This window comes from Pan troglodytes, chromosome 15, assembly GCF_028858775.2.
Source record: "Pan troglodytes isolate AG18354 chromosome 15, NHGRI_mPanTro3-v2.0_pri, whole genome shotgun sequence".
In the NCBI taxonomy this organism is placed as follows: domain Eukaryota; kingdom Metazoa; phylum Chordata; class Mammalia; order Primates; family Hominidae; genus Pan; species Pan troglodytes.
The window spans coordinates 92,183,122-92,327,300 of record NC_072413.2 but is presented as its reverse complement, the minus strand read 5'-3'; the positions used below and the strand labels follow the sequence as shown (position 1 = coordinate 92,327,300).

The window sequence follows — 144,179 nt, the reverse complement described above, 5'->3', positions numbered from 1 at the left end:
TGAATGCAGGATGTCTTTCCATTTATTTACGTCCTCTTTAATTGCCTTCAGCACTGTTTTGTACTTTTCAGTGTATGTCTCTTACCTCCCTGATTAATCCCTATTTTATTCTTTATCATACTATTGTAAATGGAATTGTTTTCTCAATTTCCTTTTCAAATTGTTTTCTTTGTTAGTGGTGGGAAATGCAATTGATGTTAGTGTTTTGATTTTATATCTTGCAACTTTGCTAAATGTGTTTATGAGTTCTACAGAATTTTTAGGGTTTTGAACATATAAGATCATGTCATCTGTGAACACAGACAATTTTACTTCTTCTTTTCAAATATGGATACCTTTTCTTTCCTTGCCCAATTGCTCTGGCTAGAAATTCCAGTGCTATATTAGGTAAAAGTAGTGAGAACAAGCATCCTTGTTTTGTTCCTGATCTTCGGGGAAAAGCTTTCAGTCTTTCACTATTGAGTATAAAAGGTTTTATAAATATGTAGTCTTGATTATGTTGAGGTAGTTTTCTTCTATTACTAATTTTGTTGTAGGACTTTCTACTTAGTCCAGCTAAACATGGGGTCCTTGTCACATGGCCATGAAAGATTAGGCTCACAGACACTTTGAGGTGTGAATAAAATGGAATTTATTGAGTGAAAAGGAAAACAACTCAGCAAAGCAAGAGAGAGTCCTGTTAACAGGCCCTCATCTGACTGACTGAATCCCCAGATTACCACTTCGGATCAGGAGAGAGAGGCCAAGCTCCTCCCCGCTGCAAAGGGCACAAACTTCCCACAGCTCCACCCCATTCTCCCAGTGCGCAGGCCAATTGAATGTTCTCCAGGCACCTCTTTACACTTGACTGTCTCAATCTGCTGTGTGTTTTTATCATGCGAGGGTGTGCTGAATTATGTCAAATACTTTTTTCTGCACCAATTAAGATGATCATGTGATTTTTTCTTTTATTTTGTTAATATGATGTATTACACTGATCAATTTTTGTATGTTGAAACATCGTTGCATTACAGAAATAAATCCAAATTGGGTATGACATATAATCCTATTAATAGGCTCTCAAAATTAATTTAATCCATTATATTAGTCAGGGTTCTCCAGAGAAACAGAATCTATAGGATATATAGAAATATATATAAGAGGAGGCATGATGGGAATTGCCTTATGTAATTACAGAAGCTGAGAAGTCCCACAATCTGCCATCTGCAAGCTGGAGACCCAGGAAAGCCAGCCATGTAATTCAGTCTGAGTCTGAAGGCCTGACAACCGGAGGAGCCAATGGTGCAGCTCCACAATAGGAAAAGGGCCTAATAAGGCTGCTGGTTTAAGTCCCAGAGTTTAAAGGTCCAAGAAGCAGGAGGCCCAGTGTTCAGGGCCGGCAAACACAGATGTCCAGCTCAGGGACAGAAGAGAGAATTTGCCCTTCTCCTACCTCTTTGTTCCATTCAGCCTTTAATAGATTAAAAATGCCCACCCATATTGGTAAAGGTGGCTGTCTTTACTCAATCCACTGATTCATATGCCAATTTCTTCCAGAAATACTGCCACAGGCCTCTTTTATGTAGGCACTAATTCCTTTTATGAGGGTAGAGCCCCCATGAATAGGTTTCCACATATGAATTTGTGGGGACACAAACATTCAAACCTTAGCAGCTGGTAAAACATTATTTTTGAGTGTGTCTGAGACAAAATAAATTGAGCAAAAATGGACATAATTGAAGGATGAAATCGTTCTACAGCAATTTAGACACTTCAATACCTCATTCTCAATAATGGATAGAACAACCAGACATAAAATAAGTAAGAAAATAGAGAACTTGAATATCACACTAAAAACTAGATGTATCAGACCTATACAGAACACGCTACAACAACAGAATACACATTCTTCTCAAGTGCAAATGGGACCTTCTCCAAGATAGACCCTATGTTAGGCCACAGATCAAGAGTCAATAGATTTTAAAAGACAGATATCATACTAAGTATCTTCTTCAATCACAATGAGATGAAGTTAGAAATCAATAACAGAAGGAAAACTGGAAATTTTACAAATTGTGGAAAAAACAACACACTCTTTATCAACCAGAGGATCAAAAAAGATACCACCAGGGGAATTAGAAAATACTTAAAGACAAACGAAAATGGAAACACAACATACCAAAACTTATGGAATGAGTGAAAGCAGTGTGATGATAGAAATGTAAAGCTGTAAACACATTAAAAACAAGAAGATCTCAAATAAACAATGGCATATATTAAAATTCAGGTGTTAACTTTAGGATGCTAATGTAATCCCCATAATAACCACAAAGGGATGAGAATAGAATTATTAAAGTGTTTCAATACAAAAAAGCATTTCAGTACAAAAACTAAATACAAAAAAGGACAGTAATATAGGAAATGAAGAACCAAAAATGTTATATCTTCTTGCTGTACTGAAAACTTTATTAATATGTCATTGCCTTGTCTTTTGGAACTTTTTTAATTCAAAATCTATTTTGTCTAATATTAGTGTAGCCACCCCTGCTCTCTTTTGATTGCTATTTGCATGGGGTAACTTTTCCATCCTTTCACTTTCAGTCAGTCTATTTACATTTTTGGATCTAAAATGAGTCTCTTGTAGACAGCATATATTTGGATCATATTTTAGAAGGCTAATGTGTAAAAATAATTTTTAGTCTTTGTTTATAATTTAGGGACTAGAAAAAGAGCAAACTAAACTGAAAAATAGCAGAAGGAAGGAAATAATAAAGATTAGAGCAGAGATAAATAAAATCAAGAATAGAAAAACAATAGAGAAAATAAATTAAACCAAAATGTAATAAGTATGCTCATAATACATTTAGCCCATAGTATATTTGATATAACCAGCTTTACTTCAATAGCATACAAAAGCTCTGCTTCCTTATAGCTCTGTTCCTACCTGTTTCCAGTTACTGATGTAACAAATTATATCTACGCATCATGTGCCCAAAAACATAACTTATAATTGCCCACGCATCTACCTTTACCAGAGGTCTTTTATTTCTTCATTCAGCTTAAAGTTACTGTCCAGTGTCCTTTCATTTCAATCCAAAATAAAATGCCTCTCATTTCTTGCAGGGTAGGTATTGTGGAAAAAAGCTTACTCAGCTTTTGTTTTTCTGGGAATGCTTTAATTGTGTTTTGCTTTTCTTCCAGCATTTTGAACATATCCTTTGGGTGGGTTTTAACCTTTCTGAGCACCTATTTCTGCCTGCCTAAAATCAGGTTAATAATACTTACTTTAGGAGTGTTTTGGTAATGGTTAGATGACTGAATATAGCCAGACTACCTAGATCAGTGTTGGGTACCTGTTAGGCACTGGATAAATCATAACGGGTGTTATTCATATCTCCAGATGAGGAAACTGAAGTGCAGCGCCCTCTGTGATGTGCTCCAGGTCACACAGCCAGTGTGGAGGAAGGAACTGGGGCTTGAATGGGGTCTTTTGCCTGCCTCCTCTTGCACTACACCCCATTGACTCAGAGACTGCCACATCATCTAACAAGCTTTTCTGATTTGGCAGGGCCTGGCTATACTGGACAATGCCACTCCTCCTGTACACCTGTCTTCTCTGGCTGTCCACCAGCGGCCTCTGGACCGTCCAGGCCATGGATCCTAACGCTGCTTATGTGAACATGAGTAACCATCACCGGGGCCTGGCTTCAGCCAACGTTGACTTTGCCTTCAGCCTGTATAAGCACCTAGTGGCCTTGAGTCCCAAAAAGAACATTTTCATCTCCCCTGTGAGCATCTCCATGGCCTTAGCTATGCTGTCCCTGGGCACCTGTGGCCACACACGGGCCCAGCTTCTCCAGGGCCTGGGTTTCAACCTCACTGAGAGGTCTGAGACTGAGATCCACCAGGGTTTCCAGCACCTGCACCAACTCTTTGCAAAGTCAGACACCAGCTTAGAAATGACCATGGGCAATGCCTTATTTCTTGATGGCAGCCTGGAGTTGCTGCAGTCATTCTCAGCAGACATCAAGCACTACTATGAGTCAGAGGTCTTGGCTACGAATTTCCAGGACTGGGCAACAGCCAGCAGACAGATCAACAGCTATGTCAAGAGTAAGACACAGGGGAAAATTGCCGACTTGTTGTCAGGGCTGGATAGCCCAGCCATCCTCGTCCTGGTCAACTATATCTTCTTCAAAGGTATTCCCACCCATCCCCGTCTGAAGGCCCATCCACTATGGCCAGGAATAACAGCCGCTAAAATCCAGGGCACACTCTTGGGCAAAGTCTTTGATTCTGTAAAGCACATACACATCTGGGAATCTCCATCTTCACCACAATCCTGCTGGGTAGGTGGAATTATATTATTTTACAAAAGATCAAAATGACACCCAGAAGGGTTGAGCAATGTGCCTACATTCTGGCAGGTTGGTTTGAGGCCCACACCTGTAACCATGAACAGTCTGGCTGCTTCATGATCCACAAATGCTGACTGTCAAGCACTGGGCCAGGGACTGGAAAAATGGCCTAGAACTAGACAGAACCCCACCCAGCCCCTCGGGAACTCTCAGATGCCCCCAAAGCCATCCTGCACACACTGCTCTGACCAGGTCCTGCTTCAGTTTTTCAATCTTCCTGTTCATAAAAACCTGGAAGCTCTAGGGGGGAATGCACTTCCAGGCTTTTTCCAGCTTCTAGAAGCCACATGGGTGGGCCTCTCTTATTTTCAAAGCCAGTAATTGCAAATTCCCACCTCTGCTTCCCTCATCACATCTCTCTGATTCTGACTTTCCTGCCTTCCTCTTTGACTTACAAGAACCCTCAGGATTACACTGGATAATGGCCCACCTGGGTGATCCAGAATAGGCTGCCCATCTCAAGGCCAGCCGATTAGCAATTATGATTCCCTCTACAACTTTAATTCCCCCTGGACATGAAAGCTAACATATTCTCAAGTTCTGGGGATTAGAATGTGGACATTTTGGAGGGCTGTTATTCTGCCTGCCACAAAGCCCAGGCCTCTTCTGTCTCATGAGCCCTCTTGCAACTTATCTGACTGCCTAAAACATCTTCCCTCACTTCAAATCTTAGCTCAATAGTCACCTCCTCTGTGAAGCCTCCCCAGATTCACCCAGGAAAGCCTTTGCCCTCATATGCATGCTCAACAGTTTGCCCATGCCTTATTTGGGCAATCATCTTGCCATAACATGTTGTTTAGCACCCAGGTGGTTGAGTTTCAGTTAAGCAATCATATTCAAAGGAATGCAGGTAAAACAGCCAAAATAAGCAAACTAAGCCAGTATCTCTACTGAACATGTGTCTCTTGACAAGATCATCAGATCAGTGGAGATGTGATCCCCAGCCAGGACCCCTCATGCCCCCTTCCCCTCCTCCCCAGCTCTCTCTCAGGACCTCCCATCAGACTGTGCCCACCTCCCCTCCCATCCCGCACCTCCTTACTGCCTGGACTGCCTTAGCATCTCTACGAGTCCTTCTTCTCTACCTGCCTCTGGGTCTTTCCTGCTCTCCAGCACAAGGCTGGGAACTCCCAGGAGAGGCCGCCCTCTTCGCAGGATGGTGAGGCTGAGAGGCTGACCAGGCAAAGGCAGCCTTCCTAACATCTGACTATGGGAGGGCCAGGGAGGCTGGGAACATTTGCCCAGAAACTCTTCTGTGTGTTCCCACAAATTCCATAGACCATCTCCCCCACGAGACTGTGCACTCTTGTGCAGGGTATCTTTGCCTCTTTGGGAGATTCCAGTGCCCTTGTTTAATGCTTGGTGCATGGAACAAGCTCAGCAGTGGTTGCACAGAGGTTCAGGCAACACAACCTGGGGAAAAGGCACAGTAAACCCAGGTGCAGGGAGGGCCCTCCTGAGCCTGAGAGATGCCTGAGCACATGTGGTGGAATGGGTGCTGGTGGAACGGGTGCTGGCCTGGTGTCATTCTGTACGAGGTTTCACAGTGTCCTCAGGACCACAGTGGGGCTAAGTGGATAGGAGATCACAGCTTTAGGTTACAAAATCAGAGAAACTTGGAACACCTGAATGCAGGACCAGACATTGATGGAGGTGAAATGCCTCATTGTACACAGATTTTCTATAGTACAACAAAACGAATCCGCGAGTGTTTGGTTAAAACTTTTGGCAAAATACTCTGAAATATTTCTAGCAAGCCAGGATAATAAACAGAAATCAAGATTAGTGTAGGTATTATCACTAAATGTAGAATATGTAAAATGGCCCTGATGTGTTATTTATTTATTTTTATTTTTTTTTTTTTTGAGACGGAGTCTTGCTCAGTTGCCCAGGCTGGAGTGCAGTGGCAGAATCTTGGCTCACTGCAAGCTCCGCCTCCCGGGTTCATGCCATTCTCCTGCCTCAGCCTCCTGAGTAGCTGGGACTACAGGCACCCGCCATGACACCCGGCTAATTTTTTTATTTTTTTGTATTTTTAGTACAGACGGGGTTTCACCATGTTAGCCAGGACGGTCTCGATCTCCTGACCTCATGATCCACCCGCCTCGGCCTCCCAAAGTGCTGGGATTACAGGTGTGAGCCACCGCGCCCAGCACCTGATGTGTTATTTATCGGACTTTCTTGACAGTTTTTTTTTAATAACATTAAAAATATTGTTAAAAGATTTTCCAGAGGAGCCATCCTTGCTCTCTCAGATCGTCCCCAATAAATTCTTTCTCTACCACCAATTCTCCTAGAACTTTTTGAGAATAGATCCCTTAAAGTAGAGGCTGAACCCCATTTTGTATTTTGTTTTGTGTCAAACTATATACATTATGCTTACTTCTAGAAAAGAAATACTCCATAAAAAGCAAGCAGCAAAATGTTAAGGACAAAAAAAACTAACAATGAAAAATATTTTACCCACTTTGTTTTTTTGCTGTAAGTTAGCCACAAAATACAACTGCCCTCTGGTTCTGAGGATTTTAGACCTCCTTTGGAGGATGATTTGAGAACCCTCAAATAATCTCATTTGCCGTGAGACAGACGGACGGTGAGTTTACTACCATGGGCCAGTGTCTGCAGACATCAAGGTTAGTGAGGTCATTCAGAAGGGACCAGCATAGCTCTGGTGTCTCTAGACTCCGCAGCCATGGCTGATTTCTCTACATCCATCAGCCTCTCCCTGTTGTCTCCATAAGTAGCTATTACAAAAGGTTTGTGGCTGGCTTAGAACCAAGAATTTTGGCTGAGCAATCCATAGATCCCACAGACAGTAGGATGGAGAAAGGGCTACCTGGAGTGATGTTCTGGCCACCTTTAGGGACCCTGGGATGGGAAATGGTGGCCTGGCAAGGGCTTCAGGGCTTGTGGTCAATGGCAGCCAGGACACCTGGGACCTGCTGGACTCAAGGGCCTCAGTCATCACTTTAAGACTGGGGAGACGTCACCTAGAGCAGACAGACTCTGTGACACTCAGCCCAGGTAAGTTTCCTGCAGGTGGACTCAGTTGTCTGGAATAATTTCAGAAGGACAGAAGAGGTCCCGCTGGTGGCGGACAATCAGGCAGGCTTTGGCTCAGTCTGAGGAGCAATTTTCTTCCCATCAGAGCTGACCAGTACCGCCAAGTCCCATCTGTGAAGGTAGTGAGCTCTCCATCTCAAGGCAAAAAAACAAGCTGGATGGTGGCACCCTGGAACATGGTAGATGGGACTTGAGGGCCTGCTGGGGGTGGGAGTCTGTGACCCTGAAGGAGTCTTCTCACCCTGACTCTTCATTAGGACAACGTGGCCTAGAAGGAAGGACCATTCAGCAGGGTCAGGAGCCTCAGCTGGGCCGGCCAGGCTGGCAGGGGTGGAGATGGCCCCCTCGCTTCCCACCAGGGACTCTGAGTTTGAGACTTGAGGTCTAGCACCACTTCCAGAGCCCTCAGAACTGGGACGCACTCTAGGCATGGGGAGCCAAGGCACAGTCTGACCTACCCCCAAATCCAAGGACCAGCACCCTCTTGGTCTCTCCCTACTTCCTTGTTTAGAAGCTAGTCTCAGAAACAGAGCTCATCCTCAACCCATTCCAAGAAGTAGAGGATGAAACAGGCTTTAAATTTCTGGGAATTTTTATATCTTACCTAAAAACCCTTGAGGCTTGAATGGGGACATTCCAAGCATACAGAAGGCCACTGTGTCACTTGGATAGTAGGCCCGAGAGGTCACCTGGAACTGTGTTTTCCTCTCTGCCCTACAGACCTGTCTCCTCCTCTTCCTAGGCACATGGACACAGCCCTTTGACCTGGCAAGCACCAGGGAGGAGAACTTCTATGTGGACGAGACAACTGTGGTGAAGGTGCCCATGATGTTGCAGTCGAGCACCATCAGTTACCTTCATGACTCGGAGCTCCCCTGCCAGCTGGTGCAGATGAACTACGTGGGCAATGGGACTGTCTTCTTCATCCTTCCGGACAAGGGGAAGATGAACACAGTCATCGCTGCGCTGAGCCGGGACACGATTAACAGGTGGTCCGCAGGCCTGACCAGCAGGTAAGTCCTCCAGCCATCGTGTTGATTTCTGCAATGCACGTGTCCCCAGAAAGTGGGGCACGTGGAAAGGGAGTATGCTGGGGCATCCTTCCTTCCCTGGACTCACCCTCCAGGGCTCAGTTTTCCTGTCTGCTGGGCCCCCAAAGGCTGTAAGGTTCCCTAATCTAGAGCTCACACTTATTTATTGATCTGTCCATCAACACTGAAATACTTTGGGGCATTTCACAGAGTGAGGTTCCCTTTCCCTGTGAGGTTCATACATACCCTCTGCATTGTCATATTTTTGCAGCATTTTCTTAAAGTAAGTTCACCAACCACCCAGCTACACACTTACCCGTTTTGTTATCTTGCTTACCTGAAACCACACCCTGCTAAAGATTCTTGGGAGACCCCATAGAAATATAATGAAAATGACCTCTGTATACATCATGGAGCCAATGCAAAATCTATGAATGGTTCTTAAGTTACTCAGGGCATCTAACTCTTCAATCAATCAATCATCAGTAAACAACTAAGAAAGCAAGGCTAAAGTAGGTAATAAGTGAGTAAGTAGAAAGCAAGCAAGGGCTGCATATCCTGAAGAGGCAGTAGCCAGGAGGAGAAGCGGCCAATGGATTCCCTCTATCTCTGACCTCAGGCCCAAGCAAGGGGCTGGTGCAGGGTTGACACTCAGGCAAGGTCAGCTGAGGATGTGACTCAGCAATGAATGAATGAATGCGTGAATGAATGGATGGGTGAGTGAATGGATGGAAGAATGAATGAGTGAGTGAATTAATGGATGAATAAGTGAGTAAGTGCCTAGAATGGTGAGTGAGTGAATGGATGGTTGAGTGAGTGAATGGAGAATGAGTAAATGAATGGATGAATGAATAAGTAAACGGATGCATGAGTGAGCGGATGGATGGGTGGATGGTTGGATGGATGGACAGATGGACAAACAAATGAGATTTTCCCCCAAGCACCCCTGAGCTAGACAGTAATTGAAATCATTGTCATGCAAGTGCGCAGCCCTGCTCCTCACCTTAAAGGAGGAAGGAGCTGTTCTTAGAACATGGTCCTCATTCTCAGGGAGATTCAAGTTCCGTCTGTGCAGAAGGGTCAGAAAATGCCAACCAGCATGAAACCTGGTGGCAGGGGGGCTGATGCAGACTCAGAAGCAGAGGGGATGCTGAGGAGGGAGTGGGAATGTAGATCTGGAGTAGCTCAGGAAGGCTGGTGGATCAGGCAACATTTCATTCACTCACTCACTCATTCATTCATTCAATGTGCATTTCATTCACTCATTCATTCAATGCACATAAACGGAAGCACCTGCTATGTACCATGCCCTAGCTAAGCACAGGGGACGGAGTGGTGAATAGGACAAAACAGAGCCCTTAAAGACATGCACTCTAGAGCAGAAAACAGATTCTGGTGGAATTAATAGTGGTACGACAATGTGAGTTCTGAGAGAGACAGACAGAGGTATGTAACATGCCACTGGTTGGGAGGTGGGAATGCCTGACTCTGCCCGGGGAATGGGGAAGGGCTGCAAAGCAGGTTGTTTTCCCTTGAAACTGCTTTGAGTGTGAATGGAAGTTCAGCCAGTGGGAAGTGGCCTCCAGACCCGACATGAAGTCAGGGGACCATGCCCAGAGTGCCAACAATGCAGGGCCAGCAGTAATGAAGACAAATTTGGCTTGGACAAATGTTGTGGTCTAAAAATTTTGCAGTAGATAATCTAGGAGGAAGCTCGTCTACTTTATTAATATGTAGGTTTTGTGCTTTATGGTTTCAGATTGTTTTCATTTTGAATGATACCTTCAGAGATCTATTTGATGCTGCGTGCTTCTAGAGAAGTTCATCCAGTTCTGTGAATGCACATGGAAGTGTCTGGGAATTTGACTTCTCTCCTGTAGGGAAGTCATGTAGTCAGCTCTGTGTTTCTGAGCAATCCCCTATAGCTATGTGGAGGACACAGTTCTTAAACCATCCATAACTACGCTTGAGTGTGTGTGTGTGTACACATTTATATGCGTGGGTGTGAATCTGTGTCTGGGCGATGCTAGGGATCCATTTGCCATCTCTTCCTCCTTTCTACCCACCAAAGAAAACCTGTAATTTAGGTGTAATACCACAAGGGGGTGATAACGCATCATGATGCAAACAATGCATTCCAGCTCATACTCCACTGAAAATGATGGGAAGGACTATCTATCTTTCTTTACACCAAAAATAATCTTTTCATGAAAATACTTCAATGTGAGCAACATTAATCAATAATACATACCTTAAAGCCCCAGCACCTTGCTCTCAGAGAGCTGTCAACAACGCAGCAGGCGGCAGATGGCAAAACTAGTCCTGGCCTTTTCAGTTCTGTTGCCTCCCAGTTGTGTGACTTTGGGGGAATTCCTCAGCCTCTCTTAAGTGTTGGTCTCTCAACCTGGAAATTAAAGATGTTGATTCCGACTTCATAGGTGCGTATGTGTGTGTGTGCACATGCATGTGTGAGAGAGAGAGAGACAGAGAGAGGAGAAAAAAAAAGTAAAGAACATAGACCAGGTGTTTGGGATAAATTGGTCTCCCTTCCTTTCTTTCTGTTACTATTTCCGCACCTGGAGAAGGTACACACCGACTCGCCTCTGGTTCTTCTCCCTCTCCTTTAGAAAAGGACAGCTTCCACTTCACACGGGATGGTTGCCCGTCTCCGGGCCTCACTCAGGGCTGCTTTTGCTCAGTGAGGAGAGGGTCTCGTGCCTTCCCTCCCATCTGCCGAGAGAGCCGGTGCGAGTTCACTGACACCCCTCAGTTTCAGTGTTTTAGACATCTGCTCTCCCTCTGGGGAGAAGGCACAAGAAGAATTTAAAAATAACACTAAGGCCTTGACATGTTAAAAAGCGTAGATGCCCGTGCTGCCCCTAGGGTGACCCCACTTACCTTTCTAGAAACCCCACCTGCTTCATCTGGTAGAAACTGCCAGCTGAATCAGATTCTTGCAGAATCACAGAGATTTAGCACCCACCTGCCCTGGGAGAGCCTGTGTTCAACCACCTTTGTGTGCAGGTGAGGACATTAGCACAGAGAGGGGCTGGACTTGGCAAAGGCCACACAGCATTAGTGGCACAGCTGGAGCCAGGGACCACTGCTCCCTCCAGTCCTCTGCTTCTAGCAGGGGTTCTCCTGGGACTAAAAAGGCTTCATTATGGACTATTGTCTTAAATGCTCCATGGTCCAGCTGCATCCCAGGTGGAATCAGCTCGAAGGAATTGCAGAGAAGAAAAGAATGTGCAATTCAGAGGCCCCGTGGGAAAGCTGCCTGTGTCATGGAGGCAGAGACAGATCCTGCCTCCTGCTCTGTCCCTTCTCCTACCCACAAAGAGCAAGTCAGGCTGGAGGGCAGGAGCTGGAGGGAGCGCACGAGGAAATAAGAGTCTGGCCAGGAGAAGAGGTGCTGCTCTCCCCTCTGCCAGGCCCAGCCCTGGAATGTCTAACTCTGTCTGCTTACCCCGAGCAGCCAGGTGGACCTGTACATTCCAAAGGTCACCATCTCTGGAGTCTATGACCTCGGAGATGTGCTGGAGGAAATGGGCATTGCAGACTTGTTCACCAACCAGGCAAATTTCTCACGCATCACCCAGGACGCCCAGCTGAAGTCATCAAAGGTAAATGTCATGGGAACCCACCTTTTCTTCCCCCTCCAAAATTCACAATATAAATATAATACTAGGAAGTGGCACTGAGTTCGTTCATGAATGAGCCTCTAGGTCCCTGGCTGAGAACCCCAGGTTGAGTCAAAGCCCCTTGTCTCACCATGAGGTAAATGGAGGCTCAGCAAGAAAACATGACATCCCCAAGATCACACAGGAAGCTATCGACACAGGAGGGCCACAGGCCAGGCACCTACCCATCCCACCAGACCACACAGAGGGGAACTGTGAAAACCAAGTTGTCATGGCAGAGCTGTGAGTGGCCCCTGGCAAAAAGAAACAGAAAAAGTGGTAAATGTCTAATTGGGATCATATTGAGCCTTCTACCTAATTACATCCATTCAATTACATAAATCCTTCAGCTTTATGTTCTGTTATTCATGCATTCAGAAAATTTTTACTGAACACCTACTATATATCCCAAACTGTGTAGGCCCTGTGTATGCCCCCATTACTCAGATGTGTGGCCCCTGACCTCAAGACACAGGACTTTGTGGCCTCCGTGGTACCTGGCACGTAATATGTGCTCAGTAAAATGCGTGCTGTGTGAGTGGATTGAGTCAACACAGCTGCCTTCTCAGAAGGCAGGTATTATCCCAATTTCTCAGATGAGGAATCTCCTGCTCAGGGAGGGTATGCAGCTTCCCCACAGTCACAGAGCTAGTAAATAACAGTTTGATGTTTGATCTCAGGCCTGTTGACTCAAAACCTCATCTGCTCAAGACACACTGCAGGGGTTCCAATCCGAGCTCAGCTTCTTCCTAGCCATGGGTGCCACTCACAGAGCCACCAGAGCCTGAGTGTGCTTGCTGGAAAGAGTCGCTGGAAGTTCCCACCCCTTAGGGTGTTGTGAGCTCACCAATATCACCTGTTACTTATTTAGCCAGGTTATGAGTTACCAGAGTCTTTTGATACAAGCTAGGCAGACGTTTTGCTGACTTCAGAACTCCTCCTAATTTTGATCACAACAAGGACATATCAACAGTCAAAGATTTACATTTTTAGATTCTGCCTCAGCTTTCCCAAACAGAACAGACATAGGCACTTTGCATAACTTGAACCCTAGCATTTACCCAGCAGAGTGGAAAGGGAGCAAGATCTCCCTCCGCTACCCCAGGATGGTAAGAAGCGCCCAACATGGACAGTGAAGCCCAGTTCAAGCCATGAGACCTCTAATCTCCATGTGATGGGCCCAATCTGCCCTTTTTATAGGAAGTGTAGGTGCAGCCCGGGTTCTGGAGGTGGACAGACTTGGGCTGTGTAATCCTGGGGCTGCCACTTGGATAAGAATCCAGCAAGTGACCTTCTCTGACACTGGATTTACCTTCCCAAAACCAAGGACGTGAGGGGTCCCAGCAATGAGTCAGGAAAGCGAGAACGCACAGCAGGTCTCACTACCCATCTTCACTCTGTACCTAACAGGTGGTCCATAAAGCTGTGCTGCAACTCAATGAGGAGGGTGTGGACACAGCTGGCTCCACTGGGGTCACCCTAAACCTGACGTCCAAGCCTATCATCTTGCGTTTCAACCAGCCCTTCATCATCATGATCTTCGACCACTTCACCTGGAGCAGCCTTTTCCTGGCCAGGGTTATGAACCCAGTGTAAGAGACCACCCACCCAGAGCCTCAGCACTGTCTGACTTTGGGAACCAGGGATCCCACAGAAATGTTCTGGAGAGCGGGAGGTTTCCCCCAGTCTCCTCCAAGTTCTTCTCCCTCCAACCAGAGTTGTGTCTACCTTTAGGCATCTTTTAATAAATGTCATTGCGACTCTGATGACCGGTGTGGTTAAAGAGAAGGGCAGGGGGGTTCTGGAGGTTACTGTGTTAAAGTAGTGTTTGCAAATCCCCAGGCCTGGCATCTTCATCCATGTGGGCTGCCATAACAAAGCACCACAGGCTCATGAACAACAGAAATGCATTTTTCACAGTTCTGGAGGCTGGAAGTCTGAGATCAGAAGCCAGCCTTGTTGGGTTTTGGGGAAGGTTGCTTCCTGGTTCAGGGGTGGCATCTTCTGGCTGTGTCCTCACAAGGCAGAAAGAGCAGAGAAAGCTCTCTGGGGCCTCTTTTATAAGGGTCCTAATCGCATTCATGAGAGTTTTACCCATGACCTAATCACCTCCCAGAAGCTCCAACTCTAACACCATCAACTTTGGGATTTGGTTTTAATGTATCAATCTGGGGAGACACAAACATTCAGGTCATAACACCTGGTACTGCCACAGGAGGAGCAACTCCTCTGGCCAACAAACCCTCCCCTCTTCCCTAATAAAAGACAAACTTCAGCTGAACTAAATCTATAGTATAAATGAGGAATGAATGATTCACAAATCGGACAGCCTCCTCAGCTGTGAGACTCCAGTTCAGCCACGTGGTGGAAGAAGATTTACAGACAGAAAAAGGAAAGCGATGTACAGAAAACAGAAGAGAGGAACAGAAACAGCCGGATTGGTTATAGATTGATGTTTGTCTTATTTGGCTACTTTTGATCAGCCAAAACTCGGTGACTGGCACAAGTGTAGGCTATGGTCTGTTCATCCCTCCACTTGTTATAGTTCATGATGTACTGAGAAATCTTTAGGCCAAATTTAAAATATGTAAGGAGGCCGCATTAGGCTAAACTTGATTTAACAGCCCTGACAACTGCAGACGAATGTGGCATCTTTAATTTGTCATGGGTCTTAGGGGTCAGGGCGGTGCAGGAAGGTATGTGGGAAAGAGACAGAATCCCAGCCAGGTCCATGAGAGCTAAGATACTGAAGGTCTTTTAAGGTTTCTAGTCTTTAAAGTTTCCTGGGGCCGGGGGGCGGGGCGGGGGTTGGACATTTCTGGGCCCCCACCAGAGCAGCTGACGCTGGAAGCCTGTTGTGGGTGAACAGTGGAGTCTTACTCCAGAAAGATAGGAGGAGACTTAGCAGATGTGTGTGATATGGTTTGGCTCTGTGTCCCCACCCAAATTTCATCTCAAATTGTAATCCTCATATGTGGAGGGAGAAGCCTGTAATCCCCATGTGTCCAGGGAGGGAGGTGATTGGATCATGGGGGTAGTTTCCCCCATGCTGTTCTCATGATAGTGAGTTCTCATGAGATCTGATGGTTTTATAATTGCTTGACATTTCCTCCTGTACACACTGTCCCTCTCATCTGCTGCCAGTAAAATGTGTCTGCTTCCCCTTCCGCCATGATTGTAAGTTTCCTGAGGCCTCCCCAGCCATGTGGAACCATTAGTCAATTAAACCTCCTTTGTTTATAAATTACTTGGTCTTAGGTAGTATCTTTATGGCAGTGTGAAAAGAGAGTAACACAGAATCAGTTCCAACATTCATTGGTTTTCCTTTCTTATTGCAAAAGCAACATGCACTGAAGCAAAACCCCAGGTAGAGGCTGGGGTTGGGCCATCTTATGGCAGTTGCCCTAACACTGCGCTAATATGATACTACCCCCTACAGCGCCAGGAACACTGTTTCTGTTTGGTGAATGATTGAATTCGTCTTATTCATTTTTTCTTTTTTTTTTAGCTGTTTCTTTTCTTTTTTTTTAATTATACTTCAAGTTCTAGGGTACATGTGCACAACATGCAGGTTTGTTACATATGTATACATGTGCCATGTTGGTGTGCTGCACCCATTAACTCGTCATTTACATTAGGTATATCTCCTAATGCTTTCCCTCCCCCCACCCCACAACAGGCCCCAGTGTGTGATGTTCCTCTTCCTGTGTCCAAGTGTTCTCATTGTTCAATTCCCACCTATGAGTGAGAACATGCGGTGTTTGTTTTTTTTGTTCTTGTGATAGTTTGCTGAGAATGATGGTTTCCAGCTTCATCCATGTCCCTACAAAGGACACGAACTCATCCTTTTTTATGGCTGCATAGTATTCCATGGTATATATGTGCCACATTTTCTTAATCCAGTCTATCATTGATGGACATTTGGGTTGGTTCCAAGTCTTTGCTATTGTGAATAGTGCCGCAATAAACATAGTGTGCATGTGCCTTTATAGCAGCATGATTTACAGTCCTTTGGGTATATACCCAGTAATGGGATGGCTTGGTCAAATGGTATTGCTAGTTCTAGATCCTTGAGGAATCGCCACACTGTCTTCCACAATGGTTGAACTAGTTTACAGTCCCACCAACAGTGTACAAGTGTTCCTATTTCTCCACATCTTCTCCAGCACCTGTTGTTTCCTGACTTTTTAATGATTGCCATTCTAACTGGTGTGAGATGGTATCTCATTGTGGTTTTGATTTGCATTTCTCTGATGGCCAGTGATGATGAGCATTTTTTCATGTGTCTGTTGGCTGCATAAATGTCTTCTTTTGAGAAGTGTCTGTTCATATCCTTTGCCCACTTTTTGATGGGGTTGTTTGTTTTTTTCTTGTAAATTTGTTTGAGTTCTTTGTAGATTCTGGATATTAGCCCTTTGTCAGATGAGTAGATTGCAAAAATTTTCCCCCATTCTGTAGGTTGCCTGTTCACTCTGATGGTAGTTTCTTTTGCTGTGCAGAAGCTCTTTAGTTTAATTAGATCCCATTTGTCAATTTTGGCTTTTGTTGCCATTGCTTTTGGTGTTTTAGACATGAAGTCCTTGCCCATGCCTATGTCCTGAATGGTATTGCCTCGATTTTCTTCTAGGGTTTTTATGGTTTTAGTTCTAACATTTAAGTCTTTAATCCATCTTGAATTAATTTTTGTATAAGGTGTAAGGAAGGGATCCTGTTTCAGCTTTCTATATATGGCTAGCCAGTTTTCCCAGCACCATTTATTAAATAGGGAATCCTTTCCCCATTTCTTGTTTTTGTCAGGTTTGTCAAAGATCAGATGGTTGTAGATGCGTCTTACTCATTTTTTTGTTTTTGTTTCTGTTTTTGTTTTTTTAATATGCTTTTTACATCATTCACTTTTATAAGCTAACCAATACAGTTTAAAAATTTTCATTTTTAAACGAAAAGTGGCATTTCAGGCCAGGCACAGTGGTTCACACCTGTAATCCCAGCACTTTGGGAGGCCAAGGCAGGTGGATCAGTTGAGGTCCGGAGTTTGAGACCAACCTAGCCAACATGGTGAAACCCTGTCTCTACTAAAAATACAAAAAATTAGCCACGCATGATGGCACGCGCCTGTAGCCCCAGCTACTCAGCAGGCTGACGCATGAAAATTGCTTGAACCCAGGAGCAGAGCTTGAAATGAGCTGAGATCACGCCACTGCACTCCAGCATGGGCACCAGAATGAGACTTCTCTTAAAAAAAAAAAAAAAAAGGCATCTCAAATAAATGGGGCAAACAAACTGTGTTAAAACATTTATTTAAAATGTTTGGGGACAATCTGGTAGCCAGCTGAAAGACAGTGTAAATTAGAATCACTGTCATCCTTACACCAGGATCAATTCCTGATAGATCAAAGATTTATATAAAAAATTGAAATCCTAAAATAAAAAGTATATAATGAATGTTTTAAAAATAATCTCATAATGAGAAAGACTTATCTAAGAATGCTATAAATCCAGAAATGACTAAAGAAAAGATAGATACATTCAACCACACAAACATTTTTAAAAGTATAATCAAATTTAAAAGGCAAATAACAAAGTGCCAAAAATCTTGCCATTCATATCCTTAAATAGCTAATTTATTCTATAAGTCATAAAATTCTGGTTGACTGTAGGATAATGGTAGCTGCATGAATATTTCTTACACATCACCCCAACAAGCTATAAAATCAGCAGTAGTGCACATAAAACTACACATGACCTAAGCCCTCACCATTACATCACCACATGAAATTGGAGCCCCAGGAAGGGGGCAGTTTAGGGGACAGGAAAATATTTTAAGAAATAATGGTTAAATTATTTTCTAAACATGATGAAAACTATAAATTCACAGTTCCAAGAAATTCAACAAGCCCAAAGCAGGAGAAAGAACACCAGCCAAGGTGCTCTTTTAATAATCAATAATTAAAAATCAATTTTAATAATCAAATTCCTTAAAACTAAAGATAAAGAGAAAATCTTAAAAGCAGCTAGAAAAAAGGATATATTACATACAGGGCACAAATATCAAAATAAGGATTGATTTCTTATCAGAAATTATGCCAGCCAGCTGAAATGATACACAAAGAAAGGCATATTACCTCTGCCATATTTGTGCCCAATGCGTACAACCTAAAGTTGACATGTAAAATATCAGAAAATTCCAAATTGAAAGACATTCTACAAAATATCTAGCCAGTATTCTTCAAAAGGTCATAGGTCAAGAAAGACAAAACTTGAGAAGCTGTGCCATACTCAAGGAGAATGAAGAAATGTGACAACCCAATGCAACATGGGTTCCTGGATTGGACCCTGCACAAGAAAAAAGGATATTGGTAGGACAACTGAAAAAAAGCTTGAATAATGACAATATACAGAATCACTGCAATTTCCTGGTTTTGACCATTATACTATGTGATATGGTTTGGTTCTGTGTCCCCACCCAAATCTCATCTTAAATTGTACTCCCATAATTCCCACATGTTGTGGGAGGAATCTGGTGAGAGATAATTTGAATCACAGGGGCAGTTTCCTCCATACTGTTCCCATAATAGTGAATAAGTCTCACGAGATCTGACGGATTTATCAGGGGTTTCCGCTTTTGCATTTTCCTCATTTTCTCTTGCCACCACTATGTAAGAAGTGTCTTTCGCCTCCCACCATGATTCTGAGGCCTCCCCAGTCATGTGGAACTGTAAGTCCAATTAAACCACTTTTTCTTCCCAGTCTCAGGTTTGTCTTTATCAGCAGCATGAAAACAGACTAATGCAGTAAATTGGTACCAGTAGAGTGGGGCACTGCCTAAAAGACACCCAAAAATGTGGAAGCAACTTTGGAACTGGGTAACAGGCAAAGGTTCAACAGTTTGGAGGGTTCAGGAGAAGACAGGAAAATGTGGGAAAGTTTGGAACTTCCTAGAGACTTGTTGAATGGCTTTGACCAAAAGCTTGATAGCGATATGGACAATAAGGTCCAGGCTGAGGTGGTCTCATATCGAGATGAGGAACTTGTTGGGAACTGGAGCAAAGGTGACTCTTGTTATGTTTTAGCAAAGAGATTGGTGGCACTTTTCCCCTGCCCTAGAGATTTCTGGAACTTTGAACTTGAGAGAGATGATTTAGGGTACCTGGCAGAAGAAATTTCTAAGCAGCAAAGCACTCAAGATATGACTTGGGTGCTGTCAAAGGCATTCAGTTTTATAAGGGAAGCAGAGCAAAAAGGTTTGGAAAATTTGCAGCCTGACAATGTGGTAGAAAAGAAAAACCCATTTTCCGAGGAGAAATTTAAGCTGGCTGCAGAAATTTGCATAAGTAATGAGGAGCAGAATGTTAATCCCCAAGACAATGGGGAAAATGTCTCCAGGGCATGTCAGAGGTCTGCATGGCAGCCCCTCCCATCATAGGCCCAGAGGTCTAGGAGAAAATGGTTTTGTAGGCTGGGCTCATGGTCCCCGTACTGTGTGCAGCCTAGGGACGTGGTGCCCCGTGTCCTAGCCATTCCAGCCATGGCTGAAAGAAGCCAACGTCGAGTCAGGCCGTGGCTTCAGAGCGTGCAAGCCCCAAGCCTTGGCAGTTTCCACGTGGTAGAGCCTGCAAGTGCACAGAAGTCAAGAATTAGGGTTTGGGAACCTCCGCCTCAATTTCAGAACATGTACAGAAACGATTGGATGCCCAGGCAGAAGTTTGCTACAGGGGCGGGGTGCTCATGGAGAACCTCTGCTAGGGCAATGCAGAAGGAAAATGTGGGTTGGAGCCCCCACACAGAATCTCTATGGGGGCACTGCCTAGTGGAGCTGTGAGAAGACGGCCACCGTCCTCCAGACCCCTGAATGGTAGATCCACCGACAGCTTGCGCCATTTATCCGGAAAAGCCACAGACACTCAACGCCAGCCCGTGAAAGCAGCCAGGAGGGAGGCTGTACCCTGCAAAGCCACAGGGGCAGAGCTGCCCAAGACCAAGGGAAGCTACCTTTTGCATCAACGTGACCTGGAGTCAAAGGAGATCATTTTGGAGCTTTAAAATTTGACTGACCTGCTGGATTTCAGACTTGCATGGGCCCTGTAACCACTTCGTTTAGGCCAGTTTCTCCCATTTGGAACAGCCGTATTTACCCAATACCTGTAACCCCATTGTATCTAGGCAGTAACTAGCTTGCTTTTGATTTTACAGGCTCATAGGCAGAAGGGACTTGCCTTATCTCAGGTGAGACTTTGGATTGTGGACTTTTGGGTTAATGATGAAATGAGTTAAGACTTTGGGGGACTGTTGAGAAGGCATGATTGGTTTTGAAATGTGAGGACATGAGATTTGGCAGGGCCAGAGGCGGAATGATATGGTTTGGCTCTGTATCCCCACCCAAATCTCATCTTGAATTGTACTCCCATAATTCCCACATGTTGTGGGAAGGGACCCAGTGGGAGATAATTTGAATCATGGGGGTGGTTCCGCCATACTGTTCTTGTGATAGTGAATAAGTCTCACAAGATCTGATGCCTTTATTGGGGGTTTCTGCTTTTGCGTCTTCCTCATTTTCTCTTGCCGCCACCATGTAAGCAGTGCCTTTTGCCTCCCACCATGATTCTGAGGCCTCCCCAGCCATGTGGAGCTGTAAGTGCATTTAAACCTCTTTCTCTTCCCAGTCTCGGGTATGTCTTTATCAGCGGCGTGAAAATGGACTAATACACTGTGGTTATGTACTATAGTCATATGATATGTTCATATTTTTGGAAGCTGGGTGAAGGGTAGATGTGGAGACCATGATTTTTGCAAATTTTTTTAAGTTTAAAGTTATTTCTAAATTAGAAGTTTAAAAAGAAGAAATCACATAAGCCATAACACAATGGAAAGATGTCTTTAAAGTTCAAGGCAGGAGGGATGTCTGGAAATCAGCGAGAAATTTGCACCTGTGTGTGCATGTGCATATGTGTGTGTGTATGTTGCAAGGACTTGGAAAGCCCTTTTTTTCCTACCTCTGTACTACTGTGGGAGGAGGCTAAACTTGACTTCTTCCCATCTTAGTTCTTTGTTGGGATAGACTCCTGTAATAAAAGACAGACAAGAGAAAAATCAGCTTACAACATGGGCCATGCACTTCACACAGGAGAAACCTGCATGAAAAGTAACTCAAAATGGTGCCTTAGAACTCCACTTACCTTTAATAAAGAGCAATAAATTAGTAGGAAAATCATGGGTCGGGACAAGGGAAGTGGTTTTATGCTTCCAAGGGCAGGAAATCACAGAAGGTAAACATATGGGAGGAAACTAAAGGAATAAGGCTTGTTTGCATATTCCTCTGATGCCATCTCTGGGTTGATAAGAGTCTAGAGTCATTTCCAGTAAAGAGGAATTTTTATCTGTCTTTAGGAAGAAAGGGGGAAAGATAGAGAAAACTATTTCTCCATTTGCTGTTTCTTAATTACCTTCAGTTCAAAAATAATTTTTATATCAGAAAGGCATATTTAGGGGTATGTTAGTTTATTTTCACACTGCTAATAAAGACATACCCAAGACCGGGTAATTGATAAAGAAAAAGAGGTTTAATGGACTCACCGTTCCACATGGTTGGAGAGGCCTCACAATCAAGGCAGGTCTTACATGGCAGCAGGCAAGAGGGAGAATGAGAGCCAAGCGAAAGGAATTTCCCCTTAAAAATCCCCTTATAAAACCATCAGATCTCATGAGACTTACTCACTACCACAAGAACAGTATGGGGGAAACCACCTCTATGATTCAATGATCTCCCACTGGGTACCCCCCACAACACGTGGGAATTATGGGAGCTACAATTCAAGATAAGATTTGGGTGGGGACACAGACAGACCATATCAAGGGGTAACATAGTCTGGTTTCCTTTACTACCCACCTACCCAAACACCCCCTTCATCTGATCCACACAAAGTAAACTCTTGCAGTTCTCTCACTGTTTCCTGGAGTCTGCTTTTGGTCTCATAGGACTGCCCTAACACTTGTTTTTCAGACGTTTAACCCTGTAGGTCTCTGGACAAATTTGCTTTAGAAGCCCCTCGATGTCACCCTGAAGAGTGGCTTTCAGAAGTTGTGCCTCCTGCCTGAGGGGAGTTCCAGGAAGGGTTCTGCATCGCCTCTGAGTTTATCTGGATCACCAGAGGCCTTCCCGTCAGAGCTTTCCCAATCGTTTTTGGCCAAGGAGTGTGAGAAGCTAAAGTTCATAACAACTGGAAGTCAGACAGCCTGGTCTATTCTGCTTTAACTCTAGCAGGAGAGGCCTTCATGGTGGGGCCTGAATATCTTCCTTTATAAAATCAAAGCCTGGGGACAGGGTTACTTACTTCTGAGGTTCAATCTGGCTCTAAAATTATGCAACAAATGCCATTCCTGTAGCACTTCCTTCCTACCGGGCGAGATACTCAACTCCACAAGCACCACCTCAGTTCATCCTCTCAGAAGTCCTAACAGCTCAGCCTGGGGCACCCCATTTTACAGATTAGTAAACTGAGGCTAAGAGAGGTTAGGTAGCTTGTTCAGGGTCATGCTGCTGGTAAAAGAGCTCAGGCTACAGTGCTATGCATTGAGTTTTCTCACTTTCCCATCTAACTGGAGGGCTAAAGGTCAAAGAGTGGGCAGCTCCCTTGTTGGGAGCTGTACAGGAATAATGTCCTCCCTGAAGGAGGGGGACTTCTGAGCCACACCCTGGGGTGAGGGCTCACAGCCTTAGGAGCAACATCATCCACCCCCTTCCTGGTTCCTTGGTGCTGCAGAGATATTCATAGGACAGAGTCTGAGTTCTGGCCATTTGACAGAGGAAGAAAGGCTGGCTCGGTGAGGTTAACTTACATCCCAGCAGCTAGGAACTGGGAGCAGAGGACCTCAGATTCACACCAGGCAGGAGGCAATGGCCTGGCTGAAGCCTTCACAATCTTCCCAATATACTCTGCTGCCTTCCTTTATAAGGATCCATTTCTGAAACCCTGTGCCCTGGCTAGGCACGGTGGCTCACACCTGTAATTCCAGTACTTTGGGAGGCTAAGGCAGGAGGACCACGAGGTCAGGAGTTTGAGACCAGCCTGGCCAATATGGTGAAACCCCGTCTCTACTAAAAATAGAAAAATTAGCATGGTGGCAGGCGCCTGTAATCCCAGCTACTCGGGAGGCTGAGGCAGGAGAACCATTTGAACCTGGGAGGTGGAGGTTACAGTGAGCTGAGATCACACCATTGCACTCCAGCCTGGGTGACAGACAGAGACTCTGTCTCAAAAAAAAAAAAAAAAAAGAAAGAAACCCTGTGCCCTAAGACCTGCACACTCGCTGGCTCCACTCAGACATTTAGCAAAGCAGACACCTTCCCAGGCCTGGAGGAAACAGCCCCTGCTTTTTGGGAATCCACAAGCCCGCAGCTGCAGAGCTCGACCTGGATGGGCAGGCAAAGGCTGACTCCTGTGCGTGGTGTGAGTCCAGCCTGGCCCCTCTACACCCTCACTTTCACCTCTTAAAGAATTGCCTATTAACAGAGCAGGTACTGCCCAAAAGGAACACTCTGGAAACTTGTTGGGACACTTCTGCCTTTCACAAACGTTTGGGGGGAGTACTACTAGCATTTAAGGATTGAAGGTTAGCAATGCCAGACATACCAGAACACGCAGGGCAGTCTCCCATGATGAAGAGGCCGCCGGGTTCCCCAGGACTCACATGTCCACCTCAGGTTCACGTGGGATTATCTGAGCCTAGACTGTCAGTCCTGGGGCTGCTTTATTTGATATAAAAATACAATATTTATCCAAGGTTTTACTACACACTGCATTTTCTGTGAAGAAAATGACCGTGTAAATCAGGGAAAGATCTATATTTTATTTTGTTTGAAACTTTATCAAGCATTATTTACCATTTCAAAAACTCTATCCCTGGTAGTAACATTGGTTGTCGTGTTCACTGGCCAGCAGTGAGCAGCACACAAGCGACCTCCCGCGGGCTCCACATTGGACAGCCTCACTGCACCTGCCCAGGCCCTTAGGCCACAGCACTGCCATATTCAGGGACACATTATTCTCTTTTATTATGCCTCCATATTATCATTACAGCATTATTTTTTTTTTAATTTTGTGGGTAGGTTATATTAGCTATACATTTCACTTCAATGGTAGTAGTAAGGGGCACATAACAAAATATTTACTTATATATATTTAAAAAGAGAGTCTGAGAAGTCTGAAAAGTTTTGCCGTAAACGGTCTCCACCAGCCTCAACTCTGAGTACCCGAGGATTCAGTCTCAAGTCCAGCAACATTGTGAAGCAGGAAATTTACCTTGAAAGGAGCTATGTACTCTAAGTAGTGATTTACCTGTCTGCCTCCCCCACTGGACTGACCAGTTCCTTGGGGGCTGAGAGAACAGGTCCTGAACATTTCTGCTGTGCCCCCCAACCCACATCCTCATAGTGTCCAGTACCAGGCTGGGGACTCAGGAAGCATCCATGGGATCCCCCAGTGCCTTCTTTCTCGAGGTGTTCAGCACCTAGAACAGCTCAAGACAAATCCCCCACACCCCACCCAGACAGAGCTGAATCTTACTGGGGCGAAGCCTTGAGTTGCAAGGCAGAAGCTCTCGTGATGGGATTTGGGTCATATTCTGGGTTATAGGAGGAGCTGGGGAGTATGGGAAGCCTCCCACTTGGTCTTTGGTTTTCCAGAAACTCCACCATCACAAGCAGGATGTTAATCAGTAACCGTCCCACAGGGGATCATACTTTGGAATAGCAAATATTTGCTGAAGGTTCTGGGCTGCAAAGCTGAAGCTTTGGTTTCTGCTCTGAATGAAGGACTTTTCCAGGACCCAAGGCCACACACTGGTAAGAGGCAGTGGGTTACAGGAGAGCTTCAATGAGTCTCATCAGGGAGGGACCGGGAAGGATGGTATCATCCCTGGGTGGGCTCCCATGTGAGGGCTGTGTGGCTGAGCAGTGCAAAGACCTCCATCCTACACTCCACAGGGACTGTATATACAGATTGGGAGCTGGAGTGGGGTAAGAGGCGAATTATAGACACAAGCGGCTCCTCTGCAGGAAGGAGGCCAAGGGAAAGAGGCTTGAAAGGCTTGGTATTTCACCCACCACAACTCACAGCCGGAGTAAGCAGGGCTCCCCTTCCCAGGGCTGAGGGGAGGCGGGGATGTGTGCTCTCCCAGGGCTGAGAAGTGGCAGGTGAGCTGGTGATTCCTTATGGCCTGGGTTCTGTCTAGGAAGGTGTGTCCTCACCATGCTGGATGGTGTCCTAGTCCAGGAGCGCCCCCTGAACTCCCGGCCTAGACTCCAAAGGGTTGGGTAGATGAGCAAAGACTTTACAAAGACCTTAGGCGATATATGTCCAGGAGTGCCCAGGAATTACTGGGCTACCACTGCAGACTGCAGGACAAGCTCCAAGAACAGGAAGGTAAGACTCAGCATTTGGAGGTGGTGACATCTGGTTGGCGTGCTGGGCTAATTTCCTGACCATTGTACAGGGAGAAGTAACCTTGAATTCAGGAGTATTCTGTGTGGTCTTAACGTAGAAAGTAGCACTAAATGATGCCACGTAATCGTTTTAGCTCAGGCTCCTCTAACAAAACACCACAGGCTGGGTGGCTCCAACAGCCATTGATTTTTCACAGTTTTGGAGGCTGAAAGTCCGAGTCAGGGTGCCAGCGTGGCCGGATTCTGGTAGGGCTGTCTTCTTGGCTTGCAGATGGCCACCTTCGCACCGTGTCCTCCCATGGAGAGGAGGTGCGGAGGGGGACTCTGCTCTCTTCTTATGACAGCACTAGTGCTATCACAGGGGCCTTGCCCTCACGACCTCATCTAAACCTAATGACCTCCCAAGCGCCCCAACTCTATTGCCATCACAATGGTGGTTCGGGCTTCAACTTATGAATTCTCAGGGGACACATTCAGTCCATAACAATAAAAGCGTGAAACTGGGCTGCATTTACACTGAAAGAGCTATTTACCCAATGTTTACAATACTTGGGTGACCTGTTGAATGCGGGCTTGCCATTTAGAATCAAAAAGAGCTTCCTCAACAGTGTCCTTTGGGAAACACAGTGGAAGTATTTCACTGCTTCTACAGGGTAGAGGGTAGTGCCGTTCAGACTGCAGAGTGAGGCCCTGAATTCCGGGGTGCCATTCAGCTCGAGCAAGGGGCAACATACTGGGCCCTGGCGTTGGAGGCGGTTTTGTCCCAGGCATAGATAAGGACTCAGCCCCTGCATCAGGGAGAAGAGGCCTGGCAGCACCGCCTGTCAACACATTTTGCTGCAGGTGACCTTGGTCAAGAATAAGGGTCTCTGCTGATGGGAACTATTGTGAGGCCGGCAGCATTCACCCTGCGCTCACTGGGCTGGGTGGCCTACCCCACCCAGACCCTCCCAGGGCAGTGGGCCCAGAGTGAGGATGAGGGAGGGCAGGTGTCCCAGGGGTTCTGCCCAGCCAGCCTCTGGGATCAGGCCTGCAGTGTGGCTGAACACCAGAACTGAGTTTGGACACAGCCAGGTGGCCCAGCCCAGTCCCAAGCCATGTATTTGGATGGAAAACATGGAAGTGTTCAGGAGCCAGGCTCTGTGTCCAAGGATGTGGAGGGAGCCTAAAAGGCGACAGAGAAGGGGACAGCTAACGGTGAAGAAGTGTAGCTCCCACGCTGTGCAGCCTAGGACAGTGAGAACCGGCATGCAGCCCAGGTGGCTGTGAGGGCTCTATGAAGCCACAGTGGAGGGAGCCCAGAAGTGGGTTGTATGAATTGCGGGGCCTCCTGCTACCCGGGAGCTGCAGCTATAGGAAGGAAGGAAGGAAGACCTCCAAGGAACTGCGTAGCAGAGGTGCAGTGCAAAGAGAATTTTGATCAAAAATCCAGGAAAGCTCCAATACTTTCCCCCTTCCTTGCCTAATGGGCATGCAGGCACTCCAATCCCCAGCCAAATAGGGCACAGGGCAAGGCCGGCCACCCATCTGGATGGGCAGCCTGACGACCAGATGGTCAGGGCAGTGAATGAAGCAGATCAAGGAAAGGTGTGTGAGGACCCCTGATTCCAACTGCTCGGACCCCCACCTTCTGTGCTGCCTCCTGCTCCCAGAGTGGACTCTCTTGCCCTGGCCCTCAGGGAGGAGACGGGATGAATGAAAAAGGGGTCAGGACTGAGAGCTGCCTGCCGGCCTGGCAGGGAATGGGAACTGGAGGAGGTTTTGCTCTGTGAAATAATGTCCCCTCTTTGGGTGAGCAAATGTCACCCACACTTGCTCTAGGTCTCCCTGGGGCAGGGCTAACCTACTTGAGCCACAGGAAGGAGACAGGGTCCCTGAAGAAGCTTTTACTATCCACAAAGACATTTTAGGAGGCATTAAAACCATCTCTATCCTCTCCTCTCCACAGGAAGTCTTGCAGCTGAAGGGAGGCACTCCTTGGCCTCCGCAGCCGATCACATGAAGGTGGTGCCAAGTCTCCTGCTCTCTGTCCTCCTGGCACAGGTGTGGCTGGTACCCGGCTTGGCCCCCAGTCCTCAGTCGCCAGAGACCCCGGCCCCTCAGAACCAGACCAGCAGGGTAGTGCAGGCTCCCAGGGAGGAAGAGGAAGATGAGCAGGAGGCCAGCGAGGAGAAGGCCAGTGAGGAAGAGAAAGCCTGGCTGATGGCCAGCAGGCAGCAGCTTGCCAAGGAGACTTCAAACTTCGGATTCAGCCTGCTGCGAAAGATCTCCATGAGGCACGATGGCAACATGGTCTTCTCTCCATTTGGCATGTCCTTGGCCATGACAGGCTTGATGCTGGGGGCCTCAGGGCCAACCGAAACCCAGATCAAGAGAGGGCTCCACCTGCAGGCCCTGAAGCCCACCAAGCCCGGGCTCCTGCCTTCCCTCTTTAAGGGACTCAGAGAGACCCTCTCCCACAACCTGGAACTGGGCCTCACACAGGGGAGTTTTGCCTTCATCCACAAGGATTTTGATGTCATAGAGACTTTCTTCAATTTATCCAAGAGGTATTTTGATACAGAGTGCGTGCCCATGAATTTTCGCAATGCCTCACAGGCCAAAAGGCTCATGAATCATTACATTAACAAAGAGACTGGGGGGAAAATTCCCAAACTGTTTGATGAGATTGATCCTGAAACCAAATTAATTCTTGTGGATTACATCTTGTTCAAAGGTACTTTGACAATGTTCTGCTCTCCCAAGGCCACAGGGCCCTACGATTGTCTCTCCCTTTCCTTTCGTTAGGCCAGCATATGGTTAACGCTACATGATTTTCTATGAATGTGTTTTCACGTTTCAAAAACAGATTGATACACATATTGAACAGTGCCAGACACTGTCATTTGAGGCCCTTCCCTGGTATCCTATGTGCTTGCAGTCCTTATAATTTTCAGAGCACTCTACACAGCTCCCCTCTGACACTTAGAAGCATAGGGTCTTTCCAAAAAAAGGGGGGCTGGGGGATTATCTGGGGGATTTAGGATTGCATCATTGCTCCTTCATTTTTACTTTTTGACCAACTCTCTGCCCTTAGATTCTTATTATAGAAAATAGGGACACTCCACCTACTACAGTGTTAGAGGCTAAATGAGACAATGAATGTAAAGTGCCCAGATGGGCTTGGCACATAGCAGACACTGAGTATCTACTGTTTACTTGTTCTTCCAAACTGCCAATCAGCAGGTAGAGCCGGAGTTGTCTCCTTTCTAAAGATGAAACCAGCTCAGAGACGTTAGCTTGATCAAGGTCACACAATAAGTGGCAGAGGCAAAACCCAAACAAGGGCCTCCTGACCCCCTGATCCTAGGTTCTGTCCAGCCCTGCCTCCCTAATGGGGCACTGGACGTGGGTTGGATGCCACTTTCGCAGAGCTGGCACCAGACTTACAAAGCCCCGGCAGGGGAAGCCACTTTACAACCAGCCAGGCCACACCCCCAGGACAGACATTTATGTAGAGAGTAATGTACCTGCCTGCTAGTAGCCTCTGCATTGTGGGGCCTTCTCTCAGAACCACACTAAACAGTGGGTGGGTGAGAAGTGTCACTCCTGCCACCTTGGACTCTGCACGTGCTTGTGCCTGGTGTGAATGAGACAAAGTGGCAGTCAGAGGTGCCAGGCAAAGGCTTTTCTCTAAGCTGGAGCCAACTATGAGGGAACGACTGTGAATTCCGTTCAGGTCCAGGACAATGAGGGGAGCCAGGGATTGTTAGGAAACATTTCCCTGCTTTCGTGTGCGATTCCCAATAGGGCCTGCGAGTGGAGCTGCATTTTGCTAGCTGGGCTAGAGGACGGGGAAAATTTTGGGGAAATTTATTTTGCCTGCCTGAGCTGTGGAAAAGCCAACCCAATTAGGGAACGCCTTTCCTAGTTGGAACGAGAAGACGAGAAGTGAGAGAAGTGAGATAGAAGGCTCCCTCTCTATTATTTGAGCAAGAACAATGCTTTTCAAAGAGGGAATTTCTGCAATGAGTTCTTCTCTTACTTGTTCAGGGAAATGGCTGACCCCATTTGACCCTGTCTTCACCGAAGTCGACACTTTCCACCTGGACAAGTACAAGACCATTAAGGTGCCCATGATGTACGGTGCAGGCAAGTTTGCCTCCACCTTTGACAAGAATTTTCGTTGTCATGTCCTCAAACTGCCCTACCAAGGAAATGCCACCATGCTGGTCGTCCTCATGGAGAAAATGGGTGACCACCTCGCCCTTGAAGACTACCTGACCACAGACTTGGTGGAGACATGGCTCAGAAACATGAAAACCAGGTACAACTCTTGCCCACACCCTATACAAACTCTACCTTTCTGTACTGGCAAACACTCACACAATTTCATTGAATGCACCGTGATTTAATGTCTCCTCCAGTGAGCTATAAGCTTCCTGAGGGCAGGGCAGCATTTGTCTTTTTTTCCACTCTATCCCCAGCATCTGTCACAGAGTGCCTGGCTGATTCATTCATTGAGTCCATCAGTACTTTACGTTCTGCGACTGTGATAAATATATGATGCCAGGGATCCATCAGCAAACAAAACAGGCAAAATTAGTCTGCCCTCATGCAGCTTACATTCTATTGAAGGAAGACAAAGAGTAAATTAAAAATAGGTAATAATGCAGGGAAGGGGACAAGAAGCATCATCAGGATGCAGATGGAGGTTAGACAAGGCCTCTCCAAGAAGGTAACAGTAAGCAAACATCTGAAGATGAAGGATAAACCATGTGGATATATTCGGGGAGAGAAGTGTTATGTTACAGGCAGAAGTGTACAAGTTCTGGGATGGGAGTGTACCTGGTGGGTTTGAAGAACATCAAGGAGGCAAGTGTGGCTTCAGCAATTGGAGGTAAGATCAGAGAGGAAACAGGGGCCCAGTCCCCAGAAAAGACTTGGGCTTTCCTGAGAGAGGCAGGAAGCCACTGGATGGTTCTGAGTAGAGAAGCAACCTGATTTGATTTCTGTCTTTAAAGGATCACATAAGCTCCTGTGTTGAGAAAAGACACTAGGGGGTAAGGATGGAAGCAAGGGAGAGTGGTTAGAAGGTTACTAGCAATCCAGGTAGAGATGCTGCTACCTGGACTGCAGTGGTGGTAGTGGAAGTGGTGAGAAGTGGCTGGATTCTGGATCTATTAGGAAGTGCAGGATCTGCTAATCGATTGGATGTGGGTGAGAGAGGTGTCAAAGGTGATCACAATGTTTTTGGCCTTAGCAACTGGAAAGACGGATTTGCCATTTACTGAAAGGGGGAGGAACAGGTCTGGGGTAAGTGCAGAAGTTCAGTCTTAAACACTTGGAACAGAAATATCTATTAGACATCCAAGTTGAGATGTCAAGACGACAGGTGGATCTGGAGTCTAGGGTGAGGTCCAGGCCGGAGATATAAATTCGGTCATCAACATAGAACTAGAATCTAGACACATGACAGGGTAGGGGTCTGTAAATATAGAGGAGAGGGAAAGAAAGCACAGAGTGGGCACTGAAATATCTGCCCAATAAATTAATCCACCTATTGGAGTACAAGGAAAATGGCTGCAATACGAATTCCATGGCTATGGCTTCTGAATCCTGTGACTCAGATTTTGGCAGACAAGTGCAGCTAAAGGTCCCCAGGGTTAGTTTTATCTTCATTATTCTTCTTTCATTTTTCTTCATATCTTTAGCACCTAACAATGAACCCCAAACATCATAAGCCCTCAAGAAATGTTTGCTGAATAACTTTTTAAATTAATCTTCAAGACATGTCATGTCCTCAATTATTTTTAAATAAATAAAAAAATTTTATTTTGAGCCACAGAACTCATCTTTTCAAGCAACACATTTTCAAAGGAGGACTCCAGTATACAAAATAGATGGTATCAGAGCTTCTCTGGCTAAAGATGGGTAGGGGTTGAAAGTTTTCTTTGCTCCCCTCCCCATCCATCCCCAGACTCCTCGGGTCTGCAGAATCCAGGAGCTGAAAACAGCCATCATCCAGGAGGCTGCAGGACTGCTGAAAGCAGCTGTTAACTCAGGTTGTTTTTAAAATATAGGGAAATGAACACATAAGTACTTTGCTAAAGAAAACGTGAGTCACTGGCTGAGGAATAAAACTCATTCACTGAAGCTGAAGTACTATTTGATAAGCTAGAAATATTTTCCCTGAGTAGACCACTGTAAAAGAATGGCATGAACTACATAGTCAACTGAAAGACTCATTAATGGAAATAATCTTAAAGAACAAAAATTGTGACCTTTTTGGTGTCCATAGACTAGGGCTTTGTCTACATTTCACCATCATCTGTTCTTGTACCACAGAAACATGGAAGTTTTCTTTCCGAAGTTCAAGCTAGATCAGAAGTATGAGATGCATGAGCTGCTTAGGCAGATGGGAATCAGAAGAATCTTCTCACCCTTTGCTGACCTTAGTGAACTCTCAGCTACTGGAAGAAATCTCCAAGTATCCAGGGTAAGTCAGGATCTTTCATCAGAGCCCAACCTCAGCATGAAATGTCACCAAAACAAATGTTTTAACAAACCATTTAACTTTGATAAAATACCTAATTGTAGTGGAAAATTAGATTTAAGTCCCAAATACTTGAAATAGCACCCAGGTTGGATGTTTTAAGAATTTCAAGCAACTTCATTAAAATAGCTTTTCAACTAATTTATTTTAAGCAGACCTCTCCCCCTCTGCTTAAAGTGCTCAGGGAGAAATTTGACCCTGAAATAGAACTGGTTTACAGAGGCATCATCATTTATGTTGAATACAACTTGAATAGTTCATGAAATTACACCACCTTTACAATGAAACAAACCCCTAGACATCATCTAGCCCAACTTCTCCCTCCTTGTGGAAATCCCCTCCATAGCCCTACGAAATAGCCCTCCAACTTCTCTCTCTTCCTCTTCATGCTTCCAGTGACATCAAACTCACCATTTCTTTGAAGAGCTGCCCAATCCACAAATAGCTAAAATTGTTATATGTGTATATATATATATGTGTGTGTGTATATATATGTATATATGTATATGTGTATAAATGTATATGTGTATATATGTGTATGTGTGTGTGTGTATATATATACACACACATATATATATATATATGGAGAGAGACATACATATATATATGGAGAGAGAGAGAGAGAGTCCTGTAACTTCTGATTCATACTTTTTGGTCCTAGTTCTATCTCTAAAACTACTAAGAACAAGTTTAGTCACCATCCACATAGAATCCCTTCAGTTACTCAGTGTTTCTCAGTGGAAGGGTTCTTGGTTTTGAGGGGAACTGCTTGTTGTCCAGAGCAGTTGTGCATGTTGCAGGGAACTGGTTAGCATTGCTGGCCCATGTTCACTAATGCCAGTAGGAAACTCCAGTCATCACTATAAAAATGCTCCCACAGATTTCCAAATGGCAGCTACATCTCTCTACATTCTTCCTTAGCTGTGTGGTTTAATATTTTCTTATACAATTGCAATTTTCAATTCCAAGAGAGACTAAAAATGGCATCCACTTAAGTAGGACACAGTAGGGTAACCATGGCCTGGAATCAGGTCTTACAACCTCAAGAGAGGTAAGACAATTAAATAAAACAATCCTTCAGACCAGCACCTGAAAGTGTTTCTGCTATGAACACATGAAAAACTGAAATGCGCTGCTGCTTTATGAAGGGTCATCATGAAATTTAAACTGTAAATGATTAAATATTCTCCCTCTTTTTGCTCTGGGGAGTTAATTTTCCCCTAGGAAATCAGGGAATTTCCTGGAGTGAAAATCAGTGTAATTACATGTTATGTTTTCATTATCTCTTATAACACAGTAATTATATAGGTATGTCACTCATATCACATCTTGTTTCTGTAAAAAAGCGCCTCCCAAACATAGCAAGCAGCCACAATATAGGCAGCCAGAATTCAGGAAGGCTCCAGGGACCCCTGGGCTTGGCCCAGAAAATGCCTCAGAGTAGTACCAGGTGCTGGGAAGCTGCTACAGAAGACTAGCCATTCCCTGCCTCCACCTTGCCCGCCAAAAGGAAAGTCAGAGGACTCAAGGGATCCAGGCAGCTTGAAAACCTTTTAGGAGCACCAGCTCAGCTCAAGAATTAGTAGCATAAATTACATGCTCAATAAAGATTTGATGCATGAGTGCATCCTGAGTCCACGCCCGGAATGTGTTTCACTATTCCACAATACTTCACATTGGGTTCCTGAGGTCTCCTGGTATTGTTTGAGACTCCTGTGGCAGTCCCTGGTGCAACCCCAGACCACTCCTCTTAACGTAGATGGGCCTGCTCCACTAAATCCCAGGAGCATGACCCCATGGGTAGGACCACTGTGAAGAATTTCAAGGGGCTCATTTAATTCCTCCTTTGCACTGCCACACAAATGGTTATTTCCTTTTCCAGGTTTTACAAAGAACAGTGATTGAAGTTGATGAAAGGGGCACTGAGGCAGTGGCAGGAATCTTGTCAGAAATTACTGCTTATTCCATGCCTCCTGTCATCAAAGTGGACCGGCCATTTCATTTCATGATCTATGAAGAAACCTCTGGAATGCTTCTGTTTCTGGGCAGGGTGGTGAATCCGACTCTCCTATAATTCAGGACATGCATAAGCACTTCGTGCTGTAGTAGATGCTGAATCTGAGGTATCAAACACACACAGGATACCAGCAATGGATGGCAGGGGAGAGTGTTCCTTTTGTTCTTAACTAGTTTAGGGTGTTCTCAAATAAATACAGTAGTCCCCACTTATCTGAGGGGGATACATTCAAAGACCCCCAGCAGATGCCTGAAACGGTGGACAGTGCTGAACCTTATATATATTTTTTCCTACACATACATACCTATGATAAAGTTTAATTTATAAACTAGGCACAGTAAGAGATTAACAACAATAACAACATTAAGTAAAATGAGTTACTTGAACGCAAGCACTGCAATACCATAACAGTCAAACTGATTATAGAGAAGGCTACTAAGTGACTCATGGGCGAGGAGCATAGACAGTGTGGAGACATTGGGCAAGGGGAGAATTCACATCCTGGGTGGGACAGAGCAGGACGATGCAAGATTCCATCCCACTACTCAGAATGGCATGCTGCTTAAAACTTTTAGATTGTTTATTTCTGGAATTTTTCATTTAATGTTTTTGGACCATGGTTGACCATGGTTAACTGAGACTGCAGAAAGCAAAACCATGGATAAGGGAGGACTACTATAAAAGCATTAAATTGATACATATTTTTAAAGATGTTTGTGCAATCTGTCTGGTATTTTAAGCTTGTTTCTAAGAACCTTAGTTACTTGGCTAAAGACTAACTGGGTAGAATATCTTTTCTCTGTTGCTCACATATTTGGATTTTTAAAAAGTTGTAGATGAGAACACTATGTCAAGATAAAGCCTTTGGGAGGAACACATGTACACATTCTCCTTGAGTCATGTGCTTCTCTCTCTTTCCTTCTCTCTGGTGCAAAATAAGTGTTTTATTTTAATCTATTACGGAGTCATTTCTTGCTGACTGACATCAGAAGAAAATAGCTCTAACCAGTCCTGATCACAGCATCTGCTTCCATGGTGCATCAAATCGCTTGGCAGAGGCATTGGCTGAATCACAGATCATCTAGTTCAATACCTTCATTTTACAAAGGAAAGAAAGAGGGACCCAGAAACAGGTCCACATGCTTACTTTCATGGGCCCTAGGCACGTTTAACCTTGTAGACTCCTCCTTCCTTCATGAAGATATACATGTTCTATGGCTGCATTGGTAGAAAGATGAATATATTCGTCTTTCAAAGTTGCATATCTAGCTTCAAAGTTATATGTCTAGCATATGGCAATAAGCAAAACACCTTCATGGGCCCTTACAGTACTGTCAGCCTTGGGCACTGTGTCTTCTGCATCTAGTGGATAAGTCATACCTTATATACCAGTGGGAACAAAATACTTGTCCAAGGTCTTCCAGTGTGGCAATGGCAGAGTCAGAAGCCTACCTTTCCTGAGTCTAGTCCCCAAGCCCTTTTTACTCTTCCTTCCATCTAAAACATCTGATGGGGACCAGGTAAACAGCATGCACTACAGCTACCCACGGGGGTTAAACAGAATATAAGCATGAACTTTGTCCCAGGGTGAAAAGGAAAATCGTAAATATCCCTGATCTTCCTTAGGCAGTCATTTTTTGTCACAGAAACAGAAAAGACTATATTCAGAGAATCCTGAATAGAGCTGATTTACAGTGTGAACTATGTTAACTAAATGCCTAATTGGATTTCTGTCTGCTATCTAATGTTTAAAAAAACCTAAAATTCATTTATTGATTAGTTGTTTAATATAATTCAGAGTAATGTGAATAGGTGATAATATTAATATGCAGTCTAAATACTGACTTTTCATCATTCCATAACCTGGACTGATGAAAAGTCAGTATTTAGACTGCATATTAATAAAATAAAATTCATTCCTGTATTCATTCCAAGAGTACTAATTGACACTTATGAAGGGACAGGCAATTCTAGGCCCTAGAGGGCCAAAGACAGAGGACTAACTCTAACTGACATTCTTAAGTCACCTTGTTTGTGTTCAATTAGTCAGATTTGTTTGTGGAAAAATAGTAGAAAGAGGAATAAAGTAGCATCCAGTCAAATTTCCCACTTTTAAGAGATGAAATCTGGAAAAATAAGTCTGTGAGAGCACAATACTCACTGAAATCAATACGGCCAAACCCAGTAATAAAAAGGTACATTATTATTGAAGGATTCATATAGCATGCAGATAAAAAACTCCTGCCTTCTTCCCACCACATACACTGCAAAGCAACAACAGTATAATAATTGTATTTAATATACTACTCTTTAAGGTAGAAAATGGACCTATTCTATATTTTAAATATACTTTTTAATGTTCCCCCATATTTGCTTTAAGAAGTTCCTAAGACACTCAGTTTCAGATTTCCCAAGTACACAGGCATGACAGAAAAACGCAGACCAATAAAAAATGTAACTTACCTTACACAAATACATACACACAAATTCAGGGTTTCCAACCGAGCGGGGGAAATCTTAACATTGTACAAGTCTTCACTATATATGTGTCGAGTTTTTGGTTTTGTTTTTGTTTTGAGACGGAGTCTTGCTCTGTCACCCAGGCTGGACTGCAGTGGTGCAATCTCAGCTCACTGCAACCTCCACCTCCCGGGTTCATGCCATTCTCCTGCCTCAGCCTCCCGAGTAGCTGGGACTACAGGCGCCTGCCACCACGACCGGCTAATTTTTTGTATTTTAAGTAGAGATGGGGTTTCACTGTGTTAGTCAGGATGGTCTTGATCTCCTGACCTTGTGATCTGCCCGCCTCGGCCTCCCAAAGTGCTGGGATTACAGGCATGAGCCACCACGCCCGGCCAAGTGTCGAGTCTTAAAAATTGTTCCTACACAGACACACTCAACCACACATTCTCACATAGATATGCTGTAACAACTGAGAACAGGTTACTGACTTAATCTAATTCATTCTATCTTCATTGTAAAACTTCCACTCCAGCTGAAGAGCCTGTTTCATTTCAATTCAAAGATTTCTCATATATCCACTAATTGTATGGCAAAACTGACTCATCTCCAGACTAAGATATTCAAGCTCAGGAAGTCAAATAATAGAAATGATTTTTTAAATGTGTATGAGGTTATAAAGAAAAATTTTATGTGCTCCTTATTTAACCTCTATTAAGTAAAATCCTTTTATAGACCTATCTCCATTTCTGCAGTAAAAGTGAGCTCTACAGTTAGCTTGTAAGGCTAACTAGTGAAATTCCTGGACTTGTTCTTAAAAATGCAAGTTTTAGTAATTAACAAAATGATGATGAAGATGTCCCTTTTCCCTACAACTACAGATGGAGGGAGATTTTTCTTTGCCATACAACTAGCTTAAAGGATTAATTTGATAAGTTGTTAAACTGAGAACTTTCACAAAAGTATCCATCTTGTTTTTGATATAAATGGAGATACATGTAGTTATTCATAACTGTCAGTAATTTGCTGTTTATCCTGTTTCTATATATCTGTCCTTGAGAGTATAATTTTAATAAATATTTCAAAGATTTTAGGAAATGTCATGTTCTGTTAAAAAACTTCCAAAAGTAATTTTGATGAACAGTTTTGATAACTTAGTACTAACTAGGACTAAGACTGCAATTGACTGCTCTACATTCCTGAACTTTTATAAGCAGTAGTTGTTTCTCTCTGTCAAATCAGTTTCCCCTTTTCCCATTTGCATCATGGGAAAGTGAAACTTTATAATTCTGCTAAATTTATTATAACAAATAAATTGAAATTCTCCATTTTATTAAATTAATAGAATGTTATGAATCAAAGCACCAAAAAAACTGATGCAATTTTGATGTCTCGTTCTGTACCATATTCTCCAGATCTTAATATATTCAGTTCCACATTATTGGTGCTAGTAGGAGACATAATGAAAACAGTTAAATGAAATCCACAGCGAGTATACTGATTAACCAGTACTGTCAAATTTCTCATACCTATTGAATTTTAACTACTGATGAAATGAGCAGTAACAATTCCATTTACCTGATTGTCCTTTGGCAAAGGATATTATTAAGAATCACTAAAAATAGCCACAAAGAAGCCATATGGAAGGAAGAAGGAAAACAAATGGCATGAAAAGGTCTCTCACTGAGTAACTATGCTCTTATAGTTGACGCTGGTATATTTCTTTTATTCACTACCTAAAAATGAACTATCTTACTCTTTAATTATAGAATAAAAACTGCAGGAAAGTATTTAAGACTTTTTTTACAAACACAGGTATCTCATTAACCTACGTTTTATTTTGAGTAAATTCATTATTCATTATTTCACATTATAAAAAGTAACCACACACACATATGCATTCACAAATTAGATCATCTTTATCATACATCGATATATTTTAAAAAACAAATATCTTCTAATATCAATATAGTTATATGCTGATTGCATTTTGAAATAGAGAAGCTGACAATAGCTTCACACGGTATATCTCAAGAACTGACAGTTTAAAATTAAGAACTGTATATATTCCACAGGCAAATTTTGATGGAAATATTAGCATTAGTACAAATAAATGCTGTTGACATAGCTTAAGCATGATAGCTTGGAATAACAGCTGATTCAGACTAGATTCATCATTTTAAATTAAAGACAAGTACAATCTAAAATGTAAACAAAGTATTTATAAAATAAATTCTCTAGGAAATAAAGAAAATCATCAATCTATTATTTTTAAGGTATTTATAGCTCAAAGTTACCAGAAATCTTTGTGGAATTTTCATTGCCAAATTTAAATTTGGGAATGTCCGGGTACAGCATATTGTCACCACAATCCGGAGGGCTGCCAAAATCGCAGATGGCTATTTGCATCCTTTCAGTGTGACTTTTCAAGTGGGCTTGGAGAGTCATGAGAAAATGCAGTATCTTTCTTACCTTCCAAGTCCCCCTCCAAGTGCTTATCAAGCTAGGACAATTCAGCTGATGTAGACTTTCATACGATTTTTAAATGCTAACACTCTAGAACAATTAAATAGCTGGTTTCCTGCACAAATAAATGCAGACTTGTCTCTTTTGCAGCAGTGGTTAAAGCACATTCCTAGAGATGTTTTTCATTATACTTCACTATAACATTGGAATTGTAACCACATTATTACTCAAGAAATATATATTATACCTCCTAGGGAATCTAATTTGAAATATGAAAAGTTTAACATCAGCTGTCATTATGTCCTCTTTCTGCTCATTAACAACAAAAAAAACCCCAAAATTTAAAAACAAAGCCCCAGCCACTGCTTTAGCTTTTGTGTACCAATCACATTATCTCCTGCTGCCTTTGTTTTGCCTCCTTCATCAAGCAGTTGATTTAAGGATTGGATTTTCTGGATTTTCTTTGGGAAGAAAGAAATGAAGGAAGAGAGGGAGGGTGGGGAAGGAGGGAGTGAGAAAGGGAGAAAAAGAAAAAAATATGAAAAATGTTATTCATATAATGTGTACAAAGTAAATTAAAAATATATAGATACTCTACTTTGAATAATTCTAATACATGAGAAGTCTGATTAAGGGAAAAAATGAATCACACATTAAAGATTACTTGGAATGATCTTTAATTACCAAAAATTCTGTGTATATACAACATAGCATTCAATTTAATTCATATTTTTCCTACATTTTTAATTTTATATAACCATAATGGAAGTTACATAGGCATAAATATATGAACTGCCTTAAAAGACAAGATATAATAACATACCTATGCTTCCTTTAAGACACTAATATTCCTAAATACCAAGTGTGTCATCTCAATGACACTGAAAAGCTGGGGAATGTATTGCATAGAATTTGAGAAGCAAAAATTAAGATAAATTATACTTTCCAAAATCACCTCACAGGCTTATTTTAAATGAAAAGAACATATTTTCACTTGGATATGGCCTGTTTTGAATTGTGGATACTATTTCACAGAAGAAAGACCAATGTGGATATCATCACCCATCCAGCCATGTGGCAGTGTGCACTCAAGAGAGATCCATATAAGTGCCACATCAGATGGAAATATAGTTACAAACTTGTATACCCAGTCACAAGTTAAAAAAGCAACTGTGGATATCAACGTTCCTCCTTTAGAATCAGAAAAGACTAAATAAACCTGATGTGATTTGTTATCAAAATGTTTCTAGATTCACTTTTTAATCAATTATACATATATATAAATTATATAAATAACTATATATTATGTATGTTGAACAAGAAAAAATTCAGTCTATGAAAAGGAAAAGCATGCTCAACAGTGAAACAACAGATAAAGAGAGTAATCTGAAAGAAAGGAGAACCAGCATAAATATACTGGGTTTCAATGGTCTTTACTGTAAAAAATGCCTATGGCATTTAGAAAAATATAGCAAGTGGGCAAGAGATTACTTTTGATGTTACTAAATATGCTCTTCAACAGAAGAATTTCAGGGCAATCTTTTCAGAGGAAGAGGGTTTAGGGTGATAAAGAGGATTTCAGGATGCCAGAGCTAGAAGGCACCTTAGAGGAGGAGGAACCATGAGACAGCCCTGTCATGTGACAGACACGCACAGCGAGGGCCAGTGGGCTGAGTTGAACTTTGCACAACCACTTAGCTGCTGCTGGGAACGAGGCACACAAAGCTCTCTATACACCATTACCATGTCCTGCCTCTGTTTTCATGACTTTTTTTTTGAGACGGAGTTTCACTCTTGTTGCCCAGGCTGGAGTGCAGTGGTGCAATCTCAGCTCACTGCAACCTCCGCCTCCCAGGTTGAAGCGATTCTCCTGCCTCAGCCTCTTGAGTAGCTGGGATTACAGGCGCACGCCACCACAGCTAGCTAATTTTTGTAATTTTTTAGTAGAGACAGGGTTTCACCATGTTGGCCAGGCTGGTCTCAAACTCCTGACCTCAGATGATCCACCTGCCTCGGCCTCCCAAATTGCTTGGATTACAGGCGTGAGCCACTGCACCTGGCACTTTCATGACTTTTAAGTGGAACTTCCATCGTATAATCATGGGAGCAATAATTGTATAGCTAAAGAGCATTCTCTGTAAATAAAAATATACTCTGCATTGACACTAACCTGTAATATCAATGTTCTGTTTTTTCTATTACTATTACATTTTTGTAATAGTACATTGGTCCTCTTTCCTTGAGCTCTAGTCAATAAATTTATTTCTAAACTTATTTCTAAATTTTGAATGAAGTTGGGCATATACTCAACGACCAATTACAATTTGGAATACATATAGTTTGGATGTTTGTCCCTGCCCAAATCTCATGTTGAATTGTAATCTGCAATGCTGGAGATGAGGCCTGGTGGGAGGTGTTTGGATCATGGGGGCTGATCCCTCACGGCTTGGTGTTTTCTTTGTGATAGTGAGTTCTCGCAAGATCTGATCATTTAAAAGTGTGTGGGACCTCCCCCAACCCCACTTTCTCTCTCCTGCTCCTGTTTTTACCATGTGATGTGCCTGCTCCTGCTTCACCATCTACCAGGATAATAAGCCTCCTGAAGCTTCCCCAGAAGCAGATGCCACTATGCTTCCTGTAAAGTCTGCAGAACTATGAGCCATAATTACTTTGCTTCATAAATTACCCAGGCCCAGGTATTTCTTTATAGCAATGCAAAACAGCCTAAATCAGATCCTAAAAGGGACTCCAGCACAGTTTTTGCAAAAGAATGCATTTAAGAAACTTTATTCAAAAATGCCCAGGCATTCACTAAAATACATTTAAAAGAAAATCTAAATCTTGTTAAAAGTCTGTTCCAACCAGAAGATTCAGGTGTCCTATATGAAATGGCTAACTTGTAACTATGGTTTGGGTATCCTGGCTGAATCATTTATACCCTGATATAGTCTCTTATCATGGTGATTTTTATGGTACCCCTCTCTTAAATATTTAAGGTAAAAGAAAGACTTCAACAAATCAAACAAGATACAAACAGCACATTGAAAGGAATCATGGGGGAAAAGGAGAAAGGAGGCCCTTTATAACCTCAGCTTCAAGACACAAGTACAGTCTGTAAATCTCTTCAGTTGATTGGACTCACAATTCTGGGTTCCATGCTGCCACTTATTTCTTAAGTGACATCAGCTGTACCAATCTTTCTGCACACTGGGTGACTAAATACCATATCCTTAAGCTAGGTGTTTAAAGGGATGCCTTCCTAGAGATAAATTCCCTAAATGTAAACATTTCATAGAAAAAAAATAGATTTCAGACATTAGTGGGAGCCATTTAAATGTTTCCTGTTGATTCCCTAAGGTTATAATGCCTTTGCCATATATAAGTTATTCTATATAAACTAACATAACAGAGTCACATGTGACAATAATACCCTTTAATTTATAACATTTTCTCATCACAGACATTTTCTATTCTTTGGAAAGTACTTAAGTGGGAAGGAAAGTGTGTTGAGCAAAAGAGTAGGATAATACACTCAGTCTGACATCACTTGATTACTTACAATGTAGCCTTCCGTGGTTGTGTATCTTTACTTCCACTGCTCTTGGGGTCAACTGAGTTACCTGTCCCACGGGAAGTACTCGGTAAGGGAGTATTAGGAGAAAAGGAAGATGGAACGCTACTGGCATTACGAGTCCGGAATGAATCATCTGAAAGCAATACATATAAAGTCAGACATATCAAATATACTAACAAAGAGGGTAACCAAAGAGAAGAAAAGGTTAATGATAGCTAACTTTTTCACCTTTTAAATCAATTTTATGAGGGTATAATTTACATACAACAAACTGCAAAAAGTTAAGGTTTTGACATATGTACACCCCCATGAAGTCATCACCACAATCAAGATGTGAACATGTCTATCACTATGAAACAGTCCCTCATAACCCATCACAATCCTCCTCCTCCCTCTCCAAACCACTCCTGTCAACTATAAATTAGTTTGTATTGTCTAGAATTTTATATAAATGAAAACATACAGTATATACTCTTTTTTGTCTGGCTTCTTTCACTCAGCGTAATTTTGAAAATCATTCATGTTTTATGTATCAATACTTCCTTCCTTTCTATTTCTGACCGGTATTGTGTGAATCTGTCAAAATTTGTTTACCCATGATATCTGTTGATAGACATTTCTATTTTTTTCCAGTTTTTATATATTACAAATAAAGCTGCTATGAACACTCACGTACAAGTCTGTGTGTGGACATATGTTTTAGTTTCTTCTCAGTAAATGCCAAGGAGTGGAACTGCTGGGTCATACACTAAATATATATTTAACTTCAAAAGAAACTGCCAAATTGATGTCCAGAATTTCTTTTCTTTCCTGACATTTCTGCCAGGAACATGTGAGTATTCTGGAGAGTTACTCCACATCCTCACACACACTTGATATTGTGAGTCTTTCTAGTTTTAGACATTCTAGCAAGTGTGAAGTGATATCTCCTTGGGTGTTTTTTTTATTGCTTTTAAATTTCCATTTCCCTAATGATTAGGACGTTAAGCATCTTTTCATGCACTTACTTGTGTATCTTTTGTGAAGTTCATGTTCAAACCTTTTTCCCATTTTAAAATTGGTTGCCTAATTTTTATAAAGACATCTTTGTATATATTCTGGATACAAATTCTTTGTCTGGTACATATGCTATGAATATTTCCTCCAAATCTATGCCTTGCCTTTTATTTTTTTAATGCTCTATTTCAAAGCCCAGATGCTTTAATTTTGATTAAGTCCAGTGTGCTGATATTTTTGTTTTATGGTCAAGATAAACCTTTGTGTAATCCAAAATCACAAAGACTTTCTTCTGTATTTTCTTTAGAAAATATAGACACTTTTATGCTTAGGTTTATAATACATTTTGAGTATAGTATAATTTTGTGTACAGTGATAAGACTTGAGATTCACAGGAATGGAAAGTCAGATACTGCCTGTTTTCACTTATAAGTGGGAGCTAAATAATGTGTACATGTGGTCATAGAATGTAGAATACTTGTCACTGGAGACTAGGAAGGGTGGGAGTGTCAGAGGGGATGATGGATGAGAAATTACTTAATGGTAAAATGTACACTATTAGGTTACACTAAATGCCCAGACTTAACCACTATGTAATATATCCATGTAATAAAACTGAACTTGTATGCCTTAAATTTATATAAATTTAACAAATAATTAAGGTTCAGGGTTTGTTTTTGTTTTTGTTTCTTTAATATGGATATCCAATGGTTCCAGCACTACTTTTTAAGTAGACTCTATTTTTTAGAACAGTTTTAAGTTTACAGCACAATTGAGTGGAAGGTACAGAGATCTCCCATATCTTCCCATTCATATACAGCCTCCCAACTTCAATGTCTCCCACCAGTGGTACATTTGTTGCATTGATGAACCCACATTGACATGTCATTATCGCCCAAAGTCCACAGTTCACATTAGGATTCACTCTTAATGGCGTACATGCTATGGATTTGGACAATATATAAATGACATGTTTCCATCGTTTTGGTATCATACAGAGTGTTTTCACTGCCTTAAAAATTATCTGTGCTCCATCTATTCATTTCTCCTTCCCCCGAACCCCTGACAACTACTTATCATTTTACTGTCTCCATAGTTTCATCTTTTCCAGAATGTCATATAGTTGGAATGTTTCAATTTGCTTCTTTCACTTAGTAGTATGTATTTAAGGTTTCTTCATGTCTTTTCATGGCCTGATAGCTCATTTCATTTTAGCACTGCATAATATTCCACTGTCTGGATGTATCACAGTTTGTTTATTCATCTACCTACTGAAGAACAACTTGTTTGTTTCCAAATTTTGGCAATTATGAATAAAGCTGATATAAACATTCATGCTCAGATTTTCGTGTGGATGTAAGTTTTCAACTCCTGTGGATAAATACCAAGGAGCACAACTGCTAGATCATATGGTAAGAATGTCTGGTTTTGTAAGAAACTACCAAACTGATGTTCCATAGTGGCTGTACCATTTTGTATTCCCACCAGCAATGAATGAGTTCCCGTTGCTTCACATCCTCACCAGCATTTGCTGTCAGCGTTTTGGATTTAGACCATTCTAATAGGTGTGTCATGGGGCTTCATTGTTTTAATTTGCATAAACCTGATGACATATGAGGAACATCTCTGCATATGCTTGTTTTCCATCTATATATCTTCTTCAGTGAGGTATTTGTTCAAGTCTTTGCCCATTTTTTAATCAGGCTGTTAGTTTTCCTACTGTTAAGTTTTACAAGTTTTTTGTATATTTTGGATAAAAGTCCTTTATCAGATTATGTGTTTTGCAAACATTTTCTCCCAGTCAGTGGCTTGCCTTCTCATTCTCTTGACAGTATTTTTCAAATAGTAGTTTTAATTTTAATGAATTTCAGCTTATTCTTTATTTCATAGATTGCGCCTTTGACATGGTATCTAAAATGTCATTACCGTAAGCAGGGTCATCTAGATTTTCTCCTATGTTAACTTCTAGGAATTTTATAGTTTTGCATTTTACATTTAGAACAGCGATTCATTTTTGAATACATTTTTGTGAAGGGTGTAAAAGATCTAATTTTTTTTTTCATGTGGGTGTCCTATTGTCCCAGCTGCATTTGTTTGAAAAGACTATCTTTTCTCCATTGTATTGGCTTTGCTCCTTTGTTAATGATCATGTGACTACACTTACGTGGGTCTATTTCTGGGCTTCCTATTCTGTTCCTTCAATCTGTTTGACTATTCTTTTGCCAATACCACACTGTCTTGATCGCTGTAGCTTTATACTAAGCCCTGAAGTCAGGTGGTGTCAATCTTCTAGCTTTGTTCTTCTTCATTATTATGTTGGCTATTCTGGGACTTTTCTTCTCTAGGTAAACTTTGGAACAGTTTGTTGATATCCACCAAATAACTTGTTGGGATTTTGACTGAGACTGCATTTAGTTTATAGATCAAGTTGGGAAGAACTGACGTCTTGACAATATTGAGTATTTCTAGCAATGAACATGAGACATCTCCTTCTTTATTAGTTCTTTGATTTCTCCTATCAGAATTTTGTAGTTTTCCTTATATAGATCTTGTACATATTTTGTTAGAATTATGCCTGAGTATTTCATTTTTCTGAGTGCTGATAGTAAATGGTATTTTGCTTTTAATTTTAAATTCCTACTTGTTCACTGCTGGAATATAGGACATACTCAACTTTGCACATTAACCTTACATTGACCTTCATATATTAACCTTATATTCTGCAACCTTGCCATAATCACTTCTTAGTTCCAGGAATGTTTTTGCCAATTCTTGTGGATTTTCTACATAGATGATCATGTTATCTGTGATCAAAGACAATTTGAGTTCTTCCTTCCAAAATCAGTATATCTTTTCTTTCCTTTTCTAGAACTTCCAGTATGATGGTAAAAAGGAATGGTGAGAGGAATACATCATTGTCTTGTTCCTGATCTTAGAGGGAATGCTTCTAGTTCCTCACTACTGTGATGTTATCTGTAGGTTTTTTGTAGATGTTCCCTATCAAGTTGAGGAAGTTCTCTATTCCTAGCTTACTGATGGTTTTTATCATGAATAGGTGTTGGGTTTTGTCAAATGTCTTTTCCTCATGTATTACCATGATCATGTGATTTTTCTTCCTTGGCCTGTTAGTGTGATGTATTACATTAAGCGTTCTTCAAATGGTGAATTAGTCTTCTATAACTGGTATAAATCCTACTCAGTTTTGGTGTATAATTCTTTTTATATATTGTTGGATTTGATTTGCTAATTTTTTTGATAATTTTCACATTTGTGATCTTGAGAGATGTTGGTATGTATTATTCTTTTCTTGGAATGACTTTGGTAGTTGGGTAATGCTGACCTCACAGAATGAGTTAGGGTGTATTCCCGTTGCTTCTATCTTGTGAAAGAGATTGTAGATAATTGGTATAATTTATTCCTCAAATATTTGGTAGAATTTATCAGCGAACCCATCTGGGCTAGATGCTTTCTGTTTTGGAAGATTATTAATTACCAATTCAATTTCTTTAATAGATATGAGCCTATTCAGATTGTCTATTTCTTCTTCTGTGAGTTTTGAATTGAGTCTTTTGTTGTTGTTGTTGCTGTTGTTGTTGTTGTTTTTTGTTTTTTGAGATGGAGTCTCACTCTGTCTCCCAGGCTGAAGTGCACTGGCATGATCTTGGCTCACTGCAACCTCCTCCTCCCAGGTTCCAGCGATTCTCCTGTCTCAGCCTCCCGAGTAGCTGGGACTATAGGTGCACGCCACCACACCCAGCTGATTTTTGTATTTTTAGTTGACAGGGTTTTGCCATGTTAGTCAGGCAGGTCTTGAACTCCTGACCTCAGGTGATCCACCCATCTCTGCCTCCCAAATTGCTGGGATTACAGGCATGAGCCACTGCGCCTGGATGAATTGTGTCTTTCCAGGAATTGGTCCATCCAGCACCATTTTTAAAAATATTATTCTATCACCATTGATTTATCTTTGAAGCCTTTGTTAAAATCTACTGACTATATATGACAACATAGAACACAATGTCTTGATTACCAGAATTTTATAGTAATTGTTGAAATCAAACTTATATTTAAGTTCTCCAGCTTTTTCTTTTTCAAAACTATTTTGGCTACACTGGGGTCCTTTTGCATTTCAATACAGATTTTTAGAATCAGCTTATAAATTTCTGCAAAAAGACTACTAGAATTTTAATTAGGATTTCACTGAATCTCTGGATCAATTTAGAAAAAAACTGACATTGGAACAATATTAAGTTTTTCAATCCATAAACATGTTATATCTCTCCATTTATTTAGGTCTTTAGCTTCTTTCAGCAATATTTTAAAGTTTTTTATGTATCTCTAGCATATTTTGTTAAATTTGTCCCTGAGCCCTTAGTGTTTTTGAAGATACTGTAAATGTTATTTTTTTAAATAAACTGTCTTTTTCAGAACAGTTTTGATTTACAGAAAAATTGAGATGACAGAACAAATAATTCTCATATATCCCCCTCATCCAATTTCTTCTATTAACAGCTTACATAAGTATGCTATATTTATTATATTTAATGAACCAATACTGATACATTATTAACGAAAATCCATAGTAGTTATTATTTTATCTAATAGCAACTTTTTCTGTCTCAGGATCCCATCCAGGATACTATATCACATTTACTTGTTAGTTCTCCTTAGGCTCTCCTTGGCTGTGACAGTTTCTCAGACTTTCCTGAACAGTTTTGAGTAGTACAACTGAAGACAGGCATAAGTCCCCACACAATGAACAGTGGATTCGTGTTAAGTAAAAAGTATCCAATCTGGCATTCCAAGCTCTGACTCTGACCTTTCCTTACAGTTTTGTTTGTTTGTTTGTTTGTTTTTGTTTTTGTTTTTGTTTTCTGGAGATAGATTCTCGCTCTCTCGCCCGGCTCACTGCAAGCTCTGCCTCCCGGGTTCACACCATTTTCCTGCCTCAGCCTCCTGAGTAGCTGGGACTACAGGCGCCTGACACCACGCCCGACTAAATTTTTTTTTTGTATTTTTAGTAGAGACAGTGTTTCACTGTGTTAGCCAGGATTATACGGATCTCCTGACCTCATGATCTGCCCACCTCGGCCTCCCAAGGTGCTGGGATTGCAGGCGTGAGCCACAGCGCCCGGCCTCCTTACAGTTTTATCTAACACTACTCCATTATACTCACTCCACACTCCAGCCAAACTAGTCAGCTGCTGCTCCCTGAAAACACCAACAATCATCTTTTGTTTATGACTGGTACTGTGAATGGAATGTTATTCTATACACATCTCTGCCTGTCAAAATCCTAGCATACCTTAAGGTTCATCTCAAATGACATAATCATCTTGAAGCCTGTTTTGAGTCTGACAAATAAGATCTCTTCTCTATGCAAACATCTGACACATTTGTTAAAAGATGTTCTGCTTCCATTTTCTCTTTATAGATGTATTACATAGTAAATATTTTCAGTTTCTATTTTAAGTAATGAATAACAATAATAAGCACCTTTTTCTAACCAAGAACTCTAGGAGATATTTCATTCAACCTACAGTTCTCCCTCAACTAAAAATAATATTGAGACATTAAAATAGAATATTTTTCAAATATTTTAATAAAATATTTACTCTCATGATATAGTTTGGCTCTGTGTCGCTACCCAAATCTCACCTTGAACTGTAATAACCCCCATGTGTTGTGGGAGGGACCCGGTGGGAGGTAACTGAATCATGGGGGCGAATTTTTCCCATGCTGTTCTCGTGATAGTGAATAAGTCTCACGAGATCTGGTGGTTTTATAAAAGGGCAGTTCCCCTACATACACCCTCTTGCTTGCTGCCATGTAAGACACGTCTTGCTTTCCCTTTGCCTTCTGCCATGATTGTGAGGCCTCCCCAGCCGTGTGGAACTGTGAGTCAATTAAACCTCTTCCTTTATAAATTACCCAGTCTTGGGTATGTCTTTTTTAACAGCATGAGAACAGACAAATACACCTCATAAAATACATAACTTAAGACTTTGGATGTAAGTTTTAGAATCTGTGGACCATATCTACTCTCTTGGTTCTTAAGGTCACTTAAAAACTAGCAAAGTTAAAACTAAATAAATTAATGCACTTAATTAAAACTTTTAAAAACCACTTCTGAATCAATATTCTTAATGATTTAGACAAAGAAATTTCTTGACAAAAAATGTTACAAAATCATGAATAAACATGCTCATTACAGCTAAGTGAAGAAGTACCAAGAGATAGGTGAGATCCATCCAAGTCTGAAGAACTCCTTATGAACATCTATAATCATCTGCACCATTAGCTCGAAGCTAATTCAAACCGGTTTTGTACACTAAAATTTTTAAAGGCACTCTATATTTTAAATAAAGTTCTTAAACTCTGAATGTTCCTTAGTACCTCCTAAAGAATTCACAGCTTTACTGAGCTGAAAGTAATCAATGGTTTTATTATTTATAGTCCAAGATATGGGGAAAATTTTAGTTAATCAACTTTCTGTTATCAAATTATTTCTTGTGATAATCACCATCTACCTTGCAGAAAACCACTCTATATACTGTACGTGAATGTCGATGCTTTAATGCTAGAAGGATTTTCTCTTCCAGCAAATGAACCAGTTTACAGAAGAGCCAATGAGTATATACATTCCTCCTAAGAATTAAAAAGAAAAAGAAAAAGAAGACAGAATACTCAAAATGTAACCTAAAAAGAAAATGTAACTAATCTCTTAAAAATTTCAGATCTTTGAGCAGATTCACTACTATTTACACCTAAAAAAATTACCATAGATCAACAGTAAAATTTTCAACCAGTATCTCCAAAGCATAAAGTTAAAAACACACATTTAGCCACTAGTAATTTTAACAATATAGTCTACATTATTTATAGTATAATTCTATGCTCTATTATATAAACCAGAGGCCAGCAAATTACACTCTGTGGGTCAATCCACTGCCTGTTTTTGTAGATAAAGTTTTATTGGAACACCGCCATATCTATTCATTATGTACTGTCTATAGCTGCTTTTACTCAGTAACAGCAGAGTTCAATTTGGCCAACAAAACCTGTATATTTACCTTCTGGCCCTTCAGGGAAATGTGCTGACCCCTGCCACAAACTTCCAAATACATAATATTGTAAATGTCTAGCTGTTCATCTAGATTTACAGTGAAGTCCTGCTGTTTTTAACTTCCTTAAAAATTATTGCAAAACCTTTTTGTCTGTGCCTCAGTAAACCTTCCCAGTATGGCAAAACATACCCTATCACTTTTGTTCTTTTTCTATTTTAAAAGTACTAAACTCTTGAGTCTTGACACAGTGAAGACAAAATAGTTTAGTCAAATATTTTCTCAATTGCTAGACAAAAGTTTAATTTCTTAGGGATCTGATAAAGATATAGATTTAAGAAAACACTATATCTAGTACTAAAGAAATAGGTCATTTAAGGAAAATAATATTTTGTTAAATTTAGCAACTTTTTGAAGAACTTAGATTGCTACTTACCAGTTAGTGAAAGCACAGAAGTCTTTCCTAACCCTGAGACAGAAGTTGTATATCCTGTTGTAGAACTTTTACTAGAAAACAACATGATTTAGTTTAAAATACAAAAACACACTTCTTACAATCTCAGTCATCTAACACTTGTGCTGCTTTAATCTTCTTTTTAATGCTTTCCTCTACTTATGAAACGTTTGTTGCTTTTATTTCTCTTTTTTTTAGATTCATGCCTCACAACGCTTCGTCTATAACTTGAAAGCATTTCCTTAAACTTTTGCTTCATCAGAATTACAGTTTTTCTTTTGAGGTTCAAGCAAGGCAGCTAAGATGGGTAAAATTTTCTTGGAAATAAAACTTATCTTTAGTTATAATCTCTTTTTTCTATCTTGAGATCACTCTATTGGCCAGGTACTCTTGATGGATCTACTGATAATGCCCAAAAACACAGCTGAAATTCTGTAAGAAGCTATCTTTAATAAAAGAAAAATACTTTTTCCTGAAACATATAATTTATCTTGATAGACAAAGGAATAGTTTTAAAGATATTTGTTTTCTTAAAATTATTTTGCTTGTCAATTGACATACAGCAGTTTGTATAGCACATGCAAAAAATCGTGGTAATTTAATTTATATTGATTCTATCCTAATCTTAACTGCCTGTAATTTTGTCTCCTGGGCTAAAGGGGAAACCAGACATTCATCTATTGTCAGGCTAACTCTGCTGTGATCACTTTATCATATGAACATGCCAATGGCTTCTTTATAGACAGAAACAATATTAGTAGCAAAGGGATGTCTATATACATTTAGATAATGGAACATACTCATATGTATTAAAAGTTAAGTGGCATATTGATATACTACTATCTCCCTCATGAAATAATATATGGATTCTATGATATTATTAAATAGTATCATGTCAGTATTCTTCCTAGAATGCCAGAATACCTATTTTTGTGAAAATTGTTGGAGGTCTCTTATTTTTAAATATAACAATCCCTACAGAAGAAAACTCACAAAATATTGGCCTATAAAAAAAAACCTCAAAATTAATTCTGATTTTTATAAAATGTAAACTCGTATATATGAAGATGTGAATAAAGATAAAAATTATGTTAAAAATTGAAGGGCTTACAGATCATACCTAGCACATTTCTCTAAGTTGCCATATTTTGCATGAAAAGCTTGATTATTAAAAGACTGGCTTCGAATCAATTTGGATTTCTTGATTTCTTTACCTAGAGCAATAAGCAGAAAAAAGGAAAATGTATTCAGTTCATCCTCAGCTGCTCCAACCGCCATTCCCTCCCCAACTATCATCATTTTCAGTAAAACACAGATGGCTTTAGCCTTTTTTCCTTAATTTGAGCTCACTGAAGTATCTCTTACCCTTACTACCAATTAAAAACTACCAAAACACCTAATGATAGAAGGTGAAAAGTGCTTTAGAATGAGATATATTATCCTACTGTATCTCATCTAATAGAGTGACTTTGCCAGCAATTTGTATACAAGGAAGAAAAATTACAAAAAGATATAAAAAGAAGTTATTTCTTACTTGTCGATGGGGTGACAGAAGATGGTCCAGGAACAGAAATGGGGATGTTCTTGGGCAGACTTTGCGTTGGTGTCTTAGTGTCTCTACCTAAAATAAATTCTGCTTTAAGTTGTATAATTTCCTCTAAGTCCTTATTAATCTCCATAAATACACAAGACAACTCAGACAATATGAATCACTATCCCTAGCTAAGCAGCTTTCTTTTCCAAATATTCTTACTTGGTAATATTTACATATTTCAATCTTTGTTATTCAGTGATCAATTTCACAATCTTACAGCTGTTATCAGACTTGAAGCTTTTCTTTTGAAGGATCTGAACGTCCACTCTGGTTCCTGCCTTTCATTCACGTACTCTTAACATCTGTACCACATTAAGTGGCCAATTTTCAAAAACGACTTTTCAAAAATGAAAGAAAGTAAAGCAATTTTCCATATCAAATAAACAATTCAGCATGTTCTTTCAGAATACTAGGATGCAACATTAATTATGTAATTAAGTGTTGAAGACATAGAAAAACTACTTACGTTTCTTTTCAAACATTTTATCACTCATGGGCCTTCCATCATTCTGTTGCTTTTCTTTCTCTAATTGTTCCTGTTATTAAGACAGTATCTTGCATTAAAGGTACAACTGAAGTAGGTCTAGAAAATTGTTCTGAGAAATTAAGCATTAGAGATTCAAGTAAAGTTCATAAAAATGCCTAAAAGAAGTATTTTTTTCCAATGTTAGTGTCCAAAGAATTCAGGGTTCTTTCAGATTTGTGCTCTTTTCATATCTACAGAATTATGCCCTTGAGGGTTTGTCAAGCTAAAACAATGAGTTTGGTATCATTGTAATAATTACCCTTCATTTTCTAGATGGTATTTCCTAAATCGCATTAGCAAAATATCCATTACTTTGGTCATTTCAATTTCAGATTGCTAAATGGCTAAATAATATCTTTCTTTAAAAAGATTGAGAGAAAAGAAAATGGTCTTGGATATTTTTAAATGCTTTATTTAAGTATAATATACATAGAGAGGCTGGGCACAGTGGCTCACGCCAGTAATCCCAGCACTTTGGGAGGCCAAGATGGGTGAGTCATCTGAGATCAGGAGTTCGAGACCAGCCAGGCCAACATAATGAAACCCCATCTCTACTAAAAACATAAAAAAAATTAGCCAGGCATGGTGATGCACGCCTGTAATCCCAGCTACTCAGGAGGCTGAGGCAGAAGAATCACTTCAATCCAGGAGGTGGAGGTTGCAGTGAGCCAGGACCATGCCACTGCACTCCAGCCTGGGTGGGTGACAGAGTAAGACTCCATCTCAAATATACATATATAAATATGTATAAAGAAAGTACACAAATTATAGGTATACAAATTCAGAGCTCAATGAATTTTCCCAAAATAGACGCACTTGTATAACCAGCTCCAATATCATGAAACAAAACGTTACCAAAACACAGGAGGCCCTTATGCTAACAGAACAAATAGGCAAGAAAATCAACAAACACAGCAAGTTCTGAACAAACTTGGTATAACTGACATGCTAGAATACTAGAGTCAACAAGTGGAGAATAAATATTCTTTTCAAATGCACATGTAAACTAAGGAAAAATATGGAGAAAATAAGATAAAGAATTTCCACGTAGAAGTGGACTATATAAAAAAATCAAATGGAAATTCTAAAACAGAAATAAAGCATAAAACTGAAAATTTTCACTGGGTTGGATTAACAGAGTTATCCATTTTCTACATGTTTGCCTCTATTATCTTGATCATATTAATCACAGTTATCTTGAAGTCCTTGTCTACTAATTCCAGTATCAGGATTATCTGCGGTTCTCTTTCTATTGTCTGTTTTTGTCTTGGGCTAGGTCATTTGGTCCTAAAATTTTTTAGAGTCTTCCCTACAGTTTCTCCCACTGGCAATCCTGAATTCTAATATTGCTTTGAAAGGCTGCTGAAATAATAAAATTTCCACTTTAGTCACACAAATTCTTGGCATAGAAATAGAAAACACTAAAAGAACCAATTGGAAATTTTAGAACTGAAAAATATAATATTGGAAATAAAAAAATTAATTGGATAGGCTCAGCAGCTGAATGGAGATGACAGGGAAGGGTTGGTAACACTGAAGATACATCAAGAGAAATTATTCACACTGAGTAGCACAGAGTTTTTTTAAAAATTGAGAAAGAACAAAGCCTCTTGGCCTATGGACAATAATAAAAGATCTAATATATGTGCAACTGGTGACCCAGAAATAAGAGAGAGAAAAATTGGAAGAGAATATATATTTAAATAAACAATGACCAAATCTTCCCAAATTTGGGGAATGATATACATTTACAGATTCAGCAAGATTACCAAATCCAAACTGGATAAATTTCAAGTAAATAATGCCTAGATGCATCAAAAGTAAGCTGCTAAAAACAAAAGCTAAAGGAAAAAAATATTTAAAGTGTCCAGAGAAAAACAATGCTTCATAAAGAAGCATCAACAATTCAAATGAGAGTAGCTATTTTATCAGATGTTATGGTGGCCAGAAGACAGACAGAAACACATTATTAGAATGCAGTAAGGAAAAGGCTGTCAACCCAGACTTCTATTCCCAGTGAAAATATCCTTCAGGAATGAAGGTAAAAATAAGACATTTTAGATAAAGAAAAAATAAGAGAAGTTGTCACCAGAAGACCTGTGCTTCAAGATTTGCTAAAGAAAATTCTTTTATCTTAAGGAAAAAAATACCAGAGGGAAATTTAGATCTTAAGCAATGAATGAAGAGCACTGGAAATGGTAAAGATCTGAGTAAATGTAAAAGTTTACACTAAGAGTGTATTCTTCAAGATACATATGACAACTTAAAGCAAAATTACAACATTGTCTGGTGGGGTCTTCAATGCAGATATAATTCATATGACAACTGTAACATGAAGAATGGGTGTGGAGGGGGTAAAGAGATTTGTACTATTAAGTGACATGATATAATAATAACAATATGTAGACTGTAAAAGGTTAGGTATGGATATTAAAATCCCTAGAGAAACAAGCAAAAAAAATTTCCAAAAAAAGGAGAGAGGAAATCCCTAACACAAGAATAAAATGGTTATCATCATAGATTAATGCCATAATTAAAAGGATAATAGAATATTATAAATAACTTCATGCCAACAGATTTGTCAGTTTAAATAACATGTGAACTGGGGTGGAAGGGAAGCAACTTACCAAAATTGACAACAGAAGAAACAGAAAATCTACATTATCTAATGTCTACTAAGGAAATAGAATCAATTATCAAAATACTTTCCAAAATGAAAACTCCAGGCTTAGATAACTTCACTAGTGAATTCTATAAAACACTTAAGGCAAAAATAAAACCAATTTATACAAACTTGGTCAGAAAATAGAGAAGGTGGGAATACCATCCATCTTGTTTTATGAGGCCAGAATAACATTAATACCAAATCTAATCCCAAAAATGACAAAAAGGGGAATTATAGGCCAATTTCACTATGAATCTATGAATACAGATGCAAAATCCCTTAACAAAAACATTAGCCAAGGATCCAATGGAGAAAAAGGATAATAAACCATTGCCAAATAGGGTTTATCTCCAAAAGACAACATTGGTTTACCATTTGAAAAATCAGTGTAATTCAGTATATTAGCAGAATGAAGGAGAAAAATCAAATATCATTTCTAGATATAACAAAATGCAACAACCATTCATAAAAACTCCTAGCAAACTAGGAGTAAGAGGTAACTTCCTCAATCTGATAAAGGGAATCTACATAAAACCTATTTCTACCATCATACCCGATGATGAAAGACTGAACTGTTTCACCCTAAGATCAGTAAAAAGACAAGGATGCCTACTTGTACCACCTTAATTTTACTGGAGGTCCTGGATCTTGCAATAAGACAAAAGAAAGAAACAAAAGGCATAAATATTGAATAGAAAGAAGTAATATTGCTGTATTTAAAGAAGATATGATCACTTACACATAAAATTTAGTTTCAGAAAATCTAAAAAACAATTTCTAGAATAAACAAATTTAGAAAGTTTATAAGATACAAGGTTAATATATAAAAATCAACAGTATTCTTATACTCCAGCAACAAAAAACTGGAAAGTGAAATAAAAAAATGTATACTTCCATTTATAATAATGCCAAAAACATAAAATATGTAGAAATAAATTCCAGACTTCATATCAAAATGCAAAGGCCCTAGACTGGCCAAAGCAATTTTAAGAGGGAACAAAGATGGAAAACGTATCCTACCAAATTTCAAAAACACTATAAAGTTACAGTGATCAAGACAGTTTGGTATTGTTTAAAAGATAAACTTATAAATAAGTGGAACAGAATAATAGGAAGTCAAGAAATAAACACATATGTGTACAACTAATATTTCTTAAGGACACTAAGACAATTCAATGGGGAAAAGAAGGCTTTTTAACAAATGGTGCTGGAATAAATGAATATTCCCTATAGAAAAAATAAACATATATTATATAAAAATGTACTTGAAATGAATCATAAACCTAAATGTAAAACCTAAAATGAAAATTTTTAAAAGAAAATAGAGGAAAAAATCTATGATCTTGGGATAGACAAAGGATTCTTGGAACAAAAAAGAATTATCAAAGAAAGAATTGATAAACTGGGCTTCATCAAAATCAAATATTTCTGTTGTTCAAAAGACACCATTAATAAATGAACAGATAAGCCTCAGACTCCAAGAAAATATTCATAATATGTATATCTGTGAAAGAAATTGTATTCAGAATGGATTAAAAGCTCTTACCTCTCAACAATAATAAACAACCCACTTAAAATTCTGAAAACAAATTTTATCAAATAAGAGATAAAGATGGCCAGTAAGCAAAGACAAGATGCTTGACATCTTTAGGCATCAGGAATAGAAAAAGAGATTTAAAAAAAAAATGAGATACCATTACATACCCAATAGTATGGCTGGTAACTAAAGCTTTCCAGCATAGACAATGTAGATGTAAAATGGTACAATCACTTGAAAGCAGGTTTTTTTGTTTTGTTTTGTTTTTTGGGGGGACGGAGTCTCACTCTGTCACCCAGGCTGGTGTGCAGTGGCACAACCATGGCTCACTGCAAGCTCTGCCTCCCGGGTTCACGCCATTCTCTTGCCTCAGCCTCCTGAGTAGCTGGGACTACAGGAACCCGCCACCATGCCCGGCTAATTTTTTGTATTTTTTAGTAGAGATGGGGTTTCACCATGTTAGCCAGGATGGTCTTGATCTCCTGACCTCGTGATCCGTCTGCCTCGGCCTCCCAAAAGTGCTAGGATTACAGGCATGAGCTACCACGCCCGGCCATTTTTTTAAATTTAGTTTTATTTTATTTTTAAGTTAAGCATACCATACAAACCAGCCATTCTATTCCTAGGTATTTACCCAAGAGAAATGAAAACAGGTCTACCCAAGGACTTCTTCACTAATGTTCAAAGCAACTATATTTGTAATATCCCCAAATTAGAAGTAAGCCAAATGTCCATAAAGAGGTGAATGGATAAGCAAATTGTGATATATCCGAAATATAGACTACTGCTCAGAAATAAAAAGGAATGGCTTCTTGATGCATACGACAATATGGATGAATCTCAAAGTAATTATGTTGGTAGAAAGATGCAGGACCAAAAATAGTATTAATACCTAATATATGATTCCATTTATATAAATTATGGAAATGCAAGCTAATCTACAGTGACAGAAACTATATCATTGGTTGTTGGGGACTAGAGTAGAAGACATGGATTACAAAGGGGCAGAAATCTTTAAAGGAATAGAAATGTTTCATATTTTCATTGTGGTGATGGTTTCATCGATATGTCAAAATTCATTAAATAGTACACTTTAAATATATGTAGTTGTCAATTATACTTCAGCAAGGTAGTTTTTTTAAAAGGCTCTCAAATATTGTTTTCTATCTAGTTCATAAAAGAACAGATTTCAAAAAACTGGACTATCATTTAAGAAGAAAAAAGAGTAATGTGAAATGGTGAAATGGAAAGAAATGATTAAGTTTAATAAAAAAACACAGTTATTAATCAGAAAAGAGTATATGTGTGTGCATGTGAAAACAACATACCATTTCCAAAAGAAGTAGTTCTTCTCTTTCTTTCTCTTGATCCAACAAATCTTTCTCATAAAACTTTTTCTGAAACTGTTTAAAGTTTAAAATGAAATTGTGAAACATTAGTGATGAGTTTCTGCCAAGTTTAAAATATTCCTTTCAGTATAAATGATATGGTTTGACTCTGTGTCCCCATCCAAATTTCATCTTGTAGCTCCCCTAATTCCCACATGTTGTGGGAGGGACCGGGTGGGAGATGACTGAATTGTGGGGGTGGGTCTTTCCTATGCTCTTCTCATGATAGTGAATGAGTCTCCTGAGATCTGATGGTATTGTAAGGGGGAGTTTCCTTGCACAAGCTCTCTCTTTGCCTGCTGCCATCCATGTAAGATGTGACTTGCTCCTCCTTGCCTTCTGTCACGATTGTGAGGCCTCCCCAGCCACGTGGAACTGTGAGTTCAATTAAACCTCTTTCTTTTGTAAATTGCCCAGTCTTGGGTATGTCTTTTTCAGCAGCATGAAAATGGACCAACACAATAAGGTAAAGAGAGTATACTTACAGCATCCATAGACATTTCCATTCTGTCCAACTCTAATACAGTCTATAAGGAAAGTTTTTAAAATTATTCTAAAGTAATTAAATTAAAACAACCAATCATTTCTCAGCAACTTATTTTGCAAATGGAGGTTCAAATAGAAGACTTCTGCACTAGGGGGAAGACTAAGTCAGAAAACTAAAGTTCTGCCCAATTCTACATTGTACTTACAATCAATCTTTATACAATCATGCCAGGGTCAATTTTAACTTTTGAAAGTTTTTAACCTTAAGAAGACCAAGTCTACAGGCATATTTCAAATACCAAATGCATATAATCTAACTAATTTCTAGTAACTCCCAGTGCCAATCTTTTCTGAATTTTCAGAAACATAATGTAGCTTTTGAAGTTTTAAAAAGTCTTTTAGCTATATATGAATGAGACAAGCCATCATGGGGCCTAATAATCCTTAGTTCCCTTCTGTAGAAATTTTATATCTGCTCTGAAAATATTCTCTCAATTTACTATTTGTCTTTTGGAATACACTAGTTTGAAACAAATTATTCCAATCAAAACAATGGTCAATCTAACCCAGGGTTCTGTCTCTGATAGAGGGCAGTACTTCTAAAACTTATTCTACAAGAGTAACCCTAATGGCCAAAATAAAGTACATTTGGATATGCATATGCCCAAAGCTATCCATGACAAACATAAAATTTAGTGGAAGCTTTTTCTGCTGAAATTTATGAAAAATTCATAATGCATGCCATTATTTTTAAATAAAGTTACTTCTCATATTATAAAACTGATGAAACTATTCAATTTTTATCCAAAAGTTTTGTGTAGCTTCCTGGGAGTTTTCCATACTAATGTCTCATTATACTACAGAATTTCCATGGGACAGACTGGCTTCACTATATGCAGCACACTGAAAATAAGAGCTGTACTCCAGAATAATCCACTATAGACTAATAATCCATTAATTTTATTACATCACTGTTACACCTGTATAGCATTAGCTTATATTGTCTCTTGAATTAATAAATTATTCTGGAAAAGTAATTAACCATCTCATGTTTATTATTTTGACAAGTTAACTCCATTGCCTAAACTTCTATACTTAAATATTAAATAGTAAGGAAGGAACTGTCTGGTAGAAACAAGTGTGTATGTGTGTGTGTGTGTGTGTGTGTGTGTGTGTGTAGATTTAAATGCATGTCCAACTCTACGTATTTCTGGTTATACCAGTTAATGAAAGAAGAATTCACATTTCATTAAAACTAAAACTATACTAATTCATACTAAGTCATCAAATCACTTAATTAAAAGATTCTTCATGTGACATCTGGCAATGATTTCTAGAAAAAAAGAGGAAAAAATAAGAATTCTCTCTTTTCTCACCATGTATGCTAATTTATTTATGATACTAATAAGGAAATTTCCCTTACTATAAATAAATGCTCAAAAACGATGTGTCCTGAAGTTTATATTCAGATTCATAAAAGTAAATAATTTCACTTCAACTTATAAAAATATTAGTTATATATTCAGCATAAACAATTTTTGAAGAGTAAAAATTATTCTAAGATGTGGCTCACTAACCCAAATTTTTACTGTTTAGTTTTTCCAACATCTCCAAAGAATCCATATACTAAGATCTCATGCTAAAACAAACAAAAAACTCATAGGATACAATGTTACATTATTTACAAAGAAATGCACTCAGGAGCAGGTAAGAGGTCTCTATTCTAGTCCTCCTGATTCTGCTACTTACTAATATGATCTCAAGTAGACACAATATTTCTAGGCATATAACTTCTATAAAGTCAAACAGACCCCTGAATTAACTCAAAGGGCCCTTCCAGGGATAAGTTTCTATAAAATGTGACTTTCCCAATTTTACCAACAAAGTTTCACTGGATTATAATCACTTATAAAGAAAGTCTGATGAATAAAACATTCATTATTAATTGAAGAGTGTTTATTGAGCACCTAACATGTGTCAAACTCTCTCAACATGGGCTTATATTACTAGTAATACAGGTTTAATGTCTAGGTGCCCTTCAAAACTTTCGTATCTAGTTGTAGCACATATCAACCAAATCATTTACTAATTCTTACAATTTTAGCAAGGATAAAAATATTGTAATATATGGCTATCCTGTCAAGCTGAAATAGTGAAGCTAAGATTCTTACTGCCTTAATGCAAAAAAATGCAACATTGTGGCAAGAGTGATACTTACTCTTTTTACAATAGCCAGAACATCTTTATCTTTTTCTTGACACAGGAGTTTCCTCACACACATTTCTAACTGCTGAAGTAGATGCTTATCAGCAGGAATCTTCAGAGTAGATTTCACTTTGGGCAACAGGTAGCAAAGTTTCATTCTACAATAAAATAGTATTTACTCTTGAGTGAATTTAATAACTAAGAATAACAGAAACATAAAACAAAGAAAAATCAAGTTTTAGATAGCCTGAGAGTTCATTTATTCATGCAAGATATATTCATGGAGTGTCTATTATGTGTCAAACATTCATCATTCTGGATGCTGAGATACAACAGTAAATAAAACCAACAAAATTCTCTGCTCTCCTGGAACTTACATTCTAGTATGGGAGCAGAGAAGAGAAAAGAAACAAGTAAAATCTGTCAGATAGTGTTAAATGCTATGGAGAAAAATAAAGTGAGGAATAAAGGCAAGGGAGTACCAGGGGCAGGGGATTAATCAGTTTTAAAGCAGGTGGCCAGAGAGGGTTGTCATTGAAGGTTCCACTGAAAAGGTGATATTTAAGCAAAGACCTAAAGAAAATTAGGGAATGAGCTATGTGAATATCTGGAAAAGAGCATCACAGCAAATATAGAGAGCTTGTCTCTACTGTTGGTCCAAATGAGCAAATTGGCCACTATGCCTAAACAGAGTGAAGGTGAGACTAGCAGGAGAGCTCAGAGTGGTAAATAAGAGGCTTTGAGGGCTACTGTAAGGAAATTGTCTTTTATTTTGAGTATGACAAGAAGCCATTGGTAGGTTTTCAGCAGAGGGGTGAAATGATCTGACAATGTTTTACAAGCATCATCTGTCTACTGTGTTGAAATTAGACTGCAGCTAGTCAAGAACAGAAAAAGAGAAACAATAGGAAAAGCTCTTACAATAATTTAGGCAAGAGATGATGATGGTACATTGAACCAGAGTGGTAGCAGTAAAAGGTGGTGAGAAGTAGTTGGATTCTGAATACCATTTTTTTTTTTTTTTTTTTTTGAGACAGAGTCTCGCTCTGTCGCCCAGGCTGGAATGCAGTGGTGTGATCTCGGCTCACTGCAAGCTCCGCCTCCCAGGTTCATGCCATTCTCCTGCCTCAGCCTCCCGAGTAGCTGGGACTACAGGTGCCCGCCACCATGCCTGGCTAATTTCTTTTTGTATTTTTAGTAGAGACAGGGTTTCACCATGTTATACAGGATGGTCTCGATCTCCTGAACTCGTGATCCGCCTGCCTTGGCCTCCCAAAGTGCTGGGATTACAGGCAGGAGCCACCGCGCCCAGCCCGGATTCTGAATATCTTTTACCAGCAGCAGGATGTGCTGAGGGATTGGAGGTAGAATGACAGAGAGAAGAATTTATTTAAGGTTTTCATCTAAGCAGATGTGATGGTTATTTCCTGAGATGGAGAAGACTACAGAAGGAGGAAAAGCAGATAAGAAAGATGAAGATTTAATTCTGTACAGATTAAGTCTGAGATTTCTATCAGATATGCAATGGAAATGCAAGTGGGCAACAGGCTCAATAAATTGGCTGTCCAGGGTAGATGTCAATGCTGGAGATAGAGTGAGGAATCTTCAGCAAGGAGATGATATTTAAACCATGAAATGGGAGAGATCACCAAAGTAATATGTACAGTTAGAGAAGAAAAGGATAAAAGGACCTAGTCTAAGGTGGTCTAAGGCACTACCACAGTCTAGACTGGGTTGGAAAGGAAGAAACAAGGAGGTTGAAGAATGCCAGGAAGTTGAGAGTAAATCCCAGAGCCTAAAAAAAAGCCTTTCCAGGAGGAGGCATTTCAGAGGAAATACTCTCCTTTGCTAAGCTAAAAGTCTACTCTTTTTCCATGGCTGTTTTAGAGAGGGATGCTAGGTGGGTATCTATTTTATAGCTGCTATATTCATTTATTCATCTGAATGCTCTCCAAATTATTATTTTTTATTTTTATTGCAACCTTGAGACACCTGAATCCCATTTTTAGAGTTTCCAGAACACTTTCTCAGCTGAATTTTTACTTGAGGATTCTTCATATACAACAAAATTTGCTTTTTATTTAACCAAAAAGGGTAAAGAAGCTCCTCCTGTAGAATTTCCAGCACTGTAAATAGCAACAATGGTCTCAATCTCATTCACAGCTCACCACAGATACAGCTAAACCTAGTAATGCTTTCTCTAATTAAGGAGTATCAATCCCCCCAAAGAAATTATTTCATTTCTGGCAGCTGTGGAAAAGGCTTCTCTGAATACCAAGAGTCTTTTTCCAGCTTGACATTGTCTAAACTTGGTGAATTTAAATTTTAAACATTAACTTAAGGAAAAACAAAAACACTTAACAATCTACGCACACTCCATTCTTTATAACCCAAGGCATGCCTAGAAAACAGATATTCAGCAGAAGCTACCCAAGCCATCGTAGTGATTCATCTCTATGAGACTCCTGGGCCCATGAGATGATCAAATTCTTGAGATTAGGGACCCATACCTTTCAGATAATTTATGTATATTATCTCAGTTATTTGTACCTCAGAATACTTTATAAATTAGGTACTAAGGAAATCAATGCACACAGAAGTTTTGTAACTTGGCTGAAGATACACATTTAATATAGAGCTGGAATTTCAGCTCAGGGAGTGTGGCTCCGGAAACTGTCCTCCTAACCAACATGATCCTACCACCCTTGCCTGTGATGGCTTTCATTCTATCTGCACATCCCTAAAGCACTGAGCAAGGGCTTTTATACCCAAAGCCAGTTAGCATACAGTGTTGCTGGACACATATCTTGGCTGGCAGCTGGCCAGGCAAGAGAGTAGGAACCAAGACACACAGTTATACAATAATCTGCTGCCCTGCAGATCTCTGAAATTAATAGAGTAATATTTAATTACTCTTCATTTGGTTTTTTGAATTGGCAGATTTCTTTCTCATAGAGTCAACGTTATGCTCTTAGTTACACTGATCAAAGTAGAGATGATTTCGTTTCCTTTCAAATTATTTTTGTCAACTGCCTGATAAGTGACAATACATCACATTGAAAGTTGCTTTTATAGATTCACAATTTTAATTCACAAAATGTTCATAAAGCTGGACCCATTAGTTGTTTAGGAAGAGCTAAAATCTAAAGAAATTACCAAAGGTTCCTTTTTTTGAGACGAAGTCTTGCTCTGTCACCTAGGCTGGAGTGCAGTGGTGTGATCTAGGTTCACTGCAACCTCCACCTCCCAGGATCATACGATTCTCCTGCCTCAGCCTCCCAAGTAGCTGGGACTGCAGGCATGTGCCACCACGACTGGCTCATTTTTGTATTTTTAGTAGAGATGGGGTTTCACCATGTTGGCCAGGCTGGTCTCAAACTCCTGGCCTCAAGTGATCCTGTCTGCCTCGGCCTCCCAAAGTGCTGGGATTTACAGACATGAGCCATGACACCCAGCCCAAAAGGTTCTTTTCAATTCACTTTAAATGTCAGCAATACCCCACCTCTCATTTATAAAGCACAAGAAATATGCAACAAAAACTAAAGTCAATGCAGTTGTGCTTTCTGTATTTTCTCACATTTAAAATACAAAAGAAAAACTTCTAGATTTGTTCCCATTAAAAAATGCTCATAAAAGTCTTAGGTTGAACTTTTCAGTATCTTTTGACAATTCATCCTCATATATATCTCAACACCAAGACTATTAATCTCAGTTAGCTTATTATCTCACCAACTCTTCCTATTAAAAAGTTTTGATGTTTTACATATTGCCTAAAATTCACATCAGTTGTTTATAAAAGTGGTACATACGCATCTTTCAGATGCATAAGACTAAGTGCCCCAATGTATGAAAATTCAGCAGGGAGTTCTAGAGTTTGTTCAGGAATGCCTTTGGCCAACTGACTCTGATGTCTCTCTTTCCTGCAGATCTGAGTTCAAGTTCAAAATAGAGACACAGGACTTAGAACACAGAAATCTAATGGCTGAGGGTTTAACATTCTTTTCATTCTATTATCAAATGTACAAAAATAGCTCTTAATAATGTGCATGTACTTTAATGCCACTGAACTATACACTTATAAATGGTTAAAATAGTAAATTTTATATTATACATATTTTACCACAGTAAAAAAAAAAGGAAGTGATGTGCTCTTTTGGAGAGAATAAGGACAAAATATATTTATTATTTTTTTCCATTTCCAGGCAAGCCGTTTTCAGGTCTGTTCCTTCCAACTTAACAGTTAATCAAATGCAATTAACATTTTACTGGATTTCAATAATATAAGGCAAAACATAGAAGACAAGATGAAGACTTTGAAGCAGTTCTACTTCTTTGAATAAATGGGCCTCTAAAAACTAACAGATGCTCACCAAACAACTTTGAAGTGATAAGGCTACTGACCGTCTTTTCTTTAGTTTTAATGGTAGATAAATTAATAACATCTACTCAACCTTCTAATCATTTCAATGTGTATATCCAAATGGCCGAAGAAGCTTACCAATCTGGCTTTGACTAACCGCTCTCAACCCAGTAAAGACAAAAGATCTGAGACAGTGTTGAAAGAGTATGCTTCCAAGTCTTACTGATGCCCATCAATTATGAATACTAAGAATTTCAAAGCACGTGTAAATTCTTGACTTAAGTTTTTAATTGGCTAAGGAAAAGATTTTGCATATGTTCACTATAGTAGATAAAAATAAATACAATTTCAAATATTTTCCTTCATTGATAACATACCTCACATTTGCTACTGGATCATGTGTCAGTTCAATAGCAGGTAGAAAGAAATATTTACAGAAAAATGATTTCGAAAATATCTCTATAATAAATTCACAGGTATCCAAAAATCGAAGTCTATTCCAGTAACTTTTTCCTTGGCCCAATTCTAGAAACAACAACAAAAATTATCTTAAGTTAATTTTTCCTACATGAAATTAAAGTGACAAAGTTAGACACACAAAATGCATAAGAAGTTTCTTCATACCCACAATTTGGCTAGCAAATACAATACATAAGAAGAAAAATATCATTATATACCTCAGGTTTGTAAATCCCCAAAATGACACCTCAAAAACCATAAAACAGTTTGGTCAAACATTTCATTCAATTTCATAAGCATTTATTAACTATGGAATGACTGTATTTACTACTTTTTATCACCCACTATGTGCTAAGTACTTTACACATATTATCTCATTTAGCCCTGAAAAGCAGCCCAAGGGATGCACATACTTCTTCCTCTTAAAAGATAAGGATACTAAGATTTAGTGAGTTTAAAGTCACACAGCTGGCAGGTGCAGAGCTAGAATTCAAACACAGCTCTGTATAACTTCTAAGTGTTTTAATAATCAAATTAACTGTTTTCTTCCCTTTGTTTCCTTAAAAATGCCTAAAGTAGATACAGTCATATATAAACAGCATTACTGACAATAATTCAGGTCAATATTTAAAAGGTTAATTTTCTACTTTTTACATAAATGTTCAAAAATAAAACCAAACTGAATCTTCTTTCAAAATAAAACATTCTAAACATGAGCTCTTGCCACTGAAAAATGAAAACCGAATTAAAATAAGACTATAAAAAGAAAGATTAAAGTATACTGAGCATATTTTTTCTTAAATGGAATTTTATAAAAGTACTCTAATTTTTTGAAAAGTAGTGATACACACTTAAACTGGTAAACTCCAATAACTAGAAAATCCCATTACCTGCCTATGCTGGATAATATAGTTTGGTAAAAGTATTAAGACATTATGGGCAAAGCAAATATACAATAATTAACAAACTCACTAAGTATATATAGGTGTGTGCAACTATTTCTAGAATCAATACTATAAACCAAATGTTTTTGCCTTGATTTTAGCTCTTACCAAATTGAAATAAATTTGCATTTGTAAACTGACTTAGTTTCTTAAGACATTATAAACCAACTAGGCTCATCAAATTAATATTCAAATATACTATCAACTCTATTCAAAGAAAAATCCCAGATTCTGTTAATTATGTGAATATTGAAATAGGACCATAAAATAAATGATTAGATGCATGGATATTCTATTTATATTTTAGTTCCAAATGCTATTTCATCAGGGTAGATACTGGGCTTTCAATATAAGTAAATATATTTTAATTTCTAAAGTGTAGACATTTACAAAAGAAAACAGAGTAATTATTACTTTCATTCATCACAGATCTAATCTTGCCATAAGGATTTCTAGAAAATAAAAATCATCTTATAAAACCCAATAGTAACCTAATTATTCACAGCAAAATGATACATAAGTCAGACATAACTAAAGCCAACTAGTTTGTTTACTTTCCTTTTTCAAAATAGTAGACTATGATTACTTACGTTCAATTAATTTTTGAATGACCTCATGTCTCTGTTCTTGTTTACGATTATAACGCAGAAAAATGCACAGAGTTCGTGAAGCCGCCTTTTGGACAGGTAAAACATTCTTGAAGAAATAAGTAAGACAGACAGTTACACTAGGCTAATTCTAGTCTAGATAATTTGACCCCACCAAATCAATTTTAAGTTATTGACAAAACTAAAGTGTTCACTGCCTCTCAACTCATTGAACTTACATCCTTCTGGAAGTATCTTCATAATTTAATGTTAATCACTCAGGCAAATCAACCAATAATTATATTACAAAGTTAATTTGGCATAGTCATGTCCAAATCCTCCAGATTTGACTCTCATTTCCTTGCCATCTCATCTTACATGATCAAATACACCCCTGCCACCTATTCTTTTAGCTGTTCCCTGGACTTTGTCATTCATTCATCTGACAAACATTTGCTATAACATGCCATGTGTCAGGTACATCACCAAAAATATGCCACTACTGAAATATTAATTTAGAGATCCTGTGATCAGGTATACTCTTCAATCCTTCTGGCTTAATTCTAGCTCTTCATGATACAGATGACATTTAGAATCCAAAGGACACCATGTCAATCATTCTTACCACTATTTCAAGTCCCTTTGTCCTTTCAATTTCTGTCACACCACTAGGCAGAACCTTAATTCTAAATAAATATGGCCATTTATCTTTCCTGGGTTTGGGTTCAAACCATATATTAGAGAAAAATCTCTCAACCAGACGTATTGTGTCCAGTATAAATTCATGTTCATTATCTTGATTTACATACAAATATAATGTTGAATTACTAAAGATCCCAAATATTATAGTGGGGATCCTTGAAATTCAAATTGAAACTTTACATTGCTGAGACAGTGTTGCCTGCTACCTCCTCTCATATTTTATATGAGCTATTCACATTCTATCGGGTACAATTTGAGTGGGGTTTTTAATCTGTTGAATGTAAAAAGAGGGTATTTCCTAAGATTTAGAAAAGAAAATTTAAAAAATATACATAAGCAGAAACATGACTAGACTTAAGGAAAATGAATTTTTGATAAATGGTGAACTAAATAAAAGCATATTATTCTTTTCTTTCATTTTATATATACTGATAGAATTTCAAATACACATATAATAGTCATATGAAAATATGTATATTTTGTACCTCATATAAAATATATATTATAGTTTATGGCATAAGGTATTCTTTTGGGCCAGAAGTCAAAGATAAATATAATCAAGTCAAAAGCACACAAGAGCCAGCTTAAAGAAGTTGTAACAATTTGTGCACAAAAAAAATAACTGCAATAACATTTATCTAAAAGAGAGTCAAAATTAAAAACAAAGTGCACTTGTCACCATTAAAAATAGCTACTACGCCACCTCCTAGCTCTGAAAATTGATAATTCAAGGGAAAAAATTAAGAATTCATCCTGTCTTTACATTAGTAAACGTAGCTCAAGGTAATCAAATAACCAATGTGGACAAAGGAATGCACTTCTTCACAGAATGCCACCATTAAAAATGCATAAATGATGGAATTTTAAAATTATTTTTCAAGTTATAATGAAATCACCAATTCAAGCAAGGATCATCAATGGATTCTACAACTAACAGGTAAAAGGCTGATAGGAAACTGGGTAAACAGAGGGCTGAAATAGCAGCTGAAGATTGCGCTGGCTATTCAAGAGTAATTTTAAAATAATTTTTTTAATTCTGTGAAAAATGACATTGGTAGTTTGATAGGAATGTGTTGAATCTGTAGATTGCTTTGGGCAATATGGTCATTTTAACAATATTAATTCTTCTAATCCATGAGTAAGGAATGTTTTTCCATTTGTTTATGTCATCTATGATTTCTTTCAGCAGTGTTTTATAGTTCCCCTTGCAGAGCTCTTTCGCCTCCTTGGTTAGATGTGTTACTGGATATTTTTTTTGTGGCTATTAAAATTGGGATTGCATTCTCGATTTGGCTCTCAGCTTGAACATTATTGGTGTATAGAAATGCTACTGATTTTTGTACACTGGTTTTGCAACCTGAAACTTTACTGCAGTGGTTTGTCAGGTCTAGGAGCCTTTTGACAAGATCCTTAGGGTTTTCTAGGTATAGAATCATATCATCAGCAAAGAGAGATCATTTGACTTCCTCTTTTCCTATTTGGATGCCTTCAATTTCTTTCTTTTGCCTGATTGCTCTGCCTAGGACTTCTAGTACTATGTTTAATAGGAGTGGTATGAGTGGGCATCCTTGTCTTGTTCCAATTCTCAAGGGGATGGCTTCCAGCTTTTGCCCAATCAGTTTGATGTTGGCAGTGGGTTTGTCATAGACAGCTATTATTATTTTGAGGTATGTTCCTTCAATGCCTAGTTTGCTGAGGGTTTTTAACACAAAGAGACACTGGATTTTATCAAAAGCCTTTTCTGCATCCATTGAGATGATCATGTAATTTTTGCTTTTAATCCTGTTTATGTGGCAAATAACATTTATTGATTTGCTTATGTTGAACTAACCTCACATTGCAGGAATGAAGCCCACTTGATTGTGGTGAATTAACTTTTTGATGTGCTACTGGATTTGGTTTGCTAGTATTTTCTTGAGGATTTTTATGTCGATGTTCGTCGGGAATACTGACTTGCAGTTTTCTTTTCTTGTGTCTTTGCCAGATTTTGGTATCAGGGTGATGGTGGCTTTGTAGAATGAGTTAAACAGGAACACTTCCTCCTCAATTTTTTGAATAGTTTCAGTAGGATTGATTCCAGCTCAGAGGAGCTTGCAAGGTATGTCTGCTGGTAGTCTGGCAGTGCAGTGGGTCAAAGATGGGAGATCCCTGGGCAGGGCAGTGGTACAACTGGTATACAACCAGGTAGGCACAGGCAGCCCAGGGTTTTCAGCCCAGCAGATGAGTGTGGGGCCCACCCAGCTTGCACTACCCCAACTCAGCATCTGCCCCAGAGGCAGGCCTGACCAGTTGGGCTTGTCCCAAGCCTTCTGTGCCCAGATCACAGAGCCATGGAATGTTTCTATATTTCAAAAAATTGCAATAGGATGTCATGTTAAATGTACAGTGAATTACGAGTTAAATAATCCCCTTGGAAATTTCTGTGAAAAAAGTCGACAATTAACTTTGTGGGGAGGCTTGAGTGCCACCTTGTTTTGAGGGAGGAGTCTTTTTCTTTTAACACTAATTATAAGGTTATCAATAGTAGGGCATCCATGTATTTGTATAAGCTTTCTCTGTTCCATTGCCACACTCTAAAAGTAACCAAACTTATAGTAGGAAGCTTAAGGGGTGCCTTGGCAAAACAGCATAGCTGGGGTCAAACACTAAGGTTGTGGATGCATCAGAGGTGCACATCAGAACAGAAGGTCCTTTGCAGTCAAGGTCACTGAGTCCTGTCAACCTTCCTCTTAAGAAGAACTATTTCAAGTTTGAAGTGAGTCTACTCTGTTCTTGGCAGTATATAAACAAAGGGTAGGTGAAAGTGCCACCTAGTCGTTCCTCTCTCCAGCTAGAGAGAAGATTCTCAGAGGGAGACCTAGTGGGGAAGCAAAGGGAAACCTGAGTCCCCTCCTCTGGACCTATGAAGCTGACATCCTCCTAGGTAGAATGGAATGAACTGAGTTTGTTCTACTATTTTGAAAATATGAAGAGTTTTGGTAATTCCAGAACCAACCATGAGTTCAAAAGAATAAGATGAAAGGTACTGAGCTCACATTTGTCATCATGATTGTGAACATTCTTTGTAAGAAACGGTAATAAATCTGATCGCTTGATATGACATGTGGCAGGCAGGCATATTTCTGAAGTAGCTTCTCATGAGTTCTCCATTTTAAAGAGGCTGCAGCTCGCTGTTCAGCAGCTGTGAGTGCTGGAATCAAGTCAGGCAGAGAAGATAACTGAAAAATGAAACGCATCAAAAAATCAATTATAAATAAATTGCAGCACTCAGTAAAATTACTCAGTCTTATAACACATTGGGGAAGAGAATACTGCTTCTCATTTCAGAGTTTAGGAGACATCTTAGTTGTCACAAGGAGATAATTATCTGGTTAAATCAAACACTTTTAAAAGAAATCATTAAGTAAAAAGTATGATTCCTGGGAACCAAATTTTGAAATAAAAACTACAACTCATTCTTCTTCCTGTCAGATTATCATAGCAACTCTTCCAACTACAGTAAAATGTATTACATATTATTACTGTCAACAAGCTTTGACCTCCTAAATCCTACCCTTTTCTTAGGTTACACAGAGGCTTAAAAAATAATAATAAAGAATAAATTTCTACCCTTTTGTCCTATTTGCTATTCTTGGAATAATCATTAATGCTAATGAAAAATGAAAATATGAACATAAACTCCAAAGACAATAGACAACAATCATGGTAATTTAAAATTATTAATGTAAGAAAGATAGAGGAAATTCAAGCTGTTCAAACTCTAATAGGCTTTTACTGACCACCTGCTATGTGGCATGCACTATTTTACAAGTTTTCCAAACATTCTTTCATTGATGCCTCAAAACACCCTGTAGAGTAGGATAATATTTACACAACTCAGAATGTTTCTGAAAGATGAAGTTTACCTTATTTTCTTGAACACTGCTTTCTCCACCAGTAGACATAAGTTCCAAGATTTCTGGAAGATGATCTATAAGAGCATCTAGTACCTTTTAACAGAGATATTGATTACTGTTATAGTGATTACTATGTTTTTTCTAGATTAATTCTACATGTCAATTTCTATATAGTAGTAGTGGTTCCCCCCCCCCCCCCCAATAACATTTTGAGGATTTGTATTTTCTTACTCTGCCATCTTCTTGCTGAAAAGTCTTAGAAACATGATCAACTGCCTTGGCCAACCTTCGAAAAGAGATTAGTGTACCTGCCTCTTGACATTGTCCAAATGGTCTAAATCTGAGACAGCTACTTCTACAAAACTAACATGTTCAAAAACTGCCTCCAAACTTTCGAAACGTTGTTTAAATTGGATAACATTCTCAGTGATATCAAAATATTCACGAGCTGCGCTTTGGCAAACTAACAGTCATTTAGGTGAAAGGAATATCTAAATATAGCATCAAAATAAAGTATTTCAAAGTCTTCATAAGTACATATTAAGTGGTAAAATACTACACAATGGCAAGAGAAAAAAGTTATAAAATGTGATATATGATTACAATTGAGTAAAATAAAAACCTTTATATAGAAAAGAATATTCATATAAAAAAGAAAAAGAAAACAAATAGTAACAGTAATTGAAATTAAAGGCATTCTTTTGTCTGTTTTTTGGCACTTCCTAAATTTTTCTTAATAAACAAATATACATATACTAAGTTTTAAAACTGAATATATTTTAAAACCTTATTTTTTAAACTATCTTCCCAATATCCTGTTTATGATATAGTGGTACAACAATTTGAAGCTTCTGGGGCTAGTCAGCTGAAAGAGTTGACACAATTCCAAGAAGAAGGGGAGAAAAGGCATTGGTATATTTGGACCAAACATAAAAGAATTAAAAATCAAAGAGTAAGAAAATATTACCTCCAGCGATTCATCTTGTAATAATGTTATTAGTTCTTTATGTATTAAATATACTCCAGAATTCAGAAGCTTAGATACCTAAAATATAGCAATAAAGTCTCTCAGATTTGAGAGTACTAGACAGATACAGGTTACAATAATAATTTTTAAAAATACATCCTTGTTATATATTTCTTCTAAAATAAAGCCATGTTATACCACAAATATAAAATTAGATTCTATAAAAATTAGTGGCACAAATAACCAGCTTTCTAGTCTGCCTCGTGACATGCTGGAATGTGTAGACACACATGGGGTGAGGAAATACAAAAGAATGGGATTTACCAGAGTCATTACTTTCACATCAACAGCAATAACAAGCCCACAGGGGCCTCTAGTTCACATTTTAAAGTCTTAGAGGAGCCAACAGGGTCTTAAAGGACATCCTAGGCATACAAGTGTTCATACCAGTTCAGAACTTCCCAAAGGGTAACTTCTACTGAAGGCCTACAGTGATGTCGGGGTAGTTATAACTCCTAAGAAAGCAAACCAACTTTACTTTTCCCCATCAAAGACTTTAACCAGCATGAGAGGAGTTGGGAGAGTCCAGAATAATACAGTTCCCCTTGTAGACAGTAGTTTTTTTGTCTCCTCCTTATAAACTCGGAGCCCACAATGGTGAATTTACCAGTTTCTATTTCACCTTATTCTTTCTAAAACACACTGGGCTTGAATAAAGTTTTATTTGAAAAAAAAAATGGTCCCTGGATAAAGAAAGTGTTTTAAAATTCTTTGCTCTAACAGGGTTGTTTTTGACTTGTCGAAAATATTTCCAAAGTGTTATTATTCTGAAAAATGAGAACAAAGAATACAAAAGCAATTATCAGACTCTAGCATTAACACTGTTAGAAAAATTTAAATCCACCAGTGGATTTTCATTACTTAAAAAAAAAAAAAACTTACACTAGCCCCTCATTTTATGGAGAGGCACATCATTCTTACCCTACCTACATGGTATGATTATGGTAGAATATGGAAACTAGCCACCCAGCAAATATAGATCAATGATTATCAAACTCACTTCCACCAGTGAAACATATTTGTATACATGTGTACATTTCCATATGTTTAATTATATGGTGCTATGTTATGTCTACTATAAAACATAAATAAAATTAAATATTAAACTGATGAGAAAAAAATAGAAAGTCTAAAATTGCATAAATACTGCATTCTCAGACTCCAAACTTGTACAACCCTCTCTGGAGACCACTGATCTAACAAGTACATGTGGACATGGTAACCAAGCCTAAGTGACCATTTAATGCATCTTGGAGGTGAATATTCTGCTCAGCTGGCCAGTGCTTTCTGCGCTATCCCCGCTCCTCCGAAAGCAGAGTTCTACAGGTGTGTTTTACAAAGATGATATAATTGTGCAGCACTGAAATTAATTTAAAGAGAAGATGTCCAGGATTTTGTATAATGCATATATATTTTCATACCAGAAAAAGCGTTCTTTTAAAAAAGCAAAACTATCACCCAATAGCCAAAAAAAAATCTAAGCAACATTAATAATGATGCTATGGATGGATATCCTGCACACTTGCAGATCATCAAAGTGCTCTGACATAGGAACACAGTGCAAGGAAGGGGGTGAAATATTCTCACTGAGAATAAGAACTTGTACCACTTATCTAGAGGCTTTTATGTGTCAGTTTTGAAGTTGAAAGTTATAGCTTATCCGTATTTATTGCAACCACGGCATACGTGCACTTCTTGCTGTCATTCAAGAAACATGCCCCAAATTTCAACTTCAAGGGTTAAAAAGTTAAATTCATCATAAAAGTTTCAATTTATTTTTGCTCTTACTTTATAGTCATAATAGCAGAATCTAAAAGCCGTGCTCACGAAACACCATCCCTTTGTAGTAAAAATAATTAATGTGTCTCAATTTTCTATTGGTTCTCAAGTGCTTAAGTTTAGGTGCAAAGTTAACTGTAAATATTATAAAGCATATAAAAACTGATTTTACTTTAAAATCTGCATCACCCATATCTACCACAATGTCTGGTTTAAACACTTGGTATAGATATGCTGAATGAATGGGTTAATAAAAGAATACACAAATATAATGTATTTATGGAAATGATTCAGTAAACATACTAAAAAAGAAGAAAATTAAGGAAATTTTTAAACAAGATTTAAGACTAGAACATGAAAGAGATATCCAGTCTATATCTTATAATCTATAAGCACAAAATCACCTAGTATACATAGGTAGAATTAACAACAAACGTAAAGTGATATCAAGTCTTCAGACTTACTTCATAAAAGCAAATAGCAATAGTGTATCTGACTGGTATTTCAGGGTCATGGCAAAGGCAGAAGAATGTAGAATAGAGTTCCATGTGGAAGTTTTTAGGATCAACAAAAACAATCATGGCCTGGTGGAGGTGGAAGGGAGGAGATGAGTGGGAAGGAAAGAAAAACATGCATCAATACCTAATATTATAATCGTTTCACTTAAATTGAAATCATGTTCTCTGAATTTTAATTTAACTAAAAATCATATTTGGAAGATCCAAATATGTGTCTATTATTCTGATTTATACATAGAGATATAAATTTCACAAATATTTACTCTGCACATACTATGTATGCTAGACATAATGCTAAGCAGCAAGTGTCAAAAATGGCAATATTTTGAATGCCATCTATGTACATATTTTAAAGTTATAATAAAAATCCTCAGTAAATATAAATAAATATTTATTACCGGAAAGTTATAAGCACAGTTCTTCCGTACTGAAATATATTTCTTCTCCTGCTCTAGGATTTGGGGTGGAATCTGGTTTTCATTGTGTCCATTTTCTTGTTGCAAACCCAATGTACAAAGTTTCTTATAAAATTCCAAAAATCTCAAGTGCTGATCTGGAGTGAAAATTCCTAAAACAAATATAAAAAACTATGCTCAACATTTCAATTGAAAACAAAATTTAAAAAGGGAAAATCAAAGTACAATAAAAATATAATTGGAGCCAAATACTTAAATAAATGGTTACAGATACTTTATAAATAAAAGGAACATGAAAAGAGTATCTGTTAGGAATCTAACAGATCACATTATTTTACCTCATGTTAATACCAGTAATATTTTAATTTCAAAAGTATAACTTACATAACGCAGGAACTATAGCTGCATTAATTGCTGCAGCATGTATCATATTGTAGGCCACTAAAAAGTCACTAATAGTAACATTGTGGCTATTTATACATCTGCTATTATAGTAAATGTTCTAAAATTGCTGACAGAAAAGACACATGCATGTGTGTATGTGTCTCTGCAGGGAAGGAGCTTAAAAATTGAATCTGAAAGACAGCAAATAAATTCAAAATATTTTTAATCCATGGAATGGTTCCACTTCATTAACTATCTCAAGGAGCTAGAAACTCATAATATATTGTTATGAGTTCATTATTAAACAGTCTATCTCACATCGATACAGAAAGCTAAGAACTATGTGTTCAAAATGCCAAGAGTTATGGCATTATTCCACATCCCAAGCTGAACTTCTCTAATGATATAATAAATTATTCAATAAATGGTTAATAAGTGTATACTTACTACATACAAATAGTTAATAAGCCTGAGCTTCTATTATCACATACCAAATAATACATAAGTATAAAATATTCAGAGATTTAAAGAGCTATGCTTACTTTATTCTGTCACTGTTCTTTCAAATAGGTTCTATTGGTGAAAAAGTCATTCCTAAATGTGCTCCAAATGATGCTATCAAAATTCTAAGATCTCATAAGATTTTTATATACTTAAGAGTTAGGCTTTACAATTAACTGAAGAGCCAAAGTTTAATGACAGAGGTAGAAAAAAAAGGGAAAAATTATCTACAGTCCCAAAATTCTTAGGATATATCATACCATATAGTCCATGACATAGTTTTCCTAAATGGAAAGATAAAGAAATAAGAATTGATTCATCTGCTTTGAAAGATTTTTCACAAAATGATTTCACTAAGGGAAGTATAGTTTGACTTCTGTCATCTGGAAAACAAAACAAAATAATACATACTTTAAATTCAGTCGTCCACATTGCACATGTGGAAACTAATACACACACAAATTCCAGAAAGAAAAATTACTATGTTAGCCTCATAGTAATAGAAAATACCTGAAAGCAACAATGATGGAGGTGGGTGGTGAAAAAGGGGTAAGAGGAGGCTTGAAATGATCAAAAACTTTAATGTCAGGTTAAGGGGTTTGGACTTCATACTGCAGGCCATTGGGAACAGAATATAAAGAGTGATTATGAATTAAAAAGCTAAGATGATTGAGGATTTGAGTCTGAATAACTAAAAGAATTCTAACACCATTAACATAAATAGATAAATAGTAAGCAAAGGAAACTTTTCTTATTCTCTTTTACACCCATCTCGTACCATGCTACAGCTTAAGCCCATTTTATCATTTCATTTTTTACTAAAATTACATTAGCTTATAATATGTTCTATGTATTCAATTTCATCACTTTTACTTCTTAGATGGCTCTTCTTTAAAAAATGAATCAATTATTTGAGTACATCTGCTTAGGTCACAAGTATCTGACATACTGGTGATTTTTAAGTCTCAATTCTAAATGCTCTCCAAATTTCTCACAGTTTTCTTAAATTTCAGAAATGAATCACTTCTTTATTATCTAGAAATACTAAATAAAATGCTATAACAGGCTTATGAGTATTATTATTACTATTATCATTACATTTCGGTGCCATATCTACTATTTTTGTTAAATGACATTCATTCAACACACTGTATTTCTTACAGAACAAGCCTTGTAACTAAGTAGAAGTAGAAATATGAATAATAAATGGTCTCTGATTTTGAGAAATGTAAACCAGCAAAAAAGCCAAACACAAAAAATACAAGACAATGTGATCACTGTCTTAATAGCTGGTATAAGGCAGGGATCTATAAACTTTTTTTGTAAATATTCTAGGCTTTGCAGGCTCTGTCTCAACTACTCAGCTCTGTTCTTGCATCACAAAAACAGCCACAGACAATATGTGAACAAATAAGTGTGGCTCTGTCCCAATAAACTTAATTCACAAAAACAGGCGGCGGGCCAGATTTGGTCTAAGGGCCATAGTTTGCCAACCCCTGGTGTAAAGGATTTAGAAAGATGTCAGGGAGGAAACTGTATTTAAATTGGGAACTAAAGAAGCAGAAGGATCATTCTCAGCAAACTATTGCAAGGACAAAAAACCAAACACCGCATGTTCTCACTCATAGGTGGGAATTGAACAATGAGAACACTTGGACACAGGGTGGGGAACATCGCACACCGGGGCCTGTCGTGGGGTGGGGGGAGGGGGGAGGGATAGCATTAGGAGATATACCTAATGTAAATGACGAGTTAATGGGTGCAGCACACCAACATGGCACATGTATACATATGTAACAAACCTGCACGTCGTGCCCATGTACCCTAGAACTTAAACTATAATAATAATAAAAAAAAAGAAGCAGAAGGAGTTGGCTAGGACAAAAATAGAGGGAAGGAAACAATAGAGAAAGAAAAAGTATGAGAGAAGACTAGAGGTGTGAAAGAATCTGGTATGCTATGGAAGTGGGACTGGAGCATCAGACACAAGAGGAGTGGGAAAGAATGGTAGGAAATAAAGCCACAAACACAGGTTAGGCCCAGCTCTGTGATAAATGGGCGTGGGCAGTAAAAGCGAAAAGATCAAAGATGATAGCAAGGTTCTAGTTTGGAGCCTGGGGATGCCCCATTATTAGAGGAAAAAAGATTTATTCATTCACTTATCATGTACTGCAGTTTTACTCCTCTGGTTTGTCATATTGTCTAAATGACTGTTCTGGAATTTCCAAACACAATTATTGTCCATATTGCAATAATCTTTAAGAGGCTTCCTAGAGTTCAGATAAAATGTTGGTAATCCAAGTAAATGTAATACTATAATTATACGATTGAATTCTGTACCTAAGTACTTGACATTTACTTCTCCAAATTTCTCTTTATCAAAATAGTTAATGTTTACTGATAACTAATATCCAGCATTAGTCAAGAGTCTAGCCATACATTCAGTAGAGCAGTTAACTGTCTTTGTGACATGATTTACATAACACTAAGGAATATCTCTTTACCCTCTCCCACTCAAATACCCCATCCCAAATTTCTCCCCCAATGGCCATGAGATCTCTAGCATTAAAATATTATTAAGGAGAGGAAACTCATGTAGACAATGTCTCAGGATCTGTCTTAATGTCAGTTAGGTGAAAAAGTTAAAGTCAAATTCTTAGCCCTATATACACACAAGTCAGTTAAGTTTTGATGGGAGAAAAGAGAGATGGAATATGTAGCAACACTGTATGCCATAGGGTACTGGTTTTAATATGATTTGTCTCCATCAAAACGCCTGTCAAGGCTTGGCCCCAGTGCAGCAATACTGGAAGGTGAAATCTTTAAGAGGTGGGGCTGCATGGGTCCACCCACTGGCTCCACCCTCGTGGGTTGACTGGTGAAGTTCCTGTGGTATTGAGATCTCCTTCACAAGTGACTGGGTTAGCTCTCGTGGGACTGGGTTAGTTCTCTGGAGAGCAGGTTGTTACAAAGTCAGCTTCTTTTGTTCCCTCTCCCTTTTGTAGGCCTGCTTCACCTTCCACTTCTCTGCCAGATTACGAGGCGGCATGAGGCCCTCATCAGAAACAGGTCAGATGGGGCTGCCTGATCTTGAACTTCCCAGCCTCTAGAAATGTGGGCCAAAATAAATTCCTTTATAAATTACCTGGTCTCAGGTATTCTGTTACAGCAACACAAAATGGACTACGACACCATGAGGGTAAAAGTGAAAGCCAAGAAGACACCAAAACAGAATGAATCATAAAAACAGGGAGAGGAAGGGAGGCTTAACATAGGAAATTCTAAATCTACTTTTATTCCTTATTAGTAACATAAAACATGTAGAAAAACACTGTTTTCAGAAGCAAAGATGTAGCCACATGATTTACCTGTATCAAATATATCAAGCAGATTAACCAAAGTTTCAAAAGCTGCAAGTCGTACACTGCTGCCTTCATCCCTAGAAAGTTCTATTAATTCAGGGAGCACCACACTTTTTGTAAGTTCTGTCCTGCACAATAAGCAATAGAAGAAAATAAATCAAATCAATAAATGTGTTGCAGGAACTTACTAAAAACCAGTGACTGGGCTAGTTGCTGCAGAAAATATGAAAAATCATAAAGATACTGTTCCTGCTCTCCAGAAGCTTTCAGTCTTATTGGGAAAGCACACCATACATATAAGAAACATTAATAGTAATTTCATAATGATTTCAATCAATCCCACTTCCTCCAGCATAATATTGTTACCTACAGAAATCTTAATAACTAAGAGTTTATATTAAACTTTATAAATTATAATATAGTTTTCCATTTTAAGCAACTTCAGCAAAAATCTGGACTAATAAGAAAAACTTATCAGTAGTAACTGCAGAAACCTAAATAATATATTTCTATCTAGATTTCAGGGTATAAATTATTTTCCATTCACCTAATACATGAAATTATGGTAACTAATTTCTATATAGAAGATGATATATGACTCTAGGTGTCCTACCTAGCAGAATGAAACATAATATAAATACTTTTAGGGAGTATACAATATTTATAATACAATCACAAATAGTTTGTATTCAACAATTTGTTTCTGCTTATTCCTCATGATAAGGTGTCACTGTAATGACAAACACTCTGATCAAGGAGAGCCTTGTGATGTGGTTAGCTTTCTTGGGTACAAGATGGAAAATAGCATCAATTATAATTGACATAAGATGTTGATAGAGTCCAAGAAAGTTATTAAGAGTTGTAGAAAACTTTTAAAAATTTCAGGGCAAATCTCAAAGACTCTAAGACAATGCTGTCAAGTAGAACTTTCTCCAATGATGGAAATGTTTATCATTTGTACTCTTCAGTAGGGTACTATTGAGCATTTTTAAAAATAAGTTTATTATGAATGAGGAACTAAAGCTCTAATTTTCTTTAATTTTCCTTATTTTAAACTAAAATAGCCACATGTGACTAGGGGCTACCATATTAGGCAGCATACCACAATGACAAGGACTTAAGCAATTGAAGAGCCACAAAAAAACATGTTTTTCTAAGAGATTGATCTAGATCATACAGATAGAGATGTTAACATTACCAGTACTTCACAAACATTCAGCAAATACAGGATATAGACAGAGGAGGTAGAAGAGTAAAATGTGACAGAACAAATCCAAAGTTCATAAAAATTTATTTCATATAAATTTTGCTCAGAATATATTTGTATACCTACTGAAATCCTTGAATTTATTAACAATGAAAGAAAATAAGAAAAATAATTTCATCTCTATAGTAAAAGTTATATCCATTCAATCTTTAAACAGAGTTCTCTTTTTTTCAAAAACATGTGACAGTGATGCAAATTCAACTTAATTATCTCTGGGCATTAAAAATGAAAATAATCATAACAGATAACTCTTTCATTAATTGTGTTAAACTTCCAACACAACACTTAAATACTATTTAGCAACAGTGGACACAGGACAGAGTACACTACCATACCCTGTGTGACATTCCACCATACCCTGTGTGACATTCTACCATACCCTGTGTGACATTCAAAAGCCTTTTCAGAGCCTTAAATATTGGCCCAGATTTTAAAAAAATTAACAAAGGTACAAATGACCACAATCTGATTGTCCTAGCTTGTGCAACAAAGAACCAGATGAAATCAGTGCAACTTCTGCTAAAAATGAGAGGTTCCAATGATTTTTGTACCAATTTTGAATCTTGTTTTTAAAAGAAAAGATTTCCCAAGATGGTTTTTAGGTAAGACTCCCTTTAATATCACACTTCTAAGATTGAAATGAGATCAGTTCTTACGGGTGAAGAGATTGGCTGCTATGCCTCTCCTGGAGCTTCAGGCACCCATAGAACAAGGGGAGCAACAGCTGGGCGCGGTGGCTCACACCCGTAATCCCAGCACTTTGGGAGGCCGAGGCAGGCGGATCACGAGGTCAGGAGATCGAGACCATCCTGGCTAACACGGTGAAACCCCGTCTCTACTAAAAATACAAAAAATTAGCCGGGCGTGGTGGTGGGCACCTGTAGTCCCAGCTACTTGGGAGGCTGAGGCAGGAGAATGGCATGAACCTGGGAGGCGGAGCTTGCAGTGAGCCGAGATCGCGCCACTGCACTCCAGCCTGGGTGACAGAGTGAGACTCCCTCTCAAAAAAAAAAAAAAAAAAAAAAAAAGAACAAGGAGAGCAACAAAACAAACATTGGAAGCCTGAAGTTGCACAGGAGCTATAGAAAGCCTCCCATTAGAGTGTAGTCGGCCCTCAACATCTGCAGGTTCCACATCTGTGGATTTAACCAACCATGAATAGAAAATATTCAGAAAAAAATTTCTTCTTTACTGAACATGTACAGACTTTTTTCTTGTCATTATTTCCTGAACAATACAGCATAACTATTTACATAGCATTTATATTGTATTAGGTACTATTAGCATCTAGAGATGATTTTAAACATGTGGAAGGATATAAGCAAGTCATATGGAAATATTACACTCTTTTATATCAGAGACTTGAGCATCCTCAGATTTTGGTATCCAAAAGAGGTCCTGGAACCAAGTTCCCAAGGATATGGAGGGACAACTGCAATCCCATCTGAAATGACCCAATAATATAGTCAAAGAATAGCCAGTCAAACATATTCCAAGTATGGTTTATATTGGGCTATCTTTTCTTTCCTGAATCTAGGTGTCTGGAATGATAACTAAGCAACTAAGGTGAGAAAAAAAGAAATTAACATTAATCAAATGCCTACCACCATGCTAAGCACATTCCTCTTTATCTCTTTTAATCCAGACATAGAGGAGGTACTTGTTATGATCATTTTTAAAGATCAAATACAGCCTTTCAATGGCATGTTTTCATGGAAATGGCATAAGGAATTCAAAGTATACCTACCCAATGCCCTGGGCTATATTTTCTAATTGCCGACACATACAAGATCGAACTTCATATTCTACATCTTGACAGAGTGATTTTACCAGAGGAAGTATTTCTCGCTTAATGCTGAAGGTGGGGAGAAAAGAAACATGCAAATGAATGAGTGTTTCAGAATAATATTCCCAAACAATTATCATTAAAATCTTAACTCACCTTAATAATAACAAATGTATTTTAATAGAAAAAAAATAATAGTTTACAAGGTATTTTACATGTTATTAAATTTGGATGTTATTAGCTACTTGTAAATTATGTATATCACACAGTCTTTTTAAAATAATGGTTAATTTTGGATTGGCAGTTGAAATGTCTATAGCTAAGATAAAAGGCTGTAGCAGTAGAATATCTGAGTCTAGCAACCATCAACCAAAATATTCTTCAGCTTTACTCTTGTATCATGATTACAAAACATTCCATTCTTTTCATTTGGTATTTAATAAGCAGGCAAGAAGTAGCACATGAATTATAAACATGCTCCATAAAACCTCACAATAAGTTAAATTATTCAAAATAACAAATTCATGACAACAGTGTAAAAAAGCAGCAATTCTATCTTTATGCCGCTGCCAATTTTGAAAGTCAATAAGATAACGCTATTTTATCCTCAAAACTATATTTGGTATGAGATAGGGAAGATTAAGATAGGAAGTAGGAAAAAAGTTAACCTTACCAATTCTGAAAAGTTATGAGATTGAAAAGAAAGGCATCTGAATAAGTAAATTCGTCATGAGAATTCCATAAAGTTAAAATAGTTAAGATAACTAAATTTGTATGCAGTATGAAATAATACAAATATATTGTTACACAGTCATTATACATTTTAAATCAATGTAATAAAGCAGACCAAAAATTACATACAAATACTCACGTGTGGGCATCAAATTTGTTGGTCAATTTTCCTAAAATTTTACAACTAACTAAACGAGACTGGACTGTTTGGGAAAGTTGTGCCTTGGAAACAAGTGGATTCAAAATCTAAAGAGAAAATTTAGAGAAAAAAATTCACAAAATTTTATACATTCATGCCACTCATATCAGCTATTTCCTTCAGAGTATTTTAAAGTTCTAAATGTTTTTAAAGAAACTGAATTACGATTTGAGGTTCATGACTCAATAACTTGGATTATCTTATTTGTCTTCTGAGTTATTAAGGTAAAGATAATTACAAATTATGCAATTAAAACAATTAGGAAAAAACTGAAGTAAAGTTTATGGTGATTTCACAATGCTCTGTATGCACAGATAAAAGTAGAATTTTGAAATACATATTTTAAAAAGAAAAAAGCAAATAATGACTAAATACCTTGAAATGTATTTTTATTCCATATAGATTAATTTTTATATGTATCCTAATGGGATGAAAAACATTATAGCTTCAAATAAATCCTATTAAATAATTCTGTCATTTGAGTACAATAAGCCAAGTCTGATATTGCATTATGTATATACTGGACACTCAAATACTACAACAGCCTGACAGACCATAAAACACTATGAAGATCAGACTCTGATTCTAGTCCCAGTTCTTTAGTTTGTCCAAATAATCTCGCTATTTCTCTCTCTTTTTTTTTTTTTTTTTTTTTTTTTTGAGACGGAGTCTCGCTCTGTCGCCCAGGCTGGAGTGCAGTGGCGCGATCTCGGCTCACTGCAAGCTCCACCTCCCAGGTTCACGCCATTCTCTTGCCTCAGCCTCCCGAGTAGCTGGGACTACAGACGCCTGCCACCACGCCCAGCTAATTTTTTGTATTTTTAGTAGAGACGGGGTTTCACCGTGTTAGCCAGGACGGTCTCAATCTCCTGACCTCATGATCCGCCCGCCTCAGCCTCCCACAGGGCTGGGATTACAGGCGTGAGCCACCGCGCCCAGCCCATAATCTCGCTATTTCTAATCTCCAGTTTCTCATCTATTTAAAATGGAAACAAGAATATGTCCTACTAAGATCTCTTTAATTTCTAAAATTCTATGACTCTATAGTCAACTGGCTTGTTTCCTCTCAAAGTAGCTGGAATTACTGAATATGCATTGATAATTTAGAAGTGAAAAGTTTAGAATAAATTACATATCTAAAATCTTTGAAACCACATGTTAAATAATATGGTATTCTAGAGTAAAAATTGCATTATACAGCATATTGCTTTTCAAAAAAATATAAAAATAACATGTCTATATTACATTCAGCACTTAAATATGCATAATCATCTAGATGTTTGGCATCAAGTATGCAAACATCCTTATAACTAGAAAATCTTCCCATTTTCAAGCCAGTATTTAAGCATTGTGATAGGACCATAAACTGTATGAAGACAAAGAAAGGACAAAGACACTTAATGAAGTCAGTAGAGGACATTTCATTGGCTGATGACTCTTTTTTTCAATCATGACATATTTGGAAAGAAATGTATATAGGAATAATGTTCAAAGAATACAAAATCTTTTCATTAGTGGATACTTTTCTTTCCATTTTTCTTCTTCTGTCATTGTAATTTATTTAAAGTCTTTAGAGAAGAGTATGCTGTTCAATGTTGAAAATTAATAGGCAAACAACATGTTGGGAATAATATTTGTAAATATAACAAAGAATTGGCAACCATAATAGGTAAATAGCACATATAAATAGTGATTAAAGGATAGGATCAAACAATTGCAAAGGAATAAAGAGAAACTGATATAAATATGAGAAAATATTCAACAGCACAATAATTTAAAAATTCCAATAAAATGTAATTCAATTTTTGGCCCATTAAATGTAACAGAAACACTATTGCTGATAAAAGTCTAGGAAAAGAGCATCTTCACATATTGTTAGTCAAAAGCTTAAGAATATTAATGCCCTCTGATCCATTAATTCCTGTTTGAAAGCTACAATTAAATTATCTGAAAAACAGGAAGAGCTCTACAGAAATGTTCATTAATGTCCTATTCAATAGTAAAATATAAGCCTGAAAACAGGCTTAAATGTTTCACAAGTAAAATATTCTGCAGCTACTATCAAATGAGTTTAAAAAATATAGGAAAGTAATGCTAAGTGAAAAGCAACCATATATAAATTCAGTATGATCACTGATATAGCAAGCCAAGCAGCAACCATATATAGGAAAAAAATCTGAAAGGAAATACATCAGGACCTTAAAAGTGGACAAGTACAGAGCTATGAATTCTTTTTTCTTCCTTCTATATTTTATATTTCTCAAATTTCCTCCAATGTGCACGTGTTACATTCAAAATGAAAAACAACTTTCTTTTTTAAAAACCATTTTTGACAAGAAACCTTTTAAAAAAAAAACCTTAGAGTGACTTACTTATTAGTATTTGCCCCCATGAAAGTATTACCTCATGCCGTAGGGTTTCTTTTGGCAATACTTCTATAACAGACAGAAGAGTTTCCAGCCATGCATTGCTGACACCTGGTTGACAGAGATAAAACATACTAAATTAAACGTATCACTTCAAATTCAGTTTCAACTCAGCCATTAATAGTTACAATAGCACTTAATGATAAAATGGAAATAATTATTTTCATTACTATTCTAAAAAGTTTCTCTATTATTTTGTCTCAGTCAACATCTAGAAAATTTTTATATTTTTAAAAATAATATTGGTGAGATATCTTTAAACCAAGGTTTGCTCTTTTATTGTACAATACTATAAACATGACTGCTAGAAAAGGAAAAAAAGTAACAAGAAAGTATAAATCATAAGATGAATTAATGGATCTTCAGCTTTCAAGGATATTAAATTTTGTGGGTTTTATAAGACAGCCATAGCTATTTTAAGTCATTCCACTGCTCAACTCCTAGGCAGCATGGCCTTACTCAGTTATCCTCATCAGGCTAACAGTATTTATATAATATCATGGCCATACACAAAAAAACAATAAACAAGTATATAATTAAGCATGCCGGGCCCCTGACCTGTGTCCCTGTGCTCCAGATGCAGGAGAATGACTTGGAGGAATGAGTGGGTATATGCATGAATTGACACTGATTCGTCCTGCAGAATGGTCAGAAATGACATCGCAGCCGTTAACTGCATTTCCACTCCTGCAACATGCAGGGCTTCCTGTATAATCAGAAAGAGTTTGCTATTTACATAGATGAGAGATCACAAATTATAATTTTTAAAAACCCAAGGTTGTAGAAACTAAATAGTCATATTCCACAAAATTAAGACATATGACCTTTAAGGATATGTACTTATTTCAGAGAACTATATTAATCTGCTCCTGATCATTTAACTCATTACACTACATAAAATTTAAGTGTCTTAGGATTTTATAAGATAAAGTAACTTGCCATCGCTTTATTGAATAAAAATTATAAACAGTACATAAACCTTTAAGCAACAGAGTAGAAACTTTAGAGAGGTTTTAATTTCTGTTTTCCTGTTTGGATTGTGACAGTTTGTCATCCTACCTAGAACAATGTCAAAGCTCAGACAATCACATGTGTTTCCATTATTTGTATTTGTGTTTCAAAAAATAAACATCATACATTCTACTATAAAAAAGAATACACTTAAGAGTATGCAAAATATTTCCCTTTAAACAACTGAAGAGAACACAAATTACCATGAAGTAAACTGTTTTCAAAAGAAAATTTCTTAAGAATATGCTTTTAAAAATTAATTATATTCATAGCCATCTCCATTCACCATTTAAAGAATTTTAAAATGCATATCCAAAATTAAAGCCTATATTATAGTATGTTTTCAACACACCAAAGGGTCAAAAAAAACTATCTTTCTACGTAAGCCTCAAAGATATTACTGTACTTCTCTATGAGAGAGAGAGATAGAGAAAGTGTGTGTGTTTGTGTGTGTAATGTAAAGGCAACAAGAAGTATTACTTGTTCAATTATGGCAATAATGAAAATTTCCCTTGTATGCCTATTTTATAATATAATAAAGTCAGTAGAACAACCTGGAACTTAGTCATAAAATAAAGTTTCATATCAGTGATCTTAGGAATATTAATCCTTCTGCATTATCTCCTAATCTATAAAATGTGAATTATAGCAACATCTTCATGAAGATTTAAATCATTTAAACAGAACTTTTGTGATTTATCAACTTGTGCAAAATGAACGTTTAAATAATTACTATTGTATATCCACTGTCTTCTGTCTATATTACCTTTGGATATCTAGTTGGAATCTCAGTTGCTGGCACCTTCACTGATCTCTCCCTAAAACCTGCTCCTCTTGTAATCTTCCTCATCCTGATAAATAGTAAATGTCATCTCTGCCCTTCCAGCTGCTCAGCCCAAAAACTGTGGGGTCATCCTTAACTCCTCTCATTCCCTCACTCCCCACAGTCAAAAGACCAATAAATCCTGAAGGGTCTACCTTCAAAACAAATCCAGAATCTGAACACTAATCACCTCTCCTGTTGCCACCCTAGTCCAAGTCACCATCTTCTCCAGCCTCAATTACTCAAAAAACCTTCAACCAGTCCCTGATTCCATCACTGTTCCTCTACTATCCATTCTCTATACTGTAGCCTGAGGAATTATTTTAAGAAATAAGTCAGATAATGTCACTTTTCTGCTCAAAACTCTCCAATGGGCTTCCATCTCACTCAAAGGAAATGTCAAAGTCCTTTTAATGACTTACAGTATGTGTTCTCAGTTCTACTTTTCCTGGATTTCCATATGGCTGGCTCCCCTACCTCTTTCAAGCCTCTACTCAAATACCACCTTGTCAATGAGGCCTTCCCTGATGACCCTACTTCGAGCTGAAAGTCACCTCCTTATCCCAGTTCTCACTACCCCCCTTTACCAGTTTATTCATTACCATCATCCAATACACAACATGTTTATTTGTTTATGGCCTATCTTTCAAAACTGGACACAAGCTTCATGTATCCCCACCTCCTAGCACACAGCAGGCATTCAGTAAGCAGCTGCCGGGTGACTAAATGTCTCTTACCCTCTCACCTACGCTTTCTGCTCTTGATGCTCTCTCCCTTCACACACATTTTGCACATCTCCCAAAAAGTGGCTTCAAGAGATTTTGAGGTGAGTCCTAAAGATTAGGAATTGGCAGAATTAGATAGAAGGCAAAGCAAAAATGGATCACATAGAAATGTATTCTCAATCCTCTTTCTATCATGTCCATACTGCTGTCTTCTACCCTAACATCTCCATAACCATGATTTGGACCTATATACCCAGTCTTCTTGATTCAGCACAGTAGGACACTGTCAGTCATCACAATAGGGGATAACACAGGGATTTCTACAGCAGAAGAAACAGAATAGTAAAGCACTTTGATAAAGGCCAGCAAGCTAATAACTGGCAACTCTAACAAACAATTGTCTACCAGATGCCAAAACACTCCTACGCACTGAATTCTTCCTCACGGACTCTGCACTTCCATTCATCATTTATTAAGGCATGACTTAAAGCAATGCTAAGCCTTCATGTGGCGGTGTGGGAGATCTGGCAGTGGCATTTCCCGTGGCAAATGTCTATGTGCTATGGTTAATTGCCAGAAAACCTACCACATATTAGAGTGGCTGATTTTTGTTTTATTCTAAACTTTTGTATCATATACAAAAACATTATTTTACATGTTTTTTCAACCAAAAGTCAATTACATATCATGAGAGTTCTTGGCTGAGAGAAAGAGGGAAAGAATGTTAAAGTATAAAGCAGAAGCAGCAACTGGTCTCTGAAATCAATCCTCCCATACCCCTTTGTTTTAGTGTTCCCAAAAGAAACATTTCTTCCACACTAACAATTTGGGGTTTGGAAAACACTTCTAAAAGATTTGATGTGGCCAGTATACATCACTTACAGGTTTCAGAAGGCACAGCTTTTATTTAGAAACAGAAAGGACTTTGCAAATAAATATTAAAATCAATTGTGAGGGCCACAATGTACATTCCAGTTCACATGAGTCTGTTAACTTCCAAGAGATGCAATTCTGCCCCCTCTTAAAGTCATTAAAGTCCTGGGTTTTGTACATATGCAAACTTTATACAAAGGAAGAACATGAGAAGCTCTCCAACTTCATATCTTCTTACTGTATTACTTAGTCTTGACTCCCGCAGCAACATTTGCCCCAACTATTTTGCATTTAATTTTCGAAAAATCCTCAAGTCTTATCAGGATTTGGGTTTTTCTCTTGTTGTGCTGACTTCAACATCTGGGACTGTCCACTGTTAAGAAACCAGCACAGACTAAGAGATTTCATCACTGCTAAAAATCAACTGATTTTCTAAACATATTTTTCTGAAACATAATACAATAAGAGTTCAATACTTACCAGTAAGTGTTCTCCTCCACAGAGTCACACCCTCTGGACAAACATATGTGAGATCCATACTCTCTGGATAAATAAGTGTGCATCCTCATGGACCTTGGAAGACACTGAAAAGTAAATTCCTCTATTGCTTAAGTGCATGCCTTAAGCCAGTTACCATTCCTCTTACATTACTATTGTACGGCTGGCATCCCAACTTGAATTCCTCAAAAATGAAATGAGACATTAAGAGTTAATGGTACATTTCCAAGTTTTAAAAACTGTACCCATTCAAGGAAGGAAAGTGCAGTAGACATGTCTGTGTTTAAATTCGCTCTTTAGTTAACATGAGTGGTGCAAGAAAGCATTTTGTAAAACAACATAATACACTCCTTGCAGAGAGGGAAATAGCTGTCTCCAACAAGCCTGTATTATATCCATCAGGAAGATATTTCTCCTTAAAATACACAATATAGAAAAGCATTAAATAAATCATTGGCTTACTCCAAAAGAGCAAGTGTTTAAGTTTCACAAATTCTGAAAATAATCTTATTGAATAAAACTTAAAAATATATTTATCATGAATAGTGCTAGTAAAAGGTAAAGGAACTCTAAAATTACAAAATATCTGTGTATTTTTAGAGATAGCATTGATTATTTTGAAATTAAATAATAGGGACTTCTATATTAAAATACTGAAGATCAGGGACATATAAAATATCTGGGCTATTAAAGATCATAAATGTGGGAGGTTTTAGTAATTAACATAATAGTATAATAGCCCTCTTCATTATAAAATCATGATATTTATAAAAGACTTTCAAATAGGTTAACTATGAATAATTGAAATATGCCAGGTTCTAAGATACCTTTAATGATTATACCTCATTATTTTCCCTATCCCTGATTGCCACATTCCACCACTAAAATAAAGGGTGTAAAGGACTAGAAGAGATCACTGAAAATCAAAATCTGAGAGGGAAAAATGAAGTGAAGACAATAAACAGAAATAACAAAGGGAGATATGTTTTACCATTCCTAAGTCTGTATTTCAGTGATTAGCAAGATTCATGAGGAGGTACACATAAAAATATCCTTAAGAACTCTTTCCATAAAGGAAATACCAATAGTAAGTATCATATGACTATTGTAAATATACAATAAAATATGCTGCCATGCAAATCATAAGAACATCAAAACAAACAAATCAATTTAAAGACCATGGTTTTGCAATTGAGCCTTCCAGCTGCAGTACTCTGCTAAGTCATTTTTAAACGTAATAAATTAGAATCACAGGAATTTCATAATTTAGGCTTAAAATGTAAATAAGCAGCAGTTCAAAACTTTGCAAAGAAAGGATGTGCTTTTCAAAGAAATAATCTTGTTAATGGATGTGAATTATAAAGAACCATTCCTTCTGAATGATTCACTATAGCAATATTTAATTAATTCAATATTTTTTTCCAAAAATTATACACAGTTCTCTTAGAAAAAAAAAGCAGCCATGGAAAGTCTAGCAAATATCTATAAGAAAGAGGAAACAGGGCTTTTTTTCTCCCAAGTCAGTCATAATACTTTCACCTTCTATCCTAATCTCTCTCAAAAGTAGCCCAAAGAAAATCTAATTCTGAAGATAATATCATTTTAATTTCATTCAAGTCCCAGCATCATACTACGTATTCTGGGAAACTGGAAAGAAGTCAAAAATAAGGATCTCTACCTTTCAGTGATTCCTGTTAACTATATACACTCACTCAAATGCTCAATTATGTTCAAGGCACTGTGCTGCTAGGTGCTAGAGACCTAGAGACCCAGCAATGAGCAGGACTAACAATGTACAGACACCTAACTGCACTGGCAGTAGAGTCTTACTTAACCTGATTTCAGGTACTGGATGATTTGAAGCTGGGCTGTCCTCCCCTGCAAAGGACAGTCTATTCAGGACTGCCCTTATCCCTACTGCAGAGGGGCTTATCAGGGACTCTGCAAGGCTGTCAGAGAAGTCACTTAGGCTCTCAGTCCCTCAAGACCCTCTTCTAGAATCAGCAAATACCCCCAGGCCCAAAGCAGGCCCCAAATTACATGCTCACTTTTCTGGATATTTGTTGTCTCTTAGATCTTGGAAGGGTAATTTTTTACTACCCTGTTAGTCTCCATAGGCCTGTATGCAGATGATTTTTATGTTTTGTTCAGCTTTAAAAATTATCCTTGCCAAGAGGGTTGATTAGAGTTACCTAGTCTGCCTTTATTGAAAGAGGAAGTTCCCTTTCCTGTTATTATTCCTTCTTGATTTAATCTTAGAATGAGATTAACCCCAACATTTCTATTTATATACCTGCATAGGTTCTCTGTGCACACATACCCCTCTACATACCCTGTTCACCATCTCCACATCCACACAGATCAACTGATTGTTTTCTAACAATACGTTAGAAGTAATCAAGAACCTAAAATTAAATATTTTGCCAAAACTCTTGTGATATATGTCCTTAATTTACACTTCTAGTTCTTAAGCTTCCTTATTTTCTTGGTGTAAAATTATGTTTCCAATAGCAGTTCTCCACTTTTGGTCTTCATTTTCTCTGTAGACAATCTCCTCCACACCAATGACTTTAAATGTAATCTGTATAAATTTTACTTTTTTATTGGCAGACCTGTTCAGAGTATCACATCCGTATATACAACTCTCTGCAAACTCTACTTCGGATGTCTCAAAGGTATCTCAAAGGTAACAAGTCCAAAATTGAGCTCACAGTATTTCCTGTAACACCTGGGCCTCCTCCAGTCTCTTGTCCTAATGTGGGCTTTCTCTAGTCTCCTATCTTAGTGTGTGCCACTGTTACCCACCTGGTTTACAAACCAGGATTTCAGGAGTTATCGTTGATACTATTGGTTTTTTATTGCTCATATAGTCCTGGTTTTGCTTTGTTGTCTATTTCTTTAATCCATCCACCTCTCCAACCAGGCTACTTCCACCGTAGTCCAAACTACTTTGAAGGTTTGCTCAGGTAAGGGTAACAGATTCCAAGTGATCCTCACCCACTACATCCCTTCCATTCCATCCTACATCACTCTCTTCTGATTCATTTTCGACTTTACAGTCAGCATGAGATTTCAAAGCATTTAAAACTATAATTTGAATATTCTCTTGCATAATGCACCTAAGGATCTGCATAATTTGGGCTTTTTCACTGTCTCGGCAACTCCTTTTGCTTTATGCTCTAGGCACACTGATTTTCTCTCAGTTCTTTGAATCTACATTCAATCTGCATGCTTCTCTTTCCTTCCCAATGCTGGGAATGTTTGCTTTCCTATCTCCCCTTATCTTGCCCTTCATCTAATTATTTCTCTTCATACATGTAATGTCACACCAACAAAATAAGGAAGCTTAAGAACTAGAAGTGTAAATTAAGGACATATATCACAAGGGTTTTGGCAAAATATTTAATTTTAGGTTCTTGATTACTTCTAACGTATTGTTAGAAAACAATCAGTTGATCTGTGTGGATGTGGAGATGGTGAACAGGGTATGGTAGAGGGATATATGTGCACAGAGAACCTATGCAGGTATATAAATAGAAATGTTGGGGTTAATCTCATTCTAAGATTAAATCAAGAAGGAATAATAACAGGAAAGGGAACTTCCTCTTTCAATAAAGGCAGACTAGGTAACTCTAATCAACCCTCTTGGCAAGGATAATTTTTAAAGCTGAACAAAACATAAAAATCATCTGCATACAGGCCTATGGAAACTAACAGGGTAGTAAAAAATTACCCTTCCAAGATCTAAGAGACAACAAATATCCAGAAAAGTGAGCATGTAATTTGGGGCCTGCTTTGGGCCTGGGGGTATTTGCTGATTCTAGAAGAGGGTCTTGAGGGACTGAGAGCCTAAGTGACTTCTCTGACAGCCTTGTAGAGTCCCTGGTAAGCCCCTCTGCAGTAGGGAATAAGGGCAGTCCTGAATAGACTGTCCTTTGCAGGGGAGGACAGCCCAGCTTCAAATCATCCAGTACCTGAAATCAGGTTAAGTAAGACTCTATTGCTAGTGCAGTTAGGTGTCTGCCAGAAGAAAATATATTCCTTCCATGAGAAAGATATCATCCTAGGCCTCAAACTATTTCTACAAATAATTTGTCAAATACAAGACCAAGCACATAATCAATAATATCAACATATATAAGGAGATAAGATAATAAGCAGAAACAATACAAAATATAAACATACCAAAAGGAGCTCCAGGTACTAGTGCTATATGATACATACATGGTTCAAGAGGATAAAAGATACAATTGAGGATTTCAACAGAGAATTCTCTAAGATATAAAAAATGGCAGACTTTAAAAAGCTAAATGGAAATTCTAGACTAGATAAATACAATAATCAAAATAAAAATCAGGTTAGATACAGATGAATTAGTGAGACAGAAGGTGTATTAGAATAAAACACCCATGAATCACAAACAGAAAAAAGGATGGAAAAGAAAGAAAAGAAGATAAAGGACATGGAAATACTATTAAAAGATCTAATATACATAAAATTGGAGTCTTAGAAGGAGGAGAGAGAGAAGATTAGGCAGAGGCACATGTAAAAAGATACCTGCGAATTTTCCAAAACTGGCCAAAGAAAATAAGCCACAGAGTCAAGAAGCCATAAATATGCCTCCATATTTCTAGAAATCTACAGATATACAGTGTAAAATCCTATGCTAATAAAAACATCTATTTAAAATGCATGTGGAAGACATTTTCAAACAGACAAAAACAAAGATAATTTGTTACCAGCAGACTTGTACTGAATACTAAAAGGTGTTCTTCAGGCAGAAAAAAAAAAAAGATTCCAAATGGAAATACTATAGGTAATAAAAAATGATAGCTATGTGGGTAAATCTAAATAGATATTGGTTAGATAAAACAATATCTAGGAGACCTGAAATATATAAATAAAATAGCTAACAACAGTAACATATAAGTCAGAAGAGGATTAAATAATAATTATATTATTATCTAGGAAAAGGGTAAAAATACCAATGAAATTCGACTTTGATAATATGTCCTTTTTGTAATGTCTAAGGTCACTAACACAAGAAAAGTAAAAGAGTCTGTAACTTCCAAGCTAATAAATGAGGGGGAAAGTGAAATAATAAAACTACTTAATTCAAATAAAATAAATAAGAGAAATAGAAACATAGAGCAGCTGGCAAAAAGAAAAAGCAAATTGTAAGATGACCTATGCAATTACATTAAATGTAAATGGGAAAAATATTCTAATTAAAATACAGTGTGAGATTGGATTAAAAAATAAAACCCAATCATGTTGTTTACAAAATAAAATCTAAAACATCAGGAGAAGCCACAGAGTTGAAGAAGAAATTTCAACACATAACCAGAATATGTAAAGAGTATTATATCATTGAATGGTTATACCACAATTGACTTATCCATCAACAGTTGACTGATATTTGGGTTGTTTCCAGTTTTAGCTATAACAAGTAAAGCTGCAATGAACATTCATGTATAAGACTTTATATGAAAAGATGCTTCATTTTCTCTTAATCCTTAGGAATTAAATAGCTGAGTAATATAGTAGATGTATATTTAAATTTTTGAGAACCTGTTTTCTAAAGTTGTTGTACCATTTTATATTCCCACCAACAGTGTAAGGGAGTTTGAGTTGCTCTACAGTCTTCCACAATACTTCGTATGGTCAATTGCTGTTTTTTTGTTTGTTTGTTTTTTGTTATTTTTAGTACAGATATTTTAACAAGTGTATTGGAGATTTACTCACATTGTCCTAATGACTAATGATGTTGAATATCTTTTCTTATGTTTACTGGCCATCTGCCAATGTTCTTTGGTGAAGCATCTTAAAAATTTTTCCATATTTCTAAAAATTGGGTTGTTTTATTATTGTGTTTTGAGAAGTTCTTTATGAATTCTGAACACAGTCCTTTGTCATCTATGTGATTTACAAATATTTTCTCCCATTGTGACTTGTCTTTTCATTCACTTAATAGTGTCTTCTGAAGAACAGATCTAATTTATCAAATTTTTCTTCTAAGGATCATGCTTCTAGAGTCATATGTAAGAAACTTTTACCTAACCCAAGGTCACAAAAATTTTCTCTTATGGTTTCCTCTAGAAGTTTTAATAATTTCAGTCTTTAACATTTAGGTCTATGATCTATTTTATCTTTTGCATATGGAGCAAGGTATGGATTTATTTTTCAAACTGTTTGAGCATCATTTGTTGAAAAGTCTATCCTCTCTATAATGAATTGCCTTTGCCCCGTGTCAAAAACAAACTGACAATTTGTGGGGTAGGTGTGAGTTTTCTTAAACTTTCTCTATGTCTCATTGATTACTTTATCTGTCTTTACACCAATCATACAGTATTAACTGCTGTGGCTATATATTATGTCTTGAAATCAGGTAATGTAAGTCCTCCAATTTTGTTCCTATTTTTCAAAGTTGTTTTGGCTATTCTAGGTCCTTTACATTCTCATACGAATCTTAGAATTAGTTTGTCATTTCCTACAAAAACCTAACCTACTTGAATTTTGATTATTTTGCATTAAATATACGCATTGATCTGGGGCAAACTGACATCTTAACAATATTGAGTCTTCTGATCCACGAATATGATCTATATTTCAGTTCACTTAGTTCTCTCATTATTTCCTCTCAGAAATGTTCTATAGTTTTCAGTTTATAGACCTTATGTAACATTTACCAGATTTATCTCTAAGTATTACTTATTTTAATGCTATTTTGATAGTTTAAGAAAAACTTCAGTTTCCAATTGTTGGTTGCTGGTTTGTAGAAACACAGTTGATTTTTGTATATTGATCTTATATCCCATAACCTTTCTATACTCGCTTGGAAGTTCCAGTATTTTTCTTTTGCAGGTTCCTACATATGATAATGTTATCTGAGAAAAAAAAGACAGCTTTAGTTCTTTCTCTGCAATGTGAATGCTTTTTCTTTTTGTTGCCTTACTGTACTGGCTAGAATGTCCAGTATACTGTTAAACAAAAGTGGTTAAGAGCAGACACTTTTGGCCTTTTCCTGATCTTAGGAAAAAGTCTTTCACCTTTAACTGAACATGTAGGTTTCTCACAGAGGAAGCTCCCATCTATTTCTAGTTTACTGAGTTGTGAGGTTATTTATTTATTTATTTATTTATGAGATGGAGTCTCGCTCTGCTGCCCAAGCTGGAATGCAGTGGCACAATCTCGGCTCACTGCAACTCTGCCTCCCAGGTTCAAGCAATTCTCCTGCCTCAGCTTCCTAAGTAGCTGGGATTACAGATGCCTGCCACCACGCCTGGCTAATTTTTGTATTTTTAGTAGGGATGGGGTTTCACCATGTTGGCCAGGCTGGCCTCGAACTCCTGACTTCATGATCCACCTGCCTCGGCCTCCGAAAGTGCTAGGATTACAGGCGTGAGCCACCATGCCAGGCCTTATTTTATTTTAAGACAGGGTCTCACTATCTTGCCTAGACTAGACTAAAACTGTTGGGCTCAAGAGATTCTCCAGCCTCAGCCTCCTAATAGCTGGGATTACAGGTGTGTGTCATCACACCTGGCTAAGATTTTTTTTTCCAGAAATAGTTGTTGGATTTTGTCATACACTTTTTCTAAATCTACTGAGATGATTAGATGGTGGTGTTCCTTTTTTAGGTTTCTGACAAGATTTATACTGACTAGTTTTTAAATTTTGAAACAATCTTGAATTCCTGAGATAAACCCTGACTAGTCATAATGTATTATTATCCTTCTGATATATTGTTGGATTTGATTTCTCATTTTTTGGGTGTTTGCATCTACGCTCATGAGTATATATACATCAGGGTAATGCTGGGCCTGAAAGTTTATCAGAAAGTTCTTACCTCCTCCTCTATTTTCTGAAAGAATTTGTGTAGAATTGTTATTTCCTTTACATTTACCCTAATTTTTACCATTTCCAGTGCTCATTTATTCATGTAAATCAATTTCCATCTGGTATCACATTACTTTTACCTAAATAATTTCCTTTACAGCCAGGCACGGTAGCTCACATCTGTAATCCCAGCACTTTTGGGGGCAGATCACCCGAGGTCAGGAGTTCAAGACCAACCTGGCCAACATGGTGAAACCCTGTCTCTACTAAAAACATAAAAATTAGCTGGGCATGGCAGCAGACCTGTTCCCCACTATTTGGGAAGCTGAGGCAGGAGAATCGCTTGAACCCGGGAGGCAGAGGTTGCAGTGAGCCTAGATCGTGCCATTGCACTCCAGCCTGGGCAACAAGAGCGAAACTCCATCTCAAAAAAAAAAGAAAAGAAAAGAAAAGAAAAAAGATTTTCCTTTACCATTTCTTGTGGTATAGATTTGATATAATTAATTCTCTCAATTTCTGTTTATCTAAAAAGCTACTTTGTCTTCATCCTGGAAAGGTATTTTAACTGGGTATATATTTCAGTTGACTTTTTAATTTTTGCTTTTTACTTTCAGTACTTTTAATATGATATTCTTTTGTCCTCTAGACTACATAGTTTCTGATCAGAAGCCTGTTCAATTGTCACCTTTGTCTCTGGCTACTTCCAAGATTATCCTTTTTATTTTCAGCAGTTTATGAGGTATCTAGGGGTGAGGGGGTGTGTGTGTGTGTGCGTGCGCACGTGCGGTGTCTAGGGGTGAGGGTGTGTGTGTGTGCGCGCGCGTGCAGTGTCTAGGGGTGACTGTGTGTGTGTGCGCGCGCGTGCGGTGTCTAGGGGTGAGGGTGTGTGTGTGTGTGCGCGCACGTGCGGTGTCTAGGGGTGAGGGTGTGTGTGTGTGCGCGCGTGCGGTGTCTAGGGGTGAGGGTGTGTGTGCGCGCGCGTGCGGCGTCTAGGGGTGAGGAGGTTGTGTGTGTGCGCCCGCGTGCGGTGTCTAGGGGTGAGGGTGTGTGTGTATGTGTGTGTGTGTGCACTCGCACGCATTTATCCTGCTCTGAGTCCTCTGGTCTTCTTAGATCTATGCTTTGTCCTGGCTAGTATTTCTTTAAATAATTCTTCCTTCCCATTTCTCTTTTCTCTTTCTGAGATGCCAATTGCATATATATTAGATCTCTTTTTATGCTGTCTCAAAGCCATTGGATGTTCTCATTTTTCACTCTTTTCTATCTCTATGTTTCAGTTTGGATAGTTTCTATTTTCAAGTTCACTGATTCTTTCACCAGACATGTTCAAACTCCTGATAAGCCCATTGAAGAAATGCTTCATCTCAGATATCATCTTTTTTATTTCTAGCATTTTTTTTTCATTTGAGACAGTGTTTTGCTCTTGTTGCCTATGCTAGAGTGCAATGGTGCAATCTCGGCTCACCGCAACCTCCGCCTCCCGGGTTCAAGCGATTCTCCTGCCTCAGCCTCCTGAGTAGCTGGGATTACGGGGATGTGCCACCATGCCTGGCTAATTTTGTACTTTTATTAGAGATGGGGTTTCTCCATGTTGGTCAGACTGGTCTCAAACTCCTGACCTCAGGTGATCCGCCCACCTCAGCCTCCCAAAGTGCTGGGATTACAGGCGTGAGCCACCATGCCCGGCCTATTTCTAGCATCTTCATTTGATTATTTTATAGATCCTCTCTCTGTTGAAATGCCCTATACATCCAGGCATGTTGTTTTTTCAGTGGATTTTTTTTACCATATAAATCACAGTTACTTTAAATTCCCTAATACTTCCAATATCTGGGTCATCTCTGACACTAGACCTGTTGTTGCTTTATGTTTTGGTAAGTTTTCCTATTTTGTGTGCCCAGAAATTTTTGATTTTGAAATGTTGAATGCTGGATATTCAGTGATGATAGGGGCAACAGTATTTATGCTCAGAAATGAACATTCCACCTCTGCTAGGCTGTTAAGTCCAGGGGGTTGAATAACCAGTCTAGTTAGCAGTTGAGCTGGGTTTCAGGCTTTTTGTTGCTACGGCAATCACAGCACAACAGGTTTCAGACCTCCAATAGTGGGCCACTATTACCTTTTGTTTAACGTGCAGCCTCAGATGCCAAAGGGTTTGCCTCAGTGTTCCTGCTCCACCCTCAGTTTTCAGCAGGCGGTCTCTCTCCACACTCTTGTCCCTTCTCTAGTAGTAGACAACTGTTGCTTGTTACTACACACTAGGCTAATGGTGGATGTAGAGTATTCTCAGATATCTTGGTGTAGCCTCATCTTAGGTAGGGGGTTTTTGAGCCTGGGCCTCAGGAATATAACTTTTTCAGTGTTCCTGTCCTATAACTTTGTATCTTGGGGTGCGGGAGGGGGACCTTTGCCAGGGTCAAGTTTCTTGCCCTATCCCCACTGGTGGCAGACCTCTGCTTTTTATCAGTGCAGGGTCCTAGTTCTAACATCTCCTGCCTTCCACACCCAGTCCCTAGTGTCAAAAGGCTTATGCTCCCACCTTTCTCCCAGAAGTAAGTGATCTTTGCATGGTCCTGGAGGAGTGAGGGTTTTCTACCTCTCTTCCAGAAGCAAGTGGGTTTTGCTCCTACCAAACTCATCAAAGCAATGGCACTTCACCTGGGCTGTAGAAGCAGGAAAGTTCACTGCTTCTCCCTCTGCAGCTTAGACTTTTGCTTCATAAAGGAGAAGGTTTTCAGGAAATGGGCAGAGTTGGCTCCTGTCCCTCAGCAACAGCTCATCACCACCACATCTTTATCACCAAGGGAGATGCTCTCCAATCTCCTGCCTTGTCCCCTAGTCTTTCTCACAGATAAAACAGTGGAGATGTATGGAAAAGAGCTTGCAAATGGATGCAAAGCTCCTCTGTGTCTAAGCTACAAGTTATCCTAAACACATAAACTGTGCGAGCGCACATTCACCCTTTAAAAATGTGTTAAAATCTTAGCTGATACTGCTAACTACTTTATGTGGTGGGCACCTCTTCCTCCTATGCTCTGCCAAGTCAATGTTCCTGTGTCCCATCTATCCTCAGAGGGGTTTGTTACTCTTGAGAATTCAGCTCACTTGGCTGCCTGGTGACCAACTCTGATGTGCTCAAGAAGTTATGACTGTGTGGATTTTGTGGATAACCTACTGTTATTAGAATAAGAGTGATGTTCTCTTGCAGCTTTCTATATCCTAAATGGAAGTGAAACGGATTGCTTTGTTTTTGAGCCCTAGTATCATTCCTTACTCACTTACAAGCTTAACTACACATTTAAAGTAATTTCAGAAGTTTCCGTTCGTTTTTATTGCAGATAGGGTAAAAATAACAAATGACTGAATGACTAGGAAGCATATGTGAAAACACTGGTGTCCACTAGGAATTTACTGAAAGGCAATATTTTTAGGTCTATAATGAATACCAGCTAATATAACTATATATACCCAGAAAAACTATATACTCAGTAAATGTTTCACAGAACTTTAATTATTATTGTGAAGTAATTAGTAATGTCAATCTATTTTGTCCTTAAATACAAATAGATATATATGTAAAAAGAAAAAGCATAAAAGACATTATTCTCAAAATGCATAGCATTAAATGTACCTTTATTTTTTAAGCTGTAAACCATAGAACAGTTTGTATCAATCTGCTCATCTCTAATTCCTTTCATTAATACTTTTCTGAGTGAAATAAACAATAAGTTACATAATTTTATGCTTCCTAAACCACAAGACCTCTTAATTCTGACCCTGATGATTATCTTCTATCAACCTTACATTATAGGAATTATTTCACTTTCTTATTTACATTCCTTCCTATCAGTGTCCCTAAATGTTTAGCCTGTCTAAAGAATACTATATTGTGGGCTTTTTATGATCTGTAAGGGTCTGGAACATCATGATCTGCTTATTATGCTTATCTCAGAACACATCATCTTCAGTGAGGAAGACAGATCCCTGTTTTCTTAGCTGCAAACCAAAGAAGAAAGCAATCTGTATCATTTGTTTATGCTCTTTAATTCCTTTAGTCAAAACTATTTCTTTTTCTTGGTGAACTGTAAGAATAAATTAATACTTTCATGCTTCCTAGAAATCTCCCAATAAAATATTCATAAACACTGAATTTTTTAAGCCTAGATTTTCCCAACTGTAAAATGAGTATAAATACATCACACGGAGCTGTTAGGAGGATTTTTTTAAGGATATATCTAAAGCATTAAGCATAGTGCCTGGCCTACAGTGTTCCACACATTATTACAGCTTGAGTATCCCTTATCCCAAATGCTTGTAACCAGAAGTGTTTCAGATTTTGAATGTTTTGCGATTTTGGAATATTTGCATATTCATAATGAAATACCTTGGGGATAGGACCCAAGTCTAAATATGAAATTCATTTGTTTCATATACATTTTATACACATAGGCTGAATGTAATTTTATACAATATTTTAAATAATTTTGTGCATGAAACTAAGTTTTGACTGCATTTTGACTTTAACTGCACCTCATCACATGAGGTCAGATGGGGAGTCTTCTACTTGTAGCATCATGTTTATGCTCAAAAAGCTTCAGATTTTGGAGCATTTTGATTTTGGATTTGAGGATTAGGAATGCTCAATCTGTGTTGTTTGTTCACTTAACTATGCTACTTGAAATAGGACTTTTAAAAAAGTAAAGTTAAGCTTTCTATTTACAAATGTATTTATAAAGTGAATGCTTTCTGTAAAAACTCTAGAATAAGATGTTAAAAAAAACTACCCATATACAGGAGACATAAAATTCTATAATAAATAATCATATTAGGAGAAATTATTATTTTTTCCTATTATTTCTTTCTCTCTTTTTTTTTTTTTTTTGTTTTTTTTGTTTTTTAGAGGCAAGGTCTTGCTATGCCGCCCTAGCTGGAGTGCAGTCAGTAACTATTCACTGCAGCCTCAAACTCCTGGGCCCCAGCCTCCTGAGCAGCTGAGACTATGGGCATGCACCGAAATAAAAGGAAATCACGTTTCACATTGATTATGTCCCTTTTATCCTTTCTTTATTATATATTTCCCGAATCCTCTCCAAACCCCCAAAAAGTCTCTCTCGAACATAAATCAGCATTATATACCATTCTACATGTACGTGTCAAATTTCCAAACAAATTCTGTTCCTACTTCTCATCCAAGAATGCCATCAGTGGATCAGGCCAATGTTCCCTTGGTCTTTCAGGTAGATATTTATATTGTCTCTAAATGTTAAGTTCAATGAACACTCATTTACAAAATTTTTTTGAGTGCCTATTATCTGCCAGGCACTATTCTAGGTTCCGGGGGTATAGTGAGAAACTAGACTGACAAATATACTGCCCTTATGAAAGAAAGGGAAAAGACTGGCAGATGATGAGGTCACAAAGGTAGATGGGGGTGATTTAAGGACATGGTAGGGGGTTGTATTATATCTGAAATGGGAAGTTACTTTCATTAGTTTCCTGTGGCTGCTGTAACAAATTACCACAAACTGAGTGGCTTAAAACAACAGCTATTTCTTCTCTCACAGGTCTGGAGGCCAGAATTTCAAAGTCAGTATCACCTGGTCAAAATCAAAGTGTTGGCAAGGCCACATTCCATCTAGAGGCTCTGGGGTAGAATCTGCTTTTTGCTTCTTTCAGCTTTTGGTGGTTGCTATCATTCCTTGGCTTGTGGCCACATCACTCCAATCTCTACCTCCATCTTCACATTGCATTCTTCTACATGTATACGTCAACTCTCGTCTGCCTTCTTATAAGGACACGTGATGGCATTTAGACCACCACCCCAATAATCCAGGATAATCTCCCAATCTCAAGATCCTTAACTGTATCTGTAAAGACCCTTTTTCCAAATAAGGTAACGTTTGCAATTTCTAGGGATTAGGGCCCAATATCTTTTGGGAAGGAGCATGATTCTACCTACCACACCACTTAAGTAATTTTCATGCAAGTGGGAGACAAGATATGATTGATGCTTTTTAGAAGATTTCTCTGGGTGAGTTTGCTCTAGGAGGCAAAATGGAAGCAACAGACTCAGTGAGGAGGCTGCTGTAGTACAGACAGGAGATGACTAAGGCTTGAGACATTAAATTACACATTTTATATCTGTTACAGTCATGATCAGCTAATGAGTAGTAAAGAGTGAGGACTCAGGGCTCAGACTTCCTGTTTAAACCTAATTATACCACTTGCAAGCTTTGTGACGTTGAGCAAGTTACTTAACTAAGTTGTTTCTTCCACTGTCAAGTGATCATTATAGAACTGCTATGAGTATTCAGATTAAAATGTGTAGAATATCTGACAGAATACAGTGCCTGACACATAGTAAGACCTCAATAAATATTGGCTACATTATTTTTATCTGTGCCTGGAATTGCTCAATTTCTTTTATATAATTTTATGACAAATTTATGGTTGCCAAAATATAAGTGTAAAAACAACTAAATAAATTTAATACCTCGATAAGTAGAGAGTGTTTTTTGCATTGGATTGTAATGGAATCACCTTCATTATGTGGTATAATTATATCGCTATTATTCTGAATTTTATAAGAGACCATGGTATAATATTTTGGATATTTATCTTGACAATCAAATTCTTTCACTTCTAGATAATGAGAAGTTCAAAGCAAATATTGAAGTCTAACAAACATCTAAGATTTCAATTTAATATACTGTGGAAAAAGAATTAAAACTTAATAAAATCACAGGAAAAAAATTATTTAATAGATACCCTAGGATTAAATCATGTAACATGAATATATGGTAAAAACTATATTTTAAAATGTCTCCACATTTAAGAAATTTAAATTGGAGGTCAAAATATTTCCTTTCTAAATTTCTAGCTAAATTTAACCTTGAGATGAGTGGCCTAACTGCACTACCATTCATTGCCCACTTAGCACACAATTTAGAAAATAAATTGGGGAAATACTATGGATTGGCTTAATTCTATTTTTCTTACTTTCTATTTTTCTTCTTTGTTAGTTATTCTAGACAGCAACCTCAATCTGATGGATTAGCTCAATTGTAACACTAACTCTGTTTCTGACATTTTATTTTTAAACATTAAATTCCTTTATCTCTAAAACAGTGAAAGCAACCTATTTTTAAAATCACTTTTCAATTAATCCATTATCATAAGAACAAAATGCAAATGCAATAAAACAAAAATATCACTGGTGAAAGTTTATAATACATAAGGCCAGCAAAATCTCCATTACTTCATCTGATATTCTTAAAGGTAAAGACAAGGTAAAAAGTGAGCTCTAAAAGCTGCACACACCACTGTTATAAATGTGGTAAAAATCTTGGTATTGATTAACTTCTTTCATAAAATATGTATTGTTCATATCTTTAAATTATCTAAAAGTAAATCACTCACAAAAGACTAGTATTATCAAGTACACAAATTATTTTCCTTCTGAATTTAACAGACTATCAGCTATAACTGAAAACCAGCAGAACCATATGCATGGTCAAGCCAGAAATCTGGAAGTCATCTCTCACTTCACAAACCCAATCTGTTATGAAATTCTGCTCATTCTACCTTAACCCATGTATCTCAGATATGTCTACTGCTCTCTACTGTCTTAATTAGTTGTCCTCATACTAGCTATGAGGGCCAGTACTGAAGCTTCCTAACTATCCCACTCCAATCTATTCTCCATACAGTAACCAAAATGATCACTGTGAAATAGAAACACAATTAAGTCACTGCCTGCTTTAAAGACTTCAACGACTTTTCACTGTCCTAAGAATGAAAACCAACATTTGCATGCTCTTTCATCAACCATTTCTCTAACCTCTTCTCAATCACACCCCACCCCATCCACTGGGTCCAAAACACACCTGTCTCTCTCAGTCCCACCCAGCTCTTTCACCTTAGGGCTAATTACCATTCTCTCCACCTGAACTACTTGGTCCTGACTCTCAAATGGCTGCTTCTTTCCATCCCTTCAGTTTTCTGCTCCTCAAAAAGGCATTCCTTGCCATCCCAATGCACAGCAGGTGCCCTCGTTACTATATTACTTTATCTCATCAACTCATGTTCTGTACACTCAGAGTGTTTATCACAAATGACCATTATACCTTTCTTGGGTGAGGAGGGATTTACTTGTTTAATGTCTGTTTCTCCATCTGGACTGTAGCCTCCTCCTTGAGGGCAAGTCCCCCATCTTTTGTTCACTTCTATTTTCCCAGTGCTTCGAACAGTGCCTGCCTTATAAAAGGACTCAGTAAATATTTATGAATGAATGAGAATGCCATTATTACTAAATGCTCAAGATTACTTTCTTTTAAAAAATTGAGAAATCATGGCCAAGCAAAAGTAAATAAAGCGGTTACCCGAGATGTTGTCAGCATTTCATCACTGGAAAGTAGACACTCACAGAAGTGAGGTGGAATTGACAAAGGCGCTAACCAGGAGTACCAATAAGTCATAACAAAATCTGAATACAATGAATTTAAAATAATATGCACAGAAACACAGATTTTATCATTTGAAATGGGAGTGATTAAATGTTTGGCTGTCTACATTATATATTAGACTATCAATAAAAGTCATTATTATTGGAGTTACCCCCATAAAGCCCTTCTCATTTGCCTTATTCTTCAGCATTTTTACATCAAGTCACAAGCACACAATATTATACTTGTTCTCTCATTGTTTTCCATGGTCACTAGACCTTCCTAATATATAGTCTAATCTGGACTCTTCTACCTTTTCGGTATCTCTTTTAAACGGAGTACAGCAAGACGATGGTCCTAAATAAATGGTTGCATGTTGATTAGTAAAATAAATGAGTGAAATCATTCACATATAAATAAAGGTTTCCTTAGTACATGTTCACTAGTATATACTACCTTTGTATCCATTATTCAGTTAATATACTCTGTATTATGGATTAATTTTCATTACTTTTAAAGCTTATTAAAACCATATCTTCTATAACTCAGGCATACCTTACAGTTTCAAAAGATACATTTGATTCTTTGTATAAATACGCTATACATATGAGTGTATAATATTCTTTATACACTTTGATTCTTTGTATAAATATGTTATACATATGAGTGTATAATATTCTTTATACACTTTGATTCTTTGTATAAATATGATACATTTGATTCTTTGTATTATACACTCATATATATAGCATATTTATACAAAGAATCAAATGTATCTTTTGAAACTGTAAGGTATGCCTGAGTTATTGAAGATATGGTTTTAATAAGCTTTAAAAGTAATGAAAATTTGTATAAAATTTTCTTTAGAATATTTTAAATAGAAAGTAAGAAAATAAAAAAAAGTGTATAATATTATTTATACACTCCCATGAAATGAAGGTTTTGGGGGAGCTGTTACTTAACTTCCTTTATTGTGAACTCAACAAAAGGATTTTTGCAAAGTAATTTAGAGACCTCTAAAGTTCACTGCTCTCTTTCATCTTTTATTCTTGCATATGAAACTTTGGATATCTAATATGCTTTCTGTGGACCAGATTTCACCTGCTCAATGCAAAGTGTGCAGCATGCAGTATTCTTAGTTATAAATCTAATTTGCTTACTTACATTAACTCTGTAGCCAAGAGGACCTAAATACCTGTTCCTTTCTGCTATTGTTTAACTGGCACTTCCAGGTGTCATGCTGACAAGTGTAGGTCAGTTAGTATCACTGAAATTGAACGTAAAAATAAACCTGGTCTGTGTGGGCCTAATTCCTTTGAAACATGGCATGATTCTGGGAAAAACAGATATAAAAAAGCTTGATTTACTTTTGAATCACATGCAATGCCAAAATAAATATCATCTTAATTCACCATTGTAATCAGTCAAAATGTTCACAGTGCCTGCATAGGTGGGCATCTCATGGAAATAACATGGTATGTCCCTGATCTAAATCACAGTAACTAGAACCATGCTACACATGCCTAAAAATAAAACTCAAGGACTCAATAATAACTTCAGTATTTTAAACACATAAATTAAAAATTATGACAAGAGCTATATCCAAATAAAAAAACAAAGCAAAATCTACCAACCTCTATTAGCAAACATAATCCTCATTAGTAGGTAACCTCACTGACCCCATTAGTAGGTAAACTCTTGGAGGACACACACACTGATGTCTGTTTTATTCATTCAAGTTCTTATAAAGAAAAGCACTTTGCACATAAGTACAAATAAATAATTACTAAATATTTAATAGTTGAAATTATTTAATTTTATATTAATAATCAATAAATATTAGTCAGAAGAAAGAATGTAATAGATCAAACATTTTTGTTCATAGCAGAAAAACTAATTCTGAAGAAATTTATAAAGCAATAAATTACATACACATCTAAAATTGTGATGGCTATAATTCAATCTTTATCTGATGATTCTTCAGAAGTCATCATAGGGTCAATTATTAGGAATATCAGCTCAATTATATTATCAATGTTATACAAATACTATTAATATAGATTTAAGTCAACAGAATACTAAATACTTTTTTTTAAGAATAATTAAGAGGTGTTTTTGAGCTACTAAAAACTACCTTTAGTAAAATGTCTCTACTGAGAAAATGACTAAAGAAATTTTACAACTTAAGATCTGGATTTCTCCATTTCCATCAGCTAATTTCCCTAAATATTTTCATTATAATTCAAAATGTATATAATAACACTTCCTCCACTCAATTTTTAGGTGCAAAAGATCAGCCATCAAAGCTCCAAAATCCTTTCAACAATGACAACATGCTACTGGGAAAAAATGGGAAACTCCAATCTTATTTCATACCAACTTACTCTGACTTTTGGCAACACTCTCCGAAGCGTCTCAGTGGGATTCTGTCGCATCAAAAATGGGAGATTTGCAATCACACTTGTTCCTTGGACATCTTGACCAGCACTTACAAAGAAAACACAAATTTAAAATTTGTAATTATAAGCTGAATTCCTCTGCACAGTTATAAAAAGTATGGACTAATTGGAAAAATGACTGCTTTGAATGTTAAGCACTCAGACTTCTAAGTTTTAAGCCAGAAATACATCATTTAGATATAAAATTAAAACCAAAACTGAAATTTCATTAAGCAAATCTTATAACAAATACATGAAGATATTAATTATGCTTGTGCTGAAACAAGATTGTCTATTGTTTTATATGTCTTAAGTCTAAAAGTTTCGAGACTATTATTAAATACATATTTTTTAATTCTACCTCATTTTTTCCTGTGACCTGCCAGTTTGCCATACTTTATAAAAATATATAAATGGTAACATTTTATTATGGTAAAACATTAATAGTCATAGCAACAGGGACAGCAATAAAATCAACTACAGCAAAATCATACAACTTTCTCTTGGTACAGTGAAATCACTTGTTACACTAGATTTGACTCCATGTCAGAAACTTCTTAAAGATACACTCGATACTCTTAAAGATCAGCAGGGTATATTTACATAATTCCTTTTTAAATTAACATTCATTAAGGAGTTATCAAAATAATCTCAGCAATACTCTAGTGGCCTAAATACCTTGAAAAAAATGTTCAGATTCTTCCCAAAAAAACCATTTCCACAAACAGCAAAAGACTGTTTTCAAATATAACCAAAGTGGCCTAAGTTCTGAAAGTACTTGAAATATACATATATAGATAGATAGATAGATATAGATATATATAGCAAAAAGATGCTAATAAACATGACATCACCTCAGAGGGAAATTCCACCTGTTCTTAACTGACACCAATTTAAATATTGATAGCTGATTCCATAATATTTACTTATTGATTAGAATTATTTTTACTTATCTCTTCAAATGGATTTGTAGTTATACATACATAAGACTTTAATACATGTTTTACATAGTTTTTAAAATAATATTATTTTTGCTTTAGAGTAAGTTCTATTAGAAAGAAACATATTCTGATTCTAAATGAAGCTGCCCTGCCATGAAGAAAGGCTTTTTCTGTTGCTATACGGTAAGCTATGAAATACAGGACATCATAATCATTCCACTGTTCTCATCACTCTCTAGGAGAATCCTTTAATAGACAAAATTCAGAAGGAATAGCAAAGGGTGTGAAATAGAGAACCCATGCCAAATGGAGAGAGGATCAAAAAAAGAGAAATCAAAGTTGCACAGAAAAATACTATTTGTAGTGAACTGAATGGTGGCCCCCTAAAAGATATGTCTACATCTTAATCCTAGAACCTGCGATTATTGTCTTAATTTTTAAAGGGCTCTTGAGATAAAGAGATTATCCTGGGTTATCCAAACTATCTAGGCCCTAAATCCAATAGCAAGTGTCCTTAAAAGAAAAACTCAGAGAATAAAACACAACAGATGGCCATTTGACCACAGATGCAGAAATTTGAGCAATACAGCCACAAGTCAGGGAATGGTGACAACCACCAAAAGTTGGAATAGGCAAGAATGGATTCTCCTCTAGATCCCTGCTGACATCTTGACTTCAGACTTCTGTTTTCTAGAACTGTGACAGAATAAATTTCTATTATTTTTAAGCCACCTGGTTTGCGGTAATTTGTTACAACAACCAGAGGAAATAAATTTACTACACTGCTAAAGAACTGAAAGAGAATAATCTGAAAGAAAAAGAAAATGACAATGCCTGGCCCAGGGTAGAGGTTCAATAAATATCTCTTGAAAACATGAATGAATAGATGGCTAACTAGATGAACAGATGTCAGCAACATTAAATATTGAATGTTCAGTGAATTTTATTCACTAATTTGCAATTAAGATAAAAAAGGGTATAATCTCTAATACCTCATGGAGGTGAAAACAAAACTTTTCACAGGAAGGCAAGAAAAAGAAAACAGAAGCAAAAAAAGAACAAATAAAAAATAAAATGATACACTTTAGCCTTAAAATATCAACAATTACATTAAATATAAGTGGTCTAAATATATCAATTTAAGACCGGAATTGGCAGAGTGGATTTTAAAAATGATTCGACTATATACTGTCTACAAGAAACTCACTTCAAATATAACAGTATCAGTGGTTGAAAATAAAGAACGGAAAATAATGTATCATAGAAATGTGAATCAAAAGAAAGCAGGAGTGGCTATATGAATATCAAGTAAAGTAAATCTCAGAGAAGAGAAAATCACCAGAGACAGACAGGGACATTATAAAATGATAAAAGAGATGAATCCACCAAGAAATAGCAAACCTAAGTGTGTATACAACAAACTGAGTTGCAAAATATGTGATGCAAAAACTGATGAGACTGAAAAGAAAAACAGACAAAAATACACAGGTGCAGCTGGAGATTTCAGAACCCATCTCTCAACAACTGACAGAACTACACAGGGAATCAGCAAAGATACAGAAGAACTCAAGAATACCATCAACCAAGATTTAGTAGACATTTATAGAACACTCTATCCAACGGCAGAATACACATTCCATTCAAGTGCCCGAAGGATATATATCAAGACAGACCACAAAACAAACCTCAACAAATTTTTGAAAATTTAAATAATACAGAATTTTCTCTAACCACAATGGAATCAAACTAGAAGTTAGTAAAAGAAAGGTAACAGAAAAATCTCCCAACTCTTGGAAACTAAACAACAAACTTCTGTATATTCCCATGAATCAAAGAGAAAGGTCTCACGGGAAATCAAAAAATACACTGAACTAATGAAAATAAAAAATCAACATTTGTGGGATACAGGTAACATATTCAAAGAAGGAAATGTAACCATTAGAAAAAAACGGAACATCTCAAATCAATAATCTAACTTTCCACTTCAAGAACCTAGAACAAAATAATCACAATACAAGCAGAAGAAACAAAGAGATGAGATTAATAATAAAAATAGAAAAAATAAAAGGAAGGAAACAAAGACCTAGTTGTTTTAAAGATCGATAAAAATCAACTAATCTCAGCAAGAATGACAAAAGAACAAGACAAGACATGAATTACCAACAACAGGATTGAAACGGTAGGTATCTCTACAGACTGCAGAAATCAAAAGGATAATAAGTGAATGCTATGAATACTTCTATACATATAAATTTGAAAACTTAGACAAACTGGTCCAATTCTTTGATAAACATAGTCACAACTTATCCAATATGAAAGAGATAATCTGAATGCTCCTACAACTATTAGAGAAATTGAATTAATATTTTCAAAGTCTTAAAAAATTTTCCAGGCCCAGATGGTTTCAATGGAGAATACTACCATTTAATGAAAAATTAACACTATTCTACACAATCTCTTCCAGAAAAGAGAAGAGGAGGTGGCACTTCCTAAATCACTTCATGAAGAAAAACTGCAAAGCAGTATACCTCATATATATAGATGCAAAAATATTTAACAAAATTTTAGCAAGAATTATATACCATGATCAAATGAAGTTTATTGCAGGGATGCAACGCTGGTTCAATATTAAAAATCAATGTACTCCATCACATTAACAGGCTAAAGAAGAAAAATATCACATGATCATACCAATTCAGAAAAAACGTGACAAAAGTCAACACATGAACACTGAAATTACAAATTCAATATAATTTATAATCACTCCAAAAAACTAACAAAATATGTACAGAAGTTGTAGGCTGAAAATACACAATGCTGAAAGAAATCAAAGGATATCTAAGCAATTAGAGAGGCACACACTGGGAAATTCAGCATGGTAAATACGGCGATTCTCCCCAAAGTGGTATACAGCTTTAACACAATTCCTATCAAAATACCAACAAGATTTCGGGAGACATAGATTATATTTTTTCTAAATTTGTATGAAAAACCAAAGGAATGAGCATAGCTGAAACAATTTTGAAAAAGAGGAATGAAGTAGGAGGAATTGTGTCCACCCACTGTTAAGACTTATTATATAGCTATAGTAACCAACACTGCACAGTATTGGTGGAAGGAGAGAGACACAGATCCACAGAACAGAAGAGAGAACCCAGAAATAGACCCCCACACATATGCCCAACTGATTTTTGGCAACAGTGCAGAGACAATCCAGTAGACAAAAGACAGCCTTTTCATCAAACGGCACTGAAGCAACTAGATATCCACAGGTGTTTAAAATTAAAAATAAAAAAAAACTGACACGACCTATGCCTCACACTAACTCAAAGTAAATCACAGACTTATACTTAAAACATAAAATTAATCACTTCTCAACCTTTTCACTAAGATCAAGTGTGAAACATATAACAATAGACCTGTCAGGAAAAACATGGGCAAATAGCTTCTAGATCTAGGGCTAGACAAAGAATTCTTAAACTTGACAGTAAAAGCATGATCCACAAGAAAGAAAAGTTAGACTTCATCAAAATTTAAAACTTTTGCATGGTGAAAGACCCTGTAAAAGGATGAAAAGACAAGCCACAGACTGGGAGAAAATATTTGCAAATGAATGTTTGAAAAAGGGCTAGTGTCGAGACCATATAAAGAACTCTCAAAACTCAATAGTAATAAAATACACAATCCAATTCAAAAATGGGTAAAAGACATGAGGGAACATTTTACTGAGGATGATATACAGATTGCAAATAAGCCCACTAAAAGATGCTTAATTCATTAACCATCAGGCAAACACAAAGTAAAAGGACAATGAGATATCACTACACACTTATCAGAATGGCTAAAATTTTAAAAACACTACCAAAAGCAAAAAAACTGGATGACTCATTGATGCTAGGAATGTAAGCCGGTACAGCCACTCTGGAAAACACTTTGGAAGTTTCTTAAAATATTAAATATGCAACACCATACAAGCCAGCAATTGTACTCTGGGGCATTTATCCCAAAGAAATAAAAATTTCTGTTCACATAAAAACTTGTGGATGAATGTTTATAACACCTTTATTTGAACAAAACAACAACAAAAAAAAGATATGAAAACAATGATATGTCCTTAAGTGAAGAAACGGATAAATAAACTGTAGTACACCATACTGTGGAATGCTACTCAGCAATAAAAAGGAAAAAAAAGAACTATTTATATGTGTATCCACCTGAAGAATCTCCAGAAATTATGCTAAGTGAAAAAAATTCAATCCCAAAAGGTTACATACCGTATGATTCCACTTATATAGCATTCTTGAAATGACAAAGTTATGCAAATAGAGAACAGGTTAGTGAATTCCAGGGGCTAAGGAGAGATACAGGAGCAGGAGGGAAATAGGTGTGACTACACAAGTGTAATGTGAGAGATCCCATGGTGATGGAAATCTTATGTATCCTGATTTTACCAATGTCAACATCCTGTCAAGATGTTACTATAGGGGGAAACTGGATAAAGAGAACATGGGTATTTCTGTATTATTTCTTACAACTGTATGTGAATCTATAGTTTTCTCAAAATAAAAAGATTTTTTTTTTTTTGAGATGGAGTCTGGCTCTGTCACCAGGCTGGAGTGCAGTGGTGCAATCTCGGCTCACTGCAACCTCTGACTCCCTGGTTCAAGCTATTCTCCTGCCTCAGCCTCCCGAGTAGCTGGGATTACAGGCACGTGCCACCACGCCCGGCTAATATTTTGTTTTTATTTTTTAGTAGAGACAGGGTTTCACCATGTTGGCCAGGATGGTCTCGATCTCTTGACCTCATGATCCACCTGCTTCAGCCTCCCAAAGTGCTGGGATTACAGGCGTGAGCCACCACACCAGGTCAAAAGGGTTAATTTTTGAAATCAGTCAATGTAACAGAATTTTCAAAAAACACATGGATACCTCACTGCATGTGGAAATCTGAGAAATCCAGTATGTACCCATGATTTAAAACTATCAGCAAACTACAAATAGAAGGGAACTTCTTCAACCAGATAAAGAATATCTACGACAAACTTAGAGCTAGCATCATACTTAATGGTGAAAGAAAGAATACTTTCCCCCAAATCAGGAACAAGGCAGGGATGTTGACCATTACCACTTCTTTATTTTAATCCATAAACACAATATTTATCTTTGTTTATTTATATCTTTGAATAATTTATTCAGTTTTATGTAATTTTTAACAAACAGATCTTACACACATTTTCTTAGATTCGTATCTAAGCACTTTATTTCTATAGGTTTTTGGGGAACAGGTGGCGTTTGGTTATATGAATAAGTTCTTCAGCGGTGATTTCTGAGATTTTGGTGCACCTATCACCCAAGCAGTGTACACTGTACCCAGTGTGTAGTCTTTTACCCCTCACACCCCTCCCACCCTTTCCCCAGGGTCCCAAAAGTCCACTGTATCATTCTTATGCCTTTGTGTCCTCATAGCTTAGCTCCTGCTTGTAAGTGAGAACATACGATGTTTGCTTTTCCATTCCTGAGTTACTTCACTTAGAATAATAGTCTCCATCAAGGTTGCTGCAAATGCCAATATTTTGTTCCTTTTTATGGTGAGTGTGTATATATATGTATATATATATATATATTTTATATATACACACACACATTTTCTTTATCTACTCATTGACTGATGGGCATTTGGGCTGGTTCCATATTTTAGCAACTGCAAATTGTACTGCTACAAACATGCATGTGCAAGCATCTTTTTCATATAATGACTTCTTTTCCTCTGGGTAGATACCTAGTAGGTACAGAATCACAGAATGGATAAGAATTCACCAACCAGCTGCTGTCTTCAAGAGACTCACCAAACACACATAAGGACTCACATAAACTTAAGGTAAAGGGGTAGAAAAAGATATCCCATGCAAACGGTCACCAAAAGTGAGCAGGAGTAGCTATTCTTACATCAGACAAAACAAACTTTAAAGCAACAGCAGTTTAAAAAGACAAAGAGGGGCATTACATAATGATAAAAAAGACTTGTCCAACAGTGAAATATCACAATCCTAAATATATATACACCTAACACTGGAGCTCCCAAATTTATAAAACAATTACTACTAGACCTAAGACAGCAGCACAATAATAGTGGGGGACTTCAATACCTCACTGACAGTACTAGAAAGGTCATCAAGACAGAAAGTCAATAAGGCAACAATGGACTTAAACTATACCCTAGAACAAATGAACTACAGATGATCTACAGAACATGCTACCCAACAACTGAAGAACACACTTTCTATTCATCAGCACATGGAATATTCTCCAAGAAAGACCATATGATAGGCCACAAAACAAGTCTCAATAAATTTAAGAAAATCAAAATTACATTAAGTACTCTCTGAGACCACAGTGGAATAAAATTGGAAATCAACTCCAAAAGGAACCCTCAAAACCATGCAAATACATGGAAATTTAATAATGTGTTCCTGAATGATCATTGAGTCAACAATGAAATCAAGATGGAAATTAAAAAATTCTTTCAACTGAATAATAGTGACACAACTTACCAAAATCACTGGGATAGAGCAAAAGCAGTGCTAAGAGGAGAGTTCATAGCATTAAATGTCTACATCAAAAAGTCTGAAAGAGCACAAATAGACTAGCTGAGGTCGCACCTCAAGGAACTAGAGAAACAACAAACCAAACCCAAACCCAGCAGTAGAGAAGAAGTAACAAGGATCAGAACAGGACTAAATGAAAGGGAAACAAAAAAAAAAAATACAAAAGATAAGTGAAACAAAAAGCTGGTTCTTTGAAAAGATAAACAACATTGATAGACCACTAGCGAGATTAACCAAGAAGAGAGAAGATCCAAATAAGCTCAATTAGAAATGAAACGGGAGATATCACAACCAATACCACAGAAATACAAAAGATCATTCAAGGCTACTGGGAACACCTTTATGCACACAAAGTAGAAAACCTAGAGGAGATGGATACATTCTTGGAAGTATACAACCCTCCTAGATTAAACCAGGAAGAAATAGAAACTCTGAACAGACCAATAACAAGCAGCAAGATTGAAATTGTAATTTAAAAATTGCCAACAAAGAGAAATCCAGGACTAGACAGATTCACAGCTGAATACTATCAGACATTCAAAGAAGAATTGGTACCAACCTATTGAAACTAGGCCATTACCACTATCCAACACTGTGTTGGAGCTCTGAGCCAGTGCAATAAGGCAAGAAAAGGAAATAAAGGACTTACAGATTAGAAGTTTAATTATCTTTATTCACAAACAACATAGTTGTCTATGGTGAATATCCTAAATAATCTACAAAATGGCTAGAATAAGTGAGTCTAGCAGTATGCAGAATACAAGGTCAATATATAAAAGTATCTCTACTTTTATATATTATATTCTCCATATAATAGAAAAGAAATATAAATTATAATTTTAAAAGTAATCTAATTTACATTAACATAACAATATTGATATGGGAGGGGGTGCAGGGAAGTGCCAGGAAGGGAAGGGCTGTTCCCTGACTAGGGTACCACCCCTGGGCCTGTGCCCACGGACCTAGGTGAGGACAGGAACTCCTGCCTTCACGTCCAAATTCTGCCATTTCCCAAGACCACCCTGGCCCACCACATCCTCATCCTGTGCCTGTAAAAACCCCAAGACCCTAGCAGGCAGAGACGCAAGTGGCTGGACGTGGAAAGGAACACTCCAGCGGAAGGACACACACGCAGCTAGATGTTAAGAGGCCGTCAAGAGGAGCGCATCCGCATAAGAGCACAATAACAGGCACTGGCAGGTCCGCAAGCCATCAACCCCCGGAATGAGGTGGAGTTTGGCTGGGGCAGTCAGAGGAGAGTGCGGGCTGCTAAGCAGCCCGACTCCAGGGGAAAACTACCTTTCCACTCTGTCTCTCTTCTGGCTCCCCCATCTGCTGAGAGCTACTTCTACTCAATACAACCTTGCACTTATTCTCCAAGTCCACGTGTGATCCGATTCTTCCAGTACACCAAGGCAAGAAACCCCGAGATACAGAAAGCCCTCTGACCTTGCAATAAGGCAAGGGTCTAATTGAGCTGACTAACACAAGCCGCCTACGGACAGCAAAACTGAAAGAGCACCCTGTAACACATGCCCACTGGGACTTCGGGAGCTCTAAACATCTACCTCTAGACACTGCCATGGGGTCGGAGCCCCACAACTTGCCCGTCTGCATGCTCCCCCTAGAGGTTTGAGCAGTGGGGCACCAAAGAAGCAAGCCACTCCCCCACTGCACGCCCTGCGAGGGGTCTGGGGAACTTTTCCTATTTCAATATGAAATATATTTGGAAAACTTGACAAAAGATGTTTAAGATTTATAGACCAAAAATTACAGAACATGCTGAGAGAAATAAAGAAGAACTAAATATATTCAAGTATCAAAGACTCAATACTGTTAAGATGTCAATCTCACAAATTGAAGACAGATTCAATATGATCCCCTTCTAAAACCCAGTAGGCTTTCTGCAGAAATGAACAAGCTTATTCTAAAGTCTATATGGAAATGCAAAGGATATAGAATAGCTAAAACAAATCTGACAAAAACAAAGTTGTAGGGCTAATACTAGCAGGTTTGATTTTAAAACCTATCACAGAGCTACAACAGTAGAGCTACAACAGACAATGTCGTGCAATACTGGCATATGATCAATGGAAAAGAACAGAAAGTCCAGAAATAGACCCAAACATAAATGCGCAATTGAGTTTTTAAAAAGGTGAAACGGCAACTCAATGAGGAGATGATAATCTTTTCAACAAGTGGTGGTGGGACAATTAAATAGCCGTATACAAACACAATGAGTCTCTCCTCAACCTGAAACAATAAACAGAATTTAATTCAAAGTGGATCACAGGCCTGAATTTAAGAGCCAATAATGTAAAACTTCTAGAAGAAAACAGCAGAAAATCTTAGTGACCTTGGGTTTGACAAGATTTCTTGAAGAAAACACAAAAGGTAAAGTATAAAAAATTTAAAAATCAACCAAATAAACTTCATCACAATTAAAAATGTTTGTTTTTCAAAGGCACTGTTACAAAAATGAAAATGTAAGCCATAGACTGGCATAAAATATTTGCGAAATAAATATTTAGCAAACAACTTGTATTTAGAATATATAGAGAATTCTTAACTACAAGAGTAAGAACATCCAATAAAAAGCAGACAAAAGATTTGAACACCTCACCAAAGAAAATATAAAAATGGCAAATAAATACATCTTAAAATGCTCAACAAAATTTTAATCGTTAGGTAAAATTACATTACAACCACAATGAGATATCACTACACATTCACTAAAATAACTAAAATTATAAGGACTGAACGTGCCAAATGTTGGCAAGGATGAGGAGTAATGGTCCTTTCACATACTACTGATGGAATATAAAATAATACGATCATTTTGGAAAAGTTTGACAATTTCTTTAAAGGATACACATACACCTACCAAACCACCCAGACATTCCATACTTAGACATTTATCCAAGGGAAATAACAGCATATGTTCACATAAACACTTTAATGTAAATATTTATAGCAGCTTTGTTTGTAATACATAAAACAATCCAGATGTTCACTAACAAGTGGATAATCAAATTATTATATTCCATACAGTGATATATCCATATAGCAATAAAAAGAAATGAACAAAATCATGGATAAACTTCAAAACAATTACACTGAATGAAAGAAGCCATACAAAAAAAATAATACTACTGTATGTTTTCACTTACAGAAAATCACAGAAAATACAAACTGAACTATAGTGGCAGAAAGCAGTTTTTGCCTGGGAATGAGGAAAGGAGAATGAAAGCTGGGTTACAAAAGGGACATGGAGAAATTTTCGGAGGTGGATATGCTTATTATCTTGATCATGGTGAGGGTTTCATGGGAATACACATATGTGAAAAGTCATCAAATTCCCCATTTTAAATATATGTAGTTTACTGCACATCAATACCTCAATAAACTGGTGCAAAATAAAGTATATAAATACAAAAAGACTGATGAAAGTACCCCTATGAAGATGGCAGCAGTGAACACATCATTTTTTAAAATTTCCTGAATCCCTCATTAAAAACAGAGCAACTAGGACAAAAATAATAAAATTAAACAAAATAAATAAAATAAACCATGCATAACATCTACACCATAACTACGTGATAAGATTTCCCACACAAACCAAAAATGCATGCCACGTGTGAATGGCAGCTAAAACTGCAAATGGTTTTGTATCCTCCAACAGCTGATGAATTCAAGTCCATAGTAACATCTGAGAGGACCAAGCAGTCTTATCCCCATGAACTTTCAAAACTTCTAGAACAAAGACCCAAGATGAAGAAAAATTCTGGGAAACACAATCCAAATTGAGCAGCAGAGGAACAACGAGAAGGTCCACATAAAAGTACAGGAGAGAAACAGAACCGAGAAACCTCACAAAGTAAGGTATCCTAATTCAAACACTATACAAAACAACAAAAAAGGGAGCTCTAGAGCCCTGAAATTAGAAAAGCTATCCTGAACCACATCTCCTAAGGTTTATGAAAACTAATTTCACATAAAAATGAAAAATAAGGATCATGATTAAATTACACGGATAGTTAATTTTTAAAGAGAGAATAAGGAGCAGACTAATATTCCCAAAGACCATGAAAGACATAAGCAAACTACAGGTAACTATAACCTACTATTTCTCCACAAGCAAAGAAATTTTTAATGTGTAAGATATGAAAAAACACATGAATCGTAATTATGAAAACTCAGAAATGAAGTGATAGAACTCAGGAAAGAATTAGAAGAAAATATTTCAAAAAAGACTAAACTAGAAAGAAGAAAAAGATGAATAAACACAATAATACTTCAAGAGAAATAAAAGGTGAAAAGAAGAAAAATTTTTAAATAAAAAAGATTTGAGGCCAGGCACAGTGGCTCATGCCTGTAATCCCAGCACTTTGGGAGGCCGACGCAGGCAGATCACCTGAGGTCAGGAGTTCAAGACCAGCTTGACCAACATGGTGAAACCCCGTCTCTACTAAAAATACAAAAATTAGCTGGGTGTGGTGGCGAACACCTGTAATCCCAGCCACTTGGGAGGCTGAGGCAGGGGAATCACTTGAACCCGGCGGGTGGAGGTTGCAGTGAGCCAAGATCGTGCCACTGCACTCCAGCCTGGACGACAGAATGAAACTCTGTCTCCAAAAAAAAAAAAAAAAACCTTTGAAAGAAAGTAATACAGGCTTGAGAGAAAGTAATATATAAGATAGACAAAGAAGATCTAACAACTTTCAATAGGAGTTCCTGAAGAAGAAAACCAAAACCAAAGCAAGGGAAGGAATTTTTTTTAAGTCAAAAAAAAAAAAGATTCAAAAGCACATACCACAAACCTGAGAAAATCAATCCAATATAACCAATACTGAGATTTACTGTTGAATCTTAAAGAAAAAGAAAAATCCTTTGGGCATCCAAGCAAAATAAGCAAGTTACTTAGGAACAAAAAGAAAAGCAAATTATCATTAGACTTTCACAGCAATAAGATACAAGGAAAGCAAATAATACTAGTCTACAGGGTGATATTGCTCACTATAAATAGGACATGAAAAAACATAAAAAGAAATATAAATTTTGTAAAATTATAAAAAATTATAATCACCATAATCTTTAATTTCTATAATTAATTTATATCTGGCCCTTTTCCTACCCAGGGAGAAAAACTGATATATTATGGGTAGTACATTGGGTATCATGAGTTTGAAGGAAAAGAAACTGGGTTAGCTAGTGGTTCTCAACTAGGAGTGATCTCCCCCTTCCCCTCCCCTCTACTCATGGTCTAGGGACATTTTTTTTTAATCATAATTTAGGAAATACTACTGTAATCTAGTAGGTAGAAGCCAGAGATGACACTAAACATCCTACAATGCACAAGACAGCTGCCTACAACAAAGAATGTCAATATCTCAACACAATATGTCTAAGAAATCCTGGTTTAGACAAAGCAAATATTAGTTGAGCCACATGAAACCACCAACATTAATTACTGGCCACAGTTCAACATATATGTTGAGCTTAGCAGAAATATATTAAGTCAGTGACATCAAGAAAATGTATACAGGTTGGTAACTACAACATGCTAGAGCAGCGGTTCTCAAACTTCAGCATGTGTCGGAGTCAACTTGTACAGGGCTTGTTAAAACTGGGTCCCACCCCCAGAGATTCTGGTTCAGTTGGTCTTGTTTAGGCCTGGGAACTTGATTTCTAAGAAGTTTCTAAGAAGTTTCCAGGTGATACTACTGGGGATCACACAGTGAGAGTCACTATGGTAGAAGGACAGTCAAAAACAAAAAAGAGGAAAAGGAGACTGCAGAATCTTAACATTTTTTAGATGTGAGTGAAATGAGCCAAGTGCACAGTAGCAGTTTGCCCAGATGAAGCGGAAGGTCCATCTGACAGTAGACTGCATATGTTCACAACTTCTGTTAGTCCTGGCTACTGGCTCTTCATAATGATGTTAAAAGTAATATGGAAAAAAAATAGCAGAGATGGAATAACATGTAAGTCTACTTAAATGTACATTAGAGAAAAGTATAAGGAGTTTGTGAAAAGGTTGTGTATCAGACAAAAGGGTCACTGACTAGACTTGGCTTGCATTAAAATGGGAGTTCTTAACTTGCATGCCTGGGAATTTCTTGGGGCTGTGAACATGTTGTTTTGTTCTGCTGACTTTAGTCATAATCAGTATAAATAAACCAAGTATTGCCCGGTGTGGGGTACTGCGCCTGTAGTCCCAGCTAGTCAAGAGACTAAGAGAGGAAGATCACTCCAGCTCAGGCCCAGGCATTCAAGTCCAGCCTGACCAGCACAGCCAGACTCTATCTCTTAAGAAAAAAACAAACAAAAGAAAACAAAAAAAACAAGTATGTGTGGATCTATGCTACCATCACTGACTAGAAGAAACCCAAAAAAATGGCATACAGGATTCCACTTTCTTGCTGCTTTATATCACACATGTAATTTTTAAATATTTGATCAACATTATTCTTTTTGTTTCAAAGTAAGCTTCCCAGCTTCCCAGATTTTAAAATCTACAACTTCCTATTGAAAAGCCAGCACAGGAAACAATCATCATGGTTACAACTTGAGCTGCTCCTTTTTGCCCCAGTTGTGCTATTCTTTGGGACATGCTCCTTTTCTAGGATACTTACTCAGAAACAAAATGAACACAAGCCCACTCAACAAACCATTCCTCTAAAACTAAAAAGAATTGGGTTAATCATCTAATCTGTACACTAGTGGCTAAAAAGGAAAGCTGAAAAAAACAAGACTAGTTAAATAAATGAATTTAGGACACCTATCTTTTAAACTCTAAATTAATGTTACTAATTATTTTATCCCTACTGGGAGATGCACCTATTTTAGAGCCATTTATAGTAAAATCTTACGCCAATGAAAAACAAGTCAATCCACTGAAGTATTCTTAGATACAATAAGTTTTATAGTCTTTCTTGTTGTCCCAGCTTCTGCCATTGTCATGGTAAACTTTTTCATTCAGGTGAGTGACCAACAGCTGGTTTCTGATTTCCTGTAATCCAAGGATGTTTTACCCAAATGTGACATTCCCCAATGCCTAGCAAAGCAGCACACGGTAAAGGCTTCATAAATATTTGTTAAAATGAATTCATTTTCACTTCATATCAGCAACCCATTCCTTTTGTCAAAGGCTGGATATTATCTGGAAATATTCCATCTCTAGAATCTCAAGCTGTGATCTCACTTATTGGCCATTAACTCTTATTTTTCTACTTTTCTATTGCTGAGCCTACATTTCACCCTCATCACATTTCTAACCTATTAACCTTCTTATTCTCCAGTACCTAACATTCTTCCTAGTTTCACTTTCCTCCTTGCCAGCCTGAACCTCCCTATTATTTCAATTAGATTCTCGCCAATAACCTTACTTTAATAACCTCCTTCTAATCACAACAAAATAAAAATAGCATCTAATATACTATAAGCCAGGCATTGTGCTAATAAATAAGCACCTTACTTGCACTCATCTTATTTAATTATCATACTAATTTTATAAGGTAGGTAGATATTATTATTATCCCATGTTGTAGATGGGGAAATTAGAGCTTAGAGAAATTAAGGTACTTGCCTAAAGTTATGCAGCCTGTACTACTCCAAAACTCATACCAACCACTATACTACACTGACTCTTGTCCAAACTGTGCATCCAGACAATACCAAACACATCTATCAGCTTTTCCTATCCCACTCCTGCTCCTAAGCTATGCAGCACTGCTAGAGAAAACTGTGTAACTATGCTGCTTAATGCTTTTAAAAAACATATGGTTAAAAAAAAAAGTTTGTCCTCAATGATCAATGATGCTAGACAAAAACACAAAATGATAACCAATTTGTTGCAATCAAGAAAGGAACCAGAAATTCTTAGTTTATGATATTGCCTAAAGCATTTTCAGAAACATCTTTGATCTCTCAAAATGAGGCTACCTGTGCTAGTTTATGAAATCCTTGCCCTTCTCCACAAAGAATAAGCCACATGTTAGAATAAATCCAGGTACTAACAATATTATCTTCATCTATTCTTGTACCTTGCTCCTACCTCTAAGAACTTAAAATCTAATAAGGAAGATAGATTCACACACTAAAAATTTTGACTACATAGCACAAAGTCCTCTTTTCCTAGCCTGGACACCCTCATAATTTATTTAATCCTAAACCACTTAGACAAGAGAGAGGAGATGAGCAGATGCTATCCAAAAATGATGAGGTGACATAATCAGTCAGTACTATATCTGAGAACTCCAGCTTTGCTACTGTTCAACTATGTGCAGGATATCAAATGTTTGTAGTTATAGAGAGCCAGTGATCCTACTCCTAGCAGCTCTCACTTAAAATCCAAAATATAACTCATAAGCTGCTGATACTGTGCTTGAATTTATAACAATAAAGCAGATGCCACAAAGCCTTGCTTTGAGTTCACAATAAAAACTAAACTTTACATAGTTGATAGTTAATTATTTCCTTACTCAAATTAAATTATTAAACAGTTTGTTTTAATGAATAGAACAAAATAAATTAAATGATTACCTTAGAGAATTAACCTTCCAAGAAAGACAAAACCTTCTTGTAAGGCAAAGATGACTGATAGAGGGACACAAGAAGCTTAAGCAGAAGATATTGAATACCAATCCCTAACATCAGTAATTTTTCAAATATAGCATATTTCCATATGTTAGTCCTGTAAAATGAAATTCTTAATAATGTTAAATCTTTAAAACATTGCCTTAAAAGGTTTATGTAGAAAACCATTCAAACCTGATTATAGTCTTCATGCTTAAGACCATAGAGAAACAAATAATATTTTTTAGTAGGACCAAAGAAAGAGTAACAGAAAAGTTAACATTTAAGGGCCTACTATGTGCTATACAAGGCACTTTACATACATAATCACATTAATCATCACAATATATGAGCGGTATATTTCTATCCTTACTGATGCTCAGAAAAAAAAAATGGGATTCACCCAAAGTCATGTGACTAGTAAAGATTAGAGCCAGTATTCCAACCTATGATTTCTCAGTCCATAGCCTATAGCCATCATACCATCTCAGGTCATAGTCCCATCATAAGAACTGGCTGAAATGCCAGCCTAAAAGGATTTCTAAGTTGATAATTTTGTAAGAGTTATGTTCATGATTTAATATTTATGTTACAATAAGGTATTTTACTAATAAAGTCCACTATGTATCCTTTATTATCAATGCCATGTCAAAACAGTATACGAAAGTTTCATGTTCCTTGCGAAGAGATAAACTCCTCTTTAGATTAAACCTTTATCATCAATGATATAGAGAACATTGCCTTTTGAGTGGCTCTTCAACAATTTATACAGCAAGATAGGAGGAATAAGTTCTGCTGTTCTGTACCAGTGTAAGGTGAATACGATTAACAACAATTTAGTGTATATTTTCAAATAGCTAGAAGAGAGAATTCTGAATGTTCACAACACAAAGGAATGATAAATGTTCAAGGTGATGAATGCTAACTACTCTGATTTGATCATTACACACTGCATACATGTATTGAAATATGCTCTGTATCCCATAAATACATACAATTATTACATGTCAACTTATACGAAAAAATAAATAAAGGCTCAAAATTTGCCTGAAAAAAACAGATGAGCTTATTTTTCCCCTCCCTCTTTATACCAACGAGGGTACAAACAGCCCTCTGATTCCTTAGGATACAGTTTAGAATTATTTCAACCTTCCCTTTCTCCTCACACCCCACAGCACATTTCAAAACAGTATAACAAGATGTGTATGACTCCCAATTGTTCTGGAGTGAAAAGAACTTATTAAGGTGCAAGTACACCTGTGGCATTAATAAATCCTTGGTTTTTTGTATTGTTTATCTTGGATTTGTTCCATATTATACTGCAATACAAAGATTATATTTGATATTAACTTTGATATGTTTTATTGTATTATACATGGAAGAATAATTGTTAAATTTTAGTTTCAGTTATATATATTAATACACATGCACACAAACGTGTCTGTATATGTAGGGTCACAGTTTGAAATGTATTCCTTACATGATAAGGTCATAGTAAAAAAAAAAAAAAAAAAGTTGGAAATCACTGCTCTACAGTATTTTGCATAGAGTAAAAGGGAATATTATCAAAGTCTGTCCTAAATATATGAGCTATAGCAGGAATATTGAAAGGTATGCAAAACATTAGTTCAGGAATAACTACATAAACTTGGAAGAGTTCTGGGAACATTGTAAGCTCCCTCCTGTTAATTTTTTTAACCAGCCTTTCTATTTCCTCATTAACAAATAGCAGTAAAAATTCCTTTAAAATACTTTCTATTTTATTTATTTATTTATTTATGTTTTTGAGACAGAGTCTCCCTGCATCGCCCAGGCTTAAGTGCAATGACACAATCTTGGCTCACTGCAACCTCTGCCTCCCGGGGTCAAGCAATTCTCCTGCCTCAGCCTCCTGAGTAGCTGGGGCTACAGGCACATGCCACCACACCTGGCTAATTTTTTAGTAAAGACAGGGTTTCACTATATTGGCCAGGCTGGTCTCAAACTCCTGACCTCAAGTGATCCACGCACCTCTGCCTCCCAGAGTGCCAGGATTACAGGCGTGAGCCACCATCCCAGCCTAAAATACTTTTTAAAAATATATAGATATGTTAAGACATAGCAGGGGAAAAGGGCTAGCTAAGATAACATACTGCCAACCCAGCCAGTAAGACAAACTCAGAAAACAGAATAGTAGCCGACAGCTATTAAAAATAAACAAACAAACAAACCAGGTGTGGTGGCACACTGCCTGTAATCCCAGCTACTAGAGAGGCTAAGTCAGGAGGATTGCTTGAGGCCAGGAGTTTGAGACCAGCTGGGCAATATAGCAAGACCCTATCTCAAAAAAAAAAAAAAAAAGATAAAAGCAAGCCAAATCCCTGGCACCTACAGGAAGAAGGGGTGACAAGTATTACAGGAAGGGGAAGAGACCCAATTAACTAACCTAAATAGGTAAAGTGACATGTTCAATCATTCAGGAACTGCTGGGTGGCAGGCACTGGTTCTGGATTCTCCAACACAATCCAATAATGCTTTATGCCTAGCACAGAATGTGTCAGACAATAAAGACTGTCAAGAGTACTGAGAGAAAAAGAGTATAAAATTACTCCCAGGTTTCCCTCCAGTATGATATAGAAAGATGGTCAGGCTTCAATAACAAGCAGAGGCATATTTAGATAAAAAGTGATAAATGCAGTTTCGAGCACATTGAGTTTGAAAAGCCAGCAAGACATTCTGGTGGAGACACCCTGGTGGAGGTGCCCAGCAAACAGAAATGATCCAAAGTTGAGAAGGAAAGGCCAAGGCTACAGCCACATTTGGAAATCATGCCATGGAAATGATGACTGAAATCCAGAGTGTAAAATCTGACCCAGAAAGAGAGTCCCAAATAATACACAGTGGCTCCTGTCTGTTCATTTGACTGATTATCACTGTAAATGGGGCACTGAATCAGAAGAAATGTAATACAAACAAATCAATTATAATATTTAAAAACTCATCAGTCAATCCAAAATAAATCTGTAAAAGCTACGTGAAATAATTATTTCTTTTCTCTAATAATAAGGACAGGATAAGATAGAATACAATGAAATGTTCAAACTAAAAGGGGGTCTTGGAAATAAAATACATCTCCTTCACATTGTGACAATGAAGAAACCAACATCTACAGAGATTATGGAACTTAGGTCAACCAGCTAGTTACTATCAGGGTCAAAATGTCATCTCCACAAAGCAAGAGCAAATTTTTAAAAACTATTGATCCTATAATCTCTCTCATGGGTTCCTAAATAACTATTCATTTAAATAAATTTTACATATGTATATTTTCTTCTCTAAGAGAAAAAAAGTCAATTTTCTCCCTGATTTCTCTTATGGTAATTGTTTTAGACATACTTATCATTCAACAATATATGAATTATCAGTCCTCTAGTTATTCTAAAATAATTTTTTGAGTTTTATTGAGGCATAACTGACAAAAATGCTGCATATTCAAGATATACAATGTGATGGGATTTTTTAACCCTTTTTAATTGTAAATTGAGAAAAAATAAATTATGTATTTACAGGCTACAAAGTGATTATGATATTTTGCTATATGTATACATTGTAAAATGATTACTACAGTAAAGCTAATCAACATGTCCATCACCTCACATACTGACTTTTTGTGGTGAGAACACTTAAGATCTACTCTCTTAGCAAATTTCAACTATACAAATGTCTAAGGAAATATAATTATTAATTACAACATATGTAATTCAACAGCAAATAATTTAGGTACTATATCAAGATATAAATGTTTATATAAGTGTGTGTGTGTGTGTGTGTGTATACACACATATATATATTTTAGGCAAGATATACATATCCCTGTCAAGATTTCAATATGTTGTCCAAAGACTAGGTCCATATGCTATTTATGTAGTAATAATGAAGAAACTAAGCAGTGTAACAGAATACAAGGCATTTTGATTGTAGGGTCATCTTCATAAAATACAATCAAAATAAGACATTATAAGAAAACTGAAGATTAATCCTCTCATTAATATAAATGACAAAATCCTCCACAAAATATTAGCAAATAGAGTCTAGAAACATATAAAAAGACTAATACATAATGAACAAGTAGGATTTATTCCAAGAATGAGAGGTTGGTTCATCATTCAAAAATTAATCAACGTACTTCACTATACTAAAAGACAAAATAAGAAAAGCCATATACCATATCAATAGATACAGAAAAAAAATTCTACAAGATTCAATACCCATTCATGATAAAACTTAGCAAATTAGGAATAGAGGAAACTTAACCTAATGGTATCTATAAAAAAAAGTACAACCACATTATATATAGTTAATGGTAAGAGATAGAATGCTTTCTCCTAAGATGAGGAAAGGCTGGAAGTCATCTCTCACCACTCCCACAGTGGAGAAACCTGGCAGGTATTTCCTTAACTGAATGACCTAAATTAACATAACTGATGATAAATCCATGGTGATAGCATGAACCCCCTGATATGATGAAATAAGAAAGGCATTTCACCACCATGGTACTCTTCCTAAAAACACATAACCCCAATCTAATGATGAGAAATAACATCACACAAACCCAACTTGAGGGACAGTCTATGAAATACCTGACCAGTATTCTTCAAAACTATCAAGATCATGAAAAATAAGGAAAAGTTAAGAAAGTGTCACAGCCAAGAGAAGACTAAGGAGACATGACAACTAAATATAATGCAGTTTCCTGGAGTTGATCTTGAAACAGAAAAAAAAAAAAAAGTGAAAAAACTAGTGAAATCCAACTAAAGTCTGAAGTTTAGTTTAGAGTGATGTATCAATGTTAATTTCTGAATTTTTGAAAGATGTACCATGATTATGTATTAATAACATGTTAGCATTAGGGGACACTGGTGGAAGATATATAGGAACTTTCTATACTAACTTTGCAATGTTTGTGAAAATTTAAAATTATTCTGAAATTTAAAAAATTAATTAAAAGGACAGAAAAAGATATACTTTGTAAACGCTAGCCAAAAGAAAGCTGGAATGAATATGTGAATATTAAAGTAGATTTCAGAACAACATATTTTTTTTCTTTTTTTTCCGAGACAGAGTCTTGCTCTGTCATCCAGGCTGGAGTACAGTGGCGCGATCTTGGCTCACTGCAACCTCCGCCTCCCGGGCAATTCTCTTGCCTCAGCCTCCCGAGTAGCTGGGATTACAGGTGCCCACCAACACACCCAGGTAATTTTTGTATTTTTAGTAGAGACAGGGTTTCACCATGTTGGCCAGGCTGGTCTCAAACTCCTGCCTTGTGATCTGCCCACCTCGGACTCCCAAAGTGCTGGGATTGCAGGTGTGAGCCACCACGCCTGGCCTAACAAAGTATATTTCAAAGAATAAATATTACATAATGATAAAGGGGTCAATTCAAGAAAATATAATAATCCTAATTTTATGTGCATTTCACCACACAGTTTCAAAATACTAAACTACTAGTAAAAAATTATATATTTTAAAGGAGGACTAGACAAACCTGCAATTACAGTTGGAGACTTCAATACTCTCTGTAATCAATAGAACAAATCATAAACACAATGAAATAACACTACACACCACTAGAATGACTTAAAATTAAAAAGACTGATCATATCAAGTGTTATAGAGTATAAGGAGCAACTCAAACGCTCATATACTGCTGGTGGAAATGTAAAATGGTACTATCACCTTAGAAACAGTTTAGCAGTTTCTTAAAGGTATAAACATATATTTACTATATGGTCCAGCAATTCGATGTTTACCAGAGAGGAAGGAAAGCACATGTCTACATAAAGATTTATAAATGAATGTGTATAGTCACTAAGTTTGTAATAGCTGAAAACTGAAAATTACCCAGATGTCCATCAACTGATGAATGGATAAACAAGATGTGTTATACCCATTAAACGGAATAATCATCAATAATAAAAAGCAGTAAATTAACGATATAGGCAACATCAAAGATAAACTACAAAATAATTAGATTGAAAGAAGCCAGACAAAAGAGTAGACTGTATGATCCATTTCTATAAAATTCTAGAAATTGGAAACTAATTTATAGTAACGGAAAGCACATCAGTGGTTGCCTGGAATGGAAGGGGCTCACGGGAGGGAGAGAGAGATAATCCAAGCACACAAGTAGCTTTTGGGAGTGACGGATATGTTCAATATCTGAATCATGTATACATATGTCAAAAATCATTAAATTACATGGTTTAAATACGTGTGATTTATTGGATGTGAATTATACCTCAAAAAGCTTCAAAAAATGAAAAAAATATATAGTCAGCATATGACCCAACAAACATTCTTAGGCATTTATCCAAGAGATATAAAAAACTATGGCTAGATTCCAGAACAGGCAAAATTATTCCACAGTGACAAAAAGCAGATTAATGGTTGCTTAGAGTTAGGGTGTGGCATTAACTGCAAAGAGATACCAGTGGCTTTTGTGGGGGTGATGAAGATGTTCTATATTTTGTGCTAGTTATACAGGTGTACCCATTTGTCAAAACTCATCAAACTATAAACTTAGTTTATTTAAATTATACTTCAATAAAGTTATTTTCCAAAAATGGACATGGGGAAATTTGGTGCCCAATCTAGAAAACTGATCTAGAGAGGAAACTTTGTAACACAAGAAGTTTCTAAATGGGATGTTTCCAAATGGGATGTTTCCTATATATCCAAAGTAAAATATGTTCCTAATCCCAAACAGATGATTTAAAAGGGCAGCAACAACTATCCTTTACTGAACACTACTCTGTACCAAGCACTGTGCCCTATACATACATTTCCACTAATCTTCTCAACAATCCTGCAATGAAGATATTATTATTTTCATTTTATTTTTTTTTGTTTGTTTGTTTTGAGACAGGGTCTCACACTGTTGCCCAGGCTGGAGTTCAGTGGCACACTCGTGGCTTCCTGCAGCCTCAAACTCCTGAGCGCAAGCGATCCTCCCACCTCAGCCTCCCAGGTAGCCAAAAAACAGGCACAAGCCACCATTCCTGGATAATTTCTTAAATTTTTTTGTAGAGACAGGGTCTCGCTATATTGCCCAGGCTAGTCTCGAATTCCTGGGCTCAACTGATCTTCCTGCCTTGACCTCTCAAACTGCTGGGATTACAAGCGTGAAAGCCACTATGCCCAGCCTATGTATTCCCATTTTAGATTAGGGGACTTGGGCTCACAGAAGATAAGCAACTTACCCAAGGTCTCTCAGTAAGTAAATGAGCAAGCCTCAGCCTCCAAGAATAAATCTGGGTCTGTCTTAAACTATTTCCAATACAACACACTGACTCCCAGTACCTGTTAATTGGGGATAACCACTATTCTACTGAAATTTAAGAAAAATGCATTTGCTTCCTTAAACTATCTCCTTGAATACAAGTATCTGCTAGTATAATGACCTTCATTCCCCAGGAGATGCCTAGCACATAAGTACTCATATATGTTTTAACCTAAATTAATAAGATACTGTAAAGCAACTATTAGTTGCATTACAAATCTTTTCCATTATTAACATTTCTGATTGGAGGGAAAATTACATTCTAAGGGTATAATAGATTTTGTAATTATTACTAACATGATTACCATATACCAATATTATACCAGTATAAGGATAAGCCAAAAGTGATGACTATGAAGAACTAAGCCTAAACACTTTCTCTATGCTTTCCACATTTGATAGCCAACATAGTCAATGAAAGACACTATAATACCCAAAATATCAAACTGAAAGACGTACAGATTTAAAAGTTCATTGGACCTTATTCAGTGCTTTAATTCCCTTCATGCAATCTTAATTTTAAGAAGGAAGACAGGCCTGGTGACTCATACCTATAATCCCAGCACCTTGCGGGGTTGAGGCAGGTGGATCACTTGAGGCCAGGAGTTCGAGACAAGACTGGGCAATAGAGCAAGACCCCTAACTCTACAAAAAAAACTTAATTAGCTAGGCATGGTGGCTAATGCCTGTAGTCTCAGCTACTCAGGAGGTTGAGGCAGGAGGAACACTTGAGCCCAGAAGTTCAAGGTTATTGTGAGCTGTGATCGCACCACTGCACTCCAGCCTGGGAACAGAGCAAGACCGTGTCTCAAAAAAAAAAGAAAGCTATGAATTTTACCACTTGGTATGGTGAGCCCTCTAATTCTTAATGTCAATACTAAGAAACTACTGCACAATTCAACATTACAAGACTGGGAACCAAGCAGTACAACTCCCACTTTTTACTGGGAACTAATTAGTTATAATTTATGATAGAACTCAATCTTCCTATGTCCCTGTGTCTCACTTAGCTACTTCTCAAGAGGGAGCGTTGGGATGAATTAATTGCTCATGAAAATAAACATATACACACACATGCATATACACTTATGATATACATATGTTATAATATGATTACATTGATAGTTACATAACTTGACACATTCTTTATTCAAATATGTATACTCATTTATTTTATATTGCTTTATATATTATTTTATAGATTAATTTTAATGTATTTTATTATTCTATATTATGAAATTATTTTGTACTACAGAATTGTATAGGCTTTTTTAAAGTAATAAAACACTATGCTTACAAGATGAAAACTTTGCTCAATTCTCTCACATCACATTATGTTATTACGCTTTCAGAGGTCTTTTCAATGACATTATATGGGTCACTTTTACATTGATGAAAATATTTCACTTTTTATTTTCAAGCTTTTCCTATAGATCCCATGAGAGCATTCTGCTTTCTACAGATGTCACAAAGAAACCTTTCTGAGTGTTTGGTAAGTAGGAAAAAAGACACAGATGCCTCCCATGGTTGTTCTCATAACAAAAGACAAGGAAACAGAGATGGGAAACAATCTCCAAACCCTTTATATTCACAGACCTAGTACTTTTCCAAAACAGGGAATTCAAGGTTTGCCAAAGACTTCAGTAATTTGGCCTTAGCAATAATGGAAGGTATACAGCTGGAATCCATTATATACTGCTCTTAATATATTAAACAGTGATCCCTCTGTCCTAAAAAATACAAATGAAGATGCCTGCAATTTCCATGTAGAAAGGCAAGTCATTTGTACATCATCTTCACAGAGGATGACAACGTGGGCAATTTTTTTAATGAGGACCTCTTAGAATCATTAAAAGCACAGGGACTGAGAATAGTACTCCCATAAGCAGGTAGACTCCAATGTCCACTTTGTTTCTCTTTTTCTAAGAAAAACTAATCACACAACATGCCTCATCTCCTAAGAGACAATCTAATAACTGAGAGTCTTCTAACCAACTGTGTAGCCAAGTAAAACCTTATAGAACTCCCCTTCTTGTAGGGAAAGAAAAAAAGTTAGATGGTGTAAGTCATGCACAGAGAAACGAAACATCTAAAGGCTATTAACTAGGAAGTTCATTATTGATATGCTAGAAATTATGTACTAGAAGTTTGTCACTTTTGTTTCCTAAAAATATGTAGGCTGGGACCACTCAGACACTGCTGGCAGAAGTACAAACTGGTCAAAGCACACTGGAAAACTGTTTAGCAATATCTTTTAAGCTGGACATAGGCATATGCTATGACCAACAATTCGGCTTCTATAATGATACCTAAAAGAAATGCACACATGTATTCACCAAGAGACTTGTACATGAATGATTATAACAGCATTATTCATAAAAGCCCCAAACTGAAAACTAAGCCAAATGTCCATCAGCAGTGGAATGAATAAATTGTGGTATATTCACATAATGGAATAGTATACAGCAATGAGAATGAACAATCTGTTGCTCCATGCAACAATATGGATAAATCTCTTTTTTAAAATATTGAGCAAAAGCAGCTATACACAAAAGGTACACAGAGTGCTTCCTACTATATAAAGTGCAAAATCAGGTAAATCAATGTATAGTGTTAGAAGTCAGTAGAGTAGCTACCCTTTGCAGGAAGTACAGGGCACTGGGACAGGAATACAAAGGAAGCTACTAAGCTAACATGATAATGTTCTATGCTTTAATCTGGATACTGGGTACATGGGTGTGTTCACTTGTGAAAATTCAACAAGCTGTATTATGATTTGTGCACATTTCTGCATACATTCAAAGTTCATGTTAAAAAATAAAATATAAGCTTATGAAAGTACTTCTTTAACTGATATTCCAAATTCATTACTTTTTTAAATCTATAAAGGCAAACAAAGAACAAACCAGACCATGGGAACAAATACAACAGAGAGACAGGAGAGGAATATCAAGAATGAAGCAAGATCATCACAGAGCACACTTGGAAAGGAGATGGTATGTATCTCTCTCAAACAAAGGTGTTTGAGATGTGACAAGATGTTAAAAGACCTGATTAAGCAATACTCTCTACTCCCTTGCAACTGCAAGCTGAAAGCTCGTCGCTAATAGGCTACTCTCTGGAAAGCCCACAGAATTCCACTCTCACTAATTGAGTTGTAATTAAGAGTCAGCTAAGTATGTTCTCAAACTAGTTTATTTCAAATTTCACTTGCTGTTGCAATTACATAATTTAATTAAATATTACCTAAATATATGAACACATATATTTGTTTCTATCAAATTAAGTTAAAAGTTTTAGAAAAACTAAATTCAATAAACATAAGTTGTCAAAGAAAATTGCTATTAAAGTATGGAAGAACAAAACTTTTAAAACACAAGTAGAAAATCATAAAAACCTAGAACCATGCTTTCAGACTGCTTCATAAGCAAATTTAAATTCTTGTTCAACTTTAAAGAAAACTGAACTTGATATTGTAAATGCATTATGGGGTGATTTATGAAAGAAGGAGAATTTCAAACTTTAATCAGCAGACCCATACTCAAAGAAAAGATCATGACTTCACATCAAAAGATTGGCAAATGAAAATATATTTATAGTTTACATTAAAATGTGATGTTGAAAATATGTAACATTTATGATTTTATGATTCTAGCCAATTGTTTGTATTAACTAACCAACTATCTATCTTAATTGTGAAGAATGCAAAAGTCCTCTCCTGTGTATCACTAAAGAAAACTGAGCAAGCAATACTGGTCACTCAAGACCACCTATATACACATATACACATGCATGCACAACACAAATGTGATCTCTCTCTCTTCCTCTCTCTTTCTCTCTCTCACACACACACATACACACACACACAAACCATGCCTCACTAAAACAATACTGAAAGGAAGCAAGCATCAAAAACAGAAATCAAGACAATAATGAAAGTAAATGTGGGGACACACGTCATAAAAAGGAGGGCATTCAAAGGAGTTTTTCACACAACTTTCCACTTTGGGATAGCAAATAAGATAGGTATTTTAAAAGAAAAACAACCAAAAGCTAGGTGGGTAGCAAAGCTTTAATCACTGGAGTTCTTCCTTACTGTCTCATTGCTACCCTATCCTAGTCTTGAACCCAAGAAGAAGTACGCCAGAGTTCTCACATGGTACAACACTTGTTTATTTCCACTGATTTGACTGCAGAAATCTCACTCTTTCATATCACTAGGGGGAGCACTTACTCTTTAAAAAATAGGAAGAGAAAGTTAAAAAAAAAAAGTTCCAATTAAAGATGCACTTTATGATCGGGGGCAGTGGCTGTGGAGGTGGTGTGTGCCTTCTGTAGTCCCAGCTATTCAGAAAGCTGAGGTGGGAGGATCATTTTAGCCCAGGAGTTAGAGCACTGTGACCGTGCCTGTGAATAGCCACTGCACTCCAGCCTGGGAAACACAGTGAGACCCTGTCTTTAAAAAAGAAAAAAGAAAAAAAAAAAAAAAAAGCAAAGCTCTTTATCTGACTGTCCTGGGAAAGCAAAGTTCAAAATGCTTTAAAAGTCACAGCACAAAGTGAAAAATATTTTTAAAGTCACAAGTGACTTTAAAAGTAAGCAACATAAAAGCTAGTCTCAGTACATTAACCAATCAATACATTTAATGCATAATAGCAAATATTACTTAGGGTCATTTGGTAAGAAAATATAAATCAACAGGCTGACCTTACTATTACTCAGTTAAAAATGCTTAATTATGATTTGTGAAGATTCTAATTTCTGATAAATACTGTTAGCAAATGAAGTTAATGGATATCTATCACAAACTTCAGTTGGTATACTTTGTTTATTAAATTATTGGAAGGCAAAATTAATACCATTATCCTCTTTTAAAGTTTTAAATGTAACTTGAGCACCTAAGTAGCAAGGAAGTAGGGAAAGGGAAAAGGAGACAGAAGGGAATTAACAGTAACGGGATGCCTATTATGTGCCAGGTGCTTCAACCACACTGGGAAAAGGGAATGATTATTTCCACTTTACAAATGAAAAGCAGGGCTCGAAAACCATAACTAACTTCACCACTGTCACATAGATAATAAATTGTGGAACAAGATATGACTCATAATACCTAAAATCAAAAATATCAGAAGTTCCTTAATTCATCTGGCAGTATGGTCATCTTAAATACGCTTTATTCCATTAAGAGGCATATATTTATATCACAGCGAAGAACAAGAAAGAACAACAACAAGAAAGCTTGCCCTTGTCCTCTAAAAGCTTGTCCTCCAGGACCTTACAATCTACTGAAGAAAACATGCACACACAGTTAAGGAATGTAAATCAGTGATTAATGGCCAATTGAAGAAAGCGCCACTAAGTGATAACGGAGCTCAAAGAAGCCTGGGATCCATGTGGTTTAAGCAGTTAGAGAAGACTTTATGAAAGATGTAAGATTACAGCGGGATCCTAGAGATGGTGTATGTTGGATAGGGATATATTCAAAGAGTACTCCAGGATGAGGAAAAGCAAAAGTTAAGGATAAACACAATGAAACTGAGTAACAGTGAAAAGGCCAGCATGACTGAATCAAAAAGTGAAGAATTAAGTGGAAACAACCCAATATCCATCAACTGATGAATGGCTAAACAAAAGCGCTATATCCATACAGTAGAATACTACACTGCAATAAAAAGGAATAAACTACTGATACCTGCTACAACATGGGTGAACCTTGAACACATTATGCTAAGTGAAAGAAGTCAGTCACAAAAGGCCATATACTGTATGATTCCATGTTTAGGAATGTCCAGAATAGGCAAATCCATAGATACAGAAAGCAGAATAGTGGTTCCCAAAGGCTGAGAGGGTTGGTATTGAGGAGTAACTGCTAATAGTACAAGGTTTCTTTTGGGGGTGATGAAAATGTTCTAAAATTGATTGCAGTGATGGTTGCACAATTCTGTGAATATACTAAAACTCACTTAACTGTACAGTTTAAATGGGTGAACTACAAGGACTATGAATTATATCTCAATAAAGCCATTTTTAAAAGTGAGGGACTGGTGGGACATCACATTGCACAGCTAAGATAGAGTCACCTATGGAGTATTCTGAATGCCAGCCTTCAGGGTCTACACTTTATCTGGTAGGCAATCAGAAATATACAAGTAAAGATTTACCTAATGAAAGCACAGTATACATACTTAGGATTCTTCTATAATAAAATCACTCACATGTTTTAAGTACATTCCAAAAATATATGCAAAATCACAAAGAAGAGAAAAAACAGGAAAAAGATATGATATGATTTTGACTAAGACACAAGCTGTGACTATTAGGAAAGTTGTTTTGCTTCAGTGCTAAATGCCACAGATGGGTGTATCAGTATCGTACGTATGCAAAACCACAAATTCATCTGTGTCAAATCTTTGAAGACTGTAATATTCTAAACTTAATTGTGAAAACGTCATTAATAAATGACATGTCATATTTCAGGGTAAGATAATGAACAGTATAATTTGTTTTTTATCGATGACAGTACTCTATATATAAAATGCTTTTTTCAGATACTGGATTCAATCTAAATGCTATCAGAACCCCACTAATATAAAGCATTGCTTACTGATGCTTACACATCTGACTTTGAATGCTAATTTAACATAATACTCCAAAATAGTTTCAATACACAAAATAAAAGAACTAAAGAAACAAACCTGACACATAAAAGCAGAGAGAAAAAATATATATAACATGTTATATATTATACATTTATATAATATTCAATGCAGAGGAAAAGGTAAAGTGCTCAAAAATAAACCTGAAAATCACTGACAGACGGAAAAAAGGACTCAGCAAAGTACAAACTAGAAAAAAAGGAATAAATTACATCTACAATAGCAGGCTCAATACATGAGAGAAGATGAGGCCTAAACAGAGGCAAAGTTCAGAACATCTCTATGAAACAATCCTGTCCCCTCCCCTGAATCCCAGGGAAGAAAGACCCTTTCAGGCATTCTTGGCATCATCCCTCCCAAAGCTGGACTAAGGTGAAATCCCACATTCCCCCAGGAGGTGGTAAGATGGTAGGGATACAAAAGAAGAACTCAGTTGGAGAACCCATACACAACCAAACCAGTGTTCCCCTTGTGAGTCACCTTGCAAACCTCCTTCAAGGTAGGTGAGCCACAAGAAACTAAAGGAGATATTGAATCTCTTTTAAAATTCTCTTGTCCAAGAATGAGAGGGCCCATCTGTCTCTTTAAGGGCTTTGTAAATTCCAGAACTGAGCGAAACTTATGTTGAGTCTGAGAAATAAAGACAACTCAGACAACCTGGTTTGCTAACAAACAATAAAAGCAAAATAGAAAACAAAAAAGCTTTCCTAAAAAAGAAGCCTTATCACTGATATCTAGAATACGGTGTCTTCTATCACAAGTAAATAGAGCAAGACTCTCCATTTCCTAATTCTAAGCCAGTGTTTATACTAAAGAAAAGAATTCAGTAGGAATAAACAGGAGTTTATTTCAAATCATTAACTGTTGTAGATTAAAACACATTTTCCACACTTTCATCAATTTTCTACCTACTTTGAGTAAAAGAACTGTGGGAAAAGGCAAATGTTGACAATTATTGTTCACCATAATAAACATGTTAATTATTAAGGAATAAAGTATTCCAAATATAACACAATATGAAAATGGGTTAAAAGTTGGATTATTCTCTAAGTAAACACCCAAAACACATACCGTTGAATTCATACATAAATAGAAGTTTTCTTTGAAGTAAATAGGTAGAAATGATGAGAGCATGCTACCACAGATACCCCAAAGAGGGGGGAAAATAACATCAACATAAAGTCTAGATGCAGAAACATTTCTAAATGATACAATTATCAGAGGGAATGGTCTACATGGTAAATATGCTGATATTCTGACTAAAGTTACAACAGAAACTCATGATGCCACTTTTAGTAGGCTAAAAAAGTAATTAAGAAAATTGAAGACCTGGAGAGGGATTTTTTTTTTTTTTTTACAGAATCATTCAATGAGTAACATGGGACTGGAACATGATCTGTAAACAAGAAAGGAGAACAAGAAACTTGCCAGTACCTGAAACTGGCGCTGAACTAAGGAAACAAGGATGACAAATATCCTAGGAGGTAAATTACATCAGTTTTCAAAACCTGATTCTGGAAAAAAAAAAAGAGTGACTAATTTGCCAAAAGGGAAAAATATGTTGTGTAAGCTAATGAACAATTTTAAATATACGCAAAATGCTGTAGGAAATTTGTTTCTAAAGGATTTTAATCAATTAATTAAAACATCATTAATGTTCACTGTATTCGTTTTTAAGATGCTCAATCTACAAGACAATGTTTTAAATAGTTCAGAAAAATCTTGTAAATATTTGCAATAACCATTTGCCTTAAGCAATTCTGTAGAGCCTGTGAGATGGTTTGAAATTGAAATGACAGCAGGCTCAACTAAGTTTCTAAAACCCCTCAGACAAAATCATAAAGCTTGCACAGCAAAAGTAATACAAACAGGATATCCTGAACAGCGAAATGAACTACCATATTTGTGGATTTTTTTCCGTATAGTAGATCCCATATAATGTTCCTACTCTACAATGAACTTAAAACTAATCACTGTATACTCAAGTCTCATGTAAACTTACTGAATCTTACGCGAGAAAAACCAAAGCCAGAAAAGAAAAAAAGGATGAGGTTCAACTCCAACCATCTGCTCTTGCTCCTCCAAGCAACATTCTATAAATTAGGTATTTTATTTAAATTCCCAAAGTCATAAGTCCATAGCCAAATCTAATTTATAATATAGTTAAGTACTATGCACACAAAAGTACTCTGTTCAAGTGGCTAAGTAAATCTGAACATAACGCGAACATACATTTTAGAAAGCATTCATCTCTACTGCCACAGGGAAAAAAAAAAGAGCAATTTCACAGAAAGACTAGGAAATACCTGAGCAGATAAACAGCCCTTTCAATATCACTGAGGTCTTCATCGACTGTCAATCTTTCTATTTCTTCCGGTGTCTGTCAAGGGTAAAGTACACATTTATGCACCACAAATACTGGTTCAGTCTTGCCCCCCAACCTCCCAGTGACCCTCTATGAGGATAAACGAATGAAAAAGTTTCACAATTAAGCATTAACAATGAAAACTAATCAAGGAGCTGAGGATACCAGGCGACATCCATCACGGAGGTCTCTAATTGGGTGGTTTGGGGAGTTTGGGGAGGGGGCTGTATTTTTCTGTTTTTATCCTTCTAGCTCCTGGATTGCAGCTTGAAAATCACATCGTGGCTTCAGAACCTTGGCCGAAATCCATTTCATACGCATGTTATAAAACGAATACACACACTTTTTATCTCTAATACTTCAAGGCTATTTCTCCAGCATTTTCCACCCCAAGAAATGCTAAAAGGGAGATGGATGAAGACTGCAGCCGAGTAGGCATGAAAAGGACAAGATCTGGAGTGGGGGAGGGAAGGAAATAAACTCCGGGGCTGGAAGAAAACCAGAGATTTGAGATATTGCGGCAGGTGGGAGTGAGAGGAGCTAAGGCAGCTAATTAAGCAATGGCCAGGGGAAAGGGGTCCGGTCCGTAAACTAGGTTTGCTGGCGCTAAAGGTTGGAGCCGCCGGGAGGAAGATGACTCTGCGGGGTGGGAGAGCCAGTAGGGGTGGGGGGAGCAAGCTGAAGCTTGACCCCCTCAAGGGGATTGGGGAGCTGGGTCCCAGCTAGAGTCCTGGAGGGGTTGGGAGGAAAGGATGCGCGGTGACTCAGGATGGCGGCAAAGGGTCGCGAGGGCTTGTAGACGGGGACCAGGAGGACACTGAGAAAGAGTGCTGGCTGGGAAGCGAGGGGAGGCCGGGCTGCCTCGAGGGCAGAAGGACCCGAGCTTGATCTGACTTGGGCTGGGGGTGAGGGGACGGGACGCGGGGTGGTGTCTCCGGGAGAGGTGGGGGGAGGAGTTGGGAATGTGTGGACCGATGGGTGGGCCTGGGGCCAGAACCCGGGCGGCGTCAGCGGACCAGAGGTTGGGGAGCCCAGGAGAGGACCGGGGAGAAGTGGGCTGCGGCCTCGAGGGGCAGCTCCTTTGCGGGGGGCGGAAGGAAGGGGGTCCGCGACGGAGGACCCTGGGGCTGCCCCGAGGGCTGGGGCTCGGCCGTTCCTGGGGGTGGGCCGGGGGGATTCGGACGCCTCAGGAGGGGCAAGGGCCGCGGGGCTGGCGCCGGTCCGGGGCTGGGGCAGGGACCCGTCCCTTGGGGATGGGGGTCCAGACTAGAGAGGACCCGGTCCGCTCTGAGCAAGGGTCCGAGAGGGAACTGGCTTAGGGCGACACGGCAAGAGGGGTGGAGGAGGAGGGGCCGGCCCGACTGAGAGGGTCCCGGCGGCGGGGAGGGTGGTGGGGTGGGGCAGAGATCAGCGCGGGACCTCGCGGGGCAGGCGACCGGACGCCCTGAGGGCAGGTCCTCTCCCCGAGGCGCACCTTGAGGCTCCGGCGGACCGGCCTCTCGATGATGGTGAGCTCCTGCAGGTCCTCCATGTAACCGAACAGGCTGTTCTGACTGAAATCCATCGCGGCGGCGGGCGGCGGCGGATGCATGGACCGCCGGGCACTCTCGCCGCCCGGGCCGGAGCGGCCCCGGGATGCCGGACGCCCTCAGCCCCGCGGCCGCCCACCAGCAGGACTTTCTCCCGCTCTTGGCCGCTGGAGCCGAGCGTGAGGCTGCCGGGCGGCGGGAGCAAGAGCACGGCCCGGCGAGGGGGCGGGGCGGGCCCGGCGAGGAGGCGGGGCGAGGCTCGCAGGCGGGCTGCGGGGGCGGGGCCAGGGGCGGGGGCCCGCCACCTTGCCCGCCTCGGCCCCGCCCCCTCCCGGGCGCCGCGCGCAAGAGGCCGGACGCAACTGCCGCGCAACGACGCGGCGGCCCAGCCACCCCTCTGCGCCCGCTCCTCGCCGTCCTCCTAAACCCCCGTCCGCCCCCAACCAAGTGTTCCCCACCCCACGGCGCGTGCGCAGAGCCTTTTGCCTCCCGCAGCCGGCTGAGGGCGGGCGCTGGGGGCGGGCGCTGGGGAGGGGGGCGGGCGCTGGGGAGGGGGGCTGGGGGGCGGGGGCTGGGGGCGGGGAGGCTGAGCCAATGAGAGCGGAAGCAGAGGAGA

General features: G+C 37.9%; 3 protein-coding genes across 14 annotated transcripts in view; 2 read left to right on the top strand and 1 right to left on the bottom strand.

Annotated features, from left to right (window-relative positions):
• The window catches only part of SERPINA6 (serpin family A member 6), a 19,134-nt gene extending 5,197 nt beyond the window's left edge, over positions 1-13,937 (top strand). The window contains exons 2-5 of the mRNA XM_510143.8: positions 3,548-4,179; positions 8,203-8,473; positions 11,967-12,114; positions 13,582-13,937. Of these exons, the coding sequence (XP_510143.5) occupies positions 3,567-4,179; positions 8,203-8,473; positions 11,967-12,114; positions 13,582-13,767 (1,218 nt within the window). The 5' untranslated portion in view covers positions 3,548-3,566 and the 3' untranslated portion in view covers positions 13,768-13,937. The remainder of the gene's footprint in view (positions 1-3,547; positions 4,180-8,202; positions 8,474-11,966; positions 12,115-13,581) is intronic.
• A 10,961-nt stretch (positions 13,938-24,898) lies between these two features.
• Positions 24,899-34,870, top strand: SERPINA10 (serpin family A member 10). 2 transcript variants are annotated; one of them, XM_054666268.2, is made up of 6 exons: positions 24,910-25,009; positions 25,399-25,589; positions 27,558-28,325; positions 29,642-29,915; positions 31,937-32,087; positions 34,027-34,870. In XM_054666268.2, exons 2-6 carry the CDS (start codon positions 25,520-25,522, stop codon positions 34,216-34,218), a joined length of 1,455 nt encoding a protein of 484 aa, XP_054522243.2. In that variant the 5' UTR covers positions 24,910-25,009; positions 25,399-25,519; the 3' UTR covers positions 34,219-34,870. The 2 variants fall into 2 exon arrangements, with proteins under 2 accessions (XP_003314543.5, XP_054522243.2); XM_003314495.7 differs by lacking the exon at positions 25,399-25,589 and having other exon boundaries at positions 24,899-25,009.
• A 3,647-nt stretch (positions 34,871-38,517) lies between these two features.
• PPP4R4 (protein phosphatase 4 regulatory subunit 4) lies at positions 38,518-143,796 on the bottom strand. 11 transcript variants are annotated; one of them, XM_063793105.1, is made up of 26 exons: positions 143,509-143,796; positions 141,976-142,049; positions 109,519-109,621; positions 90,834-90,937; positions 87,480-87,627; positions 86,899-86,972; positions 84,436-84,542; positions 83,526-83,633; positions 80,518-80,639; positions 77,410-77,532; positions 76,247-76,416; positions 75,795-75,914; positions 73,492-73,569; positions 72,534-72,617; positions 71,664-71,846; positions 67,930-68,035; positions 66,314-66,461; positions 61,590-61,734; positions 59,371-59,412; positions 58,826-58,900; positions 53,236-53,305; positions 52,710-52,796; positions 52,296-52,389; positions 51,158-51,228; positions 42,647-42,794; positions 38,518-39,548 (listed from the first exon to the last, which is right to left on the bottom strand). In XM_063793105.1, exons 5-26 carry the CDS (start codon positions 87,598-87,600, stop codon positions 39,524-39,526), a joined length of 2,301 nt encoding a protein of 766 aa, XP_063649175.1. In that variant the 5' UTR covers positions 87,601-87,627; positions 90,834-90,937; positions 109,519-109,621; positions 141,976-142,049; positions 143,509-143,796; the 3' UTR covers positions 38,518-39,523. The 11 variants fall into 11 exon arrangements, 10 of the variants coding, with proteins under 10 accessions (XP_063649175.1, XP_016782155.1, XP_016782159.1 ...); XM_016926666.4 differs by lacking the exon at positions 90,834-90,937 and having other exon boundaries at positions 143,509-143,784; XR_010151018.1 differs by lacking the exons at positions 51,158-51,228; positions 90,834-90,937 and having other exon boundaries at positions 143,509-143,785.
• Positions 143,797-144,179: the final 383 nt, after the last annotated feature.

What these genes read in the sequence shown, in the direction of transcription:
- SERPINA10 (XM_054666268.2), top strand. Translation starts at nt 25,520, where the DNA reads ATGTCCAGGAGTGCCCAGGAATTACTGGGCTACCACTGCAGACTGCAG. An exon ending in CAAGCTCCAAGAACAGGAAG is followed by an intron (nt 25,590 to 27,557) that starts GTAAGACTCAGC and finishes TCCTCTCCACAG; the next exon opens with GAAGTCTTGCAGCTGAAGGG. An exon ending in GGATTACATCTTGTTCAAAG is followed by an intron (nt 28,326 to 29,641) that starts GTACTTTGACAA and finishes TTACTTGTTCAG; the next exon opens with GGAAATGGCTGACCCCATTT.
- PPP4R4 (XM_016926666.4), bottom strand. Translation starts at nt 143,625, where the DNA reads ATGCATCCGCCGCCGCCCGCCGCCGCGATGGATTTCAGTCAGAACAGC. An exon ending in ACTATGTCATGGACTATATG is followed by an intron (nt 76,417 to 77,409) that starts GTATGATATATC and finishes TATTTGTTTTAG; the next exon opens with GAATTTTCACTCCAGATCAG. An exon ending in TTCTGGCTATTGTAAAAAGA is followed by an intron (nt 59,413 to 61,589) that starts GTAAGTATCACT and finishes CTTTCCTTATAG; the next exon opens with ACTGTATTAGAGTTGGACAG.